Source organism: Bos mutus, chromosome 13, assembly GCF_027580195.1.
Source record: "Bos mutus isolate GX-2022 chromosome 13, NWIPB_WYAK_1.1, whole genome shotgun sequence".
Taxonomy (NCBI): domain Eukaryota; kingdom Metazoa; phylum Chordata; class Mammalia; order Artiodactyla; family Bovidae; genus Bos; species Bos mutus.
This window is the reverse complement of record NC_091629.1, coordinates 28,175,428-28,290,592: the sequence shown is the minus strand read 5'-3', so window position 1 is coordinate 28,290,592 and position 115,165 is coordinate 28,175,428. Positions and strand designations below refer to the sequence as shown.

The 115,165-nt window shown below is 40.4% G+C and overlaps 3 protein-coding genes across 3 annotated transcripts; 1 reads left to right on the top strand and 2 right to left on the bottom strand.

Annotated features, from left to right (window-relative positions):
• Window positions 1–21,289: 21,289 nt before the first annotated feature.
• Window positions 21,290–38,569, bottom strand: LOC102271453 (dihydrodiol dehydrogenase 3). The gene is made up of 9 exons (XM_005901812.2): window positions 38,486–38,569; window positions 35,954–36,121; window positions 35,005–35,121; window positions 33,398–33,475; window positions 32,861–32,983; window positions 27,211–27,320; window positions 25,889–26,054; window positions 23,277–23,359; window positions 21,290–21,411 (listed from the first exon to the last, which is right to left on the bottom strand). The coding sequence occupies exons 1-9, from the start codon at window positions 38,567–38,569 to the stop codon at window positions 21,369–21,371; spliced, it is 972 nt and encodes a 323-aa protein (XP_005901874.2). The 3' UTR covers window positions 21,290–21,368.
• Window positions 38,570–55,076: 16,507 nt separating this feature from the next.
• LOC102271733 (prostaglandin F synthase 1) lies at window positions 55,077–72,449 on the bottom strand. Its single transcript, XM_005901813.3, has 9 exons — window positions 72,366–72,449; window positions 66,936–67,103; window positions 65,989–66,105; window positions 65,112–65,189; window positions 64,572–64,694; window positions 61,841–61,950; window positions 58,876–59,041; window positions 57,280–57,362; window positions 55,077–55,211 (listed from the first exon to the last, which is right to left on the bottom strand). Exons 1-9 carry the CDS (start codon window positions 72,447–72,449, stop codon window positions 55,169–55,171), a joined length of 972 nt encoding a protein of 323 aa, XP_005901875.1. The 3' UTR covers window positions 55,077–55,168.
• A 16,510-nt stretch (window positions 72,450–88,959) lies between these two features.
• Window positions 88,960–109,428, top strand: LOC102272022 (prostaglandin F synthase 2). The gene is given in 10 exon segments (XM_005901814.3): window positions 88,960–89,117; window positions 92,889–93,056; window positions 98,534–98,650; window positions 100,216–100,293; window positions 100,714–100,836; window positions 103,522–103,631; window positions 104,555–104,571; window positions 104,574–104,719; window positions 106,968–107,050; window positions 109,138–109,428. Coding segments are annotated over 10 exon segments (969 nt in total). The 5' UTR covers window positions 88,960–89,033; the 3' UTR covers window positions 109,181–109,428.
• Window positions 109,429–115,165: the final 5,737 nt, after the last annotated feature.

The window sequence follows — 115,165 nt, the reverse complement described above, 5'->3', positions numbered from 1 at the left end:
TCACCTGAAACTAACACATTTTAAATCAACTATACCCCAATTCCATGAATAGAGGTGCCTTGTGAGCTAGAGTTTGTGGGGTCAAAAAGAGTCAGACATGACTGAGCGACTGAAGAGAAGATACCCCAATAAATTTTTTTAAAAAAGACTGAAAGTTATGCACACTATAGTCCACAGGTGAATTATTGGAGATAGCTGCACACTGAGAAAGGGAGAATCCATGACATGAGAGAATATTACTTTCTCCATGTCAAGATGTTGGTATTTACCTCTAAGTGAATATCTAGGATATATTCAAACTTGAACATGAAAAAGTTTGGTAAGGTAGAACCAAATCTTTTACCTTTTGGGGAAATAAAAGCTAAGACAGTTGCCCAGTGGACCCTGGGAAGGCATTTATGTGCCCAGCTGCCCTTGACTTTTGTGTGCAAACTTACACGTCGGTGCTGATTGGCAGTACACTGTTTTTAAGACTCTCTTCTAAGTACAATTAAAGTCATACAGCAAACAATGTATTACAATCAAAGAGCAAATAGTCAAGCACAGTTTTAAATATTTGAGAGAGTAAATAAAAACATCTATGGTGTTGCACATGGCAAAACCAGCCCTTCTCAGACTGTGAGAACTGCCATGAACCTGTCTTTCAGGAACAGGTCTGAGTCTGATCTGGAAAAGGAGAATTTATCCAGACACTATATTCTACTGGAGAGTACTGACTATTCTAATATGGATACAATCAGGCTATCATTTCCAGAGTTAAAACTATGGATACTGGGCTTCCCTAGTGGCTCCGTGGTAAAGAATCTGCCTGCCAATGCAGGAGACATGAATTCAATCCCTGATCTGGGAAGATTCCACATGCCATGGAGCAACAAAGCCTGAGGACCACAACTACTGAGCCTGTGCTTCAGTGCCCGGGAGCCACAACTACTAAAGACCACGTGTCCTAAAGCCCATGCTCTGCAGCAAGAGAAGTCGCCACAATGAGAAGCCCAGGCACCACGACTAGAGAGCGGCCCCCACCTGATGCAACTAGAGAAAAGCCCTAGCAGCAAAGAAGACACAGCACAGACAAAACTTAAAAAAAAAAGGAAAGGAAACCTACAGATATCATGCTATGAATAAAGCGAATAAACAATGAGGAAAATGTTGCTTCATTGGTTAACTTTTCACCCCCGACTACTAAGCCTGGCATTAGTAGGAGCAAGTCCTCTGAAAAGCCTTCACACATTGTTTTTTCTCTCTTTCCTCTGCATTTTCAACAATGTGCTGTGTGTGGTAGGTGGGGATATAGGGCTACTGGATTCACCAAGACTGGGAAAATAAATGGAAGAATCAGTGACTTGACCCTCATTATATTTGCAAAAAGACTTTCTCCAAAACACATTTCAAAAGCACTTTCAAAAGTCAATGGCAAAGAAAGAATTTTAAAGGCTGCCAGGGAACAACGAATGACCCCTTCCAAGGAACCTTCATTAGACTATCAGCAGATTTCTCAACAGAAACTTAATAGGCATGGAGGAGGGGAGAAGGATGGAAATATCATTTTCAAGATACTGAAAGATAAAAGAGGTCAGCCAAGAATACCCTACCCAGCAAAATTATCATTCAGATATAAAGGCAAAATAAGGATTTTTCTCAAACAAACAAAAGTTGAGGAAGTTCATCAAGTTTCATTAACTTTTCCTGCATTACATAAAATGTCAAAAGGACCTCCTCTACTGGAAACAAAAGGCAAAACTTGGAGTAGATAATGACAGACATAATCAGGAAGTTGAAGATTTATATCAAAATAGGTTTTCAAAAAAAACACTTTACTATAGAGACTTCCCTGGGAGTCCACTGGTTAAGACTCCAATGTAGGAGGTGCTGGTTTGATCCCTGGTCCAGAAACTAAAATCTCACATGCTGCCATGGGGTGCAGCCAAATAAATAAATAAAAATACTTTATTATAGCGTAAATATTGAAAGGAGAAGTATTAGATTTCCTCATTTGCATCCATTATTTTTAATTTGAGAAACAACCCTGTGACTGCTTGTCATGGGGTTTGATGGTAACTCTTGTGGTTCCAGATCTTAGGTTAAGCTTCAGGATATTCAGTCTGAATGCCAGGTTTTGTAACATCAATTCCAAACAGGCCAATATTACTATGACCTTTTGCTGGGAGAATCTTAGCTGAATTTTTGAATGAATCCCATGGTTTTTCAAATGCATAGTGTTTGGCACTGCAATTTCCATGGGTAAGGACCCATGGGTTGCCAACAAGGGTTGGCAAAGACTATTTTTGGTGACTTTGATTCCAAAGAATAAAATATAGAAATTATTATCGAACTAGTAATTTTGCCCCAGCTGGCTGAGTTCTACAACTACAGTGCTCTTCTTTCAGTCTGCCTCGGGCATGGGTGACATTCAGCGGCTGTGCCATCTTAGACGTTATCTCTGAACCTTGCTATAGTCCAGTGAATATCTGTTCTTTATCTTTGTGGTACTATAGGTCAGCATGGATTGAAGTAGTTACTTTGCTGTGTGAGTTATGAAAGAATCTGGCACCTCCAACTGCTGTGTAGGCAAAAAATGACTAGATGAAGAAAATGAAAGTTGCTCAATCATGTCCAACTCTTTGTGACCCCATGGACTGTATAGTCCATGGAATTCTCCAAGCCAGAATTCTGGAGTGGGTAGCCTTTCCTTTCACCAGGGGATCTTCCCAAGCCAGGGATCAAACCCAGGTCTCCCACACTCCAGGTGGATTCTTTACCAGCTGAGCCACAAGGGAAGCCCAAGAATACTGGAGTGGGTAGCCGATCCCTTCTATTCTAGATGAGGAGAACTGCCCTGAATTTGTAGAGGTAGGCAAGTCAGTTCACAGACATGGAAGGTCCTTTGAAGTCAAATTCCACTCTCCTTAGGAGGGAAATACCCCTTTGAAAACTAGTTTATTCAAAACTATTCCACACAGTTTCATGTGGATCACCTGGAAGTCTGCTAACCTGTTTTGCTAAGACATAGGTGATGATCACAAAATAGCCTATTTGCCATTCTAGCTCACCTTCATAGACCTGAAAACTATTAGAAACACTGACAATTTGAGTGTCAAATTCTTTAACAGTGGTGTCAGGAGATAATCACAAAATCTGACTCTTAGCAGATCCTCAAAAAAGTTCTTTAAAAAGTTAAAAGAAATAAACTGTTAGAGGGTTCAGCAGAGTGGTATAGCAGAGGTGTGCTGGGCCCATAACGCAGAAGGTGATGGATCAAAAGTGCGCTCTGCTCTCTGTTTAGGGCTTCCCTGGTGGCTCAGACAGTAAAAAATCTGTCTGCAATGCAGGAGACCTGGGTTTGATCCCTAGGTCAGAAAATTCCCTGGAGAAGGGAATGGCAACCCACTCCAGTATCCTTACCTGGAGAATCCCATGGACAGAGGAGTCAGGAGGGCAACAGTTCGTGGGGTGGCAAAGAGTCGGACCCCTGAGCAACTAACACTTTCACTTTCAAACTATTCGAAGGAATAAAAATTGGACCCTACATTGTTTATCTTAACACTAGACTCTTTTTAGAGTAGTTGTTGGATTGACAGGGAAATCCCTCCTCTCCTCCCCGCCACACTTTGCTCTGTTATTAGCATTTTGCGTTGCTGTGCAACATTTGTTAAAACTGATGAGCTAATATTGATACTTTACTATTAAGCAAGGGCCATAGAGTGCAAAACAATTCAAACTTTTAGTTGTACAGCAGCTCTATGCATACTAAAAAATGCATATTGACATAAGAATCCACCATTACTGTATACATAATATAGAATAGTTTCACCACCCTGAACATTCAGTGTGCTCCAGTATCCATCTTTTCCTTTCTTTCCTCTTCTAAATCCCTGGCAACATTGATCTTTTTACTATCTTTATATTTTGCTTTTTCTAGAATGTCATACAGTCGAAATCATATATATAGTATGTAGCTTTTTAAGTTTGCTTTTTTTCACATAGAAATATGCATTTAATTTTGCTCTGTGGCTTTCCATATCATGATAGTTTATTTCTTATCACTGAATAAGATTCCACTGATGGATAAAATTATGTCTCTGTATCCAATGAATATCTATATTTATCACTTGGGTGGCTCAGTGGTAAAGAATTCGCCTGCCAAGCAGGACTCAGGTTCAGTCCCTGGGTCGGGAAGATTCCCTAGAGAAAGAAGTGGCAATCCACCAAGTATTCTTACCTGGGAAATCCTGTGGACAGGGGAGCCTGGTGGACTACAGTCAAGGAGTCGCAAAGAGTTGGACACAACTTAGTGACTAAACGGCAATTATTAAAACTAGCATAACCATTCATGTGCAAGATTTTGTGTGGACATAAGTTTTCAGCTTATTTGTGTAAATATCCAAAAGCACAATCGCTGGATCTCTTACTAAGAGGATGTTTAGTTTTGTAAGAAACCCCAAACTATTGACCAAAAAGAACAGTACCATTTTGCATTCCTAGGACTCATGAAGGAGAGATTTTATTGCAGCATTAAATGTTGTCACTGCTTTGAGTCTAGCCATTCTAATAGGTATGTAGGAGAACCTAATAGTTTTTTTTTTTTTTTTTTTAGTTTGCAAGTCCAAATGACAAATGACATTGAATATTTTTCATTTGCATATTTTCCAGCTGAGTATCTTCTTTGGTAAAGAGTCCATGAATATTTCTTTCTATATTTCCAGAGGATAAAAGTGAGACTCAAAAATTAAGGACCAGTCCCTGGTCATACAACTGCACACTCTAAAGTCACAATGCACAGAAAACTTTCTGGCTTCCAGTATAGAGACTTGTCCACTAGCCCCTCTTAAGTCCAAGCACTGAAGTTATATTTCCATTAAAATACAGTAACAAGGATCAAGAACTGCCCTGTAAGATTGCAGCTTATTCCTACAAATGGTAATATATTTTCTACTCAAGATAAGTTTCCAAGCAGTAACAAGAGTATAAGGCAAAACCCGGGTGCAGTGTTTCTCATCCAGCACTCAGCTGTGAAGGAAAGCTACAGGGCTGAAAATAGCCTGGAGTTAAAACTACCTCCAGGTCCTCCCCACCATTTTATGCAAAACAAAGAACTCTCTCACCTGAAGGGAAAAAAAAAGGACATTAAGGTTGATTGTGCCCAGCTCCCAGCCCGTCTAGCCTCTGGCCAATCTCCAGAATTCCTTGCCCAGTCATTTAAGAGATAACTACTCTGGAAAAAAAAAAAAAGAGATAACTACTCCGAACAACCTTGGAGAAGAACATTAGCAAAAGTACTGGAGTGGGGTGCCATTGCCTTCTCCTGGAGAAGAACAGGCCCCCTTAAGACAGTAGCTTTCCACATATATACCTATATATACTTACTCTTTTCTTGGGTTAGTGCAGCAGCTCACTAATCTGACTGCTGCCCCTTCTTGCCTCATTAAAGGTGATCTGTTCCTGTAAAGTGCCAGTCTCGTTCTTTTTCTGAACCTCACATTCTCTAACTCCCTTACCCTACATTTTTTGGCGCAGAAACCACGGAGGTTGTGTCCTTCTCATTCTCCATGGCCAGCTCTTTGGAGCGTGGAAGCCTGCCCACTTTCCCGCCCAGACTTTCAAGACCTCCTCGAGAGGACATCCTGTGCCTTCATGAGCGGTATAAGTCCTGTGTAAGGGCTTTATTGGTTTTCCATGTAACCCGAGGAATATTGGTCTCTCCCCGCCCCTCTCTCTCTCCCTCTTTTCTCTGCACTTTCTTTTCCGTGAGACTGACCAACTCCAGGACAGAGGCCTTTTGCCATTCGACCTCCCTCCATCCACCACGAATTCTCGCCTGACCCAGTAGCCCAGGTAAGCTTGGACGGTACTCTAGGGTGCCATAGACTATCATCCTTTCTGGGTTCCTGGAGAACCTTCTGGCCAAAAAGGCCCTCTGGGGAGGTACGTGGGGGACGCCCCTCCCTCCTTCAGATCCTCTCTCTCTCTGCCTGGTCAAAAGATTACATGACGATCTTTTCTCTTGACTAGACAGTCGCTAGCCATTTGCTATGGGGTCAAGCCAATCCATCCCACTCCCCCTTGACCTGCATAAAATGAAACCCCAAACCTCTATTCTTGACCGATCTCAAGGTTCTTAAACTCGAGTCACTTTGAACTCAAACTTGGCCTTAATACAAACTGGATAACCAAAACTGCTGGCCTGAGTTCGGGACTTTGGATTTCAATATTTTATCAGATCTCACTAACTTCCTCTAATGGAATGGCAAATGGTCAGAGGTCCCCTATATTCAAGCCTTCTGGGACCTTAGAAGCCATCCTTCTCTCTGCAAGGACTGTTCTACCTATCAAATCCTCCTCTGCTCTCTCTCCTCCTCCATTACAAGAGAATCCAAATCTAAAGCCCCACAAAGGCCCCCTAAACCACCAGCCCCCGATTTTGACCCGGCAGATGAGCCTCCTCCCTACTGCCCAGAGAGAAAGCTTCCAGAGATGAGACCCCATCCTCTAGCCCTTCCTCCTCCAAAACAGGAAGTGATGACTCTGAAACCCCAAAAGAGATTTCCATCCACCCTCCATTGGCCAGGACCCGAAGCAAACACATGCTTCTCCTCAGAGAGGTAGCGGGACCAGAGGGCCCTACACGGGTTCATGTGCCTTTCTCAATTTCTGATATGAGCCAAATTGAGGAAAAATTGGGATCCTTTTCAGAAAATCACTAGATACAAAAAAGAATTCCTCTGCCTTACACAAGCATATCATTTAACCTGGAATGATCTTTATTACATCCTAAATGCCATTTTAACCCCTGATGAAAAGAAATGCATATGGCAGGCAGCTTGGACTCATGCTGATCAGCTCCATAACCAAGACAGGACTAATCCGGTGGGTGATGATGCAGCCCCTTTAACTGAGCCAGGGTGGATATAAAAAGCAGGTGATGCCAGCATCCAGTACCTGCATCATATGATCACCTGTTTACTAGAAGGAATGCTAAAAAGCTCTCACATTCATGTTAACTACGATAAAATTAGGGAAGTGACTCAAGAAAAAGATCAAAATCCTGCCCTTTTTCTTTCACGGCTTACTGAGGCAGTCCACAAATACACTAATCTAGATATTTCCACTCCCACCGGACTTCTGTACTTACACGTCCAGTTCATAAGCCAGTCAGCCCCCAATATTTGCCGAAAACTAGGCCAGTTAGAGGAAGGCCCTGAAATCCCTCAGTGAGATCTCCTAGAAATAGCCTTTAAAGTTTTCAACAAGAGGGAGGAAGAAGCAAAAAAAGAAAAAGGAAAGAAAGGCCAAATATGCTTTATTTGCTGCAGCTATCCAAGAAAAAAATTCAACCCCTTTGGCCATCAACCTCGGCCCACCCGTATGGGACCTAACCCTCCAGGCCCCTACTTTAGATATAACCAAACGAGACACTGGGCTAAGTCTTGCCCAAATCCCCAGCCACCCACCAAACCCTGCCCCACCTATAAACAATGGGGCCACTGGAAAATAGATTGTCCTCAGACACTACCCACCAATCTCAGGGTCCACCCCAGGTCCAACAACAATGGGCCAGGAGAGAGACTCAGGCAGGCCCTGGCACCCCAGACCATGGTTACTCAGATGAAGTGAGAGATGATCCAATTGTGCCTGAGTTATTCCAGTGATGGAGCCCAAGCTCCAGACCCCAAGTCCACCCCATACAGATGGATTCGGAGCTTCTGGTAACTGGCACAGTGGGCGGACACAAAGTTTCATTCCTAATAGACACTGGAGAGGCCTTTTCACTTTTAACCTCCTTTAAGGGCCCTCTCCAACCTTCACAAGTTGCCATCAAACGGGGTCTCAGGCATCCTTTTTTATCCCAAAATAACCCCTCCTCTCCTTTGTTCCTTTGACAAAACAACACTAACACATTCTTATAAAGTAGTTCTTCAATGCCCAATGGCATTGATGGGACATGATCTTCTGGCTAAGCTACAAACTGTTATAAACCTCCCATTCTTAGATCCCATATCAATTCTTTGCATCCAAATGGCACCCAAACCCCTGGCCAGCCCTCACTCCCAAAACCTGCCCCCTGACCTTCCCCCGATAGATCCTCAGGTCTGGGACACTGAAGCCCTGTCGGTAGCCCGACACCATTCTCCCATATAGGTCTTCCTTAAAAATCCCTCTCAAGTAATAACCCAAACTCAATATACCCTGACCACAGAATCCCAACAAAGACTTAAACCAATAATCTCCCGACTGCTCAAAGCTGGCCTTTTATGGCCTATCTGTCCTCCTTATAATACTCCTATGCTGGCAGTCAAAAAGGGACCCCACTCCTGACGTCTAGTTCAAGATCTTCACAAAATCAGAGGCCATTATACTCATATACTCCGTGGTCACTAACCCCTACACCCTGCTCTCACATATTCCCCCTGACACACTCTATTTCACGGTATTAGACCTCAAAGATGCTTTCTTTACTATGCTTCAACACCACTCCTCACAGCCCCTATTTGCCTTCACCTGGATGGATCCAGACACATATCAATCTGAACAATTAACTTGGCCTGTTTTACCACGAGGGTTTAGAGATGTCCCTCATTTTTTCTGTGAGGCCTTCAAAAGGACCTACAAACTTTAGACCTAGGCTCTACTGCCTTACTCCAATATGTAGACGATTTATTGTTATGTAGTTTCTCTCGCCGTAACCGCCTAGTCCACACTGCAAAGGTATTAAATGCCCTAGGCAACTGGGCTACAGAGCCTCACTCTCCAAAGCACAAATTGCTTCCAGCACTGTCGTTACATGAGATTACTTCTCACGCCCACATCCAAAATAATCCCAGCTCAGAGACTTCAAGCCTTGACACAGACCCCCAGGCCCCAAACCAAGAGAACTTCTTCCTCTGTTAGGTCTCTTAAACTTCTTCCAAATATGTGTCCCAACATTTGCCCTCCACACAAAACCTCTCTACCAAGCTACTTGAGAAAACTTAGATGAACCCTATTGGCCCCCACCTCTCTCCACACCCTAATTCAGACTCTTATCAAACATTTACTACAGGCCCCTTCTCTTTACTTACCTGATTACACCAAGCCTTTTTTCCTTTTTGTACATTCTCTACAAGGACATCTTAGGGATTCTGTGCCAAAAAAGGGGAGACATATGGGGGCCTCTAGCTTACTTATTTAAACAACTTGATCTCATCATGCTCAGATGGCCACCTTGTCTCCAGACCTTAGCTGCAACCACCCTCTTTATACCTGAAGCCCAAAAACTAACCTGAAAGTCTCCTCTAAATATATGCTCTCCTCATTCCTTCAAAGATTTATTCTCTCATCGGGCTTTCCTTTCTCTGCCCCCTGCTCGACTACAAATCCTCCACACACACCTCCTAGACCCATTCCTTTCTTTTATGCCTTTTAAATCTCTTAATCCTGCTAGCTTACTCCCTACACCAGATCCAGAAGCAGAACACCTATCTCATGACTGTGTTCAGACCTTAGATATAACACTTAATCCATTTGGACATATAACTGATCAGCCCCTTACTGACCCCACAATCCCATCCTGGTTCATAGATGGCAGTGCCCAGAAACAAGCCCCTTTTGGGGCTGGATATGCTATAGCCCGAGCTTCCCTGGTGGCTCAGATGGTAAAGCATCTGCCTATAATTCGGGAGCAGAGAAGGCAATGGCACCCCACTCCAGTACTCTTGCCTGGCAAATCCCATGGGCGGAGGAGCCTGGTAGGCTGCAGTCCATGGGGTCGCTAAGAGTTGGACACGACTGAGCGACTTCACTTTCACTTTTCACTTTCATGCATTGGAGAAGGAAATGGCAACCCACTCCAGTGTTCTTGCCTGGAAAATCCCATGGATGGAGGAACCTGGTAGGCTACAGTCCATGGGGTCACAAAGTGTCGGACACAACTGAGCGACTTCACTCACTTCACTTCACGCTATAGTCCAGGGACAGCCCAACAAAGTTACCCCTTCTCGCCTCATCAAGTCAGCCACACTCCCAGCTCACACGTCCTCACAACAGGCTGAAATGATAGCTCTTACACAAGATTTGACCCTAGCCAAAGACCAAAAGATAAACATTTACCCTGACTTCAATATGTCTATAACACATTACATTTCCTCACTCAGAAGGGCACACCTATTCTCAATGCTCCTTTTATTTCTGAACTCCTCCATGCGTCTCAGCTCCCAAAACAAGCTGCTGTAATATATTGCCAGGGACATCAGTGACATAGTCCTATTTCCTTTTATAACAATATAGCAGATCACCAAACAAAGCGGCAGACTGCCTCTGTTAGTCCTGTCTTTACTATGCCCCATATTGGCGAGCCTAACATCCGCACATTACTTTCATATTTGCATTCCCTTTCCACCCCTCTGCAAAACTACTTAAGACTTTCCTTCAGAACTTTATTGAGTTAACTAAGGATGATGTGACTTATTTAATTAATCTGACCCAAACTTGTACCATTTGTCAGCAGACAAATCCTAATTCTAACATTCGCCCTTCCCCTTTCCCCACCCGCTAAATTGCGGACATCTTCCCTCACAAGACTGGCAGGTAGATTTCACCCACATGCCACTTGTAAAAAGGGTTAAATTTCTCCTAGTCTTCATATATACATTTTCTTGATGGATTGAAACTTTCCTGTCTACTAATAAATGAGCCCCTACTATGGCTCAGCTTATTCTTATTGAAATCCTCCCCAGGTTTGAAATGCCTTCTTCCCTCCAGTCTGACAACAGGCCCAAGTTCACATCCCAAATCACCCAAAATATTGCACAAGCCCTTCAAGTTCCTTGGAGATTTCACATTCCTTATCATCCCTGGTCTTCTGGTAAGGTTGAGAGAGCCAACCGAGTCCTAAAAAAAAACTCTGACCAAATTAACGATCGATCTTCATCAAGACTAGACTAAACTCCTCACTTTAGTCCTCTAAAGATCCGGGCCTTACCAAAAAAACTCTTAAATATTAGTCCATTCGAGGCCATGTATGGGAGGCCCATAATACCTTTGGGTCTTTCCCCCTCCCAGGACAGTCCCAAACTGCCTTCCCACCTTCCTTTTCCTTAACTTGCCCATATACGAGATGCCCTTTGGCAACATGTGGATAACTTACTCCCTCGACCACAACCCAGTCTTCCATACCCATCCCTTGAAACAGGAGACAAAGTCTATATGACAGTTCAGTCTTACTCAGATCTAACCCCAAAATGGCAAGGACCCTACAAAGTAATTTTGCTGACCCCTACCTCTACAAAATTAAAAGAAATCACCCCTTGGGTACACATCACCTGGTTAAAAAAGGTTAACCAGCCCAGTGATGAAAATGGTTGCCAGACTTACTTATCAAGTTTCTCACACAGGCCCTACAACTCTAAAGTTCTCATAGCTTCCACAGGCCTCAATTGGTGGTGGATGGGCCTGTCGGTTTCACGGCTTCAATTATTCCTGGAACAACTTCTGACAGAGATCTGGGTCTCAAGTCCTCAAGGATCCATGCTTGAACACATTGAAGATTACATCTCCACCCTGTGTCTACAGGAAATGTTTTATAACTTTTACCTCTTCAAAATCCAATTCTTTTCCATAGTAATCTATCTTATACTCACTTCCCCAAATGTTGTTTAATATCTTTTTATCCTCCCTTCTTCCTCTGACCCATGAACTCCTTCAAAATCCTAACCTCAGCTATATATTCTGGACCCTTAATTTAACCCATACCCTTCTCAATGCTGGAAAAGGCAATGGCACCCCACTCCAGTACTCTTGCCTGGCAAATCCCATGGACGGAGGAGCCTGGTAGGCTGCAGTCCATGTGGTCGCTAAGAGTCAGACATGACTGAGCAACTTCACTTTCACTTTTCACTTCCATGCATTGGAGAAGTAAATGGCAGCCCACTCCAGTGTTCTTGCCTGGGGAATCCCAGGGACGGGGGAGCCTGGTGGGCTGCCACCTATGGGGTCACACAGAGTCGGACACGACTGAAGCGACTTAGCAACAGCAGCAGCTTCTCAATGCTTCTAACCCACAATTGGCTAAAGAGTGCTGGATATGTTTATCCGTAATTCCTCTGTGAGATTCATCCCTCCCCACATCCATCCTCAACTGGACCACAGGTAACATGTTCCTACACCACTCATACCGTGGAGAGCCTTTATTTGTCTCATATCTTAAACATCTTCACACTAGTGACAAAATCCAAAATTCAGACACTCTTAAATCTTTACTCACCAAACTTTCCTCCTTCAATGAAAAACCTTCATTCGGAGGCCCTATTGCCCAAAGAGTAACACTGTTACAACCAGCTCTTTTTGTATATCCAGAAATTCCTGAAAGGGTTCATAGAACCAACCTATGGACACAAACCCTAACTCCATGTGCAACCATACCTCCACCTCTTTGCCACTGGAAAGGCTATATTTAATGTTTCTGGTCCTACAGGACACTCTTTAACCTTTTCAGGGTGGTTTCCCTCAACATATTCCTCCACTTCTCCCATTGTTGGGACCACCTTAGCTGGGTCTATGAGCATCCTTGAACGAATGATCAACACCCCCTCCCCCCAACCCCGACTCTTCTTCACCATGGACTTCAGCTATTGTCTTGTGACACCTGGCCTATTTTTCCTGTGTGGGACATCTACATACCTCTCTCTACCTACTAACTGGACCGGGACCTGCACCCTGGTATACTCCAGTCCAAACATTTTAATAGCCCCCAGTGATCAGCCCTTACCTATTCCTCTCATCCACAAGCGAATAAAACAAGCCATTCATTTCAATCCCCTCTTAGTAGGAATAGGAATAGCGGCTGGAATTGGAACAGGAACCGCTGGCTTAACCACCTCCATCCAAAACTATCAGACACTATCTAAAGACCTATCAGACAGCCTCCAGGAAATAGCTCAAGGCCTAATAACTATCCAAAATAAACTTGATTCCTTGGTGTCCATAGTTTTACAAAATAGAAGGAGATTAGATCTACTCACCATAGAGAAGGGAGGTCTGTGCCTTTTCCCAGAGGAATCCTGTTGTTTCTATGCCAACCAGTCCTTTATTGCCCAAGGAGCTACAAAAAACCTTCCAGATCGAGCCTCATGAATCTGCCAGAGATTAAGCAACTCCTGGCAGTTATGGTTAACAGATTGGAACTGGATGCCTTGGGTTTTACGACTTCTCGGACCATTCATTTTTATCATCCTCCTACTCACCTTTGAACCTTGTTTGTTTAATCTTTTCCAGGGATTCCTCCAAGACCAAATCTGAGCCATTTCCCGAGACCAAGTCAAGACTGTTTTTTTGCTGGAGACCCTGACGGCTAGAATAGAAAATCAACACTACAGGCATTAAACTTCGTTCCTCTCAGACCATGAACCCCTGACCCTCATTCATCAGCACCGAGAAGCCCTGAGCATTAGCAACGCACACCTCTTTTTTCTTTTTGTATATATTCCTTAGGGTCTGAAATGAAGGAAAATTACATGGCTCAAAACAGCCTGGAGTTAAAACTCCCCTCCAGGTCCTCCCCACCATTCTATGCAAAACAAAGAACTCTCTCACCCGAAGGGAAAAAAATGGACATTAAGGTTGATTTTGCCCAGCTCCCAGCCCATCCAGCCTCTGGGAGATCTCCAGAATACCTTGCCCAGCCATTTAAGAGATAACGACTCCGAACAACCTCGAGAAGAACAGGCCCACTTACAGACAGATCAGTTCAGTTCAGTCCAGTCCCTCAGTCATGTCTGACTCTTTGCGAACCCATGAATTGCAGCACACCAGACCTCCCTGTCCATCACCAACTCCCGGAGTTCACTCAAACTCATGTGCATCAAGTCGGTGATGCCATCCAGCCATCTCATCCTCTGTCGTCTCCTTCTCCTCCTGGCCCCAATCCCTCTCAGCATCAGGGTCTTTTCCAATAAGTCAACTCTTCGCATGAGGTGGCCAAAGTACTGAAGTTTTAGCTTCAGCATCCGTTTTCCAATGAACACACAGGGCTGATCTCCTTTAGGATGGACTGGTTGGATCTAATTGCAATCCAAAGGACTCTCAAGAATCTTCACCAATACCACAGTTCAAAAGCATCAATTCTTTGGCGCTCAGCTTTCTTCACAGTCCAACTCTCACATCCATACATGACCACTGGAAAAACCATAGCCTTGACTAGACGGACCTTTGTTGGCAAAGTAATATCTCTGCTTTTCAATATACTATCTAGGTTGGTCATAACTTTCCTTCCAAGGAGTAAGCATCTTTTAATTTCATGGCTGCAATCACCATTTGCAGTGATTTTGGGGCTCCCAAAAATAAAGTCTGACACTATTTCCACTGTTTCCCCATCTATTTCCCATGAAGTGATGGGGCCAGATGCCATGATCTTAGTTTTCTGAATGTTGAGCTTTAAGCCAACTTTTTCACTCTCCTCTTTCACTTTCAGCAAGAGGCTTTTTAGTTCCTCTTCACTTTCTGCCATAAGGGTGGTATCACCTGCATATCTGAGTTTATTGATATTTCTCCCAGCAATCTTGATTCCAGCTTGTGCTTCTTCCAGCCCAGCGTTTCTCATGATGTACTCTGCATATAAGTTAAATAAACAGGGTGACAATATACAGCCTTGATGTACTCCTTTTCCTATTTAGAACCAGTCTGTTGTTCCATGTCCAGTTCTAACTGTTGCTTCCTGACCTGCATATAGGTTTCTCAAGAGACAGGTCAGGTGGTCTGGTATTCCTATCTCTTTCAGAATTTTCCACAGTTTATCTTGATCCACACAGTCAAAGGTTTTGGGATAGTCAATAAAGCAGAAATAGATGTTTTTCTGGAACTCTCTTGCTTTTTCCATGATCCATCAGATGTTGGCAATTTGATCTCTGGTTCCTCTGCCTTTTCGAAAACCAGCTTGAACATCTGGAAGGTCACGGTTCACATACTGCTGAAGCCTGGCTTGGAGAATTTTGACCATTCCTTTACTAGCGTGTGAGATGAGTGCAATTGTGTGGTAGTTTGAGCATTCTTTGGCATTGCCTTTCTTTGTGATTGGAATGAAAACTGACCTTTTCCAGTCCTGTGGCCACTGATGAGTTTTCCAGATTTGCTGGCATATTGAGTGCAGCACTTTCACAGCATCATCTTTCAGGATTTGAAAGAGCTCAACTGGAATTCCATCACCTCCACTAGCTTTGTTTGTAGTGATGCTGTCTAAGGCCCACTTGACTTCACATTCCAGGATGTCTGGCTCTAGGTCAGTGATCACACCATCGTGATTATCTGGGTCGTGAAGATCTTTTTTGTACAGTTCTTCTGGGTATTCTTGCCACCTCTTCTTAATATCTTCTGCTTCTGTTAGGTCCCTACCATTTCTGTCCTTTATCAAGCCCATCTTTGCATGAAATGTTCCCTTGGTATCTCTAATTTTCTTGAAGAGATCTCTAGTCTTTCCCATTCTGTTGTTTTCCTCTATTTCTTTGCACTGATCACTGAGGAAGGCTTTCTTATCTCTCCTTGCTATTCTTTGGAACTCTGCATTCAGATGCTTATATCTTTCCTTTTCTCCTTTGCTTTCATTTCTCTTCTTTTCGCAGCTATTTGTAAGACCTCCTCAGACAACCATTTTGCTTTTTTGCATTTCTTTTCCATGGGAATGATTTTGCCAAGAGAACGCACTGGTCATAACATACACTCTCTTCCAACAACACAAAAGAAGAATCTACACATGGACATCACCAGATGGTCAACACCAGAATCAGATTGATTATATTCTTTGCATCAAAGATGGAGAAGCTCTATACAGTCAGCAAAAACAAGACCGGGAGCTGACTGTGGCTCAGATCATGAACTCCTTATTGCCAAATTCAGACTTAAATTGAAGAAAGTGGGGAAAACCACTAGACCATTCAGGTATGACCTAAATCAAATTCCTTAAGACAGTAGCTTTCCACATATATGCATATATATACTTACTCTTTTCTTGGGTAGTGCAGCAGCTCACTAATCTGACTGCTGCCCCTTCTCACCTCATTAAAGGTGCCAGTAAAGTGCCAGTCTCATTCTTTTTCTGAACTTCACCTTCTCTAACTCCCTTACCCTACAAGCAGATACCCCATAGGTGCAAAGCAGTTCTCTCCTGTCATTTTCCCATCACCTCATCGTCAGGACCTTGTAGCTCATGTTTCTCCGGGTCATGTCTTCTTGAAAGGAGGAAATATTTCTTGAACTGATGAAATATTTAGGGAAACCACTCCCATTACAATCACCCTCAAAACAAAGAGGCTGACAGTCAGTGTTCTAGACAGCCGAGTTTTACCTCTTCTGCCAAGCTAGGAAAGAGATGGAAACTGGAGAAGATCCCAGAGTAATCTGTAGGTGACTGAATGATATCAGACCATGATCCAGAGTGAAGACTGAAGGCTTTCTCCCTTGTCACAAGGAATGTTTCTAGACTGATTAGAAAAACCAAGGGAGCCCTCCAGAGTCACCAAAACTCAATGACTTGACAACCCATGTCGGTTTCCATTCATAGTCTGTCTATTCTTTTTTGAATCCTCAACCCCAATCCACTTACTGTTACCTTCTTAAGTGCACAAAGTGAAAGAGGAGAGTGAAAAAGTTGGCTTAAAGCTCAACATTCAGAAAACTAAGATCATGGCATCTGGTCTCATCACTTCATGGGAAATAGATGGGGAAACAGTGGAAACAGTGTCAGACTTTATTTTGGGGGCTCCAAAATCACTGCAAATGGTGATTGCAGCCATGAAATTAAAAGATGCTTACTCCTTGGAAGGAAAGTTATGACCAACCTAGATAGTATATTGAAAAGCAGAGATATTACTTTGCCAACAAAGGTCCGTCTAGTCAAGGCTAAGGTTTTTCCAGTGGTCATGTATGGTTGTGAGAGTTGGACTGTGAAGAAAGCTGAGCGCCAAAGAATTGATGCTTTTGAACTGTGGTGTTGGAGAAGAGTCTTGAGAGTCCTTTGGACTGCAAGGAGATCCAACCAGTCCATCCTAAAGGAGATCAGCCCTGTGTGTTCATTGGAAGGACTGATGCTGAAGCTGAAACTCCAGTACTTTGGGCACCTCATGTGAAGAGTTGACTCACTGGAAAAGACCCTGATGCTGGGAGGGATTGGAGGCAGGAGGAGAAGGAGATGACCGAGGATAAGATGGCTGGATGGCATCACGGACTCTATGCACATGAGTTTCGGTGAACTCCGGGAGTTGGTGATGGACAGGGAGGTCTGGTGTGCTAAGATTCTTGGGGTTGCAAAGAGTTGGACTTGACTGAGTGACTGAACTGAACTGAACTGAACTAAGAGAGCATACAGGAAAGAAGTGATGGTCATTAAGTACCAGACACTGGCATTTGCATCCATTACCTGTTGCTCCACAAACTACAGGAGCTGCTTTCTTTTTCTTCTGCCTTCTTGGGTCATCAATAACAGGAAGGTAACACCCCAACTGCAATGACAGACTATTAGGAAACAAGCTGTAGGAGAAGCAATGTTAAGGCAGTGCCCACTGAGTCAGAACAGAATTGAAGCCAGGTAGCGTGTACTTCTACTAGAGTAAATTATTATGTAATAATAAAGATCATTAATTTCTTGCAAAATTTAAACTCATGTTTAACGAGTAGATATATAAATTCTAGATACACTTACATTACTGCAAATTATTACAAGACAATGTCCAGCAATTATTAACCATGTGTTAGACTAGAAAGCTCAGCATACCAGTTACTTTCTTATTTTTCCAATGATGAAGCCTCTTCTTGACCAAACATTATTTGAAACAGTTATCTCACACTATACTACACACACACACACACAACTTTTATTTAGTTAAATTTTTATTTTATAATGGAGCATAGCCAATTAACAATGTGATAACTTCAGGTGAACAGTGGAGGGACTCAGCCATACATAGGCATGTGTCCATTCTCCTGCAAACTCCCTTCCCATCCAGGCTGCCACATAACATTGAACAGAGTTGCCTGTGCTATGCAGGAGGATCTTGTTTGTTATCCTTTTAAAATATAGCAGAGTGTACATGTCAATCCCAAAATCCCTGACTACCTCTTCCCCCTCACCACACTTTCCACCTGGTAATCATAAGATAGTTCTCTAAGTCTGTAAATCAGTTTCTGTTTTTATAACAATTCAAAAGAATGATTAATGAACATTTTTTGAAATGTTAACCCTTAATAAGAAAGTAAAACTTCAAATTGAAAGAAAATTTGCTTTTTTTACCTTTTTTTCATGATAAAAAAATCTTGTTTCTTCTTCATTGCTTAATAATAAGAGCATTCAGTCCTGACAAGAATGCAATCCTGAAAAAGGTAACAACAACAAAAAAAGACACTCTGGCAAGGATCTTAGTGGGGGTTAATTATTAGTTTTTGCAGTGTGCAAACAGACCAAGGGTGGGGGTGGGGGGTGGTTATATCTTTCACCCAGTATATAACTTTTAAAGAACTATCACAATGTAACTCCCCCAAAATGATAAATATTTTATTTAATTTATTATCTTTCTCAACATTATCCATAAAAGAAAAACCTGTCAAGGAAAAGTTAAATTATAATAAATTGGGAGGAGTTAGGGAAATTATGGCACAGTGAGTGATACAGTGGAATCTGAAGGTAATTAAAATTTAACACATACAGAGATGTCAGCAAAATGGTGAGCTGGAAAGTGCTGAATTCTCCCATGGAAAGGTAAGAAAAGAAACAAAAACTAAGTGAAAAATCTCTTAGGAACTTAAGGAAAGAATCAAGCAAAGATCTTCAGAAACAAAGTGAACATGTAATTAAGAGAAATTGAAGGATATTTTCTTGCATGTTTCTTTAAAAAAATTTTTAGTTCTTTTAATTGGAGGATAATTGCTTTACAATGTTGTGTGAATCAGTTGTAAATATACATATATCCCTTCCCACTTGAGCTTTCCTCCCACACCCTTATCCCACCCTCTAGGTCATCACAGAGCACCGAGCTGAGCTCCCTGTGCTAAGCAGCAGCTTCCCACCAGCTACTTTACACGTGGTAGTGTACATATGTCAATGCTACTCTCAATTCATCCTGCCATCTCCTCTCCCCCGTGGTGTCCACAAGTGCATTCTCTAAGTCTGCGTCTCTATTCTATGATTTCCTTGTGTTTTTATTCACACTCATCTCTCCTCTGACTCGTACAGTGGAGTCTTGATCTGTAAAGGGCGGCAGTTCAGCTCTCTGCTGCCTCCCTCAAACCAGAGTGATCGCAGAAATCCTTATGTGCAATGTTCCAACCTATGTAGGGGCTGCCTGGAGACTGATGTCTGTTCCACTTAACTCTGAGCTTAAGGTGAAGAGCATCTGGAATGGATATTACAACTACAGAATTCTGCCTTTAGAATTTTCTACTTTTAACTTTTGTCATTTTAATTATGATGTGTCTTGGTGTGGGCCTCTTTGGTTTCATCTTGCTTGGGACCCTCTGTTCTTCCTGCACCTGGATATCTTTTACCCTTCTCAGGTTTGGAGATCTTTCTGCCATAATTTCATCAAATATGTTTGCTGCATCTGTCTTTTTTTCTCTAAGACCTCTATAATGCAAATGCTAGTGCAGTTGATGTTATCCTAGAGCTCCCTTAAGTTATTCTCATGAAAAAATTTTTATTCTTTATTGCCGTTCTTATTGAGTGATTTCCACTATTTCTGTCTTCCAGGTTGCTAATGCATTCTCCTGTATCACCTAACCTGTTGCTGATTCCTCCTGGTGTATATTGCATTTGTTACCATGTTCTTCAGCTCTGATCAAGTCTTTTTAATATTTTCTAGTTCTTTGAAGTCCTCATTGAAGTTCTGTATTACACATATTCAGTGGGCACCTTTATTACTATTGTTTTGAGTTTTTTTCAGGTAAAGTATTTATCTCTCAATAGGTTAGTTTTTTTTTTTTTTATGATGAGGTTTTATCTTGGTCCTTCACTTGGGATGTGTGTGTGTTTCTTCTAATCTGTTTGGTCTTTTCTGTTTGTCTCTATGAGGTTAAGCAGTCATCTAGTCCAGAGTCTGTTTCCCTTGTAGTTCAGTTGGTAAAGAATCTGCCTTCAGTGCAGGAGACCCAGGTTTGATCCCTGGGTTGGGAAGATTCCCTGGAGAAGGAAATGGCAACTCACTCCAGTATCATTGACTGGAAAATCTCATGGACAGAGGAGCCTGGTGGGCTGCAGTCCATGGGGTCTCAAAGAGTTGGGCACAACTGAGTGACTAACACTTACTCACTTAGTCCAAAGTCTAAAGGGATGTCCTTTATGTAGGACTCGCCACACAGGGTGTCTCTGCGTGGTCTGCTGGTGACCAGTGACTTTGGTCAGTGAACAGGATCGGAGGCCACGTCTCCCCAAGGTGAACTGGTAGCTGCTATTTCCATGGGAGATAGGACTGGAAGCAGGATGAGACAGTGGTGAGCTGAGGCTTCTTCTGGGCTCAGTGGTGATGGGTGACCTGTTGGGGACAAGACTGGGGCTGGAGACACACTTCTGAGTTGGCACCACTTTCCCTGGTGCCTGTGATGGCTGATGGCCATCTCCCCCTCAGTAGGCAGCAGTGCCAAGCAAGAGCGGCTGGAGGAGGAGCCTGTGCAGGGGGATGGCCTGGACCGAGGTGGTCCTGCAGGCTGGTCAGAGCATCAAGCAGTGCCAGTCAGCTGCCCCATGGACTTGAGAGCAGTCACATGTGCACACACTCTTGCAAAGTAGAGTCTTGGCTCCTTGAACCCTCTGGTAAAGCTCCATAAGGTTTCAAATGAGTCGAGGGGGCTCGTCTTCCCAGGGCCAGTCCTCAGACCTGGGGTTCCTAACATGGGTCTTAAACCCCTCGATCTTTAAGGACAATCTCTGAGCCTGTTGGTACTTCTCCTCTTCTGTGTCACCTGCTAGGGGTGTGGGTCTTAACTAGATTTCTTCTACCACATGCCAGCTAGACTCTGTAAGTTCTTTCTTGATGGCCTCAGTTGTAGAAGAGCCACTACTCTTCTGCTACTCTTCAAATTTTTTGCAGCAAGACTTACTTTATATATAGTGGTATTTTTTTCTTTTTTTGTTGCACAGCTCAGCTTGGGGAATCTAGTTACCCAACCAGGGATCAAACCTATGCCCCCTGCAGTGGAAGCATGGATTCTTAACCACTGGACCACCAGGGAAGTCTCCAACTCTGCTTTTTAATCCCTTCCCAAGTATCCTCGCTTTGAAGTCTTTATTATTTCACATACACAAAAAGCAAGAAGCCTTAAACTAGAGACACAGTTTTTAATTAGCTCCACCAATCATAACAACTCTCTCCACACCCCAAAAATCAGTAAATTCTGATAGAACCATGATGGATCGCTCACAATCAGTATTCTTCGGAAAATGGATAGTCAGGGTGATCAGCAAGGCTGAAAGAGAAGGAGGGATGTTAATTTATTAATTCTGTATCACATGGCCAAGGAGAGTGCTTCTCTGTGGATGTAGCCAGGACAGCCTAAACATCTCAGTCCACAACCACATCCCACTTTCTACCCCAGGCACCCAGTCCATGTGTGAACAGTGCCTGCGTGTCTGATTCCCACAGTCACAAGCAATATAAACATCACAGTGATATTTCCCTTGTTTGGAATTACAGTTTATAAGAAGGTCTGAGAACTACAGCTAAAACATGAAGGTCATTTCAGCCCTAGGTGGAACATTTGGTCCTGGGTGGTGATGATGATGATCTCAGTAACAATTGTGCAGATCTTTTTAACACATCCATTCAACAAGTAAGTACTGAGCACCCCTCAAAATAGAAGGCATTCCATTAAGAACCTTCTGACCTCTTGAGATGTCATGGACGCATAAGCAACAATACTGATAAAGTGAGATGACTATTTTCTTAATTTACAAAGGATTAAAACAGTGGCTAATTAATAATTGGTATTACTGCTGCTTTCCTTTTTTCCCTATGTTTTTACTTTTCTTCCTAAATTCATTCCTTTCAATTTATTTCATTAAAGAGTACATTCTGAGTGATTCCATATGCCAAGAGTTATGCTGTTGACTTAAACCCACAAACATGAGGAAGTCCAGGCACTGACAGCCTGATGAAGGTGAACAGAGAAATATACTGAAAAGTTTTTGAATACAGAAAAGTAAATTTCCATCTTTTTGTTTTCATTTGTAATATCCTTTTTCAGAATCATGATATAGCTTTACAAACAGGAGACAAAGTTTTGACATCTTTCATTTAAAACTAAATCTTCCTTTTACTAATAATTTGTATTACCTTCTCTCTAAACTCTCTTCTAATATCTCTCTGTTTGATTAGCCTTCTTTCTCTTCAATCCTGACATCCTCCTGCAGTAATTAGGCAGCTGGAATTTCATGTTAGTGACTAAGTCAAAGTCAAGGAGTTAGGAGTTCCCTAGGGGATGATCCCTGATGAACAAAGGCAACACTGGAGTGAGTCTTGACTCAAGAAACCAGAGAGACCCAGACGATCTTACCTGGGTGTGTCCTGCTAAGGACACGGCCATCACTCACTGGAGGGTCAGTCAAGCTTATGATCAGCTTGTAATTCAGTTTTGTGAGATTATAAGGATGAGGACATGGGATTATTAATAGGGGGAAAAGGCCAATGAAGAGATCTATTTGGAAGAAATAGATGGTGTCTTGGTAAAGAAAGGCCCATTAGGGAGAAAATTCACCAGACACTTAGGGAAGGGAGTGGAGGCCAGGCCATGTGACCTCTCAGTACTGATGCATTTTGCCTTTCATGAGACTTTCCTCCATAAAAAATATCAACAATATATTTTACAATTGTGTTAGGATAAACACAAATGTAGTCCAAGCTGGATTTATTATTAGTCATTATTAATCATTTCATCCCAATTTTATAAAAAGTTTAAAGATAAAATATCTTCACAGGTCCCTAAAAGAATAGCAGGCTGCAGGCACTGTCCCCTCTGTGTCTACTGGATTCCTGGGCCCTGAGAGGAGATACATCAGTCACAGGGATTAGGGGCACAAAGTAGTGAATTCACCACCATGTCAAATCTGGGGATTTTATTTATGGGCTGTCCTGTGCCCCATTCACATTTCTGTTGGTTAGAGATGGAGCCCTGGAGGACCTTTGGTCTGAGGTCTGCATGAAGCCCAAGGTTGACAGCTATTCTGGAAACCAGGATTGTCTTCTGAGAATTAAGTTTTTAAAAAGCTTAGTTCCCCTACTGACCTGCCTGCTACAGAAAACAGTGTATGTGTGAAATATACACAAGTCACTTACAAGACTAAATCATAATATCGTATGTTACTGTTGAGGCCATCAATTGCTTTCATGTCTTCCGGAGTCAATTCAAAGTCAAGAACCTGGAATAAAGGAAGAATCACGTTGACTTCTCCCCTAAGGAGCTGGCCTCCCCCTGAGGACTGCAGGACCTTCCAGCTGGATGGAGACAAGAAGAGGGGACAGGGAAGCCGTGTCTGTCTTCAGCTTCCAGGTGAACAACTTGGGACCCTCTGCAGAGTTCTCACTTCTCCTTTCTACAACTTCTACTTTTCTGCTCCAGTTCTCAGACAGACACACACACACAGGTTGCAAGGCATCAATCCCCTATCTTTCTACGTGAATTTCTTTTGACAGAAGAAAAGCAAACAAAAAATCAACTTTTTTTGCAAACAAAGACACTGTTGGACAACCTGGACAAAATACATGCACTTGACCGAACACTAGACTGTTTTCTTCCTTCTCAACATCCTCTAAAATATGACACAGCATAGAGCTTAAGCAAATATGGAAAAGAGGATCCCCCTGTGAAAACCTAATCAAGAATCTGATAGCAAACTTATTCATTACCTATGAATAAATCTAAAACATTGATTATGTACATGTCTCTGTGACAAAGTTATGAGATGCATTTAAAATATTAAAGAATACTTAAATAATTAAAAATGCATATCATAGTCACAAAATGGAAATGTCAATTTCATATACAAATCAGTTTTCTCCAAAGTGAGAAATGCAATGTGCACCAAAGTCTTAAACAGTTATTATTTTGTGGAAGTTGGTAGATTGATACTAAATTTTATATAAAAGAACAGCTAGTCAAGAGCAGTGACGACATACTTAAAGGGAAAAAAAGAACGCTATTTAAAACAAGATTATTTTCCACTATAATAAAGTAACAGAGAGAGGCCAGAAATGTACTTATGGACATTTGATACATGACAGAGTTGACAGTGAAAATCTGTGGGAAAATACTGACACATAGATTTCTGTTTAACTATATGTATATACCTTTTCATGTCATATTCAAAAATCAGTTTAAGTGTATTACAGATTGAGATTTGTGTGGAAACAAAAACCAGTTTATTAGGGAACATTTCCCTTACCCTTGAATAAGTTTGACCTGTAACTTCCACTGGACAGTGATATTTCCCAGAAGTGGTGAGTCAGATCTGAGCCCAGACAGGAAGAGGATTTTTTTCCCACTCACTGACTGGGGTTAATTGTGCTGTGATGAGATAAAGACCAAGTAGGTTGACAACAGTCTAGCCAAATATATATGACAATATATACAGAGAAGCATGCAGTCTTCTCTAACAATAGGCTCATCCACCTGCTAAAGCAGAACTGCCAAGCAGCTCTGCACTGAACAGCTGCTGCTGCTGCTAAGTCGCTTCAGTCATGTCTGACTCTGTGCAACCCCATAGACAGCAGCCCACCAGGCTCCCCCGTCCCTGGGATTCCCCAGGCAAGAACACTGGAGTGGGTTGCCATTTCCTTCTCCAATGCATGAAAGTGAAAGGTGAAAGTGAAGTTGCTCGGTCGTGTCGGACTCTTAGCGACCTCATGGACTGCAGCCTACCAGGCTGCTCCATCCGTGAGATTTTCCAGGCAAGAGTACTGAAGTGGGGTGCCATTGAACTACAAATACCCAAAAGAGTTCAGCCAAGAAGACAACAGCTTAGCTGAGTGCAGGTTGATTGTGAAACCACAGAATCAAGAGACACATAAACGATCTCTGCCTTAAACCCCTAAATGGGGGAGATTTCCTGTACAGCTATGGCTAATGGTATAATATAAAAATAAAAAGACATATAATCTAATAAAAATGTACAAAGTCATAAATAGGAACTTCACAAAGGCAGAAACTGAAATGCATGAAAATGAAACTACATTAATATTCAGAGAAATGTAAAATAAAATATGATGAATTGGTTCAGGATGACTGCTTTCACTCGCATGTCCCCAAACTCATATGTTGTTAACCTTACCCGCCCTGTGATGGTGCTAGAAATGGAGCTTTTGAGGGGTGATTATATCATGATAGTGGAGCTTTTATGAATGAGATTTGAACAGTATCATATTCATATAAGAGACTTGAGAGAGCTCTGTTGCCCCCTCCACCATGTTAAGGTACAAGGAGAAGCCTGTGACCTGGAGGAGAGCCCTCACCTGATCACCCAGGCACCCTGACTCCAGTCTTTCAGCTTTAGAACTGTGAGGAATAAAGTTCAATTTTTTTGCTAAGCCACTCAATCTGTGGTATTTTGTTAGAGCAGCCTAAACAATTTAAGAAAATCACATAATGCAACTTTGTCAATTGAAAACAAAGAAAATAAGATGTCATTTGCACAAGGTGACAGAAAAAGTTGCAGACGTAATGCTGGATCTAAAATCTCTATTTTCTGTCCAACCTTAACCCTCTCCAGCCATGTCACCTCTCCTGTTGCCACATCAGGAGGAGAAAACCACTGGCAATACACACATGGCATTCATGCACAGGAAAGAACAGGTAACTCATTTTGACTCAAAAGTAATCTGAGAGCTGGACAAAAATGACCCTTGTGAAGGATATTCTTTAGAAGCCCTCTGCCTACAGCCCCACTCATCACCTGCATGTTCTCTTTGATCCGCTTCCTGTTGTAACTCTTGGCTAGAACCACAACCCCACGTTGTATCTGGTAGCGAAGGGCAACCAGAGCTGGGGTCTGCTTGTGCTTTTTGGCAATGGCACAAAGAACTGGGTCCTCCAAAAGAATAGGGTAGTTCGGGTTCACCCTGGAAGGAAATCAAGAAATCCTGAGGAGCTGAGAGTGAGTACTCAGTTTCTAAGAGGATTCTCAAACACACCAAGTAGGTCCACTCTAGACCAGTGCTTCTCAAAGTGTGGTCCAGGGACCAGCAGCATTGGTTTCACCTGGAGTCTTGTTAGAAATACAAATCCCATGGCTTAGCTGAAGACAAACTGAATCAGAAACTTGACTCTGTCACCTCCCAATCTGTGTTTACAAAGCTCTCCTGGTCACCTGGGTGTATGCTGAGTTGAGATCAATGTTTCCACAGCTGTGGTTTTGTTCTTGTACATTTCAGGGGTTGTTTTTCCTCTCCAATCATAGCCCCAAAGTAAGTACAAGAGCATAAAAGGAGAAGGAAAAGACGGATACTTTTTGTTTAACTTTCTCAGTATTGATAAAAATTGAGTAGTCTCATAGTAACTATTCTTTTCATCACTATTTACAGTGTGCACTACTTATACAGATGTTTACAAAAATGGTTCAAATTATCATTTTTTTTTGATCATCATTGACCTGGGAGGTTTATTATCCTGACTTTTGGCATAAGGTAAGGAGAAGGCAATGGCACCCCACTCCAGCACTTTTGCCTGGAAAATCCCATGGATGGAGGAGCCTGGTAGGCTGCAATCCGTGGGGTCGCTAAGAGTTGGACACGACTGAGCAACTTCGGTTTCACTTTTCACTTTCATGCATTGGAGAAGGAAATGGCAATCCACTCCAGTGTTCTTGCCTGGAGAATCCCAGGGATGGGGGAGCCTGGTGGCTGCCGTCTACGGGGTCACACAGAGTCGGACACGACTGAAGTGACTTAGCATAGCAAGGGAAGCTCAGAGAGTCTTTTACTAGCAACGTGTTCATTAGTTACTAAGCAAGTAAACCATGACTTAAGCTTATGTCTTAGATTTCAACTGGGGGATTATATATAGATTTTAATTCAGTCACTTGTTATTGATTAATCTACAAGACACATATAATGTAAAAAATACTTGGGTAGGTGATGAGAAGACAAAAGAGAAGGCTCTTCCATTTTCCCTCTCTACCCTCTGCCAGTTGAGAGCACTGAGTACAACATAAAAAAACATATTCCATGAAAAATTGAATTTTAGGTAAACTCTGTTGTCTTCCTTAGCGTTCATTACCAATTTTTCAATCGTTGGGATCCCAGAGCACCATAGGCAACAAGAACAATATCATGTGACTTGCAGAACTCCAACAGTTTGTTCTGATTGAGATAAGGGTGACATTCCACCTGTAGAATGCCAACATAAAAGAGTGTCAGGTTATATAGGAAGGTGATACCAATATGACAGAGAAAGGCAAAAGTTTAAAACATCTAAAGAAAAAATAAACTATGGAACACTAAATTGGAACTGGAAATATCAATATAAAGTAATTTTTTAAAAGAAATACATATTATATCTCTATTCCCAAAAACAGAAAAAGTAATAACATTCCCGAGAACAAGCAACCCCAGGGAGCAGAACTCAGTTTCTAAATACATTACCAGGTGACATACCTAACTCCAGATCTGGGACAAGAAAACAACTGTTTGAGTCTTGGACATCAATTCTTGCAAAAAGCAAGAATTTGCTCCAAGATACATGAATAAATGTCTGCAGGACAAAAGAACCAGATTGATGGGTTCCCATTGGTAACATCTGAGTACATTTTAACACCAAAGGGAATCATGAGTGAGAGCAAATATAGCACACAGGGTCAACAAAAATCCCTGAGAGAGAAAGAGCAAAAACGTTTCCCTCCACGGATGATTATTATGAAAACTCCTTTCTCAGAAACTGACAATTAAAGGGAAGAAGGAAAGTGTTTGATTTGTCTCATAGAAATGCTGCTGCTGCTGCTGCTGTTGCTGCTAAGTTGCTTCAGTTGTGTCCGACTCTATGGGACCCCATAGACAGCAGCCCACCAGGCTCTGCTGTCCATGGGATTTTCCAGACAAAAGAGAACTGGAGTGGGGTGCCATTGCCTTCTGTCTTATAGGAATAGGTGTATTTTATCCTGACTTAATGAGGGAATTTTATTTTTACAATAAAATATCAGGTAAGAAGATTAAAAAGTGCTTACATTGAAAATATTGAAAACTGTCCCAACGAAATAATTAATTCAGGTGAACATCATTGATGGATTCTCAACAATTATATGAAAACTTGGGGGAAATTGAAATTCCTCTGAGGACAATTATTATCCAGTAGATGACTAGGCAATTTCAACATGGGAAATACACATTTCCAAATTTAAAATCTAGCTACCAGTAGCTTTAATAGGAGAACAAAATAACCATCATCACAGTGGGATAGCTGGTTATCATGTGCTTCCTGCTGGGTGCCATGTGAGGGGCACAGCATGTAAAGGACATATTCCCAAAATGTATAAATTTATGAGCATGAGTAAGGGGTTCAGGACTATCTGTTAATTTACAGGAATTGAGAAACAAATTAACAATACAAGATGATAGTCTGATAAATCTATTATATTTGTCAAAAAACTGTTTGGATATCATAGTTAGAAAATATAATTGAGTGACCATGACAGGTTAAAAAAGCTTGAGATACATGACTCAAAGTGACATGTGAGCCACAATGAGATCAGTTCAACCTAATGTTACACATGTAAATACACACACACACACACACACATCTGCCAATGTGAAATATGTGAAACATTTTGCATACAAAAGGGAAAATATGAGCATACTTGATGGTACCCTTAACTTTTCTAATATCTGAAAATTTTCACAATGAAAACTTGGAGGCAAAATTAATGCTAAAATCACAATAGTTTTGAAGCCTTTTTAATTTAGAATATCGATTATACATATATGTTGTGCTGTGCTTAGTTGTGCAGTCATGTCCAACCCCTTGTGACCCCATGGACTGTGACTTGCCAGGCTCCTCTGTCCATGGGGATTCTCCAGACAAGAATACTGGAGTGGGTTGCCATGCCCTCCTCCAGGGGATCTTCCCAACTCAGGGATCAAACCCAGGTCTCCCGCATTGCAGGCAGATTCTTTATCATCTGAGCCACCAGGGAAGCCCAAGAATATTGGAATGGGTAGCCTATCCTTTCTCCAGGGACCTTGCTTCTATTACCAGTCACATCCACTACTGGGTATTGTTTTTGCTTTGGCTCCATCCCTTCATTCTTTCTGCAGTTATTTCTCCACTGATGTCCAGTAGCATATTGGGCACCTACTAACCCGGGGAGTTCCTCTTTCAGTATCCTATCGTTTTGCCTTTTCATACTGTTCTATAGGCAAGAATACTGAAGTGGTTTGCCATTCCCTTCTCCAGTGGACCACATTCTGTCAGACGTCTCCACCATGACCCACCCATCCTGGGTGGTCCCACACAGCATGGCTTAGTTTCACTGAATTAGACAAGATCATTCAGGTATGACCTAAATCAAATCCCTTATGATTATACAGTGGAGGTGAGAAATAGATTTAAGGGCCTAGATATGACAGACAGAGTGCCTGATGAACTATGGAGAGAGGTTCGTGACATTGTATAGGAGACAGGGATCAAGACCATCCCCATGGAAAAGAAATGCAAAAAAGCAAAATGGTTGTCTGAGGAGGCCTTACAAATAGCTGTGAAAAGAAGAAAAGCAAAAAGCAATGTAGAAAAGGAAAGATATAAGCATCTGAATGCAGAGTTCCAAAGAAGAGCAAGGAGAGATAAGAAAGCCTTCCTCAGTGATCAATGCAAAGAAATAGAGGAAAACAACAGAATGGGAAAGAAAATTAGAGATCTCTTCAAGAAAATTAGAGATATCAAGGGGACATTTCATGCAAAGTTGGGCTCGATAAAGAACAGAAATGGTATGGACCTAACAGAAGCAGAAGATATTAAGAAGAGGTGGCAAGAATACACAGAAGAACTGTACAAAAAAGAGCTTCTGACCCAGATGATCACGATGGTGTGATCACTCACCTAGAGCCAGACATCCTGGAATGTGAAGTCAAGTGGGCCTTAGAAAGCATCACTACAAACAAAGCTAGTAGAGGTGATGGAATTCCAGTTGAGCTCTTTCAAATCCTGAAAGATGATGCTGTGAAAGTGCTGCACTCAATATGCCAGCAAATTTGGAAAACTCATCAGTGGCCACAGGACTGGAAAAGGTCAGTTTTCATTCCAATCGCAAAGAAAGGCAATGCCAAAGAATGCTCAAACTACCGCACAATTGCACTCATCTCACACGCTAGTAAAGTAATGCTCAAAATTCTCCAAGCCAGGCTTTAGCAGTACATGAACCGTGAACTTCCTGATGTTCAAGCTGGTTTTAGAAAAGGCAGAGGAACCAGAGATCAAATTGCCAACATCTGATGGACCATGGAAAAAGCAAGAGAGTTCCAGAAAAACATCTATTTCTGCTTTATTGACTATGCCAAAGCCTTTGACTGTGTGGATCACAATAAACTATGGAAGATTCTGAAAGAGTTGGGAATATCAGACCACCAGACCTGCCTCTTGAGAAACCTGTATGGAGGTCAGAAAGCAACAGTTAGAACTGGACATGGAACAACAGACTGGTTCCAAATAGGAAAAGGAGTACGTCAAGGCTGTATATTGTCACCCTGCTTATTTAACTTATACACAGAGTACATCATGAGGAACTCTGGGCTGGAAGAAGCACAAGCTGGAATCAAGATTGCTGTGAGAAATATCAATAACCTCAGACATTCAGATGACACCACCCTTATGACAGAAAGTGAAGAGGAACTAAAAAGCCTCTTAATGAAGGTGAAAGAGGAGAGTGAAAAAGTTGGCTTAAAGCTCAACATTCAGAAAACGATGATCCTGGCATCTGGTCCCATCACTTCATGGGAAATAGATGGGGAAACAGTGGAAACTGTGTCAGACTTTATTTTTGGGGGCTTCGAAATCACTGCAGATGGTGATTGCAGCCATGAAATTAAAACACAGTTACTCCTTGGAAGGAAAGTTATGATCAATCTAGGCAGCATGTTAAAAAGTAGAGACATTACTTTGCCAACAAAGGTTCGTCTAGTCAAGGCTATGGTTTTTCCAGTGGTCCTGTATGGATGTGAGAGTTGGACTGTGAACAAAGCTGAGTGCTGAAGAATTGATGCTTTTGAACTGTAGTGTTGGAGAAGACTCTTGAGAGTCCCTTGGACAGCTAGGAGATCCAACCAGTCCATCCTAAAGGAAATCAGTCTGGGTGTTCATTGGAAGGACTGATGCTAAAGCTTAAACTCCAGTACTTTGGCCACCTCATGCGAAGAGTTGACTTATTGGAAAATACCGATGCTGGGAGGGATTGGGGGCAGGAGAAGAAGGGGACGATAGAGGATGAGATGGCTGGATGGCATCACCAACTTGATGGACATGAGTTTGAGTGAATTCTGGGAGTTAGTTATGGACAGGGAGGCTGGTGTGCTGTGATTCGTGGGGTCACAAAGAGTCGGACATGACTGAGCGACTGAACTGATATATATACATACATATATTTATCCTGAATTTTACAAGCTACATTTTTCTGTAGAAGACTCTTACTCCTTGACTTCAGGTTGTACCTTATAGACGTTGTTGTTGTTTAGTCATTAAATCATGTTTGATTTTTTAGTGGCCCCATGGACTTCCCAGGCAAGAATACTGGAGTGGGTTGCCATTTCCTTCTCCAGGGCATCTTACCAACCCAGGGATTGAACCAGAGTCTCCTGCATTGGTAGGCAGATTCTTTACACTGCACTACCAGGGGAGCTTGTGGACATTACGTTATATGAAATACAACAGTTGCAGAAAGACAGATGTTAATATCTAAATTGGTCAAACTCACAGAATTTAAGAGTAATGTGATGGTTACCATGGGGTCAGGGGGAGTAGGGAGAAATCAGTATTTCCTATGCATAGGTACAAGGTCTCAATTATGCAAGGTGAATAAATTCTAGAGTCTTACTGTACAGCATCGTCCCTATGCTTAAAGTTATTGTATTATACAATACAATACAATGAACTTAAAGTACATTGTATTGTGCAGTGTTATATACTTAAAATGTTTTTAAATAAAGCATTTTAACTTTTCTTACAGCGATAAAGTAAAAATATAACAAAAATATAAGAGTACAGAATCAAACAAATAAAAATGTATTTAAACAGTTAATTTTATGATAGACATCAATGGGAGAAAAAGATCAAGACTGAGTAAATCACAGGGTGTGCTCTAATTCCTGACTATTTCATCTACTGTTAGTATCACTGTAAAATGCTGATTTCACTCTATAACCTGAATGATTTTCATAACCTCCAGTAAAATTTTTTGTACTATGCTTCCTGTTGAAAACCCTATAAGCACAGAGACACCAAGACTAAGGATTTGGGTAGCCAAACCCCACACAAACTCTTAACACTTGTCTCAGCTGATTTATCTCTATTTACTTCCTATTCCATGTTTTAATGGTCTTCTGGTACACAGTTCCCTCTGAAGCACTTTTATCATCTGATTTCTGGAGATCCTTTCAGCTCAGGGAAACACCTCCTTCCTCTACGTTCTGGGGGACTAGCCTAACTCCCTTCACCTCCATTACCTTCGCCCTGTCCTCATCACAATTTAGCAGATTTTCCGCCCAGACTTTATCAGACAGAGATACCTTTTTGGGTTCTATTTACACCATCCAGACAGGGGCTCTGATCTCTAGAATCCTCTGTCCACAAAGGTCGGATGAACAGGAGGGGAGGACAGACAGACATCAGGCTGAAGTCCAAGAAGGAGGTTCTGAAGAGCAGGAGGGAGAGGAGCCGAGCTGCTCACCTGGTTACAGACGGGCTTGTACTTGAGCCCCGGCTTGTTCAGGATCTTCTCCAGCTGCTTGTGGTTGAAGTTGGACACCCTGATGGACTTGGTCAGCCCTGCATCCTTACACTTCTCCAGGGCCTGGGAAGGAGGGGTGGTGAGCAGTCATTTGAAATGAGTGATAGAACAAGAATAAATGATGGAAAAAAATCTGTAAAAAGTGTCTCATGTCAAGAATTGACATTGATTTTAAGAAAGAAAAAAGGAGAAGAAGGTCATGACACAAGAAGAAGAATTAACCATCTCCTCCTTAGAAAACCCTGGAGAAGACCTATCACATGGAAAGAAACAGATGCCTGGCTTTACCGTCCCAGATTCTGTCCTTTTCTGTGAGCATTTCAGCAATGGTTTCCTCCCCACAACCCCAGCATCCCAGTCCTTAGATTCATGAACTGCTGACTCTGATGGTCCAGAGCCCATTCTCACAGGTGGAAGAAATGAAGGAGGTTCCCCCTCTCCTGACTCCTCCCCTGGTTCTCTCCTCCCTGGACTCACCTCCCACGTGCGACAGAAATCCACTGAGTCATATATAATTTTTCCATTTTCATCTTTTGGAAAAAGTTCCTCTCCTGGCTGGAATAGAAGCAGTCATTTTAGAAATGTCACAAAATAATTTCTCCATATAGTCAGCCTGCCAGGCACATCTACGACCAGGACACTAACCTCCATAAGATAGGTTTACAACATTCAAGATCTCTTACACTTACCATATGTTTTAATAAATAGAACTTTCCTAGGTCCTAAAGGGGACTCATTGTGACTGATGTAAAGAATGGCAATGTTACATGGCTTTATTTCCAGAATAAAGATTACAATCTTGACTTAGATGTGATAGAGTTTCTTTTCTCTCTGAGCATCTGATAGCCCTAGGGCAGACACATGAACCAAGACTCTCCTTAGGTTGATATGGGATGTGAAAGGTCCAGATATGCTCTCAAATGTTCATGACCATGAGCCTTGAACTAATCAAGGTTAATTTACCATTGATGGAAAATGTTGATATAAAAATAAAGCCAACCAAGAATAATGGAAAGTTAGGTGGTATGGGGGAAAAGGAGACACTTCTGAAGAGTACTGCAAATCCTGATATCTTCCATAGCTGGGCCTTGCCATCTACATAAACCAATAAACTCTTCTGCATAGGATAGGATGGCTCGGCTTGGGTTGATTTGTGCAACTTAAAATCAACCTAGAACTCTGAGACAATCTAGAAGGATAGGTTGGGGAGAGAGGTGGGAGGGGGGTTCAGAATGGGAGGGACACATGTATACCTATGGCTATGGCAAAAGCATCACAATATTATAAAGTAATAAACCTTCAATTAAAATAAATAAATAATTTTAAAAAATAGTTCTAAGTAATACAGTTCTTAATGGCTAAGTGCAGTCCACAGACCTCATCATGAAGACAGGCAACAGTGTAGACAAGGTCTCCTAAGTCCCAGTAAAGATTTAGACTCACCTAGAGAGAGCACCATCAAATCTGCTCAACTTGAAGGGGTGAAAGATGAGATAAACTCATCTTGTTCAAGTGTAAGGCAATGTCATGCTCACCAAGGCTATACCAAACTCTGTGTTCTTAAAATCCCCAAAGGACTCAGGAGTCATACTCAGTACTGTGCAGAACTCACCTATTTCTATTCCCTCAAGTTTTTTAGCAGAGAACATGAGATTGTTGAGCTTTTTTCTCTGGGAGGAATGACAAAGAAATTAAAAATTTAAAAAAACTCAGTAAAAAGATAATCATAAATGTTTGGGAATTCTACTCTAGTGAAGAGCATATCCTACTATGAAAAATCTGAAGTCAATCATCCATGCAGGATGATAGACACTCTGACATAAGAAATAAAATAGTTGTGATCGAGTTGACTCATTGGAAAAGACTCTGATGCTGGGAGGGATTGGGGGCAGGAGGAGAAGGGGATGACAGAGGATGAGATGGCTGGATGGCATCACTGACTCCATGGACGTGAGTCTCAGTGAACTCCGGGAGTTGGTGATGGACAGGGAGGCCTGGCGTGCTGCGATTCATGAGGATCGCAAAGAGTCGGACACGACTGAGTGACCTGATCTGATCTGATCTGAATCATATAAATTGCCAACCTTCAGAGCCAGTGGAAAATGAATAATGTAGAGATCGACATAGTCCAGTTGAAGATTTTTCAGTGACTTTTCCAAGGCTGGTCGGACCAACTCTGGTTGAAGGCAAGTGGACCAAAGCTGCAGAGATTAAAGAAAGGAAGCTGCATGAAATTAACATTGTGGGTAATTTTGTTTTTATGCTTTCATCTAAAAATCAGAGATTTTTCCTGATTAGAAATGGATGATCACAGAGGAAAACCACCCTGTTTCTTTTTCAGTTCCATTTTTTATCTAACCAACCCATGTAAACTTTGTTATTTGATTGAATTTATCATTAGTACATCATTCACAATGGAAGAAAATGATCCAAGAAATAAAAAGCATTATCAAATAACTAATATACCCATCATCTGAATTATGTTTAATAAAGTTTAAAATTAGTTCACAAAGTCAATCTAATTCTATCAAAAAATAAATCCTCTTAGGAGTAATTAGAATCTTTTTGTTTATGTAACTGTAGGAAGTGTTTTGAACATATTATTACATACAGAACATAATTCAAGACATTTGGTTAGATCTTATGCAATAAAAAATAGCTCCTCCTATTTCCACCTCTTAGATGGAAGAACTGAGATTTAGAATTTGAAGAAAATTTAGAAAGTTCCCTAGATGATAAGGAAAGTTATAATCTAATTATTTCTGTCTGATTCATTAGCCCATATTAAATCACACTACTCTGGTCTAGGCCCAGAAAAACAGTGACTTTAATTTAAAATTAAAATTTGAACCAATGATGAGAAAGCCATCATCACTCTCACTTTCTTTTTGGACACCAGATTTAATACACAAGTATGTGTGAAAAAAGTTGTACCAATAAGCAGTGTTCACCAAACAGCTACTTATCTGACTACATAATTATCACCTGCACACAATGACTTGCACACATGTGCACACACAACACACACAGAACCTTTGAAGTGTAGAATATGTCTTCTCTTTTCACAGTGCCATCTGCAATCTTGCTCCGAATGGCTTGTCCAACTTGCCTTTCATTTTGGTACAAATGAGCGCAGTCAATATGGCGGAACCCAACCTCTATAGCCAATTGGGTGATCTCCAGAGCTTCACTCTTAGGAACCTACATAAGCAACAAATGTGGTAGTTGAATATTCACACAATAATGAAACTGATGATGCACAAGCTTTGATTTTTCCCAAGAAAAATAAACAAACAAAAGCTTTAATGTTTCTTTGTGCCTTTGGTTAGTTCTGCATGTGTGGTGTTGAACACATGATAGTTTACCTGAAATTTCCTGCAAAGTTATTAAATGAATACCCAGGAAGTCTTCAATCCCAGGTGATTAGTGATTGATTAAAGGCATCAGAGGACCCTAAAGGCCACCTCCAGGTTCAGTGATGTGCTGGAGGAACTCATAAAAGTGAAAAAAGTGAATGTGTTAGTTGTTCACCTATGTCTGACTTTTTGTGACTTCATGGACTGTAGTCCGCTAGGCTCCTTTGTCCATGGAATTCTCCAGGCAAGAAAGGAAGATCCCCTTCTCCAGGGGATCTTCCTGACACAGGTATCAAACCTGTGTCTCCCGAGTTGCAAGCAATTCTTTACCATCTGAGCCATGGATATCATTTATACAGTGAGATATTCTAAGCAAAGTCAACAAGGATAAAGGTTCATGATATAAAGCACCAAGAAACAAGGTGAAATCTTGTAAGAGTGCTCTATCTACCAATGTAGTCATGCAGAATACACAAAATAAAAACTATACCTATTCAAAGTGTACTAAGTGATTTTTTAATTGCCTATCCTGGTGGCTCAGATGGTAAAGAATCTGCCTGCAATGCAGGAGATGTGGGTTCGATCTCTGGGTCAGGAACATCCCTTAGAGAAGGGAATGGCAACCCACTCCAGTATTCATGTCTGGAAAATCCCATGGAGAGAGGAGGTTACCAGGTTACAGTCCTTGGGTTTGCAAAGAGCTGGACACAACTGATGGACTACCACTTTTGCTTTCTTTCCCTGTGTAATGCTACCAAGGGATATCAGCAACAACCAAGCTGGTTAACAGTTCCATCACCTCACATAGTTAACTTTTATAGGTGTTTGTGAGACATTTAAGGTCTACTCTCCTGGCAAATCTCAAGAATATAACCCATTATTATTAACAGTAGCCACTGTGCTGTGCATCAGGTCTCCAGACTTATTTATCTTACAACTGAAGGCCTTTACCATTTGAGCAGCATCTTTCCATTTTCCCCAACTTCATCCCCAGCTCCTGGTCACTGTGATTCTACTCTCTGCTTCTATGAGTTCAACTTTTTTTTATAGATCCTACTCATAGACAGATCATGCAGTGTTTGTTCTTTACGTCTGACTTATTTTACTCAGCTTAATGTTATCCAAGTTCATCCATGTTGTTGCAAATTATGGATAATTTCTTTTATAAGCCTGAATAATATTTTGCTTCTTTTTATGTGACTTGTAATCTTTTCTTTTTCAAGGAGGTGCTTGTCTAACTTTCATCTGTTGGGTCTAGTTCTGGCTTTCCTTAAATGCAGGGGCATTCAGGGATGTGCTGAGGAATGAATTAGTGAGCTTCAGTAATAGCTGAACTCTTCCCTCTCCTCATCCCAGTTTGTACCACAAAGTCCTGTCTTCTGTCTTGAAATTTTTTATGAATATTTCCTTCTGTTTCATACATAAAAGAAGTGATATTCAAAGTTTAAGGACCAGAATCTTGCCATACAACTATTCAATATGTACTCTAAAGACAAGAGGGGTAGCAAATTTTCTGGATTCCAGTCTAGTAAATTATCCTCTTTGTCCCTCTTACACTCAAGCACTGAAGACCATAGTTAGATAAAAATATATTACAAAAGCCAAGAATTGAAAGCTTTCCCTATAAGACTATAACTTGTCTCCTCAAATGGCACTGAACTTTCCATTAGAAGAAGTTTCCACACATAAACAGAAGTACAGGCCAAAACACAATTGAAGTGTTTCTTCCCTGTGACCTAGTAGGTATTCCACAGTAGAAAAGCAATTCTCTCCCATTAGTTTTAAGTCATCTCATCTTTAGGAATTTTTATCTCAAATACTTCTCTGGGTCATGTCTTTTTGGAAGGAGGAAATGGTTCTGGAATTAATGAACTATAGAGAAACCTAGCCATTACAATCACCCTCAAAGCAAAGTGGCTGACAGTCAGTGTTCTTGACAGCTGAGTCTCACCTCTTGTGCCAAGCTGGGAGAGAGATGGAAACTGGAGGGGAATCCAGAGTAATCTGCAGGTGAGCACAGCCTCAGACCCTGATACAGAGTGGAGACTGGATATTCTCTCCCCTTTCACAGGGCATGGTTCTAGCCTGATTAGTAGAACCACATGATCCTCCCAAAGTCACACAGGAACTCAGTGCTTGACAACTGAAGTCCCTTCTACTCACGTCACATCCACTAGAATTTATGTCAACCCACAACCACTACTCTTACCTCCTCAGGGGCATAGGTTCCAAATCCCAGGATAGGAATGAAGTGGCCATCATTAAGCTTCACCCTCTGGTATTTGGGATCCATTGCCTGTTGCTCTTCTGAGTAAGCAGACTCTGTTTTTTTTTTTCCTTCTGCCTTCACAGGTTATAAATAATATGAAGGTAACGCCCCAACTGCACCATCCAATGTTAGTAGATACATTGTAGGAGGAGCATGATTAAACCAATACCCATGGAGTAAGAAATAAACAAAGGGTTTTAACTTGTTTGCTTTTTTATCAGAATAATATTCACAGTGCACAATGATATAAACCATTAATTTCTTGGAAAATTTTACTTTATTTTTTTAATAAGCAAATTTTAAATTCTGGATCCACTTACATTATTGTAAATTATTTCATGGGATTTGCTGAATAATTATTGACCATATGTTAGACTAGAAACCACATGTACCAATTTTTTAAATTTTCTAATTATGAAGCCCAACTTGAGCAAACATCAATTGAAACAATTATCTATATTACAGTGCATACATACACATACTTATACACACAATCACAGAATTTAATGTAATGACTAATAAGGATTTCTCAAAACGCTAACACTTAATAAAGAATGAAAACATCAAATGAATATAAATTTGCCTTTTTATATAGCCTACCAGCAAAATTATTTTGCTTATAGATGGTGATGAAATCCTGAAAATGATATGAAAATCAGACATTCTGGCAAAGGTCTTATTAGAGGTTAGTTATTAATGGTTTTTACTGTGTGCGATATGTTAACAGACTCTCTGTTCAAGTCTTTTAGCTAGTTTTGTTGTTCAGTTGCTTAGTCACGTCTGACTCTCTGACCCCATGGACTGTAGCACGTCAGGCTTCCCTGTCCTTCACCATCTCCCGGAGCTTGCTCAAACTCATGTCCATTGAGTCACTGATGCCATTCAACCATCTCTTTCTTTGTCATCCTGTTCTCCTCCTGCCTTCAATATTTCCCAACATCCTGGTCTTTTCTAATGAGTTGGCTAGTTAGAGAACTTTTAAAATTGCCATGACGTAAATGATATTTTATATAATCTGTTATCTTGCTCAACATTATTCACAAAAGGAAGACCTGTAAACAAGTTAAATTATAATATAGCTGGAAGAGTGAGGGAAATCATCAAGCATTGCTACAACGGAATGTTGTGAAGCCAATTAAAATTCAATAATTAAAATGGAAATTAAAGTTAGCTAAAGAGTGAGCTATGAACTGTTGGATTTTCCCATGGAAGCATAAGGAAAATTAAAGAAACTAGCTATACAACCTCATAGGAGCCCTGGGAAAGAGTCAGAGGAACACCTAGAGTGGAAAATGAACCAGCTGCCCAGGTGATGGAGTGGTAAAGAATCCGCCTGCAATGCAGGAGACACAAGTTCAATCCCTGGGTTAGGAAGATATCCTGGAGAAGGAAATGAAAACCCATTCCAGTATTCTTGCCTGGGGAATTTCATGGACAGTGGAGCCTGGCAGGCTATAGTTCCATAGGGTCTCAAAAGAGTCAGACACAACTCAGTGACCAAACAACAACAACAAATGAACACCCAATTAAGAAAAATTCAGAACAGAATGGCAGGAAATTTCATCATGTATGTACTCACCTGTACCCTTCTGCTTGGGGCAATGCAGTCTTGTTCAGCTCCCAGTTGCCTCCCTTAAACGAGAATGATCACAGAAAACCTTATCTGCAATGTTCCAACCTACTTAGGGGCTGCCTGGAGACTGGTGTCTGTTTCACTCAGTATTCTAAGCTTAAACTGAAGAGCAGCTGGAGTATCTCATTACAGCTGTAGGGGGACTATACATATGTGGGGCCAGGGACAAAGGATAAGGGTGGAGACATAGACTAGACCATTAAAACCCTGAGTAGAACTGGAGTGTGGATTTGGGGGATAGTAGGGCATTTCAAAAACAATCATAAACTCAGGAGAATCAAAAAGATTCACATATGCCAGACAAGATTATGACTCAGAAATGAACCAAGTTGTCCTCAGTTTTCCTTTGAGCTGATCCCAGGACTAGGAGTATGCCAAGCAAACTAGTGAAGGACTGTCAGGACATGAAACAAATCTACCAGCAGTGAGTGTTTGCCTGTTGTTTCAAGTACCCAACTGTGAACACACACAGGAACATATACACACACACATGACATAAAGAGAAAAGGAGAAAGAAAGAAAAAAAGAAAAAGGAAACCATGGTCCAGGAAAGGAAGAAAATAAATTGGCACCGACTCTTCCTGAACAGTCACAGGAGCCACACTTAGCACACAGTGAGTGTCACACACTGTCCTGGGGAGGAGCTCCAGGTAGGATGCTGAGCTCAGCTTCCCCAGGAGCACATCAGGGCTCCTTCTCCTGAAAACACACGACACCAGCAGAAAGCCTTGTCCACACCAGGGCTGTAAAGAACTGTCCACACGGAGCTGGGTGGGAAGGGAAGAGAAGCCGTCAGATCAGGACTGAGCCCCCGGGAGGGCCCCAGACGAGAAGGAGGAACAGGGGCTCAGAGGTCCTCCCTGGAGAGACCCGTGCCTGCCACGCACTGGGTGCCGCAGCCCTGGGACGACCCCGTGAGGTCGCAGCCCCACAGCTGCTGTGAACCCAGGGGGACCCACAGGAGGCCTGGGAACCTGACTCCTCTCCTGAGACACGCACCCACTCCTGCTCCTGGAACAGGCTGAGGGGGCGGCAGAACACTGCTCAGACTCGGGCTGATTTACTGGGCAGCCTGTGTGCCTCCAGCCCACAGATGCCCCCTCAGCACCTCTGGATCCGGTTCACACCCCCTGGGGCGAGGGCCACCCATGCTGGGCAGAGTGGGTAGTGCCCATACAAGGACACACCTGCAAGACATGGACGGATAACTAGTTTCGTGGAAATGGAGAAAGTTAAACAAATTGAAAAGATAGAGGAATTCGTCTCAAATGAAAGAATAAGAAAATAACACCTGAAAAATCAACTAATGAAACAGATGCATTGCTTACCAAAGTACTTTACCAGAATTCAAAGTGTCAGTAATAAGAATGCTAACTGAACTAGGGAAAAGAGTAAATGAATACAGTGAGACTGTTAACAAGTAACTAAAAAATATTTTAAAAAATAACCAGTCAGAACTGAATAACGCAATAACTCAGATTAAAAAAACACTCTAGAAGGAATTAATAGCAGATTAGGTGATACAGAAAAATTTATAAGTGACCTGGAAGACAGATTTATGTGAATCATGCGTTAGCATTAAAAACAGCAAAAAGGGAAACAAACTTTAAAAAAGAGAACAGTTTAAAAAGCCTCTTGGACAGCATCAGGTGTACTAACATCCTCATGATAAGAGTCCTAGAAGAAAGAGAGAGAGAGAAGGGCAGAAAAGGCATTTGATGAAATTATGGCTAAAAATATTCTGAACCTGCAGAAGGGAAAAGCTATCCAGGTGCAAGATGCACAGAGGACCCCAAATAAGATAAAACCAAAGAGGCCCACACCAAGACACATCAAAATTAAAAAGGCAGAAGTTAAAGATAAAGAGAGGATTCTAAAGGCAGCAAGAGAAAAATGATGAGTCACATACGAGGAAAAAGACACCAGGCTGTTGGCTGATTATTCTGCAGAAATTAGGCACAACAGTGTGGCATGATGTTTCTAAAGTGCTGAAAGGGAAAAACCTACAACCTAGGATACTAGGAAATAGATCCAATAATGTATAATAACCCTAAATGGAGTATAATCTATAAAATAATGAATCACTCAGTTGTACATCTGAAATAATATAATATTTTGTCAACTATATTTCAGTGAAAAAGACAAGAATGTTTGCTTTCCTGCTCATTAAAATCATACATACAAATTACAGAATTTAGGGGAAGAAAGGAGAGGTTAGAGAATAAATATAACCTATAATTAGCCTGTTGTGCTTGTGCTTAGTCACTCAGTCGTGTCCAACTCTTTGCGACCCCATGGACTGTAGCCCACCAGGCTCCTCTGTTCTTGGGATTCTCCAGGCAAGAATACTGGAGTGGGTTGCCATACCCTTCTCCAGGGTATCTTCCCAACCCAGGGATAAAACCTGGGTCTCCTGCATTGCAGACATATTCCTTACCATCTGAGCCACACGGGAAGCCCAATTAGCCTGTTAGAAAAATTTTAACATTTGGTACATATTTTTTGTCGTGATTTTCCTTTACAAATGTGTGAATTTGTATTTTATTTACAAATCAGATAATCTGCAACATGCAAACTGTATGCTTTCCTTTTGACTTAAGTATCTTCTGAAGCTCTCAAATATTATTTTCAAAATCCAGTATTATATTTTGCTTGTTTTGAGTAGTGTGTTGTCTTAATTTACTTTATTCTTTCATCATTTGGGTTTGCTTTAGCATTTTGATTAGTTCTTGCATATTTTGCCACTCATTCATAGATTCATATGGCAAAACTTTATTGAAAATATTTTATGTGCCCAGACACTTTTATCCACAAGTAATGAAAATAGGAAATAAAATTTTTAAATGACTTGATAGTCTAGTGGAGGATAAAGACTATGGATAAAATCAGAAGTATGTAGCTGTTAGAGTGGGAGAGTTCCCCTTGAGAGATAACCCTGCAGTTTCTCACATTTCTGTGCACCTGATATGCAGAGACTCTGACCACATTTCATCCCACACTAAGTTTTCAAGACATTTGTACAGTGAACATCCTTGCAATATAGAGACAGTGGCTCCCTGCAGAGAGATGGAGGGCATGTTTGCTGTGCAGTAACGTAAAGAAAACCTCTCCCTCATGAGAAAAGGAGGGATGCTGAGAGCATACTGTCATTGACCCAGGATCCCTAGACTCAAGGTTTTTTCCCTGTCCCTCAACTCACTGAATATTCAGGCATCACCTGGTACCTTCACTCCAACTTTAGAAATGGGAACCCAAGGAACTAGCACAACACACCTTGTTGTGGAGAACATTTCTGTAATATACTCTGTACACGAACTCATTACCCTGTAAACCTTAATCCTATACAATGTTCTATGTCAATTATGGCTCAACAAAGCTGGAAAATATGTCAATTATGGCTCAACAAAGCTGGTACTCTTATTTGGCTACAGCATTTGTTATGAATAATAAACATTCTTTCCTTTACCAGCATCTGTGAAACCAGGGCAAGCTTATTTGTTAGCTCACAAATTAGGTTGAAATCTTATATTCTTCATGATTCTTGACATAACACAATATGACTGAGCCAAAGGCTAGAACAGGACAAAGGTTAGAAAATAGCATTACATTAGGGAATGTTAACTTCCTTACAAAGAGAGAATTGGGCAGCCCCAAACCGCTACCAGCAACCCTGTAATAGCTCGTGAGTGTGTCTGGATATTAAAATTCCACAACATTCTAACCAGACACCTGCCATTTGAATGAGTAACTTCAGTGATACAGAGGCAAGGGAGCTGAATACTCAGAGGACTGACCAGAGAAGAAAAGTCATCAGCTGCAATCCAAACAACTTCCAGGATCAGAGAGCACACAAGGGAAGGTCAGACTGTGGGACACCAACGAATGCATTCTTTACCCTACCCACATCCATTTGTAGTCTCTATAACTGAGATCATGGGACAAATTCTGACCGTCCTCCATAGGAGGGAGACACTAGGACCACCTAGTTCTCTATAACTTCCTCGCCGGACATGGTGACTCTCCATAGGGTCATTAAATGCTGGTGCAGGTGGTCCATTGGGAGAAGAGTGGAGTTATATCTGGCATGATGCACATATGTGTCAAACGCCAAGCCCATCTTGCTCAACTTGCAGTGTCAATCCAGATGTGCTGCTGGAACGGGTGTGCACACCTTAACCATGAGGTGCCCTTGGGCAAACTTGGAAAGTCAGAGCTTGAGCCGTCTCCCTTCTTCCAAGTAGCTGCCCATTTTCTATAAAGTTCAAATGTAAGGCAAGAAAATTTCTGCCAATGTTCCCCTTGCCCCTTCTCAAAATTATCCACCTTATCCACACTGTTATCAGATAAGGGGGGAAGCAAGAAGTAGAAAAGGAGGGGAAATTTATAACCATTTATATAATACAGTGCCTCTTCAGGTTTACAAACATAAAAACAATCACCTTCCATGTGGCCTTGGACAAGTCAATAACCTCTGTGGTTTCTTTATCTGTAAATAAGTAAGTTGAACTTACTTCATAGGGTGTTTGAGTCGTTGAGACTGCTGCCTGGAAAACAACAATCACTCAAACTATTGGGTAATATAATTGGTGCTGTTGCTCCATCAACACAACATTTCTGCTCCAGTGTGTCTGTGATTTAAATTATTTTTGTTTATTTTTTTTTTTCTGCTTCAAGGATCTAAGGTATGAGGAGAGCAGTTTTCCATGCTTTGTGAAGGGACAGTAGTTGTAATTTTAATTACTTTCTGAAGAGATAGAAAATCAAAATATCTGATTCTCATTTTCTGTAGAATATACAGTTTCTGTGGCAAATAAATGCTGAGGTACAGAAAAGAAAAACACAGTTATTCGTACTTCTTGGAATTGATCTTTCTTGGAAAATGGTAGCTGAAGAACATACTCTATTCTTGATACAAAACTAAGACTTGGGAGTACCCCATCATTGGGGACTAGCTCCACAGAGACAACCATTGTCCCGAGTCCTCGGGACATCTCTTTTTTATTATGTTGCATACGTGTGACAGTAAATCTGGTGTTTGCTGGGTGGTGAGTAATGAATGAGCTGTCTCCCTTGGATCCACCAGTTGTGTTGGGTACCTTAGACATGTTGTGTAACCATGAGGTCAGGGTTCTTCCTTGTAAGAGAGAACTAAAGATGTTTTAGAGATAAGGAACATAGACTTGATTAGAAGCAATTTCAAAAGTTTGTGACCAAATAATAAGTAAGATAAATGACCCTGAATTTCTGTACATTTGAGCAATAGTCCTTGATATCTGTTTCTACTGTGAATGCCAAAATTCACGTGTGAAATTTTACAGATACTGTCTGACAGAGACTCTCTGTGGTCTGGAGAATAAACAAAAGGTCTTCTTATGTGGAGGTCTTTTCTCCCAGCACAGATCCAAGATGTCCTCCATCCACAATAGGCCATTATGTTAAGCTTTTTGTTTGTTTGTTTCTGTTTTGTATCAACAATTAGACATCAAGACCTCAAAGCAGTAACCCTCTCTTTTCCCTCCGGAGTTGAGCTGATCACCATGCAGGCAGCTGGATCTGAATGCACAAAGGACTGGGGGCAATGCTGTGGAGCTAGTCCCTGATGATGAGGGTACTCCCAAGTCTTGGTTCTGTATCTAGACTAGAGTATGTTCTTCAGCTACAATTTTCCAAGAAAGATCAATTTGAAGTAGAACGAATAACTGTGTTTTTTTCTTATTCATCTGAATTTGTAGGTGGAAATCATGAACACTATATTGAGAAGACTTTCCTAGTTATCAGAACAATAGGTGTACTTGCTCCAGGACTTGGAAGAAATTGTTCTGATTGAAGATGGAGTGGATGAACATCCAGCAGATGTTAGAGTGCACGTAACCTAAGAAGAGCTCCTTGAACGCTTGTGAATCTGAGCATTTCCTATACATTATTTTCAACCCCTTCTAGTTCAGTTGGTAAAGAATCTGCCTGCAAGGCAAGAGACCCCAGTTTGATTCCTGGGTCAGGAAGATCTGCTGAAGAAGGGGTAGGCTACCCACTCCAGTATTCTTGGGTTTCCCTTGTGGCTCAGCTGGTAAAGAATCTGCCCACAATGTGGGAGACCTGGGTTCGATCCCTGGGTTGAGACTATCCCCTGGAGAAGGGAAAGGCTACCCACTCCAGCATTCCAGCCTGGAGAATTCCATGGACTGTATAGTCCATAGGGACACAAAGAGTCAGACACAACTGAGCAACTTTCACTTTCACTTTCTATAACAAATATGATATTTATTAATGTAACACTTTATTCCTGTTGCGATCTGATCACAATTATTCTGTGACTGTGACTGGCCTTCAAGTTCTCTCAAACACTGAGATCTGGTAAGTGCAAGAATACAAAGATGAAGAAGAACAGGTGATAGTTCTGAGATGTGGAGGGGAGGAACAGAAGCAAGATTGGGGGAACATGACCAAAGCCCCTGGGCCACCATCATCTGGAGCTTACCATCAATCTGTCCCCACAGTTACTATGGTTTGGGAGGCACTGTGTAGAAAACCAGAGTCAAAGAGAAACAGAAGTGGCTACTGGACGGTGTGGAGAGAATACACTAGAGTGCTTGGTGTGATGTTTGTGGAACAATGTGTTTCCATTCCTGTGTGTCGGCTGTTCAAATTTTTACCATGTCCAAGTCTGCCAGTTCAAGATATAAATCCAAATGCTCTTACAAAACACTTTGAATTCAGCAGGGAAGAGAAATGGTGGTAGTCAAGACAAACTCAGAGTGAGGAGATGTAAAAAACTTTAAATTTTGCACCACCAGCTGGGATAATCAAAAGATTAATTTTGGAAATATTAAGTATTGATGAACAAAGATCACCAGGTGGCCTTGGCAACTGAACCAAGCAATTTGAGATAAAGTTTTAGGGTGTGTTTCCAGGAAGTTCCACTCCATTCAGCTCTATCAGAAATATAATTGGCAAAGATTTTTCATCTCATTCTGTGGATTGACTTCTCACTTTCTTCATAATTTCCTTTGACATGAAGAATTTTTGAATTTTGACAAATGTTCATTTATTTAGTTTTTCCTTTGGTGACATACCCAAGAAATCATAGCCAAATCCAATGTATTGAAATCATTCCTCAATGTTTTCTTCTAAGGGCTTCATACTTGTAGCTTGCAAATTTGGGTCTTGGACACGTTTTGAGGTTTCTATGTGTACGTGTGTCTGTGTGGTTTAAGATAGAGAGGTCTAACTTTATTCTTTTGTAGATTGATGTGTAGTTTTATCAGCATTGTTTGTTGAAAAGACTGCACTTTTCCCGTAAATGGTCTTAGGCAACCTTGTCAAACAACATTAATTTGTGTTACTTTTCATATTCTGTTCTATTTCACTGGTCTTTATATCTGACTTTATATCTGCCATTATTCACATTATTTTGATGATAATAGCTTCATTGTAAGTTATGAAATCTGTAATTGTGAGAAACCTAAATGTGCTCTCTTTTTATTTTTTCTTTTCCAAGACTTGTTGGGGTATATATAAAGTTCTATCAAATGTATAGATCAATTTGGTTAGTATTGTCATTTTAATATTCATGTCAATTTAATATTCATTTTAATATTCATTGTCATGGTTGCTGCTGCTACTGCTGCTAAGTCGCTTCAGTTGTGTCCGACTCTGTGCAACCCCATAGACAGCAGCCCACTAGGCTCTTCTGTCCCTGGGATCCTCCAGGCAAGAACACTGGAGTGGGTTGCCATTTCCTTCTCCAATGCATGAAAGTGAAAAGTGAAAGTGAAGTCGCTCAGTCGTGTCCGACTGTTAGGGAACCCATGGACTGCAGCCCACCAGGCTCCTCCATCCATGGGATTTTCCAGGCAAGAGTACTGGAGTGGGGTGCCATTGCCTTCTCCGATGAACATGGTTAACTTGCTAATGTTTGTGCTTTAATGTCTTCAAACAAAATTTTTAAATGATACATTTCTTTTCTCTTTTGGTTATTTCTGAATATTTTTGATAATATTTTCAATGAAATTGCTTTTTAAATTTTCTCTTCAGACTGTTCATCATTTGTATATAGAATGGAAATGATTTTTCTGTGTTGACATTTTATCCTACACTTTTGCTGTAATTGTTCTTTAGCTCTAAGCAGTTTTTTTTTTTAATTTTATCTTTATGGATTTCTACACACATGATTATGTCATCTCAGAACAGAGATAATTTTAGTTATTTTGAAGTATAGTATTTCTTTTTTTGTTTATTTTCTTATTTTAGTTGAAATTCTGTGTTGACTAGACAAGGCACATGCAAGTAAATTTTCATATTATTCATCTTAAGAAATGCTTTCAGAATGAAGAAAGAGGACAAGAGGAAGGCAGGGAGAAAAGAGGAATCTTGAATTATACATAAGCATCCTCTTGTGCCACAAGTAAATAATTACTTTTATTTCTCCTCAATCACTTCCTTGAAGAGACTCATCAGTGTACATAGACAGCAAATATTTGCTCATCACATGGTATATTGATGTGGATTTTTTTAAAAAATAAAAATTTGAGGCCAGTATTATTTGTCTTTAGGAGGTGGTCTCGTTTACTGAGTTATCAGTGGTGTGAGTAGGCTGATACTGTGTTGGCAGTTGCTGAAGAAGAAAGTGGAATCAAGAGATGAGGTTCCTATTGGGGGAGATGACTGCCTGCCTCTGTGATCAGAGGAACAGTCCCCAGAGAGGGGAAAACCTATGATGCAGCAGACAGAGGTGGGCTGACTTGAACCACATCCGTATTAGTTACTGTTGCTGGTCCAACAAATGACCAAAAACTTTGTGGCCTGAAACAACAATACTGCTACATTTCTGGAGGTCAAAAATTCAACATCCGTTCAAGTTCTTAGGGGAAAATCTACTTGATTGCCTTTTCCAGCTCTTAGAGAACTCCTTCATCTATTGCCTTGGGCACTATTTTACCATCTTCAAAGCCATCTACATAGCCTGTTTGGCTTAGTTGGCTTAAAGCTCAACATTCAGAAAACTAAGATCATGGTATCCAGTACCATCACTTTATGGCAAATAGATGGGGAACAGTGGAAATAGTGGCTGACTTTTTTTGGGGGGCTCCAAAATCACTGCAGATGGTGATTGCAGCCATGAAATTAAAAGACACTTGCTCCTTGGAAGGAAAGTTGTGACCAATCTAGACAACATATTAAAAATCAGAGACATCACTTTGTCAACAAACCATCTAGTTAAGGCTATGATTTTTCCAGTAGTAATGTAAGCATGTGAGAGTTGGACTATAAAGAAAGCTGAGCACTGAAGAACTGATGCTTTTGAACTGTGGTGTTGGATAAAACTCTTGAGAGTCCCTTGGACTGCAAGGAGATCCAACCAGCCCATCCTAAAGGAGATCAGTCCTGAGTGTTCATTGGAAGGACGGATGTTGAAGCTGAAACTCCAATCCTTTGGCCACCTGTTGCAAAGAGCTGACTCATTTGAGAAAAGACCCTGATGCTGGGAAAGATTGAGGGCAGGAGAAGAAGGTGTCGACAGAGGATGAGATGGTTGGATGGCATCACCAACTCAATGGACATGAGTTCAGGTAAACTCTGGAAGTTGGTGATGGATAGGGAAGCCTAGCGTGCTGCAGTCCATGGGGTAGCAAAGAGTCAGACACGACTGAGTGACTGAACTGAACTGATAGCCTCTTTGAATCTCTCATCTAAAGCTCCTATATTACCACCTCCTCTGTGACTGTAATCCTCCCAAGTCCCATGTATGAGAGATTCATGATGATACTAGGATTACCCAGGTAATCCAGGAACATTCCAATCTCTTTATTTTAATTATCTTTACAGATAATTTCTTTATCTATATAAAATAAAGATAATTAACTCTTTATCTTAAAGTCCTTCTAACCTGTCAGCTCATGTAGCTATTCTGCTCAAAACCTGTATTATTTTCCATTTCTCTGAGACTAAACTCCTTTCTAAAGCCTAATGACAGAGGCCCCTGGGCCCCACTGGTCCTCTGGCCTTATCTTCAACTCCTGTCTCCCCACCTCACTAAACTCCACCCACATCAGCTGACTTGCTGGCCCTTAAATGCTATATAACACTCTTTCTTCCTGAACTTTGCATTTTCTGTTCCAGAGAAATGAAGGGAGCTACTATCTCTGTTTCAAGGCTGTTTCTTGTATAAATGAAAAGTTGTGTGGGATGAAGGGTAGTTGATTCCTAAGAGATGTACAGAAATGTGAGAGATTATGCAGAATTATCTCCAACAAGCACTTACCCATCTCTAACAGCTGAATACTCCTGATTTCATTTATAGTCTCATCCTCCACTAGACTATCAACTAAAGACATTTCTCATTTTAATTATTGATATTTATTGATAAAACAATGTCCTACTAAAGAATGTTCAATAAAGTTTGCTGATTAAGTCAATGAATGGCAAAACATGTAAGAACTAACTAAAATACTGAGCAAAAAAAAAAATATATATATATATACACACACATATGTCTGAATCACTTTCTGTACAGCAGAAATTAACACATTGTAAGTCAATTATACTTCAATAAATTTTTTAAATAAATAAAGAACTTCTAATAATTCTGGAGTTTTATTTTTAATATTTATTTGGCTGCACTGGGTCTTCATTGGGGCATGCATGATCTTCAGTTGCAGCTTGTGAGAGAGTTGAATTGCAATGTTGTGTTAATTTCTGCTGTTCAGCAAAGTAATTCAGTTATATATACAAATATATATATTCTTTTTCATATTATTTTCCTTTATATTTACCATAGGATATTGAATATGTAATAGCTCCCTATGTGATTATAATAGCTCTTACAACAGTAGGACTTTGTTGTTTATCCATTCTACATACACCAATTTGCATCCGCTCACCCCAAATTCCCAATCCAACCCTCTCCTGCCCCCTTCCCCCTTGGAAACCACCAGGCAATACTTGATAGCTTAGTAAAATACTTATATTAAGTAAAAAATAAGTATAGTTATAGTTCAGTCGCTCAGTCGTGTCTGACCCTTTGTGACCCCATGAACCTCAGCATGCCAGGCCTCCCTATCCATCACCAATTCCCGAAGTCCACCCAAACCCATGTCCATTCAGTCGGTGATGCCATTCAACTATCTCATCCTCTGTCGTCCCCTTCTTCTCCTGCCCTCAATCTTTCCCAGCATCAGGGTCTTTTCCAATAAGTCAGCTCTTCCCATCAGGCGGCCAAAGTTTTGGAGTTTCAGCTTCAACATCAGTCCTTCCAATGAACACCCAGGACTGATCAATATGATTTAGGATGGACTGGTTGGATCTCCTAGCTGTCCAAGGGATTCTCAAGAGTCTTCTCCAACATCATAGTTCAAAAGCATCAATTCTTCAGTGCTGAGCTTCCTTTAGAGTCCAACTCTCACATCCATACATGACTACTGGAAAAACCACAGCCTTGACTAGACAGACCTTTGTTGACAAAGTAATGTCTCTGCTTTTTAATATGCTGTCTAGGTTGGTCATAATTTTCCTTCCAAGGAGTAAGTGTCTTTTGATTTCATGGCTGCAGTCACCATCTGCAGTGATTTTGGAGCCCCCAAAAATAAAGTCGGCCACTGTTTCCACTGTTTCCCCATCTATTTCCCATGAAGTCATGGGACCAGATGCCATGATCTTCGTTTTCTGAATGTTGAGCTTTAAGCCAACTTTTTCACTCTCTTCTTTCACTTTCAGCAAGAGCCTCTTTAGTTCTTCACTTTCTGCCATAAGGGTGGTGTCATCTGCATATCTGAGGTTACTGATATTTCTCCCAGCAATCTTGATTCCAGCTGTGCTTGCTCCAGCCCAGAGTTTCTCATGATGTACTCTGTGTATAAGTTAAATAAGCAGGGTGACAATATACAGCCTTGATGTACTCCTTTTCCTATTTGGAACCAGTCTGTTGTTCCATGACCAGTTCTAACTGTTGCTTCCTGACCTGCATATAGGTTTCTCAAGAGGCAGGTCAGGTGGTCTGATATTCCCATCTCTTTCAGAATTTTCCACAGTTTATCATGATCCACATAGTCAAAGGCTTTGGCATAGCCCATAAAGCAGAAATAGATGTTTTTCTGGGACTCTCTTGCTTTTTCCATGATCCAGCAGATGTTGGCAATTTGATCTTGGGTTCTTCTGCCTTTTCTAAAACCAGCTTGAACATCTGGAAGTTCACAGTTCACGTATTGCTGAAGCCTGGCTTGGAGAATTTTAAGTATCACTTTACTAGTGTGTGAGATGAGTGCAATTATACGGTAGTTTGAGCATTCTTTGGCATTGCCTTTCTTTGGGATTGGAATGAAAACCGACCTTTTCCAGTCCTGTGGCCACTGCTGAGTTTTCCAGATTTGCTGGCATATTGAGTGCAGCACTTTCACAGCATCATCTTTCAGGATTTGAAATAGCTCAACTGGAATTCCACCATATCCATTAGCTTTGTTCATAGTGATGGTTCCTAAGGCCCACTTGATTTCACATTCCAGGATGTCTGGCTCTAGGTGAGTGATCACACCGTCGTGATTTTCTGCATCGTGAGGAGCTTTTTTGTACAGTTCTCCTGTGTATTCTTGCCACCTCTTCTTAAAATCTTCTGCTTCTGTGAGATCCCTACCATTTCTGTTCTTCATTGAGCCCATCTTTGCATGTAATGTTCCCTTGGTATCTCTAATTTTCTTGAAGAGATCTCTAGTCTTTCCCATTCTATTGTTTTCCTCTATTTCTTTGCACTGATAGCTGAGGAAGGGTTTCTTATCTCTCCTTGCTATTCTTTGGATCTCTGCATTCAAATGGGTATATCTTTCCTTTTTTCCTTTGCTTTTTGCTTCCCTTCTTTTCACAGCAATTTGTAAGTCCTCCTCAAACAGCCATTTTGCTTTTTTGCATTTCTTTTTCTTGGGGATGGTCTTGATTCCTGTCTCCTGTACCAATGTCATGAACTTTTGTCCATAGTTCATCAGGCACTCTGTCTATCAGATCTAGTCCCTTAAATCTATTTCTCACTTCCACTGTATAGTCATAAAAATAAGTATACAACCTGTATATTGAAGATGATTTCAAACTGTAAATAAGCACACACACATTTGTATAGGTAAGTCATGAAAGTATGAAATGAAATGTATTTATTTCATGACAAAAATTTTTAAGCATAAAAAATTATTCTCTGCCCTTTGACCTCATCTCTTCCTCACTGTGAGTTGTGTGTCTGCATTATGCATGGACCAGACCTCTCCCATCAGTGGGAACACCTGCTCAACCATGAAGAGCAACTTTCTCCCAGAATCAGTAAGACAGCTCCATAAAAGGTAATTCCTGTTTCATCCACCTTATTAGAACTGATTCAAATGTATTCTTTTTAATGGCTGAGTAATATCCATTGTGTATATGTACCACACTGGAGCCTATTATACAGAGTGAAGTAAGCCAGAAAGAAAAACACCAATACAGTATACTAACACATATACATGGAATTTAGAAAGATGGTAATGATAACCCTGTATGCAAGACAGCAAAAAAGACACAGATGTATAGAACAGTCTTTTGGACTCTGTGGGAGAGGGCGAGGGTGGGATGATTTGAGAGAATGGCATTGAAACATATATAATATCCTATGTGAGATGAATCGCCAGTCCAGGTTAGCTGCATGATACAGGATGCTCAGGTTTGGTGCACTGGGATGACCCAGAGGGATGGTATGGAGGGAGGTGGGAGCGGGGTTCAGGATGCGGAACGCGTGTACACCCGTGGCGGATTCATGTTGATGTGTGGCAAAACCAATACAGTATTGTAAAGTAATCAGCATCCAACTAAATAAATTTATATTAAAAAAAAAAAAAAAGAAATGAAGAGAATCCAGGCCCAGAATGTAGATTTACGGACAATCACTGTCAAAGAGCTGCCCGAGCCCCTGGGGATACATCCCCAATGACAGACTCCTCTTCGGATTTCTATGCCATTTTTACAATGGAGACCAGCAAAGAGAAGTGGAGGAGGAACGAGAAATTTGGCTTAATTTAACAAAAGATTTGAAATGAAGCTGCTCCTTGTGTTGGTGTGAACAAAGATTCTATCTGAGTTTAAATCTGGTCTGATTTTTTAAATATATGATGTCATGTGAATAAAATGTCTTAAGAATACTGGGTGTTTTCGAAAGTAAGCTTTTACTAGCTCTGTGATCTTTGGTGTGTCATTTAAACTTCTCTTAACCTAGCTTTACTTATTTGTAGAGTAAGTACCTGCCCTTTCCATCTCAGAGGTCACGTTAAAATAATGAAAACACCAGGTGAAGCCAAAGTGAAGTAAAATGGAATTATTTCTGGGAAGGAGCTGGATGTAGTGCAAATAACATAGACATCGCAGTTAGGAGATTTGGGTTCAATTTAAGATTCTGTACTTAATCGCATGGTATTTATTTTGGCAGGTTGGGTTGCAAGAACTTGCAGTAAATAGTAGAGAAAAAAAAAGTTAATTCCTTCTTGACCTTGTAAGGGCTCATATGACCCACCATGATGATGCTTAGATCTGGATCATGTATACTGTTAATAACATCTTTTCATGCAGAACCCTCTCTCTCAAAACCTTCCATACGTGTGCCTGACTTCTAGAGAACAGAACAGTTCTCAGAGCTTCCTGGGTTACAGTTCTCAAATTTGACTCGAATAAAATTTTCCATTTCTTTCTTAGGTCGACTGATGTATTTTTCCACAAAAGAAAACACACCAAAGTTATTAAGTGGGTTAATCAGAGGTTATCTTTATTTTCTATCATTTCCCTTTTATTTTCCAAATATTTTGTTATCAGGAAAAACTAATATCTTTATTTGAAGCCTTTATTATTTCACAAAATGTTGTTTTTTTAAATAAAAACAAGCTTTCAAAAGTTCACACACTTCATTTGAACACCTCCACCAACTATAGAAATGCTCTTCACAGCCCTAGAAGCAAGAAATTCTAGTAGAATGCATGGTAGATATCTCATAGTTAATATTCTTCAGAATATGGATACTCAGGGTGATCGATAACACTGGAAGAGAAAGAGGAGTACTCATTTATTAAATCAGTCATGTTGTCATAGTGAGTATTACTCTGTGATGTGGTCACGATGGGCTAAAACTTGAAATCTACAAAACACGTCCCTCCTTCTCCCCCAACAAGCACATATGCAGGTATCTGCTCCATGTGCACACGGCACATTCACGTGTAATATTCACTCCGCGGTGACAGGTAGTTTGACTCAGGTTACAATTTATATGATAGCACAACACTTATGGTTTATTGTGGAGGTTATTTCAGTCCTGGGTGTAACTTTTGACCCAATACGATGAGAATAATCACAGTTAAAGAATTAGTTGCTCTTTTTTTCATACATCCATCAAAAGAAAATATCAAGCATCACTCCCCCAATACAGGGTGCTTTCATTAATGAATTTCCAATTTATTGAAGAGATACCAAGTACACCTAAATAATCATAACTACTAAATATGATTAACTGCTTTCTTAATTTATAACTTATGAGAACACTTGTTATTCATTTGTTAGTATTACTGCTATTTTCTGTTTTTTCCTCATGTTCTGATTTTTCTTTCTAAATTTGTCCTTTTCTATTCAATTCATTAAAGTGTATTCTGAGAAAATTCATGTGCCAAGAGCTGTGTTGTTGACATAAAGTCACAAAGATAAATAAGTCTAGGCATTCAAGACTAAGGAGGGAGAACATAGATTTATACTTAAAATCTTTTGAGTATAGAAAAGTAGCTTTACACATGTTATTCATTTATCATTTGTTTTCTTAGAATTATGATATAGCTTTACAAACAAGAAGGGGAGTTTTGAGATCTTTCATTTGAAAGTGTCTTCATTTTATCACTAATTTGTGTTCCCTTCTCTCTAAACTCCCTTCCAACTTCTCTCTCATTAGTCTTCAGGCTCTTCAATCCTGGGATCCTTCTGCAGTTTTAGCTGGAATTCTGCATTAGTAAATAAGTCAAAGTCCAGGAGGTGGAGGCTCCCCAGGGGATGGACCGTGATGGACAAAGGCTACAATGGGTTGAGTCTTGACTCAGGAAACCAGAAACCCAGATGATCTTACCTGGGTGTGTCCTGCTAAGGACACAGTGGTCACTCACTAGAGGGTTAGTTAAGCTCATGATCTACTGGTAATTCAGCTTTGTGAGACAACAAGGATAAGGACGTGGGAGTTGTAATAGGGGGAAAAGTCCAATGAAGAGATAAACATGACGTAAATGGATGGTGTCATGGAAAAGAAATGTCCTTTAGGGAGAAAATCTACCAGACATTAGAAGGAAGGGGTGGAGGCAGGTCCAGTGTGAGTTCTCAGCACTGATGCATGTTGCCCTTCAAGGGCTTCCCTCCATAAAAACATTGACATGACATTTTACAATTGTGTTAGGATAAAAATGAATATGGGCTTCTCTGGTATCTCAGACTGTAAAGAATCTGCCTGCAATATGGGACACCAGGGTTCAATCCCTAGGTTGGGAAGATCCCCTGGAGGAGGGAATGGCAACTCACTCCAATATTCTTGCTTGGAGAATTCCATGAACAGAGGAACCTGGTGGGGCTACGGTCTATGGGGTCACAAAAGAGTCGGATACAACTGAACAACTAACACTTTCATTTTCAATTTCAAACATCAATATAATCCAGGACAGATTCATTATTACACAGTCACTATTAATCTGATCATTTCACCCAACTTTAAAAAGAATTAAATATGAACATTTTTTCATAGAGCTTTAAAGTGCAAGGCACTGTGCTCCATGTGTCTACTGGGTCCCTCAGCCCTGCGAGGTGGTACACCAGGCACAGTAATTAGGAGCACAAAGTAGTGAATTCACCACAATGTCAACTGGTGATTTTACTGATGGGCTGTCATGGGCCGCAATTACATTTCTATTGGTCAGAGACAGAACCCTGGGGGAAACCTCTGAGGTCTACAGGAAGCATCTGGTTTACTCCTACACTGGAAATCAGAACTGTCTTCCTAGAATTAAGCTTTTAAAAATCCTCATTCCCCTGCTGACCTGCCTGTTATAGTAAACAGTGTGTGAAACATCAGCAAGTCACTTACGGTAGAAATTCATAATATCTCATGTTTCTATTGATGCCATCAATTGTTTCCATGTCTTCTGGAGTCAGTTCAAAGTCAAACACCTGGAAGGAAGGAAGAATAACATTAACTGCTCCTCCAAGGAGCTGGCCTCCCGCTCTGGACTGGAGGAGTTTCCATGAAGGGGAGAAGAAGAGGGAACAGGGAAGCCGAGTCTGTCCTCAGCTTTCAGGTGAACAAGCCTGGGAGCCTCTGCTGAGTTCTCATCTCTCCTTCCTACACCTTCTCCTTCTCTGTCCACCTTACAAACATTACAGTACATCAGTCTTTCTAAGTGAATCACTTGAGACAGAAAACAAACTAAAATCCTCTTTTCCCAAATACACAGTCTTTGGACACTCCAGACTGAGAACCTGCTCCCAGAAAAAATGGTTAGTCAGTTCTGAGCCCAGATATGAAGAAGATTTTTCCCCATTCACTGATGAGGGGGCATAGTGCTGTGCTGAGATGAAGAACAGGTTAGTTGCCACAGTTAAGCCAAATATATATGAAAATATATACAGAGAAGTGTTCAGGCTCCTCTGACAAGAGCCACATCCACCTGCTAGAGCAGAACTGCTGAGCTGTTCTGCACTGAACTGCAGATGCACGAGAGCCCAGCCAAGAGGACTCAAACAGCTGAGTGCAGGCTGTTTACCGAAGCACAGAATCAAGAGACACACATAACTGATCTCTGCATTAAATCTTGAAACTGGGGAGAGTTTCATGTACAGCTATGACTAAGGGTACAATGATGGTCTCCTACACACAAATCAAAAGACAACTCTGCAAAAATGGGCACAGTCTTGAACAGGAAATTTGCAAAAGCAGAAACTCAAGGAGATTAAATGCATGAAAGTGAAACATTAGTATTTAGGAAAATGCAAAACAAAACCACAATGATTTGTTAAGTTAAGGATCACTGCTGTAATTTGTATGCCCCCAAATTCACATGTTGGGACCTCACCCCACTGAGATGGTATTACAAATTAGAGCCTTTGAGGGTGATTAGGTCATGATGGTGGAGCCCTCAAGAATGAGATTTAAACAATGTCATATTCATATAACATACTTGGGAGAGCTCTGATGCCCCCTCCACCATGTTAAGATACAAGGGAAAGCCTGTGACCTGGAGGAGGGCCCTCAGTTGATCACACAGGCACCCTGACCTCAGATCTCCAGCTTTAGAACTGTGAGAAACAAATTTCAGTTGTTTCTAAGTCACCCGATCTTAAGTATTTTGTTAGAGCAGCCTAAATGGCCTACAAAAATCAAATAATGTAATTTTGTCAATTGAGAATGAAGAAAATATTTGTACAAGGTGACAGAATAAATTGACAGAGTGCTGGAACTAAAATCTCTATTTTCTGTCCAACCTGAACCCTCTCCAGCCATGCCACCTCTCTTGTTGCCACAGCAGGAGGAGAAAACCATCAGAAACACACACAAGGCATTCATGCACCAAGAAAAACAGGTAACTTGTCTTCATTCAAGGATAGTCTGAGAGCTGGACAAAGAATGACCCTTGTGAAGGATACTGCTTAGGAGCCCTCTGCCCACAGCCCCACTTATCATCACCTGTATGTTCTCTCTGATCCGCTTCTTGTTGTAACTCTTGGCCAGAACCACAACCCCACGTTGTATCTGGTAGCGAAGGGCAACCAGAGCTGGGGTCTGCTTGTGCTTTTTGGCAATGGCACAAAGAACCGGGTCCTCCAAAAGAATAGGGTAGTTTGGGTTCACCCTGGAAGGAAATTCAGAAATGCTGAGGAGTTGAAATTGAATACTCAGTTTCTAAGGAGGCTTTTCAAACAGATAAAGTAGGTCTACTCTAGACCAGTGTTTCTCAAAGTGTGGTCCAGGGACCAGAAGCATCAGTATCACCTGGAATCTTGTTAGAAATACAAATTCTATGGCTTAGCTGAAGACAAACTGAATCAGAATCTCAACTGTGTCATTTCCCAATCTGCATTTACAAAGTTCTCCCAGTCATTTGGATGCATGCTTGAGCTGAGACCAGTACTGCCAAACTTGTGGGTTTTTTCTTTTTTCTGTTTTACTTCTCAGTGGTTATTTTTCTTAATAATCATAGCTCTAAAATAAGTACAAAGGCAAGAAAATAAAAAGAGATGGACACAGGGAAATGTTTTTTTTCTTTTTAATTTTCACTTTTCTGAAGTGTTGATAAAAATTGAGTAGTCCAAAAATGAGATTTCATCATTATTTGCATTGTGCAATACTCCTACAAACAAATTTTCACTAAAATGATTCAATTTGTGATTTTTTTGATCATCATAGATCTGGGTTGTTATTCAGTCACTCAGTCATGTCTGCCTATTTGCGCCCCATGGACTGCAGCATGCCAGGCTTATCTATCCTTCACTATCTCCCGGAGCTTGCTCAAACTTATGTCCATTGAGTCAGTTATCCATCCCACCATCTTATCTTCTGTCATCCCATTCGCCTCCTGCTTTCAATCTTTCCCAGAATCAAGGTCTTTTCTAATGAGTTGGTTCTTCACATCATATGGCCAAAGTATTGGAGCTTCAGTCAGCATTAGTCCTTCTAATGAATATTCAGGACTGAGTTCGTTTAGGATTGACTGGTTTGATCTCCTTGCAGTCCCTAGGAGGTACATTTCTTATCCTGAGTTTAGATATAAGGTGAGGGAGACTTGAAACTTTTATTACTAGCACCATGTTCATTTGTTAAAAAATAAGTAAGTCATGACTTAAGCTTATCTCTTAAGTGTTCAATGCAGAGACACTTGCATTAAAATCTACATACAACAAGACACATGAAATGTAAAAAAAATCAATTTGGCTTGTGATTGTAAGACAAAACAGAAGGATTATGTCCCATTTCTCTTCTCTTCCCATCAGTTAAATGTTATCTCCAGAGCACTGCATTCAGCTCAGTTCAGTTCAGTCAGTCAGTCGTGTCTGACTCTTTGCGACTCCATGGACTGCAGCATGCCATTCCTCCGTGTCCATCACCAACTCCTGGAGTTTACTCAAACTCATGTCTATTGAGTTAATGATGCCATCCAACCATCTCATCTTCTGTCATCCCCTTCTCCTCCTGTCTTCAATCTTTCCTAGCATCAGGGTCTTTTCCAGTAAGTCAGTTCTTTGAATCAGGTGGCCAAAGGATTTGAGTTTCAGCTTCAGCATTAGTCCTTCCAATGAATATTCAGGACTGATTTCCTTTAGGATTTACTGGTTGGATCTCCTTGCAGTCCAAGGGACTCTCAGGAGTCTTCTCCAACACCACAGTTCAAAAGTATCAATTCTTTGGTGCTCAGCTTTCTTTACAGTCCAACTCTCACATCCATACATCACCACGGGAAAAACCAGAGCTTTGACTAGATGGACCTTTGTTGGAGAAGTAATGTCTCTGCTTTTTAACATTCTGTCTAGGTTGGTCATAGCTTGTCTTCCAAGGAGCAAGGGTCTTTTAATTTCATGGCTGCAGTCACCATCTGCAGTGATTTTGGAGCCCCCCAAAATAAAGACTTTTAGTGTTTCTGTTGTTTCCCCATCTATTTGCCATGATGTGATGGGACTGGATGACATGATCTTAGTTTTTTGAATGTTGAGCTTTAAGCCAACTTTTTTACTCTCCTCTTTCACTTTCATCAAGAGGCTCTTTAGTTCTTCTTCACTTTCTGCCATAAGAGTGGTATCATCTGTGTATCTGAGGTTATTGATATTTTCCCCAGCAATCTTGATTCCAGCTTGTGCTTCATCCAACCCAGCATTCTGCATGATGTACTCTGCATATAAATTAAATAAGCAGGGTGACAATATACAGGCTTGATGTACTCTTTTACTGATTTGGAACCATTCTTTTGTTCCATGTACAGCTCTAACTGTTGCTTCTTGACCTGCTTACAGATTTCTCAGTAGGCAGCTCATGTGGTCTGGTATTCCCATCTCTTTAAGAATTTTCCAAGTGTTGTGATCCACACAGTCAAAGGCTTTGGTGTAGTCAGTAAAGCAGAAGTAGATGTTTTTCTGGAATTCTCTTGCTTTTTTGATGATCCAGAGGATGTTGGCAATTTGATCTCTGGTTCCTTCTGTCTTTTCTAAATCCAGCTTGAACATCTGGAAGTTCATGTACTGTTGAAGCCTAGCTTGGAGAATTTTGAACATTACTTTGCTAGCATGTGAAATGAGTGCAATTGTGAGGTAGTTTGAACATTCTTTGGAATTGCCTTTCTTTGAGATTGGAATGAAAACGGACCTTTTCCAGTCCCGTGGAACCCCATGAACAGTATGAAAAAAACACTGTGTATATTATTATAAAAATATTTTCTCAAAATTTGAGTTTTATGGATTTCCCTGGTTGTCCAGTGGTTAAGACTTCATCTTCCAGTTCAGGGGTTGAGGGTTTGATCTTTGGTCAGGGAGCTAAGATCCCATATGCCTTGAAGCCCAAAAACCAAAACATAAAACAGAAACAGTATTGTAACAAATTCAGTAAAGACTTAAAAAAATTGATTTTCAGAGTAACTGCCTGTGGCCTTCAGTAATGTTCATACCATTTTGATGACCGCTGGGCCCCCAGAGCACCATAGGCAACCAGGACAATATCGTGTGACTTGCAGAACTCCAGCAGCTTGCTCTGATTGAGATAAGGGTGACATTCCACCTGTAGAACACCAACAGAGAAGAGTTGTCAAGTTATATGAAAAGGTAATATGTCAGAGGAAGCATAAAAGTAAAAATTATATATGCTAAAGAAAAACTGTGTCACATCAAATTACAACTGGAAATATCAACCTCAATAATGATTTAAAAAAAAAAAAACAAATTTTATCTCTGTTTCCTGAAAAGATTAAAAAAAAAAAAGTAATAATTCCTGAGAACAAGCAACTCTAGGAACCAGATCTTGGTTACTAAATACCGCTGAACACCACCAAGACATATGTCTAATTCCAGACTGGAGACAGAAAAAGAGCTGTTAGAATCTTGGGACTATAGGACCGAGTGTGATGGGAGGGGATCTAGTGTGATGGAAGGGGGAGGTCCCACTGGTGGCATTTGGGTAAACTTGAGCATCAAAAAGAATTATGAGTGAAAACAAATGTAGCACACAGAGTAAATAAAAATCCCTGAGGCTCTAGTAATGAGAGCGGGAGAAAGAACAAAACTATTTTCTTCCATGGATGGTGAGTAGTACAATAAATCCTTTCTCAGAAACTGACAATTAATGGGAAGGAGTTAAGTTTTTACCCTGTCTTACAGGAATAAGTGCATTTTATGTTGACTTAATGAAGGAATTTTGTCTTTACAATAAAATGTTAGGTCAGGAGATTAAAAATATTGCTTAAAATTGAAAATATTGAAAAATATCCCAATTAAATAATTAATGCATATGGGAGTCATTGAAGGATTCTCAACCATTTTGTGAAAATTTGGGGGAAATCGAAATTCCTCTGATGAAAGTTATTATCATTCAAAAGATGACTAGATAATTTCAACAGGGAAGTACACACTTCCAAACAAAAAATCTAGCTACCAGTAGTTTTACCAGGAGAACAAAATACCACTATTCACAGAAGGACAACTTGTCATCACATGCTTCCTACTCAGGTGTATGTGAGAGGCACAGCACACAAGGACACCCACGGCTGATTCATGTGAATGTATGGCAAAAACCACCATAATACTGTAAAGTAATCATCAGCCTCCAGTTAAAATAAGTTAAAAAAAATAAAGATTTATGGAGAATGGAAAAGTAAAAGGACGTTTTCTTGTCAAATGTAGTAAGGAATTCAGATTTAAATACTAATTTACATAAACTAGAACCAGACAAACAAGTTAATCAATGTCACAAAATAATGATGATAAATACAGTGTGTTTGTTGAGAACTTGTCTCGCTATCTTCATGACATAATGATTCAGTGACGATTCTAGGTTAAAAACCATGAAAAATATGACTCAAAGTGACATGTGAACCATATCAGATCCAGGTTGTCAAAACATAATATATATATTTATTATATAAATCCATAGAATTAAATATATATATATATACACACACACTATTGTATCCTTAACTGTTCTAATATCTGAAATTTTTCACAATAAAAACATGGAAGTAAAACTGATACCAGAATCACATTAATTTCTTAACTTTTATAACTAAAATATATATATATTTCTTGAATTGTGTAAGCTACACTTTCCATATAAGATTCTTTTTCTTTGACTCCAACTTGTAACTTAAAGACATTATGGTACGTATGAAATAAGACTGTTGCAGAAGGGTGAAGATTACATGACATATGTATCACATCTCAGGTATATGGCATATCTAGATCTGTCAAACTTAGAATTAAACAGCAGAGAGATGGTCACCAGGGGCTAGGAGGAGGGGGGAATCTGGAATTGATAAGCATGATGTGAAGTCTCAATTATACAAGATGAATGAATTTTAGATCTGCTTCCAACACTGTCCCTATAATAAACAACACTGTATTGTATTATATGAATACTTCAAAACTTGCTATGAGGTTAGGTCTCATGGTCTTCTTTTACCACAATAAGGTAAAAAATAGAACCAAAAAAAGTTCGAGAACAGAAACAGACATAGAAAAGTGAGTTTAATCAGTTAATTTTGTGATGGACATTGATGGGACAACCAGTCCAAGCTTGAGTAAATCACAAGGTGTGCTCTACGATTGAGTAAGTATTCCTGAATGAATATTTCATCAGTGGTTAGTATCACCATAAGCCTTTAACTTCATCCATCAAACTTGATGAACTTTAATAGCCTCCAGCAAACTTGGTTGAAGACCCATAAATGCAGAGAAACCAAGACAAAGGATTCAGGCATTCAAACTCCACACAAACTCTTAACACCCATCTCAGCTGATTTTTCTCTTTGTTTACTTCCTGTTCCATGTTTCATTAATGTACATAGTTCCCTCCGAGATGCTTTGTGACATCTGATTTCTGGTCATGCTTTAAGCTCAGGGGAAAAACCCCTTTCTCTAAGTTCTGGGTGTTGAGTCTAACTCCTTTTCACTTCCCTCAGTTCCTACCCACAATTTAGCAGGAAGCCCGCCCGCCTTTTCCACCCAGACTTTATCAGTCAGAGATACTGTTATGGATTCTATTTACACTGTCCAGGCAGAGGCTCTGCTCTCTAGAATCCTATGTCCACAAAGGTCAAATGAACAGGAGGGAAGGCCAGACAGACATCTGGCTCCAGTGTAAGAAGGAGGTTGTGAAGAGCAGGAGGGAGAGGAGTCAAGTCTGCTCACCTGGTTGCAGACAGGCTTGTACTTGAGCCCCGGCTTGTTCAGGATCTTCTCCAGCTGCTTGTGATTGAAGTTGGACACCCCAATAGACTTGGTCAGCCCTGCATCCTTACACTTCTCCAGGGCCTGGGAGGGAGGGGTGGTGAACAGTCATGAACAGTCACTTGGAATGGGCAATAAAACAAGGTTAATGGCTGAAAAAAAATTGTTAAAAGTGTCTCTTGTCAAAAATTAGCATTGATTATAAGGAAGGAAAAAATGGAAAAGTTCATGACACAGGAAGAATTACAGTTAGAAAAACCCTGGAGAAGACATAATACATGGAAAACAATAGATGCCTATGTTACCATCCCAAATTCTTCTCCACTGTTCTTCTCTGTGAACATTTCAGCAATGGTTTCCTCCCCACAACCCCAGCATCCCAGCCCTTAGATTCATGAACTGCTGAGTCTGATGGGCCACAGCCCATTCTCACAGGTGGAAGAAATGAGGAGGTTCCCTATCTCCTGGCTCCTCCCCTGGTTTTCTCTTCCCTGGACTCACTTCCCACGTGTGACGGAGATCCACTGAGTCAAGTATCAGTTTTCCATCTTCACCTGTTGGCAAAATTTCCTCCCCTGGCTGGAATAGAAGCAGTCATTTTAGAGGTGTTACAAAACGATTTCCCCACACTTAGCCAAACAGCCAGGCACATCTAGGACCAGGGCATCAAACCTCTATGAGATAGGTTTACAACATTCTAGATACTAATATTTGCAAAGTGCTTTACAAATGGAGTTTTGAGAAATGTGTTTAGAAGGCAATTTTCCACTAATCTCTTACACTTACATTTTGATAAATACAATTTTCCTCCATTCTAATGGGGACTGTCAATGACTTACTTGAATTTTTTTCTGCATCTTTTACTTTCCTCTTGCAAAATACCTCCATTGCACTGGGAGTGACTGTAAGTTATGCCTTACTTCTGGCATTAAAATTGCAAACTTGACCTGGGCTAAATATCAGACTTCCTTTTCCCTTTGAGCATCAGGTGCCCTAGGGCAGGCATATGAACCAGCAAGGCTCTCCTTAGGTTGATATGGAATGTGGAAGATCTAGACATGCTCTCAAATGTTCATGACCATGAGCCTTGAGGCCCCAAAGGCCATATTTGCCACCGATCAAAAATGTTCAGTGAAAATAAAACAAACCAAGAGTAATGCCATGATAATGCCATGATAAGAGATAGAAAAATGGACCCATTTCTAAGAATACTGCAACTCAACTTTCCTCAGTGTAGAGTACACCCTACACTGTACTATGAAAAATACTTAAGTACTATGAAAAAGTACTATGAAAAATCTTAAGCCAACCATCCATGGAAGCTGATAGACATTGTGACACATGAAATAAGATAGAGGTGATCATACAAATTGCCAACCTTCAGAGGCACTGGAGTATGAATAAGATAGAGATCAACATAGTCCAGTTGAAGGCTTTTCAGTGACTTTTCCAAGGCTGATTGGACCAACTCTGGTTGAAGGGATGTGGACCAAAGCTGCAGAGGTTAAATAATAGAAGTTATATTAAATGAAGGCAGTAGGTCATTTTGTTTGTCTTGTTTCATTTAATGATTAAACATTTTTATTGCTTAGAAATGGATGACTACTGGGAAAAATGCTCCTTTTTTTCTTGAGTTCCATTTTTTATCTAACCCACCCATGCAAACTTTATTTGACTGAATTTATCATCAGTACATCATTCATAATAGAATAAAATTAATCAAGATAAATAACATTATAAAATAATTACCATGCCTATCATCTGAATTGTGTTTAATACAGCGTAAAAGCACAAACTTAGTCTAATTCAATCAGTCCTCTCAGAATTAATTAGCATTTTGTTTACATAACTGTAGAAAAAAAAGTATTTTGAACATATTAACATGAGCAGAACATAATTCAAGACACTTTGGCTAGATCTTGTGGAATATACAAAATCCCTCTCCTAATGTTCTCTCTTATTCTTAGAGTTGAGAACTGAAATTCAGAATGTGAAGAAATTTGAGAAACTCACCCAGATGATAAGGAAAGCTATAATCTATTCACACTTCTGTATGAATCCTTAGACCATACTAAATCACACTCCTCTGGTCTAGGCTCAGAGAAGGAAAGTGACTTTAAAATTTGAACAGAGCAGCAAAGAAAAAGTTGGTATCACTTTCTATTTTTGGGCAGGGGAGGAGGAAACTACATTTAACATATAAATATGTGTGGAAAGAAAGCTGTATCAGTAAACAACATTCACCTAATTACTGATCCTATTACATAATTATCACCTGCATACAACTAGTTGTACACACGTGCACACACACAACACACAAATCACCTTTGAAGTGTAGAATATGTCTTCTCTCTTCACAGTGCCATCGGCAATCTTGCTTCGAATGGCTTGGCCAACCTGCTCTTCATTTCTGTACGCATGAGCACTGTCAATGTGGCGGAACCCAACTTCTATAGCGAATCTGGTGACCTCCAGAGCTTCACTCTTAGGAACCTACATAAGCAACAAAGGTAGAATTAAACATCCCCATGATTAAGAAATTGCTGAGCCACAAGCTTTGATCTTTCCAATAATCAACTTTTCTTTGTGCTTTTGGTTCATTCTGCATGTGTGGTGATGAACCCATGACAGTTTTCCTGAACTTTCCTAGTCGGTGATTAAATGGATGACCAGGAACCCTTCAATCCCAGGTGATCAGTGGTTGATCACAGGTATCAAATGACCCCAAGAAAAACTCCAGATTCAGTGATTTTCTGGAAAAAATTGTAATACTTAGCATAAAGTGGTATTCATGGATACAATTCACACTGTGAGATGCTTGAAGCAAAATCCACAAAGGTATAAAGTACCTGGTAAAAGCATCAAGAAAGGAGTACGTCGAGGCTGTATATTGTCACCCTGCTTATGTAACATATGCAAAGTACATCATGCAAAATGCTGGCCTGCATGAAGCACAAGCTGGAATCAAGATTGCCAGGAGAAATATCAATAAACTCAGATATGCAGATGACACCACTCTTAAGGTAGAAAGTGAAGAGGAACTAAAGAACCTCTTGATGAAAGTGAAAGAGAAGAGTGAAGAAGCTGGCTTAAAATTCAACATTCAAAAAGTCAAGATCATGGCATCTGATCCCAACACTGCATGGCAAATAGATGGAGAAACAATGGAAACAGTCAGAGACTTTATTTTCTCGGGCTCCAAAATCACTGCAGATGGTGACTGCAGCCATGAAATTTAAAAAAAGCTTGCTTCTTGGAAGAAAAGCTATGACCAATGTACATAACATATTAAAAATCAGAGACATTACTTTGCCAGCAAAGGTCTGTCTAATCAAAGCTCTGGTTTTTCCAGTAGTCATGTATGGATGTGAGAGTTGGACTGTAAAGAAAGCTGAGTGCAGAAGAATCGATGCTTTTGAACTATGGTGTTGGAGAAGACTCTTGAGTCCCTTGGACTGCAAGGAGATCAAACCAGTCCATCCTAAAGAAAATCAGTCCTGAATATTCATTGGAAGGACTGATGTTGCAGCTGAAACTCCAATACTTTGGCCACCTGATGTGAAGAATAGACTCACTGGAAAAGACCCTGATGCTGGGAAAGATTGAAGGTAGGAGGAGAAGGGGACAACAGAGGATGAGAAAGTTGGATGGCATCACTGACTTGATGGACATGAGTTTGAGTAAGCTCCAGGAGTTGGTGATGGACAGGGAAGCCAGGCGTGCTGCAGTCCATGGGTTCCAAAGAGTTGGACACGACTGAGCAACTGAACTGAGCTGAAAAGCATCAAGAAACCAGGTGAAATCTTCTGGGACCTCTGTCTACCAGTGAAGCCACATAGAATACACCAAATAAAATCTGCATGTATTCAAGTTTTACAAACCAATATTCTCATATAATTATCCATTGTTAATGATTAACACAATCAAACTAATAACAGCTCTGTCACCTCATATGGATAACTTTTGGCTGTGGGGAGAATACTTAATATCTAGTTTCTTAGCAAATCTCATGAATACAATCCATTTTTTAAACTATAGTTACCACGCTCTACATTACATCTCAGAACTTATCTTATAACTGAAGGTCTGTATCCTTGACCATTATCTTGCCATTTTCCCCAGCATGTACTCAGTTTCTGATCACCATTCCTCTACTCTCTGCTTCTGAGTTTCACTTTTTTAGATTCCACCAACAAAGAGATTAGGCAGTATTTGTCTTCCTACTTCTGGCTTATTTCACTTAGTTTAATATTCTCCAGGTTCCTCCATGTTGTTGCAAGTGGCAAAAGGATAACTTCTTTTATAAAGGCTGAATAATATTCCATTTGTTTTTATGTGACTTAGAATCTTTCCTTTTTCAAGGAGGTAGATCCTTGGTCTAATTGCCCTCTTTTGGCTCTAGTCCCTGTTTAACTTAAATGCAGGGGCATTCAGGGATGTACTGAGTAATGAACCAGTGAGCTTCAAAAATAGCCTAAACCCTTCCCTCCCCTCAGTCCACTTTGCTCTACAAAGTAAACAAGCACTTTGCTAATAGTTTCCTTTGTTGTGCAGAAGCTTTTAAGTTTAATTAGGTCCCATTTGTTTATTTTTGCTTTTATTTCCAGTATTCTGGGAGGTGGGTCATAGAGGATCCTGCTGTGATGTATGTCGGAGAGTGTTTTGCCTATGTTCTCCTCTAGGAGTTTTATAGTTTCTGGTCTTACGTTGAGATCATTAATCCATTTTGAGTTTATTTTTGTGTATGGTGTTAGAAAGTGTTCTAGTTTCATTCTTTTACAAGTGGTTGACCAGTTTTCCCAGCACCACTTGTTAAAGAGATTGTCTTTAATCCATTGTATATTCTTGCCTCCTTTGTCAAAGATAAGGTGTCCATATGTGCATGGATTTATCTCTAGGCTTTCTATTTTGTTCCATTGATCAATATTTCTGTCTTTGTGCCAGTACCATACTGTCTTGATAACTGTGGCTTTGTAGTAGAGCCTGAAGTCAGGTAGGTTGATTCCTCCAGTTCCATTCTTCTTTCTCAAGATCGCTTTGGCTATTCGAGGTTTTTTGTATTTCCATACAAATTGTGAAATTATTTGTCCTAGCTCTGTGAAGAATACCTTTGGTAGCTTGATAGGGATTGCATTGAATCTATAAATTGCTTTGGGTAGTATACTCATTTTCACTATATTGATTCTTCAAATCCATGAACATGGTATGAAGCAACTGACAAACAACTAATCTCAAAAATATACAAGTAACTCCTACAGCTCAACTCCAGAAAAATAAATGACCCAATCAAAAAATGGGCCAAAGAACTACATAGACATTTCTCCAAAGAAGACATACAGATGGCTAACAAACACATGAAAAGATGCTCAACATCCCTCATTATCAGAGAAATGCAAATCAAAACCACTATGAGGTATCATTTCACGCCAGTCAGAATGGCTGCAATCCAAAAGTCTACAAGCAATAAATGCTGGAGAGGGTGTGGAGAAAAGGGAACTCTCTTACATTGTTGGTGGGAATGCAAACTAGTACAGCCACTGTGGAGAACAGTGTGGAGATTCCTTAAAAAACTGGAAATAGAACTGCCTTATGATCCAGCAATCCCACTGCTGGGCATACACACTGAGGAAACCAGAAGGGAAAGAGACACATGTACCCCAATGTTCATCGCAGCACTGTTTATAATAGCCAGGACATGGAAGCAACCTAGATGTCCATCAGCAGATGAATGGATAAGAAAGCTGTGGTACATATACACAATGGAGTATTACTCAGCCATTAAAAAGAATACATTTGAATCAGTTCTAATGAGATGGATGAAACTGGAACCTATTATACAGAGTGAAGTAAGCCAGAAAGGAAAACACCAATACAGTACACTAATGCATATATATGGAATTTAGAAAGATGGTAACAATAACCCTGTGTACGAGACAGCAAAAGAGACACTGATGTATAGATCAGTCTTATGGACTCTGTGGGAGAGGGAGAGGGTGGGGAGATTTGGGAGAATGGCATTGAAACATGTATAATATCTTGTATGAAACGAGTCGCCAGTCCAGGTTTGATGCACGATACTGGATGCTTGGGGCTGGTGCACTGGGACGACCCAGAGGGAGGGTATGGGGAGGGAGGAGGGAGGAGGGTTCAGGATGGGGAACACAGGTATACCTGTGGCGGATTCATTTCGATATTTGGCAAAAGTAATACAATATTGTAAAGTTAAAAAAAAAAAAAAGATACTGTGTAGAGACAAATCAATAAAGTTGCCACATAAGCCAAAAAAAAAAAAAAAAACAAGCACTGTCTTCTATCTCCAAAGTATTTCTGAATATTTCCTTCTGTTTTGTAGATGAAAAAAGTGGGACTCAAAGTTTAAGGACCAGTTCCTCATCACAACCACATACTCTTTTTTTTTAATTTAAATTTATTTATTTTAATTGGAGGCTAATTACAATATTGTATTGGTTTTGCCATACATCAACATGAATCTGCCACAGGTGTACATGTGTTCCCCATCCTGAACCCCCCTCCCACCTCCCTCCTCGTACCATCCCTCTGGGTCATCCCAGTGCACCAGCCCCAAGCATCCTGTATCCTGCATCGAACCTGGACTGGCAATTTGTTTCTTATATGATATTATACATGTTTCAATGCCATTCTCCCAAATCATCCCACCCTCGCCCTCTCCCACAGAGTCCAAAAGACTGTTCTATACATCTGTGTCTCTTTTGCTGTCTTGCATACAGGGTTATCATTACCAACTTTCTAAATTCCATATATATGTGTTAGTATACTGTATTGGTGTTTTTCTTTCTGGCTTACTTCACTCTGTATAATAGGCTCCAGTGTCATCCATCTCATTAGAACAGATTCGAATTTATTCTTTTTAATGGCTGAGTAATACTCCATTGTGTATATGTACCACAGCTTTCTTATCCATTCATCTGCTGATAGACATCTAGGTTGCTTCCACGTCCTGGCTATTATAAACAGTGCTGCGATAAACAGTGAGGTACCACATACCACATACTCTTAAGGAAAAGATGGGCAGCCAATTTTCTGGCTTCCAGTCTAGAGTCTTGTCCACTAGGCTCTCTTATGCACAAGGGCTGAAGAGTATAGTAAAAATAAAATACAAACCCTACAATTGAAATCTTTCCTGAAAGAGTGTAGCTTATCCCCTCTAATGAAGCTATACTTTCCATTAGAATAAGCTTCCAAGCAGAAACAGAAGTACAGGTCAAAACACAACTGGAGTGTTTCTTGCCTGGCACCGAGCAGGTATTTCACAATAGAAAAGCAATTCTCTCCCATTAGTTTTCAGTCACCTCATCTTCAGGATCTTCTACCTCAAATACTTCTCTGGGTCATGTGTTTTTGGAAGAAGGAAAGGGTTCTGGAATTAATGAAACATACAGAGAAACCCCACCATTACAATGCTCCTCAAAGCAAAGCAGCTGACAGTCAGCATTCTTGACAGCCGAGTCTCACCTCTTCCGCCAAGCTGGGAAAGAGATGGAAACTTCAGGGGAACCCAGAGTAATCTGCAGGTGAGCACAGCCTCAGACCCTGATGCAGGGTAGAGACTGGATGCTCTCTCCTCTTTCACAGGGCACGGTTCTAGCCTGGTTAGTGGAACCACGTGATCCTCCCAGAGTCACACAGGAGCTCAGTGCTTGACAACCAAAGTCCCCTTCCTCTCATGTTACATCCACTACTATTTATATCTCAACCCCAAACCACTACTCTTACCTCCTCAGGTGTATAGGTTCCAAATCCCAGGATAGGAATGAAGTGGCCATCATTAAGCTTCACCCTCTGGCATTGGGTTTCCATTGCCTGTTGCTCCTCTGGGTAAGCAGACTGATTTTTTTTCTTCTGCCTTCACAGGTTATATGTAATAGGAAGGTAACGCCACAGCTGCACTGTCCAATGTTAGCAGATACATTGTAGGAGGAGCATGAGTAAATCAGTTCCCATGGAGTAAGAAGAGAATTAAAGCCAGTTAACTTGCTTGGTTTTTTTTATCAGTATAATCTTAGGATACATTTTGATGAGGTTGGCTGAACAAGTATAAACTGTATGTTAGACTAGAAACTTCCACATAGCAATCTTTTTTCATTTTTCTAAGTATGAAGCTGAATCTTACAGTACAAATACACACATACAGAGAATCACACAATTTAAAGGAGTGATCAATAAGCATTTTAAAAAATCTTCAGTTCAGTTCAGTTGAGTTGCTCAGTTGTGTCCGACTCTTTGCGACCCCATGAATCTCAGCATGCCAGGCCTCCCTGTCCATCACCAACTCCCAGAGTTCACTCAAACTCATATCCCTTCATAAAGAATGAAAACTTTTTTTTTAAATTTATTTATTTATTTTTTTACTTTACAATATTGTATTGGTTTTGCCATACACAACATGCATCTGCCATGGGTGTACATGTGTTCCCCATCCTGAACCCCCCTCCCACCTCCCTCCCCATACCATCCCTCTGGGTCGTCCCAGTGCACCAGCCCCAAGCATCCTGTATCCTGCATCGAACCTGGACTGGCGATTTGTTTCTTATATGATATTATACATGTTTTAATGCCATTCTCCCAAATCATCCCCCCTCCCCTCTCCCACAGAGTCCAAAAGACTGTTCTATACATCTGTGTCTTTTTTGCTGTCTCTCATACAGGGTTGTCATTACCATCTTTCTAAATTCCATATATATGCATTAGTATACTGCATTGGTGTTTTTCTTTCTGGCTTACTTCACTCTGTATAATAGGCTCCAGTTTCATCCATCTCATTAGAACTGATTCAAATGTATTCTTTTTAATGGCTGAGTAATGAAAATAAATTTGCCTTTTATTTTTACCACCAGCAAAATTATTTTACTTTACAGACCTGACGGTGGTGAAATCCTGAAAAGGACACCAAAACCACACATTCTGGCCAGTTTTTGGATACCATGTGCAGTGTGCAAACTGACTCTTAGAGGGTTTATACCTTGAACTTAGTTATATAACTTTTAGAAAGCTATCATAATATAAATTATACATATTTTACATACTTTGCTATTTTGCTCAGCCCTACCCATGAAAGAAAAACTTGTAAGCAAGTTAAATTGTAACAACTTTGGGATAAGTACTGGAAAATGTGAGGCACTGATATTGTGAAATGTTGTGAAACTAAACAAAATTTAACAGAGTGATGTGAGCAAAATGGTGGGCTAGGATGTATTGAATTCTCCCTTAGAAACATGAGAAAACAATCAGAACCCAGGTGAAAAATGTCATATGAGCTCTAGAAAACAGTCAAACAAAATCTATGGCAACAAAGTGAACACACAGTTATGAAAAATCCAGAACAGGATGGAAGGACATTTTGTGGGGTTTTTACTCATCTGTACCATCCTCCTGCCTGGGGCAGTGCAGTCTTGATCTGTAAAGAGCAGTGACTCAGCTCCCTCAAACTAGAGTGATCACAGAAAACCTTAATGCAATGTTCCAACCTACTTGGGGACAGCCTGAAGATGAATGTCTGCTTTACCTAAACAAGCTTAAACTGAAGAGCAGCTGGAGTGTCTCATTACAGCTACAGGGGGCCTATACATATGTGGGACCAGGGACAAAGGATTAAGGGTGGCGACATAGACTAGACCATGTAAAACCCTGAGTAGAACTGGCATGTGGATTTGGGGGACATAGGGTATTCAAAAACAGACATATATTCATGGGAATAAAACAGCCACCCATGGGTCAGGCAAGATGTTGGCTCAGAAATAAACTGAGCAGCCCTTAGCTTTCCTTTGGACTAATCCCAGGACAAGGAGCGTGCCAAGTTAACTAGTGAAGGCCAGTCATGACGTGGAGGAAATCAACCAAGAGTGAGTAGTTTCCTGTTGTTTCAAGTACCCAATGATGAATGCATACACACCCAGGAACACATACACACACACAGGAATGCACACACCACACAGCAGAAAGAAAAGAAGGAAGGAAGGAGAAAGAAAGAAAAAAAGAAAAAAGAAACCATGGTCTAGGAAAGGAAGAAAATAAATCGGCACCGACTCTTCCTGAACAGTCACAGGAGCCACACTTAGTGAACAGTGAGTGTCACACACTGTCCTGGGGAGGAGCTCCAGGTGGACAAGAGGACGCTGAGCTCAGCTCCCCCAGAAACACATCAGGGTTCCATCTCCTGAAAACACACGACTCTAGCAGGAAGCCTTGTCCACACCAAGGCTGTAAAGAACTGTCCACACGGAGCTGGGTGGGAAGGGAAGAGAAGCCGGCAGATCAGGACTGAGTCCCCGGGAGGGGCCCAGATGAGGAATGGGGACAGGGGCTCAGAGGTCCTCCCTGGAGAGACCCGTGCACATCATCCACTTGGCACTGCAGCCCTGGGACAACCCCATGAGGTCACGGCCCCATAGCTGCTGTGAACCCAGGGGGACCCACAGGAGATCTGCAAGAACCTCAACTCCAAACCCTAGATGGCCGAAGATTAGTTCAAGGATTATTTCAAGACATAAATCCAAACACTATAGAAAACATTCTGAGTTTAGGAGAGAAGAGGTGGTATTCAAGATAAACTCAAGTAAAGTGATATAAAAAATCCCAATGTTGTATCAATAGGGAGACATAACCAAGAATAATATTATGGAAATAGTAAACAAAAATGACTAAGGGATACCATGCAATATCTGTCAGTTGAGCAAAGACAATGTGTGGTAAAGTGTTGACAGAAAATGTTATTCTATTCAGCTTTATCACAAATATGATTTGAAAGATTTTTTTTTTCCATCCTGTGGTTTGTCTTTCCCCCCTCTGGTAATTTGTTTCAGTGAGAAATAGTTTTGAATTTGGATAAAGACTAATGATAATTTTTTTCTTTTATTGCCTGTACTTTTGGCGTCAAATCCCCCAAATTGTGACCATATCCAACAATGAGAAACTTTTTCCAGAGGTTTTCTTCTGCGAGTTTCATATTTATATTTTGTGTGTTTAGATCTCAGAAGCATTTGGAGTTGTTTTTTCTATAAGGTCACCTCCCAACTTCTTTTTGCATGTGGATATCTAGCTATTCCACCACTGATAGCTGAAAACACTGCCTTTATAACTGTACCTATCTATTTAAAACAGATGTCATTTAAGTTCATGCATACCCTGAAAGATCTGGGTTTCCCTTGTAGCTCAGTTGATAAAGAATCTGCCTGCAGTGCAGGAGATCCGGGTTTGATCCCTGGGTCAGGAAGATCCCCTGGAGAAGGAAATGGCAACCCACTCCAGTATCCTTGTCTGGAAAATCTCATGGACCTAGAAGCCTGGTGGGCTGCAGTCCATGGGGTCGCAGAGTCGGCCACGACTGAGTGACTAACACACACGCACCAAAAGATCTACATCACTTCCAAGTGTTTTGTGTTTTGGATGTCATGTTTTATATCTTCAAGTCTATCCCTTAACTGTTAACTATAGTCTTCTATCCTTTTTATTAGTTTATTTAAGTGGTGCATGCACTTCTTTTGCCATATATTTGCTTTTGCTATGGGTTTTTTTTCCCCTTTCTGTATTTCCTTATTTCTATAAGGAAATAGCCTTTTATTTTCAAAGAAAAAAACAGGCTTCCGTGGTGGCTCAGATGGTAAAGAATCTGCCTGCAATGAAGGAGGCCTAGGTTTGATACCTGAGTTGGGAAAATCCCCTGGAAAAGCGAATGGCAACCCACTCCAGTATTCTTGACTGGGAAATCCCATGGACAGAGGAGCCTGGTGGGCTACAGTCCATGGGGTGGGTTGCAAAGAATCAGACATGACTGAGAGACTGACGTCATTTACTGTAGGGTCAGTTTAGTGAGGATCTCAGCTGTGCTTCTCTAGGAAACTCTTTATCTCTTCTTCAGTTCTGCATGACAATATTACTGGGTAGAAGGTCCTTGGTTGTAGATATTTTTATCCTTTCAGTATTTTAAATATATTATGTAACTCCATTCTGGCCTATAATATTTCAGCTGCAAATCAATTGAGAGCCTTGTGGGGATTCTCTTATATGAGACTGTTTTTCTCTTGCTCCCTTTGAAATTTTCTCTTTAATATTTGACAGTTTTAAGTCTTGGTGTGGGTCTCCTTGGTTTAATTTGTTTGGGACTCTCTGTACTTCTGGCACCTGGATGTATTCTCCTTTCTTTAGGTTTGGGAAATTCTCTGTCATAATTTCATCAAATGCATTTTTCTGTGCCTTTCTCTCACTCTTCTCCTAGGACTACTATTCTGTGAATGTTACTACATTTGATGTTGTCCCAGGAGACCATGCTTGTGAAAAATTGATTTTTCTTTTTACTGTTCTGATTGAGTGATTTCCATTATTGTGTCTTCTAGGTTGCTTATGCATTATTCTGTATTGGCTAACCTGTTGTTAACTCCTTCTAATGTACTTTTAATTTCATTTATTGTGTTATTCAGCTCTTATTGAGTCTTTTTTATATTTTATAGCTCTTTGTTGAAGTTCTCACTGTGTTTCTCTATTCTTTTCAAAATATATTATTATAACTTAACAATGTTATATATAATTCCTATGGTAACAACAAAGAAAATAAAATAGAGTATATGGAACATAAATATAAAAGAGATGAGAACCAAAGATGTCACTATGAAAAATCATCTGAACATTAAGGAAAGTGGTAATGGAGGAAATAAGGAACTAAGTCACACCAAAAATATGAAAAGACAAAAGTATTTTCCTATCAGTTATTACTTTTAATGTAAATAAAATAAACTCCACGTTCAAATAGTATATATTGTCAGAGTAGATTTTTAAAAAATATATCAAATTTCTGTCATTATAAGCGATTCACTATAAATCTAAGGACACAAATCTTTGAAAGGAAAAAGTGACAAAAGACATTCTATGTAAACAGTAACTGAAAGAGAGCTAGTGTGACCACACTCAATTTAGTTCAGTTGCTCAGTCATGTCTGACTCTTTGCAACCCCATGAACTGCAGCACGCCTGGCTTCCCTGTCCACCACCAACTCCCAGAGCTTTCTCAAACTCAAGTCCATTGAGTCGATGATGCCATCCAATGATGCTTTCTTCTTCTGTAGTCCCCTTCTCCTCCTGCCTTCAATCTTTCCCAGCATCAGGGTCTTTTCCAAAGAGTCAGTTCTTTGCATCAGGTGGCCCAAGGATTGGAGTTTCAGCTTCAGCATCAGTCCTTCCAATGAATATTCAGGACTGTTTAGGATGGCCTGGTTGGATCTCCTTGCAGTCCAAGGGACTCTCAAGAGTCTTCTCCAACATCACAGCTTAAAAGCATCAATTCTTTGGCCCTCATCTTTCTTTATATTACAACTCTCACATCTATACATGATTATTGGAAAAATCAGAGCTTTAATTAGACAGACCTTTGTTGGCAAAGTAATGTTTCTGCTTTTTAATATGCTACTTAGGTTGGCCATAGCTTTTCTTCCAAGGAACAAGTGTCTTAATTTCATGGCTGCAGTCACCATCTGCAGTGATTTGGGAGCCCGAGAAAATGAAGTCTCTCACTGTTTCCATTCTCTCCCCATCTATTTGCCATGAAGTGATGGGACCGGATGCCATCATCTTAGCTTTTTGAATGTTGAGTTTTAAGCCAGCTTTTTCACTCTCCTCTTTTACTTTCATCAAGAGGCTCTTTAGGTCTTCTTCACTTTCTGCCATAAGGGTGGTGTCATCTGTGTATCTGAGATTATTGATATTTCTCCTAGCAGTCTTGTTTCCAGCTTGTGTTTCATCCAGCCTGGCATTTTGCCTGATATACTCTGCATATAAGTCAAATAAGCAAGGTGACAATATACAGCGTTGACATACTCCTTTCCCAATTTGGAACTAGTCCATTGTTCCATGTCTGGTTTTAACTGTTGTTTCTTGACCTGTATACAGATTTTTCAGGTGGCAGGTAAGGTGGTCTTGTATACCTATCTCTTGAAGAATTTTCCACAGTTTGTTGTTATCTTCACCGGTCAAAGGCTTTGGTGTTACCAATAAAGCAGAAGTAGATGTTTTTCTGGAATTCTCCTGCTTTTTTGATGAGCAAATTGGATGTTGGCAATTTGATCTCTGGTTCCTCTGCCTTTTCTAAATCCAGCTTGAAGATCTGGAAGTTCACGTTTCACATACTGTTCAAGCTTGGTTTGGAGAATTTTGAATGTTACTTTGCTAGCATGTGAGATGAGTGCACTTGTGTGGTAGTTTGAACATTCTTTGGCATTGCCCTTCTTTGGGATTGGAATGAAAACTGACCTTTTCCAGTCCTGTGGCCACTGCTGAGTTTTCCAAATTTGCTGGCGTATTGAGTGAAGCACTTTAACAACATTATCTTTTAGGATTTGAAATAGCTCAAGTGGAATTCCATCACCTCCACTAGCTTTGTTCACACTGATGCTTCCTAAAAGGCCTACTTGACTTCACATTCCAGGTTGTCTGGTTCTAGGTGAGGGATCATACCATCATGGTTATCTGGGCCATGAAGATCTTTCTTTGTATAATTATTCTGTATATAACAGACAAAATTTAAAGGTTTTAAAATAAAATTTGTGACAAGACAAAGAAAGTGAAGTGAAGTCACTCAGTCGTGTCTGACTCTTTGTGACCCCATGGACTGTAGCCTACCAGGCTTCTCCATCCATGGAATTCTCCAAGCAAAAATACTGGCGTGGGTTACCATTTCCTTCTCCAGGGGATATTCCCCACCCAGGGATCAAACCCAGGTCTCCTGCATTGGAGGCAGACACTTTAACCTCTGAGCCACCAGGGAAGACAAGACAAAGAAGGATATTCTATACTGATAAATGGTCAATCCAAAAGAATATAGAGAAATTACAAACATAGATGGGCCAAACATCAGAGTTCCAAAATATATGAAGCCAAGATAGATAGAATTGAAGGGAAAAATAGGCAGCACTATAGCACTAGTTGGAGACATCAATATCTACTTTCAATAATCGATAAAACAACTAGACAGAAGACCAATGAGGAAATAGAAAGAGATGCTGTGAACAACTGTATGCCAACACACTGAATAATGTAGTTGAAATGGAAATTTTCTAGAGACACACAGTCTATGAAGACAAAATCCTGAAGGAACAGAAAGCCTGAGTAGACTTATTCCTACCAAGCAGATTGAATCAATAATTAGGAGACTCTCAAGAAAGAGAAGCCCAGGGCCAGATGACCACACTAGTAAATTCTGCTGAGCATTTATAGCAGAATTAACAGCAATCATTCTTAAATTCTCCAAAAAATATTGAAGAGGAAGGAATACTTTCCAACACATTCTATCAGGCCAGCATTAGCCAGAGACCAATCCCAGACAAAGATACTACAGAAAAATCATCTACAGACAGATGTTTCACATGATGATCGCTACAAAAATTCTCAATAAAATACTCGAAAATTGAATTCAGGAGCATACTAAAAATTATACACCATGACCAAATGAGACTCTTCCCTGGGCAGCAACTGTGTACATATTTATTTTAGTAAAGGCAATACACCATATTAACAAAAAGAAGGGGGAAAATCACATGATAATAACAAGTGATGTGGAAAAAAGACTGTGACACAACTCAATATCCTTTTATGATAAAAAAAAATTCAATAAACCAGAAAGAGAAAGAAGCTTTCTCAACATAATGAAGCCTATACATGAAAAACCACAACATCAGACTCAGTGATAAAAGACTGAAAGCATTTTTGGTTAAGATCAATAATATAAAATTTTACCAATTTTCATCACTCATGGTAAACATACAATCATCAGTTTCAGCTACAGTAATAAAAAAAATAATATGCATTTAAAAGTAGTAAAATTATCTCTGTTCTGAGATGACATGATCATGTATGTAATAACCATAAAGATAAAACAAAAAACAGTTACAGCTAATAAATAATTTTAGCAGAGGTGTAGGATGCAATTTCAAAACAGAAAAGTCAGTTACATTTCTATACACTAATAATGAACAATCTGAAAAGAAAAACTTTAAAACAATTCCACTGGGAAAAAAACATGAAAAAATAATGCATTTGGAAATAACCAAAAAGGCAAAAAAAAAAGAATGATTAGTAATATAAAATTTGTTTGAAGGAAGTAAAGACAAAAATACATGGAACGCAACCATGTTTCATGAATGAAAGACTTAATATTAAGATGAAAAAACTAATCAAAGTGATCTACACCTTCAGTTGAACTTTATATATGCCAACATTATTTGGAGGAAGGGGAAGTAGAAAAACTAACCCTAAAATGCACCTGGAATTACAAAGGACCCTGAATGGACAAAACAATTTGAAAACGAAGAAATAAATCTTGGAAAGTAGAAAGTAAAGAAAGAACAGAGAACAGAATTTGGTTTCTCACAATTTGAGCTTTCATAATTAACTACAAAGCTACTATAATCAAAACTGTGGGTAATGGCATAAAGACAGATATAAAGACTAATGAAATAGAACTCATACAGAAATAAACACAAACATAATATATGATAATCGACAAGGTTGCAAAGACCATTTACAAGGGAAATTCAGTCTTTTTAACAAACAATGCTGAATAAACTTCACATCTATATTCAAAATAAAGAAGTTACCCATTAACTTATATCACACACAAAACCACACACACACACACACACACACCAAAATGCATCAAAGACCTAAGCATACAAGACACAAATATGAAACTCCTGGGAGAAAAACTAGAGGGAAGGCTTCAGGATATTAGATTTGATGTTTCATAATAAGCACAGGCAGAAAAGTAGATAAATAAATTTTGTCAAAATTCAGAATGTTTTTGTATCAAAGAAATTATCAAAAGACTAAAAAGACAATCCACAGAAAGGGGAAAAAAACTTTGCAAATTGCATTTCCAATAAAATTGAATAGCATGGAACTTCCTGGAAACACCCTAAAAATCTTATTTTCAAATTGCTTGATTCACCAAGGTCTCTTGGTGATCTTTACTTTTTATTCCTTAATATGTCCATAATTAAACTTTTGATTATCCCTTCCTAGTGATGCAAAATGTAAAGTGTTTTTATTTCCTCACTCTTTCTGAGTTTGTCTTGGCTACCGCCATTTCTCTTCCCTACTGAATTCAAATCATTTTCTAAGAGCATTTGGATTTATACCTTGAACTAGTCCTCCTGCTGCTGCTGCTGCTAAGTCGCTTCAGTCGTGTCAGACTTTGCGACCCCATAGACGACAGCCCACCAGGCTTTGCTGTCCCTGGGATTCTCCAGGTAAGCACACTGGAGTGGGTTGCCATTTCCTTCTCCAATGCATGAAAGTGAAAAGTGAAAGTTAAGTCGCTCAGTCGTGTCCGACTCTTAGCGACCCCATGGACTGCAGCCTACCAGGCTCCTCAATCTATGGGATTTTCCAGGCAAGAGTACTGGAGTGGGGTGCCATTGCCTTCTCCTGAACTAGTCCTAGTGTTTCCCAACCAGCACACGAGGCTTCCCTAGTGGCTCAGACGGTAAAGCGTCTGCCTGCAATGCGGGAGTTCCGGGTTAGATCCCTGGGTGGGGAAGATCCTCTGGAGAAGGAAATGGCACCCCACTCCAGTACTGTTGCCTGGAAAATCCCATGGATGGAGGAGCCTGGTATGCTGCAGTCCATGGGGTGGCAAAGAGTCGGACACGACTGAGTGACTTCACTCACTCACTCAGACATGGATATGGTAGAAACTGTTGCAGTCTCTGTGTGAGCAGCCAACACACAGGAAAGGAAACACATTCTTTCACAAATATCGTACCAAGCACTCTCGTGTATTTTCTCCACACCCTCCAATACCAACTTCTGCTTCTCTTTGACTTCAGTTTTCTACACAATATATCCCAAACCATAGTAACTGTGGGGACAGGATGATGGTAAGCTCCAGATGACGGTGGCCCTGGTGCTTTGGTCATGTTCCCCGGTTCCTGCTTCTGTTCCCTCCCCTCCATGTCTCAGAACCACCACCTGTTCTTCTTCATCTTTGTATTCTTACACCTACTGGATCTCAGAGTTTGAGGGAACTTGAAGGCCAGTAACAATCAGAGGACAAGTGTGATCAGATCACAATAGGAATAAAGTGCTATATCAATAAACATCATCTTTTTATAGAAGCAGTTGATAATAATGTATAAGAAATGCTCAGATTCTCAAACAAGCATTCAAGGAGCTCTTTTTAGGTAACGTGCATTTCAATATCTGCTGGGTGTTCATCCAATTCATCTTCAATAAAAACACAGTCTTCATGTCCTGAAGCAAGTACATCTATTGTTCTTGATCCGGTAACTAGAAAAGTCTTCTCACTATAGTGTTCATGATTTGCACCCACAAATTCAGATGAGTGGGAAGGAAGCACAGTTTTTCATTTCAAACATGATCTTTCAAGGAAATGGTAGCTGAAGAACATACTCTATTCTAGATACAGAACCAAGACTTGGGAGTATCCCCATCATCAGGGACTAGCTCCACAGAGACACCCATTGTTTCAAGTCCCTTGTGCATTCAAGTCCAGCTGCCTGAATTGTGGTCAGCTCAGCTCCAGAGGAAAAAGAGGGTTACTGCTTTGAGGTCTCAGCATCCAATTGTTGATATAAAAGAGAAACAAGTGCAAAAGTTTTAACATAATGGCATATACAAGCATGTGAATGGAGGACAGCTTAGGACCATGCTGGGAGAAAAGACCTCCACATCAGAAGACCCTTTGCTTATTCTCCAGACCAAAAAGAGTCTCTCTTAGACAGTATCTGGAAGGTTTCATGTGAATTTTGGCATTCACAGTAGAAACAGATATCAAGGACTATTGTTCTAATATACAGAAATTCAAATAATTTATCTTATTATTTGTTCAAAAACTCTTTTTGAACAAGGAAGAACCCTGACTTTGTGGATATATGACATGTCTAATGTACACAACAGGTCTGGTGGATCAATGGAAGACAATTCATTCATTACTCACCATCCAGCAAACCCCAGATTTACTGTCACATGTATGTAACAATAAAAAGGTATGGCATTTTCTGTACCTCAGCATTTATTTGCCACAGAAACTGTATGTCCTGCAGAAAATAAGGTAAAAAAAAGAGTCTGTGATCTCCTGGTTTTCAGAAATTAATTAAAACAATAACTGCTGTCCCTTTCCAAAGCATGGAAAACTGCCCATGGCTGAGATCTGCGAAAGAGTAGAGGTAAAAATAAAAATGATCTTAATCACAGACATACTCAAGGCGAAATGCCATGCTGATGGAGCAATAGCATCAATTATACTCCTCAACATCCTGGTGCATATATGTTAACCAACGTTATATTCTCTTTCTGCATTGACCCCTTCAACACTCTGTACTGCTCTTCTCTGTCCTTTGTTATAGACTGTATTTTAGAGTTTATTTTGTCTGATATGAGTATTGCCATCCCCCACTGTCTCATCATTTTCATTTTCATGAAATGTCTTTTTCATCCCTTTGCTGACAGTCTCTGTGTCTAAAGACACAGCTCTGCAGTGAGTCTCTTGTAAGCAGCATATAGATGGATTTGTGTTTTATTATTATTAAATCAATCAGCCAATCCATCTTTTGACCAGATAGTTTATTCCGCTGGCTTTTAAAGTGATTATTGATAGGATTGTACTAATTGCCATTTTGTTACTTGTTTTCTGTTTTCTTTCCCCTAGTTTTGTGCTGTTCTTTTATTCTTCTTTGCCTGGCCTCTTGATGAAGGTAAAAGAGGAGAATGAAAAATATGGCTTAAAACTCAACATTCAAAAACAGTTTATGGCATCCGGTCCCATCAGTTCATGGCAAATAGATGGGGAAAAATGAAAATAATGACAAAAGTCACTTGGATTTTTCTTGGGCTCCAAAATCACTGTGGACAATGACTCTAGCCACAAAATCAAAAGACGCTTGCTCCTTGGAAGAAAAGCTATAACAAAACTAGACAGTGGATTAAAAAGCAGAGACATCACTTTGTCAGCAAAGGTCCATCCGTATAGTCAAAGCTTTGGTTTTTCCAGTAGTCAAGTACAGATGTGAGAGTTGGACCACAAAGAAGGCTGAGCACTGAAGAATTGATGTTTTCCAACTGTGGTGCTGGAGAAGGCTCTTGAGAGTCCCTTGGACTGCAAGGAGATCCAACCAGTCAATCCTAAAGGAAATCAACCCTGAATATTCTTTGGAAGGACTGATGCTGAAGCTGAAGCTCCAATACTTTGACCACTTAATGTGAAGAGCCAACTCATTGGAAAAGACCCCGGTGCTGGGAAAGATTGAAGGCAGGAGGAGAAAGGACCGACAGAGGATGAGACAGTTGGGTGACATCACCGATTCAATGGACTTGAGTTTGAGCAAACTCCAGGAGAGGGTGAAGGTCAAGGAAGCCTGGCACGCTTCAGTCCATCATGTCACAGAGTCAGACGTGACTGAGTAACTGAACAACAGCAACTTGTGGTTTAAAGATTTTCTTTAGTTGTATGCTTGTGTTCCTTTCTCTCTCGTTTCTGCGTATTGATTGTAGATTTTTGACTGGTGATTCCTGTGGGGTCCATATGTGTTAAATTCAAGCTGTATTTCCTCATTTTAATTTGATAACCATTTAAGTTCAAACACATTTTAAAGGATCTGCTTTTTTTACTCTCCTCTCACACATATTGTGTTCTTGATGTCATATTCTTCCTTTCCTATAAACTCTTACGTCTTGGTGGCATCTCTTTTTCCACTTAGAGAAGATCCTTTAACATTTTTTTTCTGACTATTTTATTATTGATGAATTCTTTTAGTTTTTGCTTGTCTGAGAAGTTTTTTTAGGTCTCCTTCAATTCTGAATGATAATCTTGTGGGTTATCTTGCATTTTTTTCCTTTTGGTATTTCAGAAAGATCACGGCATAGTCTTCTGCCTACATAATTTCTGCAGGAAAATCAACCAATAATCTGATGTGGTTTTCCTTGTCTGTGACATGTTGTTTTTCTCTTGCTGCCTTGAGAATTCTCTCTTTGTAACATTTGCCGTTGTGACTGTGATACATCTTGGTGTGGGCAGCTTTGGTTTTATGTTGTTTGAGACTGTGCTTCCTGCACCTGGATAATTTTCCCTTCTTTGGGTTCTGGTTATTTGGGGTCAGAATTTCATCAAATGTCTTTTCTGCCCCTTTCTCTCTCTCCTCCTTCTGGGACTACTAGAATGTAGATGTTAGTATACCTGATGTTGTCCCAGTGGTCCTTTAAAGTATTCTCTTTTTTTAATTGGAGGATAATTGCTTTACAATGCTGTGTTAGTTTCTGCTGTACCACAAAATTAATCAGCCACACGTATACATAGGTCCCCTCCCGTTGGAGCCTCCCTCCCATTATACTATTATCTTCTTTAAAATTTGCTTTTCTTTTTGCTATTTTTATTGCATGATTTCAATAATGGTATCTTTCAGATTACTTCTGAATTCTGTATCACCTGCTGCTGCTGCTGCTAAGTCACTTCAGTCGTGTCCGATTCTGTGTGACCCCATAGATGGCAGCCCACCAGGCTCCCCATCCCTGGGATTCTCCAGGCAAGAACACTGGAGTGGGTTGCCATTTCCTTCTCCAAGGCATGAAAGTGAAAAGTCAAAGTGAAGTCGCTCAGTCACGTCCAACTCTTCACTACCCCATGGACTGCAGCCCACCAGGCTCCTCCATCCATGGGATTTTCCAGGCAAAAGTACTGGAGTGGGGTGCCATCGCCTTCTCCACTGTATCACCTAGCCTGCTGTTATTTCCTCCTAGTGTGTTTTTTCTCTGAGTTATCATATTCTTCAGTTCTGACTGGTTATTGTTTTTAAAATTTTCTAGTTATACTTTTTAATGGGAGAAGGCAATGGCACCCCACTCCAGTCCTCTTGCCTGGAAAATCCCATAGACTGAGGAGCCTGGTAAGCTGCAGTCCATGGGGTCGCTAAGAGTTGGACACAACTGAGCGACTTCACTTTCACTTTTCACTTCCATGCATTGGAGAAGGAAATGGCAACCCACTCCAGTGTTCTTGCCTGGAGAATCCCATGGACGGAGAAGCCTGGTAGGCTGCAGTCCATGGGGTCGCACAGAGTCGGACATGACTGAAGCGACTTAGCAGCAGCATACTTCTTAATACTCTCATTGTGTTTATCTATTCTTTTCCCTTGTGAAGTTAGAATTCTTATTACTAATTCTTTGAAATATGGTAAATTATTTTGGTGAGTTATCTGTCTTATTAGCTATTTTTGCAGGGCTTTTTTTTTTTTTTCTTGTTCTTTAACTTGAAACAAATTTCTCTGTCTTCTCAATTTGCTTAACTTCCTCCAACTGTATGAAAGAAGTTACCTGTACCAGTCTTGCAGGGGTGTCCTTGTGTGGACATGTCCCTGTGCAGTCTGTGTGCTTAGAGGCTTTGGGACAGAGTTGGAGCAGAGTGGGCCAAGGTCGTGGCTTCCCCAGGGTGTACTGGCAGCTGGCAGCACGGTGGGAAGTTGAGACGGAGGCTAGATCCAGAGCCAAGTGTGAGCAGAGGCTTTTCTTGTGCTCTGTGGCTGTCCACACCCTACTGGACCAGGCGTGTCCCGAGGCACTTAAGCAGAAGCCCTGACTGTTGGTCTTAACTTGGTTCCACGTTGTAAGTATGCACCCCTCTCCCCCACTCTGGCACCTTTGCCAGAGGGTGGCAGAGCTGGAGGGAGGCATGCTGGACCAGCCCCTGGTGTGGGCGGCCATGCCTGTGGTGCAGCTCTGACACACCGTCAGAGCCCCAGACCCTGTTCCTCCGGCCCCTCTTTGATGGCTGCCCTGCCCCGTCCAGACATCCTGCTGGTCTGAGCTGGCTCTGTACCCCCCACCCCACTTCCCACTCTGCCCAGCATGGGCAGCCCTCACCCCAGGGGGAGTGAACTGGATCCAGAGGCAATGAGGGGGCATCTGTGGGCCAGGGGGCACACGGGCTGCCCAGTAAACTGGCTGAGGCCTGGGCAGTGTTTGGCTGCCCCTCAGCCTGTTCCAGGAGCAGATCAGATCAGTCATTCAGTCGTGTCTGACTCTTTGCGACCCCATGAATCGCAGCATGCCAGGCCTCCCTGTCCATCACCAACTCCCGGAGTTCACTCAGACTCACGTCCATCGAGTCAGTGATGCCATCCAGCCATCTCATCCTCTGTCGTCCCCTTCTCCTCCTGCCCCCAATCCCTCCCAGCATCAGAGTCTTTTCCAATGAGTCAACTCTTCGCATGAGGTGGCCAAAGTACTGGAGTTTCAGCTTCAGCATCATTTCTTCCAAAGAAATCCCAGGGCTGATCTCCTTCAGAATGGACTGGTTGAATCTCCTTGCAGTCCAAGGGACTCTCAAGAGTCTTATCCAACACCACAGTCCAAAAGCATCAATTCTTCAGCACTCAGCCTTCTTCACAGTCCAACTCTCACATCCATACATGACCACAGGAAAAACCATAGCCTTGACTTCCCCAAAACCACACCCCAGTTCTACCCAGGGTTTTATTAATACATGGTTTTGTCTATGTCTCCACCCTTAATCCTTTGTCCATGGCCCTACATATAGATATAGATATAGATATAGATATAGATATAGATATAGATATAGATATATAGTACATAGCCTTCCCTGAAGGGGACTTCCTTGTAACTCATACAGTAGAGAATCTGCCTGCAATGCAGGAGACCCTGGTTTGATCCCTGGGTCAGGCAGATCCTCTGGAGAAGGGAATGGCAACCCACTCCTGTATTCTTGCCTGGAGAATCCCATGGACAGAGGAGCCTGGCAAACTACAGTCCATGGGGTGGCAAAGTGTCAGAGATGACTGAGCAACTAAGCACAGCACACATCACTAAGCACTTTGCCAAAATGCCTGCCTTTAGTATCCTTTTCAGGGTTTCACCCTTCTCAGGTCTGTAAAGAAAAATAATTTGCTGGAGGGAAATACAAAAAGGCAAATTTCTTTTCATTTGATGTTTTGATTCTTTATTAAGGGATTACATTTTGAAACATGCTTATTAATATTAAACACTTTTAAACTGTGTGATTTGTATATGTGTGGGTGTTAATACTATAAGATAATTGTTTCAGTTGATGTTGGATCAAGATTGGGCTTCATAATCAGAAAAATGAAATGATTGTTATGTGGAAGTTTCCATGTAACATATGGTCAATAATGGTTAGCCCACCTCATCATTATATGATATGTAAGGTTATACTGATAAGAAAAAAAAAACATCAAACAAGTTAACTGACTTCAATCTTTTACCTCCAAAGGTATTGGTTTAACCATGCTCCTCCTCCTACAATGTATCTGCTGACACTGGACAGTGCAGCTGGCATGTTAACTTCCTGTTATTTATAACCTCTGAAGGCAGAAGAGAAAAATCAGAGTCTGCTTACTCAGAGGAGCAACAAACAATGGATCCCAAAAGCCAGAGGGTGAAGCTTAATGATGGCCACTTCATTCCTGTCCTGGGATTTGGAACCTATGCACCTGAGGAGGTAAGAGTAGAGGTTTGGGGTTGAGATATAATATAAATAGTAGTGGATGTGACATGAGTAGAAGGGGACTTGAGTTGTCAAGCACTGAGCTCCAGTGTGACCCTGGGAGGATCACATGGTTTCACTAACCGGGAGAGAACATCCAGTCTCCACTCTGTATCAGGGTCTGAGACTGTGCTCACCTGCAGATTACTCTGGATTCCCCTCCAGTTTCTGTCTCTTTCCCAGCTTATCAGAAGAGGTGAGGCTGTCAGGGACACTGACTGTCAGCTACTTTGCTTTGAGGGAGATTGCAATGGCCAGGTTTCTCGGTATATTTCATTAATTAAAGAACTCTTTCTTCTTTCCAAAAAGACATGACCCAGAGAAGTATTTGAGAAAAAATTTCCTGAAGATGAGGTGACTGAAAACTAATGGGAAGAATTGCTTTTCTACTGTGAGGTGCCTGCTCCATGCCAGGCAAGACACACTAGCTGTGTTTTGCCTTGTACTTCTGTTTCTGCTTGGAAACTTCTAATGGAAGTTTTAGTATCATTTGAAGGGATAAGCTATTGTCTTATATCCAACTTTGAATTCTTGGGAATTCAGTTTCTTTTTATTATAGTCTGCAATACTCAGGCATAAGAGGTGCTAATGGACACATCTCTAGACCTGATGCCAGAAAGTTTGCTGTCCATCTTGTCTTTAGAGCATGTAATTGTGACAAGGGACTGGTCCTGAAACTTTGAGTCTCACTTTTCTAATTTATAAAACAGAAGACAATATTCAGAGACATTTTTCAGATAGAAGATAGGGCTTGTTTACCTGTAGTGCAAAGTGTGATGAGGAAAGGGAAGGGTCCAGGTTATTACTGAGGTTCATTTGTTCATTCCTTAATACATCCCATAAGGCAAGTGATCTTAAGGAAAACCATGACTGAGACCCAACAGAGGAAAGTTAGACCAAGCATCTACTTCCTTGAAAGTAAAAGATTCTGAATTATAGAAACATAAATGCAATATTAGTCAACCTCAAAAGGAAAGTTAATCTCACCATTTGCAACCACACAGATGAACCTGGAGAACATTAAATGAAATAAGCCAGGCATAGAGAACAAATATTTCATGATCTTTTTATAGGTGGAATCTAAAAAAATTGACTCATAGAAGCAGAGAGCGTCAAATGTGTGAATTGTTTTATATCAAATTATGTTTATGGAAATGATTATAGTAATTATAAGGCTATGATGATTGTAAAGCAACCACCGTATTTGATGGTTCCTGTAAAATTAGAGGGACAGTGGTTTGATGATTATGCATTAAAAGTTTTATATGAATTTAATAGCTTAATTTCTTGACCTAAGAGATTCGTTGGAGCTCTGGTTGTGGGAATAACTGCCTTGATTGCCATAATTGCATCAGTTATGGTTTCTGTTGTTGCCCTGTCAAAAGAAGTGCATACTGCCTCATTTGTCGATCATCTGTTCAAAAATGTCTCCGTAGCTCTTACTACGCAGGAAATTATAGATAAGAAAATAGAAAATAAGGTCAATGCTTTAGAAGAAGCAATTCTGCTTATGGGGCAAGAAATTACAAACTTAAAAATTAAATTGTCTCTAAGGTGCCATGCTGAATTTAAATGGATGTTCGTTACCCCTCTACAAGTGAATGAGTCCATGCACTTTTGGCAACGCATTAGGGATCATATTTTAGGCACCTGGAATCATTCAGATTTTAGTATTGATATTTCTAAGTTACATCAGGATATTCAGAATATGAAGCAGGTGGAGTTTGACTTTTCTTCTCAATGGCTTTCTAATTCCCTCTTTGAAAATATGGAGGGGTATCTTTCCCATGGATCCTTTTCTACAATAATGATTAATACGGCCATGTGCTTATGCCTGTTAGTTCTGATTTGTGTAATAGCCCCGTGCCTTTTCAGAATACTCAACCAAAGTGTTTCTGCTCTATCTACTGAGTGTCATACCTATGCTCTAAAAAATAAAAAAGGGGGAGATGTCGGGAGCCATGTTAGGCATTACTGACAAAAAAAAAGAGAGGCCCCAACCCCCTCTCTTTGTCCCACAGGTACGGACCCGGGGTGAAGGAGTTAGACCTTGTGATTCTGACTTGTTTTTTCCTCTCCTCGGCTGAGTTGACTGAAAATGAATATTAAAATGCTTATTGTTCTTGAGAGGAGCATGAGAAGGCACAAAGCCTTCTGCAGCTGTGCTCAGAGAATAATTCATGAAGTTAATCATTGACATTTGTCTAAGGACTTTTACAAAAGAGTGTTCCAGGATGAGCACATAGGCCGCAGCTTGAGGCCATGGGAGGGATTGCTATCTTAAGCCTATTTGTGAGGAAAATGTTTATGGCAAAGGAGTTTACTGAATTTAGGGCTTAGAAATAATTAAAATGGTTAGAAGTTAAAGATTTAAGGAATGTTTTAATGTAATGTTAGTATATTTTACTATAGCTTATAGAGGTTAGGAATTTTAGAGATACTATAGCTAGAAGCCTTTTTAAGAGATAGTGAGCTCAGGATGTTAGGGGCAAACAGGATTTAGAAAGATAAGAAATAAACTAAGGAATGTAGCATGAGTTACAAGGTAATCACAAGTTAACTATAGGACACATAAGAGGAAGTAGATAATAGATGGTAAAGCTGATTCAGAGAGAGAATCGCTGAAGCAGGAACTCTGTTTGAAGGGCAACAATGATTTATGGAGATAATAAATCTGGGTGAGGGGGAACTGAAAATGTCAAACCTCTGACCTAATGCTTTTGTAAAAGTATAAAAGAAAATCTTAAACTTGAAATAAATGCACAGTTCAAGAAAAAAAAAAAAAAAGAAGAAGAAGAAGAAGCAGAGAGCAGAGACATAGTGCTCAGAAACTGAGGACAAGGTTCTGAAGAATGGAAAGATGTTGATCAAAGCTACAGACCTTCAGTTATAAGATACATAAGGCCAGAGACTTGATGTAGAGCATGGTGACTATAGTTAATAATAATAAATCTTAAATGTTCTCACCACACACAAAAGTAACCTATGTGAGGTTATGGATCTTCCGGTAGCTTAATTGTGGTAATCATTTACAATGGATAGCTATATGAGAACATCACTTTTTAAACCTGAATAGATAGTTTTAGATGTATTCTGTGTGGCTTCACCTGTATACTGAGGTCTCAAAAGCTTTCACCTGGTTTCTTGATGCTTTTCAAGTGAATTTAAGTGAAAGTCTCTCAGTTGTGTTTGACTCTTTGTGACCTCATGGACATGTACTATGGAGTTCTCTAGGCCAGAATACTGGAGTGGGTAGCATTCCCCTTCTCTAGGAGATCTTCCCAACCCAGGGATCGAACCCAGGTCTCCCACATTGCAGGCGGATCTTTACCAGCTGAGCCACAAGGGAAGCCCTTTGATGCTTTTACCATGCCCTCATACTTTAGTTGATTTTTCCTCAGACATCTCACAGTATAATTTGTATACATGATTACAACTTTATTTTGAGTCCATTGGATTGTATCAGCAAATCACTGAAACTGGAGGCAGCTTGGGTCCTCTGATGCCTGTGATCAACCACTGGTCACCTGGAATCGAAGGGTTCCTGGGTGTCCATTTAATCACTGACCAGGAATATTCAGGGAAACTGGCATGGGTTTATCACCACACACTTGCAGAATGAACCAAATGCATGAAGAAAAGTTGGTTCTTGGGATGATCAGTCTCGTGCCTTAGCAATCTCTTAATCATGTGGATATTCAATTTCTACCTTTGTTACTCATGTAGGTTCCTAAGAGTGAAGCCCTGGAGGCCACCAAATTTGCTATAGAGGTTGGGTTCCGCCATGTGGACAGTGCTCATTTGTATCAAAATGAGGAGCAGGTTGGCCAGGCCATTCGAAGCAAGATTGCAGATGGCACTGTGAAGAGAGAAGACATATTCTACACTTCAAAGGTGCTGTGTGTGGTGTGTGTGTGCACATATGTGCAAGTGATTGTGTGAAGGTGACAATTAGGTAATAGGATCCATAGTTAGGTGAATGTTGTCTATTGGTACAGATTTTTTTGCACATATTTACATCTTAAATCTAGTATCCTCTTCTCTTCCCCCTCCCAAAAGAGAGAGTGATTATAACTATTTCATCATTGCTGTGTTCAAATTTTAATTTTAATTTAAAGTCACTTTACTTCTCTGAACGTAACAGAGCAGTGTGATTTAGTATGGGCTAATGAATCAAACCCATTCACTGGAATGGGTGAATTTAACTCAGATGACCATTATATCTACTACTGTGGGCAGGAATCCCTTAGAAGAAATGCAGTAGCCATCATGGTCAACAAAAGAGTCTGAAATGCAGTACTTGGATGCAATCTCAAAAACGACAGAATGATCTCTGTTCTTTTCCAAGGCAAACCATTCAGTATCACAGTAATCCAAGCCTGTGCCCCAACCAGTAACGCTGAAGAAGCTGAAGTTGAACAGTTCCATGAAGACTTACAAGAACTTTTAGAACTAACACACACAAAAAAAGATGTCCTTTTCATTATAGGGGACTGGAATGCAAAAGTAGGAAGTCAAGAAACACCTGGGGTAACAGACTAACTTGGCCTTGGAATACAGAATGAAGCAGGGCAAAGGTTAATAGAGTTTTGCCAAGAGAACACACTGGTCATAGCAAACACCCACTTTCAACAACACAAGAGAAGACTCTACACATGGACATCACCAGATAGTCAACACGGAAATCATATTGATTATATTCTTTGCAGCCAAGATGGAGAAGCTCTATACAGTCAGCAGAAACAAGATCTGGAGCTGACTATGGCTCAGATCATTAACTCCTTACTGCCAAATTCAGACTTAAATTGAAGAAAGTAGGGAAAACCAATAGACCATTCAGGTATGACCTAAATCAGATCGCATATGATTATACAGTGGAAGTGAGAAATAGATTTAAGAGACTAGATCTGATAGATAGAGTGCCTGATGAATTATGGACAGAGGTTCATGACATTGTACAGCAGACAGGGATCAAGACCATCCACATGGAAAAGAAATGCAAAAAAGCAAAATGGCTGTCTGAGGAGGCCTTACAAATAATAGCTGTGAAAAGAAGAGAAGCAAAAAGCAAAGGAGAAAAGGAAATATATAAGCATCTGAATGCAGAGTTCCAAAGAATAGCAAGTAGAGATAAGAAAGACTTCCTCAGTGATTAACACAAAGAAATAGACGAAAACAACAGAATGGGAAGACTAGAGATCTCTTCAAGAAAATTAGAGATACCAAGGGAACATTTCATGCAAAGATGGGCTCGATAAAGGACAGAAATGGCATGGACCAAACAGAAGCAGAAGATATTAAGGAAAGGTGGCAAGAATACACAGAAGAACTGTATAAAAAAGATCTTCACGACCAAGATAATCACAATAGTGTGATAACTCACCTAGAGACAGACATCCTGGAATGTGAAGTCAAGTGGGCCTTAGAAAGCATCACTACAAACAAAGCTAGTGGAGGGGATGGAATTCCAGTTGAGCTATTTCAAATCCTGAGATGATGCTGTGAAAGTGCTTCACTCAATATGCCAGCAAATTTGGAAAACTCAGCAGTGGCCACAGGACTGGAAAAGGTCCGTTTTCATTCCAATCGCAAAGAAAGGCAATGCCAAAGAATGCTCAAACTACCGCACAATTGCACTCATCTCACACGCTAGTAAAGTAATGCTCAAAATTCTCCAAGCCAGGCTTCAGCAATATGTGAACTGTGAACTTCTAGATGTTCAGCTGGTTTTAGAAAAGGCAGAGGAACCAGAGATCAAATTGCCAACATCTGCTGGATCATGGAAAAAACAAGAGAGTTCCAGAAAAACATCTATTTCTGCTTTATTGACTATGCCAAAGCCTTTGACTGTGTGGATCACAATAAACTGTGGAAAGTTCTCAAAGAGATGGGAATACCAGACCACCTCACCTGCCTGTATGCAGAAACCTGTATGCAGGTCAGGAAGCAACAGTTAGAACTGGACATGGAACAACAGACTGGTTCCAAATAGGAAAAGGAGTACATCAAGGCTGTATATTGTCACCCTGCTTATTTAACTTCTATGCAGAGTACATCATGAGAAATGCTGGGCTGGAAGGAGCACAAGCTGGAATCAAGATTGCCAGGAGAAATATCAATAACCTCAGATATGCAGATGACACCACCCTTATGGCAGAAAGTGAAGAGGAACTAAAAAGCCTTTTGATGAAAGTGAAAGAGGAGAGTGAAAAAGTGGGCTTAAAGCTCAACATTCAGAAAACTAAGATCATGGCATCTTGTCCCATCACTTCATGGGAAATAGATGGGGAAACAGTGGAAACAGTGTCAGACTTTATTTTTGGGGGCTCCAAAATCACTGCAGATGGTGATTGCAGCCATGAAATTAAAAGATGCTTACTCCTTGGAAGGAAAGTTATGACCAATCTAGATAGTATATTCAAAAGCAGGGACATTACTTTGCCAACAAAGGTCCATCTAATCAAGGGTATGGTTTTTCCAGTGGTCATGTATGGATGTGAGTGTTGGACTGTGAAGAAAGCTGAGCACCGAAGAATTGATGCTTTTGAACTGTGGTGTTGGAGAAGACTCTTGAGAGTCCCTTGGACTGCAAGGAGATCCAACCAGTCCATTCTAAAGGAGATCAGTCCTGGGTGTTCTTTTTTGTTGTTGTTGTCTTTCATTGATTTAATTTAGAGTAACTTTTTACTAGTTTTAACAGCGAATCTTAAAGTTACAATTGGTTTCATATCCTAGTGAATTTGAATTTTATGAAAACTATTACCACTAGAGTTATTTTAAGTTTTTTTTTAATTTTTAAAAATATAAATGTATTTATTTTAATTGGAGGATAATTACTTTACAATATTGTATTGATTTTGCCATACATCGACATGAATCTGCCACGGTGTTCTTTGGACGGATTGATGCTAAAGCTGAAACTCTAATCCTTTGGCCACCTCATGCGAAGAGTTGACTCATTGGAAAAGACTCTGATGCTGGGAGGGACTGGGGGCAGGAGGAGAAGGGGATGACAGAGGATGAGATGGCTGGATGGCATTGCCGACTTGTTGGACATTAGTTTGAGTGAACTCTGGGAGTTGGTGATGGACAGGGAGGCCTGGTGTGCTGCAATTCATGGGGTCACAAAGAGTCAGACATGACTGAGCGACTGAACTGAATATATCAAACAGAAAGAAGTATGATTAGATTATAGTTTCCTTATCATCTGGGAGACTTCCCAAATTTCTTCACATTCTGACTCTCACATCTCAGCTGTATCAGTAAGAGAGCATTAGGGCGTCACTTTGTATATTACAGAAGATCTAGCCAAAGTGTGTAGAATTATGTTCTGCACATGTTAATATGTTCAAAGCACCTTCCCCTAGGTTCGGTTAGGTTCAGTTCAGTTCAGTCACTCAGTCGTGTCCAACTCTTTGTGACCCCATGAATTGCAGCTCGCCAGGCCTCCCTGTCCATCACCAACTCCCAGAGTTCACTCAAACTCATGTGCATCAAGTCGGTGATGCCATCCAGCCATCTCATCCTCGGTCATCCCCTTCTTCTCCTGCCCCCAATCCCTCCCAGTGTCAGAGTCTTTCCAATGAGTCAACTCTTCACATGAGGTGGCCAAAGTACTGGAGTTTCAGCTTTAGCATCATTCCTTCCAAAGAACACCCAGGACTGATCTCCTTTAGAATGGACTGGTTGGATCTCCTTGCAGTCCAAGGGACTCTCAAGAGTCTTCTCCAACATCACAGTTCAAAAGCATCAATTCTTCAGCGCTCAGCTTTCTTCACAGTCCAACACTCACATCCATACATGACCACTGGAAAAACCACAGCCTTGACTAGACCGACCTTTGTTGGCAAAGTAATGTCTCTGCTTTTGAATATACTATCTAGATTGGTCATAACTTTCTTCCAAGGAGTAAGCATCTTTTAATTTCATGGCTGCAATCACCATCTGCAGTGATTTTGGAGCCCCCAAAAATAAAGTCTGACACTGTTTCCACTGTTTCCCCATCTATTTCCCATGAAGTGATGGGACAAGATGCCATGATCTTAGTTTTCTGAATGTTGAGCTTTAAGCCCACTTTTTCACTCTCCTCTTTCACTTTCATCAAAAGGCTTTTTAGTTCCTCTTCACTTTCTGCCATAAGGGTGGTGTCATCTGCATATCTGAGGTTATTGATATTTCTCCTGGCAATCTTGATTCCAGCTTGTGCTCCTTCCAGCCCAGCATTTCTCATGATGTACTCTGCATAGAAGTTAAATAAGCAGGGTGACAATATACAGCCTTGACGTACTCCTTTTCCTATTTGGAACCAGTCTGTTGTTCCATGTCCAGTTCTAACTATTTCTTCCTGACCTGCATACAGGTTTCTCAAGAGGCAGGTGAGGTGGTCTGGTATTCCCATCTCTTTCAGAACTTTACTTGGTTTACTGTGATCCACACAATTCAAAGGCTTTGGCATCGCCCATAAAGCAGAAATAGATGTTTTTCTGGAACTCTCTTGTTTTTTCCATGATCCAGCGGAAGGTGGCAATTTGATCTCTGGTTCCTCTGCCTTTTCTAAAACCAGCTGAACATCTGGAAGTTCACAGTTCATGTATTGCTGAAGCCTGGCTTGGAGAATTTTGAGCATTACTTTACCAGCATGTGAGATGAGTGCAATTGTGCGGTAGTTTGAGCATTCTTTGGCATTGCCTTTCTTTGCGATTGGAAACGGACCTTTTCCAGTCCTGTGGCCACTGCTGAGTTTTCCAGATTTGCTGGCATATTGAGTGAAGCACTTTCACAGCATCATCTCAGGATTTGAAATAGCTCAACTAGAATTCCATCCCCTCCACTAGCTTTGTTCGTAGTGATGCTTTCTAAGGCCCACTTGACTTCACATTCCAGGATGTCTGTCTCTAGGTGAGTTATCACACTATTGTGATTATCTTGGTCGTGAAGATCTTTTTTATACAGTTCTTCTGTGTATTCTTGCCACCTTTTCTTACTATTTTCTGCTTTTGTTAGGTCCCCTAGATTATGTAATGCTAATTAATTCTGAGAAAATTGACTGTTTGATCAAATTAGACTGTGTGTCCTCTGACACTCTTTCAAACATAATTCAGATGATGGGCTTGGTAATTATTTGATAAGGTTATTTATATTTCAATTCATTTCATTCTTTTGTGAATAGTGAAGTGATGATAAATTCAAACAATGTAGTTTACATGGGTAGATTAGACTTAAAATTGAACTCCAGAAGAAAAGGGGCATTTTTTTTAAAGTGGTCATCCATTTCTAACAAATAGAAAATGTCTAATTATTGAGTGAAATGAGTCAGACAAAATTAGCTACAGTGTTCATTTCATACAACTTCCTTTTTTTAACCTCTGCAGCTTTGGTGCAATTCCCTTCAACCAGAGTTGGTCCGACCAGCCTTGGAAAAGTCATTGCAAAATCTTCAACTGGACTATGTCGATCTCTATATTATTCATTCTCCAGTGTCTCTGAAGGTTAGCAATCTGCTTTTGTATTCAATCATATGTATTTTTTTTTCTTGCCTCAGAGTGCTTATAAACTTGAATGGATGGTTGACTTAAGACTTTCTTAGTAGGTTGAAGAGATGATTACACTAGAGTAGAATCCCCCAAATAATCATTTCTGATTATCTTTTTACTGGGCTTCCTTGAATCCTTAGTTCTGTTACATGCCTCCCAGAGAAAGGCATTCAACAATAATCTCATATGCTTTGCTCAAAAACTTGGTAAAATATAAATGGGCATTTTTAGCACACAGCCCTGATTATGACTTCTGAATCTCTTGGGATTTTATGAACACAGTTTGGTACAGAGTGGTGAGCAATGACACTGCCTCACACTTGCACAGTCTGAGTTGTTCCCCCTTTCACTCTTTCAAGAGGAGCAGATTTGGTGGTGCTCCCTCTGGGTGGGTCTAAACCTCCCAACCTTTAGAGGGACTTGAGAGACATTGCCTACACTGTTGCCTGACTTCACAATGAGGATTATAGAATGCACTTAGCCATTAAGAACTGCACATGTACACCCATGGCAGATTCATGTCAATGTATGGCAAAACCAATACAATATTGTAAAGTAAAAAAATAAATAAATAAATAAAACTGAGATTTAAAAAAAAAAGAACCACAAGGGGAATTTCCTGGCAGTCCAGTGGTTAGGATTCCATGCATTCACTGCTGAGGCAAGTTAAGTTGAGGGAAGGAGTTCAATCCTGTTCTGGGAACTAAGATCCAGCAAGCTGTAGCCAAAAACAAAACAACAGCAACAACAAATGTATTACGTAGAACTCTTGATTTTAAGTTACAGAAATCTACTCAAGCCATCCTATGCAGAAGAGTCTATTTGACTATGTATATCCTAGCCATGGACAGATTTAAGGATTTGCAATACTCTTCAGTAATGTAACCCTTTTTAAAAAATCCCTTATCCTGTCATTACTCTTTATTTTTACTGAACATGAACATTTGCTTTATTTTTACTGAACATGTTCCATTGGTGGCAAATATAGCCTTGGGGGAACTCAAGGTTCATACTCGTGAAATTTAAGAGCATGTCTGGATCTTCAACATTCCGTATCCACCTAAACAAAGTCTTGCTGGTTCATGTGTCTGTCCTAGCGCATCAGATGCTCAGAGGGAAAAGAAAGTCTGATTATCTAGCCCAGGTCAAGTATGCAATCTTTAATCTGGAAATAAAGCCATGTAACTTACTGCCATTCCCAGGACAAGAGAGGCATTTTGCAAGAGTAAAGTATAAGGGGCAGAAAAAAAATTCACATAAGTCACTGATAGTCCCCATTACAATGTATGAAAATTATATTCATTAAAACATATATTAGGTGTAAGAGATTAGTGGGCGCCTGCCTCCTGAAGACATTGCTCATAACTCCATTTGCAAATCACTTTTCTAATATTGGTATCTAGAATATTGCTTTACCTATCTCATAGAGGTTTAGTGCCTGGTCTAGACATGCCTGGCAGCCTAGCTAAATGTGGAGAAATCATTTGGTAACAGCTCTACAATGATTGCTTCTATTCCAGCCAGGGAATAAATTTGTTCCAAAAGATGAAAGTGGAAAACTGATATTTGACTCGGTGGATCTCTGTCACACATGGGAGGTGAGTCTGGGGAGAAGCAAGCCCAGAGGAGGAGCCAGGAGAGGGGGAATTTCTTTCATTTCTTCCACCTGTGAGAATGGGCTGTGGACCATCAAACTCAGCAGTTTATGAACCTAAGGGCTGGGATGCTGGGGTTGTGGGGAGGAATCATTGCTGAAATGTTCACAGAGAAGAACAGTGGAGGAGAATATGGGACAGTGAAGACAGGCATCTATTTCCTTCCTTGTGATATGTCTTCTCTGGGATTTTTCTAATGAGGAGATGGTGATTCTTCTTGTGTCATGACCCTCTTCTCCTTTTTTTTCTTTCTTAAAATCAATGTCAATTCTTGACGTGAGACACTTTTTGCAGATTTTTTCCAACATTTATTCTTGATCTATCACTCATTCCAAGTGACTGTCCACCACCTCTCCCTCCCAGGCCCTGGAGAAGTGTAAGGACGCAGGGCTGACCAAGTCCATTGGGGTGTCCAACTTCAACCACAAGCAGCTGGAGAAGATCCTGAACAAGCCGGGGCTCAAGTACAAGCCTGTCTGCAACCAGGTGAGCAGCTCAGCTCCTCTGCCTCCTGCTCTTCAGAACCTCCTTCTTGCCCTGGCACCTGATGTCTGTCTGTCCTCCCCTCCTGTTTATCCGACATTTGGGGACAGAAGGTTCCAGAGAGCAGAGCTTCTGTCTGGATGGTGTGAATAGAATCCATAACAGTATCTTTGATAAAATCTGGGTGGAAAATATGTGGAGGACTTACCACTAAGTTGTGTAGGAATTGAGGGAAGGTTATGGGGGTGAAGGGGCTTAAACCAGTCCCCCAGAACTTAGAGGAAGGAGGCCTTTCCCTGAGCTGAAAGGGTGATCACTAATCAGATGTGAAAGTTCCTCAGAGGGAACTGTGTACAAGAAGGAAGACCATGAAAACACAGAATGAGAAGTAAATAACAAAGGGAAAAATCAGCTGAGATAGGTGTTAAATGTTTGTGTGGGGTCTAGATGCCTGAATCCTTAGTCTTGTGTCTCTACATTCATTGGTCTTCATCATGGAGCACGGTACAGAAAAGTTTGCTGGAGACAATGAAGGTCTGTCAAGTCAGATGGATTAAGTTAAAGGCTTATGGTGATACTAACTGTAGATATTCACTCAGGAACATTTACTTAGCTTAGAGCACATCTGATCATTTACTCAGTCTTGGACTGGTTCTCCCATCAATGTCCATCGTAAAATTAACTGGTTAAGCACACTTGTCTATGTCTGTTTCTGCACTCTTACATTTTTGGTTCTATTTTTACTTTATTGTGGTGAGAAAACTTAACATGAGATCTAATCTCATAAAAAATGTTTAAGTATTCAGTACAATACAGTGTTGTTTAAAATACAGTGTTGTACAGCAGATCTAGAATGTATTCATCTTGTATAATTGAGACTTCACACCCATGATTAGCAAATCTGGATTCCTCCTTCCTCCCATCCCCTGGTGACCATCTCTCCACTGTTTAATTCTAAGTTTGACCGATCTACATATATAAGTGAGATGTGATATATATGTAATGTAATCTTTATCCTGGTTAAATGGTCTTATTTCAAATGTATCATAATGTCTCTAATGTACAACTTGAAGTCAAGGATAAAGAATCTCCTATAGCAGAATTCTTTGCAAGCCGAGTGTAGCTTACATAATTCAAGAAATATACATATATCAATTATATATATGTTTTTCAATTTTAGAAATTAAAATATTAATGTGATTCTAACATCAATTTTGCCTATATTTGTTTATTATGAAAAATTTCAGATATTAGAAGAGTTAAGATTATAACAGGAAATATACATGTATTTAATTTTATGTATTTATTATGTATTCTATATTTAATAAATAAAGATCTATAACACTTTGTTGACCTGTATCTTATGCGGTTCCCATGTCACATTGAGCCACGTTTCTCAAGGTTTTTTCACCGAGAATGACCACTAAAGTATTCTGTTACCAGAATATCTAGACAAGCTTTTGACAGATTCACTGTATTTATCGTTGTTTTGTGACATTAATTAGTATGCATGTGCATGTGCTCAGTCATGTCCGACTCTTTGCAACCCTGTGGACTGTAGCCCGCCAGGCTCCTCTGTCCATGGGATTCTCCAGACAAGAATACTGGAGTGGATTGCCATGCCCTCCTCCAGGGGATCTTCCTGACCTTGGGATCAAACCTGCATCTCTCACATTGGCAGGAGGGTTCTTTACAACTAGCACCACCGGGGAAGCCTCCACACTTATCCCTACAAGACAGGGTAAAAACTTAACTCCTTGTCACTAATCGTCAGTTTCTGAGAAAGGATTTATTGTAATAATCATCATCCCCGGAGGAAAATATTTTTGTTCTTTCCACCTCTTTCATCACTAGGGCTTCAGGGATTTTTATTTACTCTGTGTGCTATACTTGTTTTCACTCGTGATTCCTTCTGATGCTCAAGTCTACCCAAATGTCACCAGTGGGCTCCCCATCAAAGTGGTTCTTTTGTCCTCAAGTCATTTGTCCATAAGTCTTTGTGCAATTTCTTGCTGCTGGCACAGTTTGATGTCCGTGATTCTGACAGCTCTTTTCCTGTCCCTGATCTGGAATTAGGCAAGTGTCCTGGTGGTGTCCAGTGGTGTTCGGCAACCAAAATCTGGTTCCTAGAGTTGCTTCTTCTCAAGAATGTCATTATTTTTGTTTTTATCTTTTCAGGAGACAGCAATAAAATTTCTTTTTTAAAAAAATATCATGCCTGTATACGAGAAAGCAAAAGAGACACTAATGTATAGAACAGTCTTATGGACTCTGTGGGAGAGGGAGAGGGTGGGAAGATTTGGGAGAATGGCATTGAAACATGTATAGTATCATGTATGAAATGAGTCACCAGTCCAGGTTCGATGCTCGATACTGGATGCTTGGGGCTGGTGCACTGGGTCGACCCAGAGGGATGGTATGGGGAGGGAGGAGGGAGGAGGGTTCAGGATGGGGAACACATGTATACCTGTGGTGGATTCATTTCGATATTTGGCAAAACCAGTACAATATTGTAAAGTTTAAAAATAAAATAAAATTTAAAAAATATATCATGACTTAAGGTTGATGTTTTAAGTTATAATTTGATGTGATGCAGTTTTTTCTTTAGCATTTTTAAGCTTTTAATCTTTGTAATATTAATATTGTCTTTTCATATAAACTGACACTCTTCTATCTTCCATTCTATAGGTGGAATGTCACCCTTACCTCAACCAGAGCAAACTGTTAGAGTTCTGCAAGTCACATGATATTGTCCTAGTTGCTTATGCTGCTCTGGGAGCCCAACTATTGTCAGAATGGTATGAACATTACTGAAGACAACAAAGAGATTCTCTAAAACTCAGTTTTTGAAGAAATATTTTAATCTTAATGTAACAGTGCTCTGGAGATAACTCTCATTTGGCAGGGGAAGAGGAGAGAGATGGGAGAAACCCTTCTCTTTTGTCTTCCCATCCATCACCCAGCCAATTTTTACATTTCATGTATCTTGTTGTAAAATGTTAAAATGCAAGTCTGCAATAAATTTATATATAATTCCATATTTGAGAACTAAGACATAAACTTAAGTCATGATTCACTTATTTATTAACTGATGAATACATTACTAACGAATACTAAACTTTTCAAGCTTCCCTTACCTTATGTCTAAAATCAGGATAATATTAAGTACCTCCCAGGTCTATGATGATCAAAAAATAACAAGTTGAATCATTTTAGTAAACATTTATTTATAGGAGTATTGCATGATGAAAACAACAATGAAATGAATAGTTCTCCTCTTTGGACTACTTGATTTTTATCAACGCTTGAGAACAGTGAAAATTTAAAAATTTCCTGGTCTTCTCCATCTCATTTTCTTTTCACTCCCTTGTATTTACTTTAGAGTTGTGATTATAAAAGAAAAACAACCACTAAGAACTAAAAACAGAAAAAAAATTTTACAAGATTGGCAGTACTCACAAGCATGCATCAAATGCCTGGGAGAGCTTTGAAAACGCAAACTGCCAAGTGCCACAGTTGAGTTTCTGATTCAGTTTGTCTGCAGTTAAGCCATGGAGTTTGCATTTCTAGGAAGATCCTAGGTGATGCTGATGCTTCTGGCCCATGGACCACACTTTGAGAAGCATTGGTCTAGAGTGAACCTACTTGGTCTGTTTGAGAAGCCTCCTTAGAAACTGAGTACTTAGTCTCAGCTCCTCAGCATTTCTGAATTTCCTTCCAGGGTGAACTCAAACAACCCGTTCTCTTGGAGGACCTGGTTCTTTGTGCCATTGCCAAAAAGCACAAGCAAACCCCAGCTCTGGTTGCCCTTCACTACCAGGTACAACGTGGAGTTGTGGTTCTGGCCAAGAGTTTCAACAAGAAGAGGATCAAAGAGAATATGCAGGTGATGATGAGTGGGGCTGTGGGCAGAGGGCTCCTAAGGAATATCCTTCACGAGGGTCATTCTTTGTCTATCTCTAAAGACTTTCCTTGAGTCAAGACAAGTCACCTATTCTTCCCCATGCATGAATGTGTTGTGTGTTCCTGGTGATTTTCTCCTCCTGATGTGGCAACAAGAGAGGTGGCATGGCTGGAGAGGGTTCAGGTTGGACAGAAAGCAGAGATTTTTGTTTCAGCATTACATCAGCCATTTATTCTGTCACCTTGTGCAAATGACATCTCATTTTCTTTGTTCTCAATTGACTAAATTGTGTTATGTGATTCCCATAGATCATCTAGGCTGCTCTGACAAACACCACAGATTGTGTGGCATAGAAACAATTGAAATTTGTAGTCTCACCTCTGGAGGTGGAGATCCGAGATCGGGGTGCCCATGTGGTCAGGTGAGGGCCCTCCTCCGGGTCACAGGCTTCTCCTTGTATCTTAACTTGGTAGAGGGGGCAACAGAGCTCTCCTAAGTCTCTTATATGAATATGATATTGTTTAAATCTCATTCATGAGGGCCCCACCATCATAACCTAATTAATCACTCTTCAAGGGCCCATTTCTACACCATCACAGCAGTGATCTTGAACCTCTAAATTATCATGATTTTATTTTACATTTCCCTGAATAGTAATGTAGCTTCATTTTTATACTTCATTTAATCTCCATGAGCTTTTGCTGTTTCAAAGTTCCTATGTAAGACCGTGCCCATTTTTGCTGAGATGTCTTTTGATTTGTGTGTTTGAGATCGTTATTGTACTCTTAGCCATAGCTGTACAAGAAACTCTCCCCAGTTTCAGGGTTTAATGCAGAGATCAGATATGCTTCTCTTGATTCTATAGTTTGACGATCAGCCTGCACTCAGCTCAGCTGTTGTCCTCTTGTCTGGGCTCTCGTGCATTTGCAGTTCAGTGCAGAGCAGCTCGGGAGTTCTGCTTTAGCAAGTGGATGTGGCTCTTGTAAGAGGAGCCTGCACATCTTTCCATCTAGTTTTTCATACATGTTTGGCTAGACTGTGGTCAACTAACCTGGTCTTCATCTCAGCACAATGCTATGATCTCCAGTCAGTGAGTGGGGAAAAATCCCCTTCATGTCTGGACTCAGAACTAACTCACCACTTCTGGGAAATATCACAGTCCAATGCAAATATCACTGTCCAAGGCAGGTTACAGCTCAGGTCAAGTCAAGGGGAAGGGAAATTGTCCCCTGAAAAACTGTTTCCATTTAAATTTGATTCTGTAATATAGCTGAAACTGATTTTCTAATAAGATATGAAAAGAAAATGGAAATCTAAAGGTCCATATTTTTCTACAGATTTTCATTGTCAACTCTGTCATATATTAAGTGTCCATAAGTAAATTTCTGACATCTCTTCTACTTAACAATTCAGTTTTCTGTACTGTCTTATTATAGTGGAAAATAAGTCTTGCTTTTCAGAATGGCACATTCTCCTTCCTTAAAGAGATCTTTGCTACTTTTCACTAGCTGTTCCTTGATGTAAATTTAGTATCACTTTCCCAACTCCCACAAAAGAATACATGTTTAAGTCTTAGGTTCATGTTGCATTGAAACACTAGAATGCTTTGGAGAAAACTGATTTCTTTACAACATTGAGATTTCCTTGCTATGATTATGAGATGAATTTCTAATTATTTAGGTGTGCTTTAATATTTTAAGCACATTTCATAACTTTTTTCCTTAAAGGCTTTACATAATCCTTTTGGGTTAGATTTACTTGTAGATAATGAATAAGTTTGATATAGGATTATTGGGTAGGTTTTTGGAGGTAGGGCTCCCCCTTACAATTCTTATTAAGTTCAAAGTTATATCATATTTAGGGGGTGTTGGGAAGAAGAAAAACAGCTTAATGCGTGGTAAAATGCAGGTATTTTGTAGGCATTGTCCAACTGCCCCTTTGTTTTTGAAAGAAGATATTTGTTTTTTAATTTTCTGTCTCAAATAATTCACTTAGAAAGATAAGGGACTGATGTGCTATAATCTGTTTAAGGTGGACAGAAAAGGAGAAGGTGTAGGAAGGAGAGGTGAGAACTCAGCAGAGGGTCCCAGGCTTGTTCACCAGGAAGCTGAGGACAGACACGGCTTCCCTGTCCCCTCTTCTTGTCTCCATCCAGCTGAAAGTCCTCCAGTCCCCAGGGGGAGGCCAGCTCCTTGGAGGAGAGGTTAATGTGATTCTTCCTTCCTTCCAGGTGTTTGACTTTGAACTGACTCCGGAAGATATGAAAGCAATCGATGGCCTCAATCGTAATACAAGATACTATGATTTTCAACAGTAAGTGACTTGTATATATTACACACACACTGGTTTCTCTAGCATATAGCTCAGCAGAGGAATAAGCTTTCCTAAAACTTAGTTTTAGGGAGGATGTCCTGATTTCCAGCATAGGAGTAAACCAAGGGCTTCCTGCAGACCTCAGACCAGAAGTTTCCTCCAGGGCTCCATTTACCACTAATAGAAATGTAATTGGGGCCTGGAACAATGCATAAGTAAGGTCTCCAGATTTGACATTGTGGTGAATTCACTACGTTGTGCCTGTAATCCCTGTGCCTGGTGTACCTCCTCTCAGGGCTGAGAGACCTAGTAGACGCAGAGAGCACAGTGCCTGCAGCCCACTGTTCTTTCAGGGACCTGCACGGATATTTCACCTTTAAATCGTTTTAGAATCAGGAGGAAATGATAAATAAGGACTGTGTAATAATCCATCTTGGATTACATTCATGTTTATCCTAATGTATGTGTATGGTCAATTATGTCTGACTCCTGGTGGCCCAGGAACTCTAGCCCTCCAGGCTCCTCTGTCCATGGGATTTCCCAGCAACAATACTGGAGTGGGTTGCCATTTTCTTATCTAGGGGATAAGATCTTCCCAACTTGGGGATCAAACCCACATTTTCAGCATCTCCTATATTGGCAAGTGGATTCTTTAACAGTGAGCCACCTGGGAGTCCCCAAGTTTATCCTAACACAATTGTAAATGTATTGCTGATGTTTTTTGGCAGAGGGGTCCACAAAGCCCAACAGGCATCATTGCTGAGTAGTCACAGTGGGCCTGCTTCCACCCGCTCCTCCTACTGTCTGATGGTTTTCTCCCTAATGGGCATTTCTTGTACTCAGACACCATCCATTTCATCCAAATCCATCCCTTTCCCCCCTGTTACAACACATTTCCTCATCCTTGTAATGTCACCAAATGAATTGCAAGTAGATCATGAGCTTAACTGATGCTCCAGAGAGTGACTGCTGTGTCCTTAGCAGGACACATCCTGGTAAGATCATCTGGGTCTCTAGTTTCTTGAGTCCAGACTTAATCTAGTGCTGCCTTTGTCCAGCAGATGTCTATCCCCTGGGGAGCCCCTACCTCCTTGATTTTGACTTAGTCACAAACCTAGGATTCCAGCTACCTAATTACTGCAGGAGCATGTCAGGACTGAAGAGAAACAGGGCTAATCAAACAGAGAGATATTGGAAAACGTTTAGAGAGAAGCAAATACAAATTAGCGATAAAATGAATATTTAGTTTCAAATGAAAGATCTCAAAACTCTTCTTGTTTGTAAAGAAGATATTTATGTATACATATGCATGTGTTTATAAGTATACCATGATTCTAAGAAAAGACATAATGCTAAATGAAAGTTACTTTTCTGTTCTCAAAAGCTTATAAGTGTGTTCTGTGTTCTCCTTCATTATGCTGTGAATTCCTAGACATATTCATCCTTGTGGGTTTATGTCAACAGCACAACTCTTGGCACATGGAATTGCTCTCAATGCACTCTTTAATGAATTGAATTGAAAAGGACCAAGTTAGAAAGAAAAATCAGGCCATAAGAAAAGATAACAGCAATAATACTAATGAATAAATAATGTGTTGTCATATAAACTAAGAAAATCACAAGTTATAGGTATGATTATTTAGGTGTATGCGGTATTTCTTCAGCTTAATAGTAATTACTCAACGGAGGCATCCTGTATTTTGGGTATGCTCAACATTTTTTCATTGAATGTTTATGAAAAAGAGCAAGGTATTCCTTAACTGTGATTATTCTCATCACTTAGGGCCGAAAGTTCCACCTGTGTCTGAAATGACCTCCACAGCCAGCCCTAGGTCTTGTGCTCCCATATAAATTGTATGCTTATATATTGTATAAGTCATTGTGGAGTAACTGTTACACGTGAATGTTGGGATTGGACATGCAGGTGCAGTGCGCACATGAAGCAGACACCTGGTGTGTGCTTGCTGGGGGAAAAGGAGGGACATGTAGATTTCGAGTTTGAGCCCATTCTGACTGCATCCACAGAGTAATGCTGTCTATGACAACAAGACAGATTTAATAAATCAATCCTCCTCCTTCTCTTTCAGGGGTATTGGTCACCCTGAGTATCCATTTTCTGAAGAATATTAACTGGGTGAGCTGTCCACCATGGCTTCTACCTGAACGTCTTGCTTCTAGGGCTACGAAGAGCGTGTCTATACTTGGTGGAGGTGTTTGAAAGAAGTGCCTGAACTTTTGAAAGATTTTTTTCTTTAAAAACTCTTTATGAAATAACCAAGATTTCAAATATGGGTACTAGTTTTTCCTAACAAAATAATTTGAAAAATAAAAGGGAAAAGATAGAAAATAAAGATAACCTGGTTAACCCATTTAATAAATTTGGTGCATTTCCCTTTGTTGAAAATGAATCAGTCAATCTAAGAAAGAAATAGAAAATTTTATTCAAGCTAAATTTGAGAACTATAACCCAGAAAACTCTGATGGCTGTTCTTCTTCTAGAAGTCAAGGCACGGGGGATGTAAGTTTTGGAGACAGAGGGCTCTACATGAAAAGACATATTATTGACAGTGTACATAATACACATATAAGTGTCATCGTGTTGAGTCATATGACCCCTTGTAAGATCAAGAAGAAATTTGTCTTTTAAGAAGCTGTCTTACTGATGCTGGGAGAATGCGGCTGTTTATGGTTGAGCACGTCCTCACATTGATGGAAGAGGTCCGGTACATGTATAATGCAGATGAGCAGGTCCTCACATTGATGGAAGAGGTCCGGTACCTGTATAATGCAGACACACAGCCCACAGTGAGCAGAGAGGGGTGCAAAGGGCACAGAAGAATTTTTCATATTTAAATTTCTGCCATAAAATATAAATTTTATTTCATACCTTCATGACTCCCTTATACAAAAGTGTGTGTCTGTTTATAATTTGAAATTATTTTCAATATGCAGGTTGTATACTTATTTTTTACTTAGCATAAGTTTTTTTGTAAGCTATAGAGTGTTATTTGATGGTTGCCAAGGGTCAAGGGGTTGGGAGAGGGTTGGATTGGGAGGCTATGGTTAGCAAGTGCAAGCTAGTATATATGGAATGGATTAACAACAAAGTCCTACTGTGTAGCACAGGGAACGATATTTATCTATGGTAAACCATAATGGAAAAGAATATGAAAAATAATGTATAGATGTGTATAACTGAGTCACTTTTGTGTACATTCACAATTGAAACATTATAATTCAACCATACTTCAATAGAAAATAAACTAAAAACTTACAGTATTATATTTAGCTTCTTATAATGCTTCTCAGGTGGCTCAGTGGTAAAGAATCCTCCTATCAATGAAGGAGACACAGGTTTGATCTCTGGATAGGGAAGAGTCCCTGAAGAAGGAAATGGCAATTCAGTCCAGTATTTTCACCTGGGAAATCCCAGGGACAGAAGATTATGATGGGCTACACTCTGTGGGGTGGAAAAAAGTTGAACAGGATTTAGTGACTGAGTATGCACACACGTTATAAAGCAGTGCATCTTTTCAATTTATTTAATTTTTTAAAACTGTTAGTTCTCTATTTAAAATGTTTTTATTGAGGTTTACAATGTTGTGTTAATTTCTGCTGTACAGCAAAATGATTCATATATATATACACATATATAAGTATATATATACATTCTTTTTTATGCTAAACACTTTGATTAGTTATTATATGTTTAGCCATTCATTCATTGATTTATTCAGCACAAGTTTATTGAATATTTTTAGTAAGACTGTTTTATCAATGAAATGGACAACAAATTAAAATAAATTATTGAGTCGATAATCTAGTGGAGGGTGAGACTATGAATGAAATCAGGAGTATTTAACCATTAGAAATTAGTAAGTGCCTGTTGAGATAATTCTGCACATTCTCTCAGTTTTCTGTACATGTATCAGGAAGAGGCACTAACTACCCTTCATCCCATACAACTTTTCATCTGTAAAACAAAGCCTTGCCCTGCAGAAACATGTAAGGCGTGTTTGCTGCCACGTAATGTAAAGAAAACATCTCCCTCCTGAGAAAGGGAGGGATGCTGAGTGCCTACAGTCATTGATCCAGGATCCCTAGACTCAAGGTTTTTATCCTGTCATTCAATTCACTAAATATTCAGGTATCACCTGGGACCTTCATTTCAACTTTAGAAATGGGGACCCAGGAACTAGCACAACACACCATATATATGCACACCTAATTATCACATTGGGAGAAGGCAATGGCACCCCACTCCAGTACTTCTGCCTGGAAAATCCCATGGATGGAGGAGCCTGGTAGGCTGCAGTCCATGGGGTTGCTAAGAGTCAGACACGACTGAGTGACTTCACTTTCACTTTCCACTTTCATGCATTGGAGAAGGAAATGGCAACCCACTCCAGTGTTCTTGCCTGGAGAATCCCATGGATGGAGAAGCCTGGTAAGCTGCAGTCCATGGGGTTGCACAGAGTTGGACACGACTGAAGCGACTTAGCAGCAGCAGCAATTATCACATTATAAAACCTCAGTTCAGTTCAGTCATGTTAACTCTTTGCCACCCCGTGGACTGCAGCACGCCAGGCTTCCTTGTCCATCACCAACTTCCAGAGCTTACTCAAACTCATATCCATCAAGTCAGGGATGCCATCCAACCATCTCATCCTTTGTTGTCACCTTCTCCTCCTGCCTTCAATCTTTCCCAGCATCAGGGTCTTTTCCAAGGAGTCAGTTCTTCGCATCAGGTGGCCAAAGTACTGGAACTTCACCTTCAGCATCAGTCCTTCCAATGAATATTTAGGACTGATTTCCTTAGGATTGACTAGTTTGGTCTCCTGGCAGTCCAAGGGGCTCTCAAGAGTCTTCTCCAACACTGGAATTCAAAAGCATCAGTTCTTTGGCTCTCAGCCTTCTTTATGGTCCAACTCTCACATCCATACATGACTACTGGAAAAACCATAGCTTTGACTAGGCAGACCTTTGTTGGCTTTGACTAGATGGACCTTTATTAGGGGTTGTAAGCACTAAGCCTATACAATGTTATATGTCAATTATGTCTCAACAGAGCTGGAAAATGACATTCCTATTTTGGCTACAGCATTTGTTGTGGGTGATAAAGGGTCCACCTTCTATAAGCATCCATGAAACCAAGGCAAGGTGATTTTTAGGCTTGCAGGTCAGGTTGAAATCTTAGATTCTTTGTAACTCTTAACTGCGAAAGGAAGAAAAAGAAAGCAGGGAGGAGAATAGGCCATGCTGGGAGTTGGGGGTTGGGCACTATTATAAGATGATTAGAAAAGATTTCATTGAGCAAACATGAAGGCAAACAGTGAGCTCTGTGGACAAGTGGGACACAGAACAGAAAACCTAAGTCCAGGAAGAGTCCCCTGTCACATTTAAGGGACAGCAAGTCAGCTGCCTCTGGAGGTAATGCATTCCTGTTATGGAGGTAACGCATTTCTGTGAGGACTCAGCCAATTTTGAGATAAGTGTTCTTGACTTGGGCTTTCTTTCATGCTCTGCTTCAGAACTCAAACAGCTATCAAAGTTATCAATTTTCCATTGACAACCCCCTTGCACTTTGCACCTAGTCAGGAGTTTCAGAACCTGAGGAAATTGCTGAGTCATCTTTGAGCCCATTTCTGTAATGGACTCTAAGGATTTGATGATAGTACTGAGTGATATGAGTAATAAGTGAAGCAAATAAGCATCGGCTTGCTTCTTCACTCATCCTGAGGCCACATTTGAGATAGCTTTTATTCTTCAGTCTGGACCCACTCCATGACACATTAGTGAGGGTAGTGGATTTTACTAAAAATTCCAGGGTTACTAATTTCATCAATCATCATAATTAAAACCTCATAAATATCTTGGTTCTTTTCCTCCAAATTCCTCCCAGGACAACAGTGTCTGCTCTCCTCTCTACATCCTCCCTCCCTTTCCCATCCCTTGTCCCTTGCAGCTCCCAGCTTCTCCCCCACCGTCCAAAGCAATGCCATTCTGACCATTGGCCAGCACTTCCCCACTCACAAGCCTCTGTCAAGTTCAAGTGTAATCTAGTTTTGTTTGTACAGAACACGAAATACCCCACTCACACCACAAATGCCTCATTAAACAAGAGACCACTTTCTAGAGACAAATACCACTGGCTCTATCATTTTATTTTTCTAAAAATCATGGCAGTGTGCTGTTTGATGAGCAGATATTTGCTTTTCTCTCTATACTGGCAAGTCTCTTCTAGGGATTGAGTGAGGACAAACAAAAGTCTAGGGTATATGTTCTTCTGGTCAGAAGTTTTCATCTGGAGGGGGTCTGCTTCCTGTAAAAACAGTTTAGGAATGTGTGTCAGGCCTTTATCTGTATCTATCAGGAAACTGTGAGTTCCCTGATTCTGTAGTGTGGAAGAATTGTAGTCTAAATGGTTACTAGTTCGCTAGTCCTATTTCTGTTCTTTGCTTCTACATCTTCACATTTCCCAATTATTAACTCTTGAAGCAGCATTCTACTTCAAAGGACAAGGACACAGAAGCTCAAACATGGCTTCAGAGCTAGTCCCGGATGATCAGGGCACCCCCTAATCTTGGTTCTTTATTTAGAATACAGTGTATTCTTCAGCTACCTTTTCTGAGACAGATCAATTTCAAAAGAGCCCAAATAAAATCAATTCCAAGAAAAACAAAGAACTCTGTTTTCTTCTTACTCATCTGAATTTGTGGGTGGAAATCATGAACACTATAGTGAGAAGACTTTTCTAGTTACCAGATCAAGAACAATAGATGCACTTACTTCAGGACATGAAGACTTTGTTCTCATTGAAGATGGACTGGATGAATACATAGTAGATGTAGAAATGCACGTTACCTGAGAAGAGCTCCTTGAACGCTTGTTTGAGAATCTGAGCATTTCTTACACATTTTTATCAACTCCTTCTATAATAGTGATGTTTACTGATGTAACACTTTATTCCTGTTGTGATCTGATCACACTTATTCTGTGACTGACTGGTCTTCAAGTTCACTCAAACTCCGAGATCCATTAAGTGTAAGAATACAAAGATGAAGACTAACAGGTGGTGGTTCTGAGATGTGAAGGGGAGGGAACAGAAGCAGGAACCAGACTATGTGACCAAAGCACCTGGGCCACTGTCTCCTGGAGCTTACTATCATCCTGTCCCCACAGTTACTTTGGTTTGGGATGCGCTGTGTAGAAAACTGGAGTCAAAGAGAAACAGAAGAGAAACAGAGGTGACTACTAGACGGTGGGGAGAGATTACATCAGAGTACTTGGTGTTTAGGTCTTTGATGCAGTTTGAGTTTTGTGTGTGTGTGTGTGTGTGTGTGTGTGTGGCGTAAGGTAGAGAGATCTAGAGAGGTCTAACTTCTTTCTTTTGCACACTGATATATAGTTTTCTCAGCATTGCTTGTTGAAAAGACTGCACTTTTCCTATAAATGATCTTGGCAACCTTGTCAAACAACATTACTTATATTTATGTTGACTTTTGTATTCTGTTCTATTTCGCTGGTCTTTATATCTCTCTTTACACCATTACTCACACTGTTTTGATAAGAGTAGCTTTTGTTTATTGAAAATACATGCACAACCTAAAAGGTGAGAGTTATGCTCTATTCAATGGTAATATTTAGGACTTCAAGCCTGGGATACAGTATCTCAAGTAACCCTGAGAGAAGTGGTCCATGGAGGCTGGGGGTGGGGAGAGAAGTCAGGTTGTATAGAAGTTTGCAAGAAGGGGCGTGTAGTTCAAACATCAAAAGATTATTATTAATTAAGGAAGTTCAGATATCTCAAATTAAGGAATTAAGTGATTTTATATGTATGGGAAGATGCAAGATTTCTTGGCTCACTGAAATCATTCCTTTTGTATGTATCTTAGCTATATGGGGCCAGTGTCCTGCCTCTTTTCACATTTCACTGAGCTCCTCAGTGCTTGCAAGGAGTGCCAGCAACTCAATGGCCATTGGATAGCAGGCCTTGTTTTTCCTGGGTGTTCTCTGGGCTCAGAAATTCATATTTGGAAGGCTGGAATAGCTGATGGCTGTGACATCCTTGTTTATTGATATGGCAGGAAATACTCCATTCTGCACTTGGAGTAA

What these genes read in the sequence shown, in the direction of transcription:
- LOC102271453 (XM_005901812.2), bottom strand. Translation starts at nt 38,569, where the DNA reads ATGGATCCCAAATACCAGAGGGTGAAGCTTAATGATGGCCACTTCATT. An exon ending in ACATATTCTACACTTCAAAG is followed by an intron (nt 35,122 to 35,953) that starts GTTCTGTGTGTG and finishes TAATCTCTGCAG; the next exon opens with CTTTGGTCCACTTGCCTTCA. An exon ending in TCCCAACGATTGAAAAATTG is followed by an intron (nt 26,055 to 27,210) that starts GTAATGAACGCT and finishes ATTTCCTTCCAG; the next exon opens with GGTGAACCCGAACTACCCTA.
- LOC102271733 (XM_005901813.3), bottom strand. Translation starts at nt 72,449, where the DNA reads ATGGAAACCCAATGCCAGAGGGTGAAGCTTAATGATGGCCACTTCATT. An exon ending in ACAAGCCTGTCTGCAACCAG is followed by an intron (nt 61,951 to 64,571) that starts GTGAGCAGACTT and finishes GGTGTTCTACAG; the next exon opens with GTGGAATGTCACCCTTATCT. An exon ending in GCCCAGCGGTCATCAAAATG is followed by an intron (nt 59,042 to 61,840) that starts GTATGAACATTA and finishes ATTTCCTTCCAG; the next exon opens with GGTGAACCCAAACTACCCTA.